General features: G+C 40.0%; 3 protein-coding genes across 6 annotated transcripts; 2 read left to right on the forward strand and 1 right to left on the reverse strand.

Annotated features, from left to right (window-relative positions):
• Positions 1–49,630: 49,630 nt before the first annotated feature.
• Positions 49,631–76,489, reverse strand: XKR9 (XK related 9). Of its 2 annotated transcripts, XM_056333574.1 has the most exons (6): positions 76,013–76,489; positions 74,730–74,802; positions 70,002–71,134; positions 66,575–67,139; positions 57,254–57,477; positions 49,631–55,328 (listed from the first exon to the last, which is right to left on the reverse strand). In XM_056333574.1, the coding sequence occupies exons 4-6, from the start codon at positions 66,847–66,849 to the stop codon at positions 54,685–54,687; spliced, it is 1,143 nt and encodes a 380-aa protein (XP_056189549.1). In that variant the 5' UTR covers positions 66,850–67,139; positions 70,002–71,134; positions 74,730–74,802; positions 76,013–76,489; the 3' UTR covers positions 49,631–54,684. The 2 variants fall into 2 exon arrangements, with proteins under 2 accessions (XP_056189549.1, XP_056189550.1); XM_056333575.1 differs by having other exon boundaries at positions 66,575–71,134.
• A 138-nt stretch (positions 76,490–76,627) lies between these two features.
• LACTB2 (lactamase beta 2) lies at positions 76,628–90,864 on the forward strand. 3 transcript variants are annotated; one of them, XM_056333579.1, is made up of 7 exons: positions 76,628–76,843; positions 77,330–77,493; positions 78,787–78,910; positions 81,192–81,370; positions 85,702–85,850; positions 87,424–87,501; positions 90,088–90,864. In XM_056333579.1, the coding sequence occupies exons 1-7, from the start codon at positions 76,722–76,724 to the stop codon at positions 90,214–90,216; spliced, it is 945 nt and encodes a 314-aa protein (XP_056189554.1). In that variant the 5' UTR covers positions 76,628–76,721; the 3' UTR covers positions 90,217–90,864. The 3 variants fall into 3 exon arrangements, with proteins under 3 accessions (XP_056189554.1, XP_056189552.1, XP_056189553.1); XM_056333577.1 differs by having other exon boundaries at positions 76,630–76,843; positions 78,784–78,910; positions 87,424–87,505; XM_056333578.1 differs by having other exon boundaries at positions 76,630–76,843; positions 87,424–87,505.
• Positions 90,865–94,734: 3,870 nt separating this feature from the next.
• Positions 94,735–111,229, forward strand: TRAM1 (translocation associated membrane protein 1). Its single transcript, XM_056333576.1, has 11 exons — positions 94,735–95,010; positions 97,854–97,917; positions 98,490–98,611; positions 98,803–98,919; positions 99,838–99,896; positions 100,299–100,383; positions 103,932–104,002; positions 104,111–104,215; positions 104,833–104,976; positions 105,979–106,139; positions 109,364–111,229. The coding sequence occupies exons 1-11, from the start codon at positions 94,888–94,890 to the stop codon at positions 109,435–109,437; spliced, it is 1,125 nt and encodes a 374-aa protein (XP_056189551.1). The 5' UTR covers positions 94,735–94,887; the 3' UTR covers positions 109,438–111,229.
• The last annotated feature ends 10,667 nt before the right edge of the window (positions 111,230–121,896 follow it).

Consider the following 121,896-nt stretch of genomic DNA (forward strand, 5'->3'; position numbering starts at 1 on the left):
TTTCAATATATTTTAATGCTTCTGATATCATTTAGGTATAACACACTTGATTGTTTTAACAACTGAATCAGTCACATTATAAACTGTAGTGCATTATAAACCAGAAATAACCAGTGTTTCAAAGTGGTTTTAATGACCTGGTCCAAGAAGAGGTCAGGTTGAAAATGTAAACATTTAATCAGGAAATTAATCTGTAGGATACAGGGAATTAGCTATGTCCCTTTCTTGATTATTACATTTGGATAAGGCCCTTCAGTAGGAGGAGTCTGAATGAACAGAAGATTAATTACAATGTATGACTTTCAGGCACATTGTTATTTCGTCTTTGCACTTTTCAGTTGGCTTTCATTATCACTCAGCAAAAAATTTCTTCATCATCATCTGTTAGCTATTTACAAATCTCAGTTATCATCTCAGAATCCAGAAATCCAGATCTCCCTGTACTCCTTCCTTTTCTGCCAACAATCTTTACAGAATATAGGAAAAGAATGGAAAGCTTTGGCCAGTGAACAGGACATAGCCGTAATTATCTTGTTTCCCCACACAACCAAAAGCCCCATTCTATGCCTACTGAGACATGCTTGATGACATCGTCCGGGATGATGGCTGTGTTTATGCTGTGTTTCAGTATAGTATTCATTGCACTGGTGGCTCTAGCACAGGGGTCCTCGAACTTTTTAACCAGGGGGCCGGCGAGCGGATGAAGTGGCAGGCAGTCATCTGCGGCTGCTTGGTTTCCCCTCCCCCAACCCCGGTGAGGGGGGGGCGGGGGGGAGTTCTGTAAATACCGGGGGCCAGAATGAGGATCCTGGGGGGCCGTATCTGGCCCACGGGCTGTAGTTTGAGGACCCCTGCGCTAGAATCACTAAGAGAGCTGTTGTGTCTACAGGAACACTACTGAAGATGGATTAGAAAAATCCATTTGCCTAGAATGGACTCACAGTCTTTCTCTGGACAGAGACTGCATGACACAGTAGTATATTTTTTATTGTCTCAGGCAGCACAAAAGAGTAAGGCAGGCATCAGCCTTCTTTTTTCCTCTCTCCTTTGTATGGAATTTTTTAGAAATGTTACTTTGATGTCATTTCAGCACCTGTGATGAGACCAGCTATTCCACAGAGAGCAGGAAAAGTGTGTAAAGCAGGAGCTACAGGGCAGTGGACTTCATCAAAATAGATGAAATTCCTTGAAGCAATAGATGCATAGACCTCTTGATTTCTTTGTGTATCGAATTTAAACACTGATGTTCATGAGTGTAGAACAAGGCAATGTAGATTTATAAGGTTGTTTTAGTCCATAATCTGTTCATTTGAACGTAGTCCATATGTTCCTATTCTGGGTTTTCTAATGAGCTTGCCTTAATAGGGACAAACCATGTTGATTTCTATATAGCAGATTTTTGTCCTTAATCACTGGAAGAAGTTATTACAGTGATCTGGTACAGCATGGTGATTTTTGCTGCTCTCTTGTTGTGCAAATAAAAATGTTCCAAAGTGTACAGCATTTCCTTCAGTGACTTCATATAATCTATTTGGCTTTTTTTAATTACCTGTATAAGGCAGAAAATAGATAAATTTGTATTCATATTTTTCTACACAAAAGTCACATCGAGAAAAATGAAGTATTAACCCCATATTAACCCCATGAACTGAAAATCAATTGAAAGGAAGCCAAAGTAGTAGCTTAATCATCTCATCTTAACATGATTCTTTTTTGGTGAACAAGACAGTGAAGAGAAAAGACTTTATCTTATACTTCTGTCACTGAAAAGCTTTCCAGGAAATGCAGAGTGGTTAACTCCTACTCCTACTGCTTTCAGTACATATTCAGCACCTCACAGGATATACTTAATATGTCAGAAAACTGGACTCAAAATACTAAAAATGGAACTACTTAAAATAAAATTATGGTGACTATGAAACACTTTGTTTTGAGAGCTATAAAGAGAAAAACATAAGAGGAAATAGTGGGATTTTTTTTTCTTTTGCCATTCAAACACCCCTAATACATGACTGACAACCCCAGGGAGCATTTTAAGCTCACCATATGCAGATTTCTGTGCACATATTCAGATAGAATATATGCTTCTATGAAGTGACTGGGATGCTCTTTCCTAAATTGCCCTATTCTTCCATGTGCAGAAAGCTTTCAGCACACTTGCACCATTTGGAAATGCACTCTGCTAGCAGTACTAAATAAAATACTCTCTGTGCTTTTCTTACAAGTTGAACCTGGGGAGGAAAGAGCAAGCGGAAATAGTGAAACACAAAGCTCAATGAAACTAAAACAGTGAAGGAAAAAAAAAAAAAAAAAAAAAGCCTAACAGCTTTATCCAAGAGTAATGCAAGAAAAAGAGAGTTTTGTGATCTCACTGTTGAAAAGTCTGTCAGGAGCAGATGAAGCTGAATAGGTCAAGTACAGGTCAGAAACAGTTCGGCTTGCACTGCTTTTAAGTTTTATAGAAGGCAGCCTTCATTTGTCAGAAAGTCAATGGGACAAAAATATCCTATCTAAGTAGCTTAGGGTCAGTCAGTCTTCTTCCAGTATACAGATAGTCTCACAAACAAAAACACCCAGAAAACTCTATGAAAAAGGACTAAAACACAGCAGGCATGGAACAAAAGCTTCCTGCTATGTGATCTGCAAAATCACTAATTTTTGTCTTGTACCTAATGCACCCATGCAGTCAAAAGTTCCTGAGTTCAGTTAAAAACCTCAGGTGCAAGCGAGCCAATTTCAAGGCAGCTCAGCCAAGACATACAAGAAATGCCCCACTCCCCTCACTGAAACACAACCTGCCTCGCCTCTGACCCAGAGGAATTCCAGTTGCTCTAAAAAGTCTTCTGTCTGAGCTTGTAGAGCAAGCTGGAGAAGTTACCTAATGCTTAAACATCAGTACACTTTGAACAAGGGTCTTAAAATTATTTTTTGCAGCTCAGTTTAGCCCTATGACAAAACATTTTTTTAAATCCCTTAGAGGGAAGCCTTCATATGAGAGCCAGTGAAAAAGCAAAACCTAAAGGGTAACTATGAACAAAAATAATAGCATGCAAAACTTTAGACAAAATGGTTTCAGTCATTTTGTTTAAGTATCAGATACAACCAGCACCACTTACGGATTCAGACGTTCAGGGGATCTTTGCAACAGCATATAGAGACGTTGACCTAAACATTATTCTCAGGTCATAGGCTTCTCTCATACAGGCTAACTCAGACATAAAGAGGGTCATGTGCAACTGACCAAGTGTCATTGGCAACTCTGGAGGGGTTGCCCAGAAGGGTCCTGAGGTCATGAACATGATGGCTGGGATCCATGGAAGCTGTGGGCTGGGAGACTGTGGTGGAAATCTTTCCGAGCTGTTCCTCTACCTTATCTGCCTTCCAGCAAGCGATTTCAGACTTTTTTAACTCCATTCGTTGGTACCACTGTCCTTTCTTCCTCCACATGGTCTTCCTGCCCCTTTTTACTTGAGGATGTATGAAGGAGCATGTACATGCTCTCTGATTTCTGTGCTCTCACACAAGGAAGTCAGAAAACAGGCTCGGGTTCCCAGGGCCACATGTGGGGCGAGTTGCTGTGCTTTCTACAGCATGGGCAAGAGAAGTATTACCCAAAGAGGCACTGTTACCCAGTGTGATACTAAGGAATGTATCAGTGTGATGCACAGAACCGAGACACTAAGTAACATTTTGTGTAGGAAAAGCCATACCATGCCAAAAAAGACTGGCAAGCCTGCTGGCTGGTGTGGCAATAGCAAGGCAGCTGCGGGTCAGTTGGAATCTGCGGAATTACAAGTGCATTGTTAACTTCAATGATTATTCTCAGAATGAAAGTTAAGCTTGGATGGCTTTGGTGGCCTTTACTGAGAACACCACTTAAGTTGGTAGGTCTACAACACACAAAGTTTAAATATGGGTGCTGCGCAGTTAGACATGCCGACCTTAAGTCCTTTGAGTATTTACAGAGCACTCACTTTCTAAACGCAGTGTTCTAACAGGCACTTGAGGCTGTGAAGTGTCAACAAATATTTATACTGCTGTGGAAAGAACTCCTTCACACAAGTGTGGGGGGAAGCTTTGGAGAGCAAAGTAAATTAAAAACCCGCTGTGCATGTGTGTTGTGTTGCTTCTGTGCTCTACACTCTTTTCTTTGGCTGAAATCCAGGCTGAAGTCCCAACACTCTCCACGAAGGTGGGATAAAGCTGTCTATGGAACCTAGGCTTTTATCTCCTAGATTAGAATTGAATAGAAAACAGGAAATCTTTTCTATTTTTCAATGTAAAGCTGTTTTGCAAACAAAATCGTATTAATAAAAAGCTCTGCTATTTGGAGAAAAGAATTATGAAGAATCTCTCCTTGTCAGCCGGGTGGAAATCCCATTACCTGCCTCAATTCACCAGATATGGTGCAAATGGTAATTTCACACACTGCTTGTTATTGATCCATAATTATATATACACTAAAATACAAGACAAAAGAAAACTGCTGTTAGTATGGAAAACAAAGAACCAGTAAGGCAGGAAAGCATGATCCAAGAAAGCTCAGGTGACACTGAGTGGCTGTAGCCACCAGAGAATTTACTACAATCAAAACCAAAAATCAACCAACCAACATCCTTACCTCAAGAAAGGAAAAAAAAAAAAAATCAAAATTAAGAAAAGTAGAGGCTGCTGGTTTCCAAAACACTACCATGGCGCTCTGTATGCCAGACTGCATGTGTAAACACAACGTGCTGTCTGGGCAGGCTCTCTGAATCTGCGCTGTGATCTCCGTGAGATGGTGAACCATGACAATGTCATATCACGATTCACTGGGGAGCTGCGTTTTTCCCTGCAGTGCACAGCCCACTAAGACAAATAAACCAACATAAATATAATCCCCATGAATCTCTGAGGCAATATAGGCAAATAAGTAAGACTTGGTTTTCAGAAATTTCATTTTTCAACCCCAAGAAACAAAAATTTCCACAGGAAATGGTTGCTTTTTTAATGAAAAATCACACTTCATTCACAATCCAACTTTTCATCAGTGTAGTTTATCTGAAAAATCTGACTGGCTGATGAATTTCAGGTTCGTTATCTCAAGAGGCCAGATTCACACATGGTGTAAATGATCACAGTCCTATTGAGCTCGTCGCTGAGTTTACACCAGCTCTGGCCCTAAATGCAATTATAACTAAGTACATGCAAACATTAGTTTTAATTGTCTGTGGTACAAGAGAGATCCCTGCTGCTGAAGCGTAGCTATTCATTTCACAGTAGTTTAAATGATGCATACTTGGCTTTTCTCTATGCCAACAAGCACAAAATAATAGTAACTACGTTCCTTACAGGAATAAAAAAAAAAAAATCCAAGCCCAAGTGGAGTATTTCTTAATTTTAACAACAAACTTCTGAATCTTAAAGTGTTTGTTCTTCAGGTACTTTCAAGGGAGAAGTAAAAGAAAGACCAAATGAAAGGGAAAGACTAAAACAACCTCAGAGAAGTGCAGCCTGAGGCTGTGATCCCGCTTTCAAGGGGAGACATTAAAAAGAAACCTCAGAAAAGCCTTCAAATATCAGGTGGGAGAGTATAAAAGTCATCCATGCTGGTTTTGATGTGGTGCCCTGATGTGGATCTTGGAATTGTTTTTATCAGCTGTAATTGAATTGAGATGAAGGAGACCCTTCACACACCCTCCCCATATCAGGCTGGAGAGCATCAACGCACGGCACTGCGCGGTCAGTACTCCATCCACTATCGGCAGGGCAGAAGCCTGAGTAAGAGCCCCTGACTTGTGCAGTTTTGCCGCTCTCGTAGAGTGCCCATAAACATATGTATCTTTGGAAAACTCTCATGTGTTTTCAACTTCCTGAAGAATTCTTGTAAAATATAACTGAACCACATTATCCTTTGTCCTGTGCTTTTATTCCACTAATGGACAAATTGGGAGGAGGCTGAGAACAAATGTGCTATTAATTACCCAGATGGCTTTTTAATAGAACCTTGGATGATTGCGCAGCCACTAAACATTGTCCAGAAATTTCTTAATAACGCTGGTGAACGAAGCATTCCTTGGGAGAGAATAAAGATACCATTGACCAGGAGGCTAAGTTATGTCAGGTTAGTTTAAGAGATAGCAGACAAAGGGTGTGTATTGTATAGAAGGAATGACAGGCCATATCCTAGCTGTCCGGCTCCTGCAGCAATGACAGATTTTCTAATTCGCTGCAGATTCTCATAAAAGTGGGTGGTCAGTTCTGGGGAACCAAACAGTGGACCTATTGATAGTGGGTGGGAGAAACGTAGTTCATAATTAACCTAGGTTGAGTTAATACAGCAGAGAGTCTTAGTATCAGCATAAAATTAGGATTAATACATTAAATGTTAGGTCAGAATGTTAAATCCCATTGCTGAAAGACCTACATGCAATCAGTCAAGGCTCAATATGAGTATTTCAGTTAATTAAGGCTACTGTCTGGAGTGTGCCATGCTTCCATGGCAGGAATGATGCATGAAGAAATTAGAAACTTAAGACACTTTCATGCTTTCTCTGCAAACAGTAACTTTAAACATTCACATTTTTAATCTATTTATGTTCATGCTAATTTTCCTTTCACCTGACATCAAAATGGGTAAGACAGTAACTGGCTCAGGCTTGTCCCAGCTTTCTTGGAATAATCTCACAAAAAGAAGAGCAGTTCCACATGTTTGCTGTACATACTGCAGTTCGCTTCTGCATTCACTTTCATAGAAGATTTTTGATACACCAAAAGCTGTATGGAAAATTATCTTATCCAGTATCATTATAGTTTTTTGGGCAATAGGATTTGAACTCGGGAGGAAGAGAACTGATTTGGCTTAGGGTTTTTCCTGCCAGTAAACAGATATTTAACACACACCAAAAAAAAGAAACCTAAACAGTTGTGAAAATTATGAGAACAGCAGTGAGGAACAGGTAGCAGTAAACAAACCAGATGTGATGCTGCCAAAGGAAATACAATAAGGGAGTTATCTGGAGTTGAGGACAAAACAGAAGGCAATAAGTTCACATAAAAAGAAAAGCACTGTATAGGAACAGATTCAGCGTCATGAAAACTGGGATCTTCACCTACTGTAACATTCAGTAATGTTTGCCTTTTTGCTTCAAAAATTAGGATTAGTGGGAACTTAGTCCATGTATATTTTACAAAGACGTGATATGAAGTTAGAGAAGTAAGAATTTCTTTCAGCAGCACGCCCACTTTTGGGGGGCAGCTGACACTCCGTGAGCTCTCAGCATGTTTCACAAACCACCAAGATGAGGTTAGAGACCAACAGCTGCAAACCCAGCACGCTGAAGTCAATATGCTGGTGCACAACAGTGTGCTCTCCACTAGCCAGTCTCGTGTCCTGCAACTGTTCTGCCACCTGAACATTTGACTGCACGGATTGCTTCTGTGGTGGCACCACTGTCCTCTGCTCACCGTTCTTACTTTTGTAGTCTCCTGCATGTTTGCCTTTCTGTGCTGACACTTGTGGGTGATGACTGCAGGATCATAATCTAAGGAAAAAGGGTTCCTATTCATAATTTCATTGTGCAAAACTGGCGGTAGGAAAAGCGGCTAACCCAGCTAGGAACAATGGCACATTTTTATAAGGCCATATGATGTAGGAATTATTAGTGGTCCAAATAATTGGTCCATTACTAGGTCAAAATGGTTGTTTAATTTTTACATGTTCAGCATTTAAAAGGAACCCCCACCCACCCCCCTTATTTTAATTTCATTGTCAATTATTCTTTTTGCGTCGCTTAGGTCTGTCACTTTCAGCAGTGTACAATAGTCCCTCTGGTTAATCCAGTTCTTCTGCTTTAGGCAAGTTCAATAGAGTGAGTTAAGGTGTCGCTTACTTGTAAAAATATATTTATGCTTTTTTTATTCCTTTCTTTTCTTTTTTTTTTCTAACATGCAATGAGCCCACCCAATGCAGTCTTCACAAGTCAGAGGAAAATCTCCTGAGAAGTCCTTGATGAAGTATAAGTATCCTCTTGTGACCATCACAGAATAGCTATTACTTCTTTCGAATTTAAGAAGTTGATGTATCCCCATGAGACTGCTGTATTTTCAAAGATATGTACCCTTCAGCCTCAGATTTTTGCAGTGCAACTGCAGGGCAATCGGCTGAAACAAAAAACTCATCCACTGAAACAAAAGATAGTTTTACTACCAATGTTGCTTGTTCCTCTAGAGTACATTAAGTGCAGGTTATGGTTTTACTTAAGGAACTCTAGTTGAATAAAAATGAATAAAGCACTTCTACTTGTACTGCTTTTGCTCATCTTGGTTTGTTATGATGACATTACACAAGTGATCGTAACACACCTTTGCTCTCTGCTGAGTAACAGCCTTTCCGCATCAGGTCCACTCACTATGAAAACTGCTGTGATGTCAAAATAGACTCTACTATACTGGTCCTATATGAACAGCATATTCTTATACATTTACAATAGGCTATATAGGCTATATTACACCCATCTGCAAGCCTGAAATAGCACCTCCTTCAAAGGAGAGATTTTATAGTACAGTTCACTGAAGAACCTCAGACTTAATGAAATGTGGGTCCCCAAGGAATGTCCTTAACCAGGTTCCCAGCTTAGCTCTTACAATCAGTAAATCCCAATTTACTGGCTTTACTGGGAAAAGGATGAAATTCAGTAATTTCACATAGATTAGCCATCTATGCTAAAATAACCACAGTGTTGAGGATCTGGACAAGGAAACCAAGAGCACCATGGCTAAACCCAGCCAAATCCCACATTTTTAGGCAGGTTGTAGAGTCACACTTTAGCTTTTGGAAGTAGTCCATTGTAATTACAAGCTGATTCTCCAGCAGGGTTTTTACAGGAGTCTCTACAGTCCACCAGTTCCAACAAAACAAGATGTGAAGGCTGTGCGTGTTAAATGGTCACAGAGGTGATACCACGGGCATCTGCACTGTCCTTCCTGAGATGGTGGGAGAAGGTCAGAATGTGGCAAAGTGTGTCCGCTCTGCTGTTTTTTATAGATTTAACTCTGATCCTCCAGAATATTTTGCCATCAGTATTCCCATTTCATTGCAACATACCAGTGGGATAAACAGAGAAGCTGCAATCAGTCCACGCTGCAGTGCTGGTGCTCTTTTTAAAGAAATGGAAGGCTCTTTGGCTTTCAGCCTCTCTCAAAGGCTGCAACAGAAAGCCTATCAAACGGTGAATGTCTGCTTCAGTATTCAGAGTATTAGAATAGAGACTATTTAAGATTTAGGCAGTCCTGGAGATTCTTGCCTTAACTCTCTTTAAGCCCAGAAAAAACTTTATGAAAAATCCCTGCACAAGGAAAAAAAAAAAAAGGGGGGGGAAGGAAAACAAGAACCAATAAGCATTAATAGCTTATGAAAATATATTTTGTTCTCAGTCCTTCAGTGTTACTTTTGAGCAGAGAGCTACCTCTCAGAAACAGGTACTAGCACAGAAATGGGAACTTAAGTACAATGAAGCATCAAGGAAAATACCTGGAGAGTGTCATTTTTTTCTTTCAAAGACAACACTGCTACTAATGTACAAAACAAAATATGATACATGGGGTCAAAACAGAAGTTGCTTAGCTCTAAATGTGCTGGCAGTGTAACAAGCTAAGCTTTCTGTCTGCCAAGAAATACCTGGCCAATACAGCCTAATATCCTTTCTTGTTTTCTTTTGGACATATTTTTGTAATTGCTTGTCCTCAGGTACAAAGATGCTTACGGGAAGTCATTAATCTTTCATGAGACTGTTCTACCATTTCTTAATTCAGAACAATAAAAGCTTGGAAAGGCATGCATTCTCATGTCACTGTCTACTTCAAGGGAAAGGAAGTTTTAATGGAAGATAAATCTGATCAAATGATAGCAAAAGATAATGAAATAGCTGTGTTAAAAAGAGTAGTGTAACAGAGAAAAAGAAAAAGCCCTTGAACTTCACTCTTTTTTCTCTGGTACAAGACCAGATGGGCTCTGCAAACTTCATGAAATATTACAGCTGAAAGAGGTGTGATTGGTCCAGGATTTTTCATCCTTCTCTCCCCCCCCTATCTCACATAGCTCCCACCCCAACCCCCCTTTTCCTCCAGATCCGGAAGATAAAAACACTTCTTGTTTGCTATCTGAAGCAGGTGTGGTTGAAGTAAATGTAGTGAAGATGTCCAGCTGGAGGGACCCATCAGCCAGCTGCCCAGTGCAGGCTGCTTAGATAAATACCACCTGCTTCTAAAAAGCAGGAGAGTGGGGAAGAAAAACAAACCAAACGAAACAGTCACAGAGTTGAAGCCTGCTGATCCACTGGTTATTGTGTGAATGCTTTTGTAGCTGGGTAGTCCCCAAACTCCACATGAGTTTCACAGAAATGAGTGTATGCAGTATGCTTAATTTGATTCTGGACTATGATGAGACACTTTCAGACAATCAGGGGAAATAATTCAACTGATACTCATAGCACATGTGCAGAATGATAAACATCATCCAGGAGGAACGGGGGAGGATCCAAAAAAGGCACAAACAGCTTTACAGGTGCCTTCCAAATCAAAGACCATGTTGAAGGAAGGTTTAGCTAATAAGATTACAATCGTGAGAGCCCTGAGATGATTTATATTCCTCTTGTACTTAAAATGTTTATTCTGCCTCGCAGTGCACCACTAATATAATACAAAGTTGCTGTCCCTATGAATAACAGCCTGCTTTTCTAAATCAGTCTGTACAAAATGTCCTGTACTTTTTATTTAGAGCATTTTACAGATGTGGTAATCTCTCAAACATTATTTGATCTGAAAGCAATTATTAAGCAGTGATTACAACACATCTGTACTACTTATGGCCATATATGAGTGATTCATTTGACTAAGACAGACTGTTTCTTAACACTGTGAGACATTTCTCTTTCTGCTCAAATAGCCCCAAGGCAAACAACATTTTTTTCCTCAGAAGCAGTGAAGCACTGTGAATGTCCACAATCATGAGATTGTACTCACAAAAGTAGTTTGAATAGGACTGGAGAGAAATAATCACCCTTTTGAAATGTCTTTGTCTCCTTTGTTACCAATATTGCAGATGAAATTAGCCCTAACTCGGGAAAGTGGCATGGTCCTGCGCTTAGCGTTAACCTGAGCCTGAAAATGTGAACCCTCTTCCACGCCTGCTGCTCTGCATGGCCTGTGTGACCTTCAGTAATTCATTTGCTCTTTTTCTGCCTCAGTTCCCCATGTATGCAATAGATACCCAGCTATAGCAAGGGAAGCTGAATTCATGGAGTCTGAATCTCATTTTAGGAAACTTATGGAAAATAAATGGAAACAAAATCCAAGGGCCTGGGGATTCAAAGGAAAGTACAGTTTTTGCAGGACCGTGGTTTCAGCTACGCTTCCACACCTACTTGTAGCACAGTGGTTTTGTAGACCCAGTTGACATTTTTTTTGTTTTTTCATATATTCTGTAGATGGTGTGCATATATAAACATATGTTTGTGTTACAACCGCTACATATCTAAAGTGTAATTTATATACACTAAATACCCTTATACAGTAAATTTGCCAACAGCCATTTTTGGAATATACATCTTTTTACATTTCTTTCAAGTCTTACCCTCTGTGGAAAGCTAAAACCCATCTCCAGCTTTGCCTGTTTAAGATGCAAATATTCTGCATCTGTGCCAGGATGCTTCTGGACATGTTCCTGGGAGCTGTCACCTACTGCTTTCTCTGCTCAGTCAGCATCAGAAAATTCTGGGATGAGAGGTACCAGAGAAGAGTGAGCACAGCTCTTGTAAAGGGAAGTCACGACTCAGAAAACGATTACAGTACTTCAAATGAGGGACCAAGCTTCACATAAGCAAGAGTGAGTAACAGAAGCAGAAATTAAGACTAAAAAGTCGCTTTCACAACAAAGAAGGTGACCAGGGGAGTTCCCAGGGCTCTGAGGCAGGTGTCACTCAGTGTGCTTATAGACGAGGGGCAGCAAGGTCTGCTCACCATCACACAGCTGCATGGAAAGTCTGCCCACGTCTCCAGCGTTGTGCAGCTCAGATCCCTCTTCTCACAAAGGATATGGTAGATGGAAAAAGACTGAGAGAAAAGCAACAGGGATGATCAAAGGGACAGGAAACAGCGAGGACTTTTCAGCCTGGAAAAGACATCTGAGGGAGGCTGTGATAGAGGTCTGCAAAAATGAAGAGTGGCACAACAGATACAGATCAGCTACTCATCTCTTCCTAACCACAGTCTAAGAGGCATCACATGAAATTAGTATGTGGCGGGTTTAAAGCAGAAAAAAGGTATATAGGCATACATGCACAGCAAATAACTAAACTCTGCAACTCCCTCCTATTGCATGTAATGAAAGGTAAGAGCTTACCCAGGATTTGAGGCCCTTGAACACCAGGCTCTTTTGCACAGATCTCACAAAATATTTGCTAATGGTGTCCTGGCTTTCTTTTCCCTTTCTGCCAGGTTTTATGTAATTATGTTAGATGATGCTTTAGTCATTAGCGGTACTGCTGAGCCATACCAGCTTGCTAGCATGGTGTGGTACTTTGTTTCACCTCAAAAACCAAATTAATGGGGAGGATCTTGATTCTGCTAATTACTAATAATAATGATAGTGAATGACATGTAATTTCTGAATGTAAAGGACCAATAAATGCTTTATGCATTGCAATTGCTTAGATCTACCAAACTGTCCACATCAGCACTTCTAAAAAATTTTGTTCTTGTCAGATCTGCATTATTCCCTTCCTCTATCACGGTAAGAAAATGTTCTTTAGGACAAATTTGTAAGGAAGATTATTAATGTTTTCCTTTCTCTGAGGCTGTATATCGCATTTCTCTGTGAGGAGGGTCTCCATTTTCTATCATCATTTTTTCATATAAATATATATATATGTATGCAATTTAAAAAAGTATATAGTTTTTAGTCTCTTAAACCTCTTTAAAATCGTTGACTTAACTGCTCGGTTTGCCTATATGAAAGCTAGTGACCCAGACTCCATTCTAATACTTAACATACAAATAAATGTACTTCAACTTGGATAGTGCATTTTTCTTTCTGTTTTACCTGTGGCATGGCATAAAGGGAATTCTTTATACACTAATAGTGGGTTCATCTTTCTAAATTGCAAAAAAAAAAAAAAAATTCCTAGAACTATGGCCCAATAGTCTGAGGCCTTCTTACATGTCACTTTATCTGTGTAATCTGACCATGTACTTCAGTTAATGTCTGTCCCATTTCTGTGACCCACTTACTTTACTAATGTTTGTAAAATAATGACTTTCAGTAACGATCAGCACAAGTTGCATATAAATGACCAGGGAAAAAAAAAAAAAAAAGAAAACCCTATAGAAGTTTCCTATTCGCTTATTTTACTCCTAAAGGCCAAGGGCTAGATGTTGTGATACCATATATGCTAAAGGAATTTATTTTGGATTTAAGAGCTTTTTGAATGACATCCTTTGTAATGTCCTTTAAAACATGGGCTTTGTTTTAATACACCCAAAAATAAATGGATCAGAAAGAAATACACCAAAAACTTATTTGATTAGAAAATACAGAAATGCAAAAAAGCTACTATACTACTATGCTCCTTTCTAATTACTGTTATCCTGGTATTTTTATTGAGAACATTCTTTAGTTTTCCACGTGGCATCCTTGGTTCCTCTAAACCACGTGTGCCTGGAACAAACAGCCCAAAACTGAACACATGGGTGACTTTCTTAGCCATCTCCATTGCAGTCCAGTTGTTGTCTGTCTTTCAAACAGCCCTGGCTTTGGCCAGCATCTTTTAGATTAAACATAAATAAAACCAATAACAAAACCCTGGGAAATGCTGAATATTTAATGTTTATTATTATTATTATTTAAAAGACATTCAAATTACTTGTCTTAAAGGGAAAATATGTTAACTTGGTCTTTTTCATGATTTTTACACATGCATCCTGTAGAATGCATGTGTAAGAAACCTGTAGAATTTTTTCTACATATATAGAGAATTTCTACATAAATAGAGAATCCTGTAGAATACCTCTTGTTCACTCAGACATAGCAGCTGATTCCACAAGATGTCATGTGCAGACTTCTGCACTTGAAGTCTACATATGACATCAGAATTAAGCTTTTCAAGTCTAGAGACAGCTTACAACACAACTAAAATGGGTAATTTTTGTTCCTTAAGGTACCTATTTCTAATTCATGGTGATTTCTTACCTAAAAAAAAAAAAAAGGACAAAATTTTAATAAACTCAGAGGCATGTTAGATTATCACCATGTTCTACAAAATACACTTTGATTTTAATCAGCTATTTCTCTATTCCTAAAATATTTCACTCCACTCCACTGATTACAGAGGGTTACCCTAAAGACTCTCACGTCTGAGGAATAATTTTTGAGAAAATGCTGTGACAATATGTATGAATAGTGAGTTACATAGACTAAGAAAACTGTTAGGTTCTTAATTTTTTGCTAATTTCTTGTAACATTCATTATATAGAGCAGAAAATAAGTCTCGAGTTTATTTTGGAAAAGATCAATAAAGAGTAAATTATAAAACTTAACTAATAATCAGATGTCACCAATCAGAGGGACTCTGACAGGCTGGACAATTGGCCTGAGCAGAATCTCATGCAGTTCAACAAGGAGAAGTGAAAAGTCTGGCACCTGGGGAGGAGCAACACCTGCACAATGACATGCTGGGTGCCAAGTGGCTGGAAAGCAGCTTTGCAGAAAAGGACTTGGGGGTCCTAGTGAACACCAAGTTCAACACAAGGCAGAAACACGTCCTCATGGAAAAGGCAGGCAAAAGCCTCCTGAGATGCAGTAGGCAGAAATTTCTCAGCAGGTCAGGAGAGGTGATCCTTCCTCTCTGCTCAGCACTGGTGAGACTCCTCTGACATGTTGGCTTGAGTTCTGGGCTCACCAGTACAAAAAATATATGGACTTACTGGAGAGAGTCCACAAGACCACAGAAATTATGAAGGGTCTGGGGAAACTCTCCTGTGAGGAGACAGAGAGCTGGATCTGTTCAGCCTGGAGAAGAGAAAGCTCAGGGAATCTTATCAATGTACATAAATACCTGAAGAGAGGCTTCAAAGAGGATGGAGCCAGGCTCTTTCCAGTGGTGCCCAGTGACAGGACCAGAGGCAATGGGCACACAATGAAACAGAGGAGGTTCCTTCTGAACATCAGGAAACACTTTTTCACTGTGAGAGTGACCAAGCACTGGCACAGGTTGTCCAGAGAGGCTGTGGAGTCTCCATCCTTGGAGATACTCAAAAGCCACCTGGACACAGTTCTGGGCAACTGGCCCTAGGTGGCCCTGCTTGAGAAGGGGGTTGGACCAGATCATCTCCAGAGGTGACTTCTAACCTCAACCATTCTGTGATTCTGTAAATATCAACAGAAGTAATTATAGACCTTTTCTTGTAAGGCTTTTTGTGAGTTCTTCCCCTCTTATGCAGTAGACAAATAGTTTTACCTTCATTTATAGGTTGGAAAATAGTGATCTATAGTGATAAAGTACAACCAGTCTTCAGCAAATTCAGGAATATCATCCAGCTTCTCTGAGTCCAAGGACAGTACCTTATCCACCAGATCAAGCTGATGTAAATACCAGCCAGGGCAATGGAGAATGGTGTTTGCTAACTGTGATATTTACAGTATGTGTGATGAAAAAAACGCAGCCTAACAAGAGATGAAGCTCAGTCTAAAAAGAGCTGATCTGTTTTCAAAGCTGATATTGTGTTCCCTGTGTGTTCAGAAAATGTCTTGTGTTGATATTTATGCAGTAGAAAGCCACAGGAGCATAGTTTGGTTTTCATTTGAATGTCCTGTCATTTGGACACCCCATCCCTCTCCTGTGGGATGTACAATTTTCCATCTAATGGGATCAAGTTCTGACTGCAAATACTTTTTTTGGAAAACTCAGGTCCAGTGTTGGATTTTAATCATGATCTGTTGAAAGTATTTGTTTATTTAATACTTTCAGCTTCTTTGCAAAATTAACACAATGAAACAAGCCTGACAAGCTGAAATATGCTACCCATATATCTGATTGTTACTGAACACTTACATGTTGTTTATAGGTTTTACGTTTGTGATTTTATTCTTTAGTAATATGTGATATCTATAAAAATATGTAAAATATGCCCAAATGATCTAACAAATACTGCCTTTTCTCATTTGAGGAAACTACCTATGTTTTCCTATCATTTCTTACTGAGAATTTGCATTAGTTTACATGGAAAATAAAGACAAAACATTGCAAAGTAAATGTGTGTTAATCACAGTAAGCTAAATGTATTGATAAAGCAAAACCTAAAATGTGCCCTAAGGTTGGAATTTTATTTTTTATCATTCAGGTAAATCACACCTCCTAAAATGAAGCAATAACAAATTACAAACAAGTTCGAGTCTGTGACAGGTGGCTACATCATGTCGCAGAAAAAATATAAATTATTAGAAATTCCATTAAGTTATTTGCTCTGGTGATATACAAGAAAATAATGTGATACTTACAATCCATTCATTGTGAGAAACTTTGGGTTTGGTTTGTGTCTTTTCATTGCTGACTTCATGCAAAAGCCATATTACTAACTAGCACATCAGCTCCTACATTTGGTACAATGACACACAGCTGGACTATTCTGAATGTTCTTTACAAATTTAGCTGGTTTTCATAGAAAAACATTTCTGAATTGAGACTAGCTCTCTCTGAAGAAATCTTCCTGGTTTCTGAATGGTTTTAACAATAATTTAGACCACTGAACCCAGCCTTCTCACCATCCACAATTCCTGGCTGATAATTCCAAACTGTAATTCCTGAAAAAATTCTGCATGCATTCAGCTGCCTGATCTAGCAGTTTGCTTGCATGCCCATATGAAAGCTGCACCTATATTACAAGAGGGGGCAGGTGGCAGCATGGCCAGACATACCCACAGCAGCTTGGATTTGACTAGTTTGGGTAACCCTGGAAGACAAGTCCAGGGAAACCATGGTGCTGTGAAATTTCTGGAGCTCCGAGCTCTCCTTGAGGAGATCCAGACTGCTGTATTTTTACTTCTGTTGGTACCAGAGTTAGTTTGATCAAAAGCTGTTGATCAGAACCTCCCCTGTGCTACACATCTGACTACAGAGTAATCATAGTTCCTTTACAAATACTGTGCTAAGAGGAAGAGGTCATTTTAATGCACGTGAAACCAAGCCCAGGTCTGTTTCTGGATTTAAGTGGTCAGGATGATGTCTGACTGTATAGCTTTCAGTCAGTACCCGAATTCTGCAGAGGAGCAATAACTTCTTGTTTGAGCCAATAAATTCTTGTTAAATCACCATAGCAATTGAAATCTTTCACCAAAGAGAAAACAGTCAGCAAATTGTCTTGTTCTTTTTCCTGGTCCTTATGGTAAAGTGAGTTGCATGATCTGTAGCAGAGATGTTGCTGGAGTACATCGTGGTGTGGAAAGGTGAAATGTGTCTAGCACAAGGCAGGGTAATCCATTCCAGACTTGTGTGTAATGCGGGGGAAACAGGTGCAAACAATTGAGCTCGCTGTCAGTAAGCTACGGTGATCGCTTTTGATATCTTAATCGTTAGTTGATCCATGTGCAACATTGGCAACATCACTGTCATAGCTGACTGCCTTCCGCACATCTGTAAACCTTTTCTGGGCGCTTCTTGATGTGTGTGTGAGTCCACGAAGTCCTGACATCATGAGAAACTAAATTGGGCATGATTGCTGCCATTTCCGTTTTCCTGCTGGAAAACCAGAGAGCTGACAAATGTCAATAACTGCTAATAGCCTCACTACTGTTTCTCAGATGCCACACAAGGCAGGTGTGAAGAGAAAGCAGCCTGTTCCTCTGAGCACCACTCAGCAACCAATTCATTTGTGAAACTGCTATCCAATTGCTTTCGCAGATAAAGAAGTTGCTGTTGCTTCACTTCGTGACACCCTGGTAACAGTTCAGCATTAAATATGTTCCCACTGTGTCTACTGACCTCCAGCAAACTGTGCTGCAGATTTCCTTATAGGTATTAACAACAGTTTGAAAACAATTTTTAGGCCATAGCATAGCTTTATGTATAATGCTGTTGGCTAACAGATTAGCCACCTCCTCTCTCTTTTCCCGCAGAAAACACAATTATATACACCTAATTTATGACCTCCCCACAAAATGTGACACTGAAACTGACGACACAGGCTGCTGTGGTGAGTACTTCTATTTCCACCTCCACCAGGTTACACCAGCTTGAGGATAGCAGGTTTCCATGGTGTTCAATAAGATTTGTGTATTCTGCTTATTTAAAATTTTGATTTACTTTTGCAACAATAAGATGGGGGTTGTACTTCTACAGCCAGTTTGTATTCACAGCAGGATTTCAAGTGAAAACTGTGTCTTCTTAGAGGGAGGTTTGTTCATGCAAAAATATAGCCAGTGCTCTATATACTTCACTAATTTCTTCAATAATGGTTTTGGATCCCTATCTATTTTACATTATGATAGTGAATATTTTGACTGGCTAGGAAATACATTTCAGTCACCATTGAGTCAACTATTTCTATTTTGAAGCATTTCTTGAGAATAATATCATTACAGGGCTGACATGCAAGTGGCTGATCTTTTATTTCATGCTTTTATAAGTATATGACTGCAACATGTTCAACCGAGGGTCTCCTCCATTCACTGCATATTTCTTCTAACACATTTATTAACTTCCCCAAGAAACCAGACTAAAGAAGTTAATCAAGACATTTGATTTTCACCACTGTTTGATCCACTCTGGCTCACTGCTTTAGCTTAGGTAGGTATTCTCAGGCACCTATCTTCTAAACAGTCCCACAGTGAGGAGTTCCGTGAAGACCTTGTATTTTCTGCCAAGGAATCCTTTCAGAAGACTCGGTTTTCAGAAAATGCCTACAGAATTACTGTATCCTGGCTGGTATAAAATAAAGGTATGGGGAGTGTGGTTTGTAGGTTAGATCAGACTCAAAAAAATAATAATAATCCTTCTTTAACTATTCATCAATAAAAGAAGCAGATGGGTAAATAAAATCTACAATGGTTTTCCAGTATCATCAAAAGTAATCAGAAAATACAGAGAGAGTCTGATGGTTCCTTATTAAAACTGGCAAAATCAAAACAGGATTCATTTCAGGTTGCCATGCCTTTGGTCATCTGAGTACCCACTGCATCCTTATGTCAAAGGCAGCATGCAAGTCAGTCTTGTTGAGGATTACATAGGATGCTTGATTTCAGTTGTTTCAGGACCAATGCACACTGACGATAAGAAATCTGTGTGCTCCACTTATTAAGGAATAATAAAATAAACATAAATTGTAATTACACTGAATGTGAGAAAGACCAATGTGTGTTGGTGCCTCGCCTTCTCCATCAGTGTAATACCGCAGCAAGGAACGACAGAAATTCCTACAGCCATACGTAACCTATCTATTGCCTTCTCTGTATTGTTATATCAGTTTTGGGGAGGAGCAGCAAGACTTTATGGAAGAGTATCCAACACAGTATTGCGGTTCGTCTCATAGAGTTAGAAATCAGAGCTGGATATGACTATGAGCCATTATTTAATCTGGCCCCTTCCTCCCACGCAAAGGAAGATCATCTATACAAGCCCTGATATGTTTTCTAGCTTCTCCTAAAGCCTTACCATAAGGAAGATGTCTCCTATTTCTTTTCTTTGCAGAGTTTGTTTAGAGAGAGATTTATCTCATGTCAGGACTCAGATTCAAATAGAGCATCACATATAGTCACTCTGTTAGACTGTGTCATTTCCTAACATAAAACCAGATGGGACACCTTTGATTTTTAGAATTGATAACACTTAGAAATTAGGGTTGGGGTGGTAGTTTCAATATATTTTATAAGATAGTTATTTTTATATATATGAATATGTAGACATAATACATATATTTATATTTACAGGCATGTATAATCAAATCTATTTAGACATAATCATAAGTAGCCTCCAATGCCTTTTTAATGTCAGTCTCCTTGTAAACACCTACAGTTAGTGCTCCTACTTCCCCCATCTTACCTTGAAGGGTTAACTCTTTATGACTGAGAATATATGTAATGTTTATGATTGGAAAATGACCAGCACTTTTTCATATGCTGAAAAATAGGAAGTTGTATCTCTAGGGTAAGAAATGGCAGTACCTTTTCACATCCAGATTTCACACTAACCAAACTTAGAAGTTGTAGGAGAGCAAGCTTCACCCACATTGACACCCACAGTGATCAGACGATCTCACTAATGAATTAAATTTTATCACTGTCAGTCAGAAATATGCTCACCACTTCTTTTTTTTTTTTTTTTTTTTTACTTTCTTTTCAGGAAGTTTTCAGACACCCTCTGTCTCAACTAGAAATCTGCAAAGTGGTATGTGTGGTTCCAGGAAGCTCATGTCTTAACAGCCTGTAAGAAAAGCACCAACTCTGGTTTTGTTTGATATATTTGCAAAGGCACAAAGTTCTACCTATTCTCTCTTTTTGCAAGCTACATGTTTTTATGTAATGCTGTTTTTCCCCATTGGAAAGATTTAACTTCTAGTGGTAACCCTTTGGAGCACCTGGCTCAGGAGAGAAAGGGAAAGGAAAGCTTGATTTATAGAGGATGCCAGTGACTTTCTTCTGGCTGTAAAACTTAGCACTGTCCATCTGATAACTTTTAAAGCACAACCATGTGTGAAAAATAATGAATCTTTGTAACTTCCTTTACCTTTTAAAACAAAAAGGTAATATTTATTTAAAAAGCTGTTTGCTTTTTTTAGACTTATATTTCATTTCAAAATCCATTGCTTTATACAGCATGGATCATTTAGGATGGATGCTGATAGGTAATCCAATAGTATACCCTTATGGTTCTGTAATATAATTAAATATTAAAGCATGAGAAAAAACATATCTGAACAACATGACTGACCTTTGAAAGAAAAGCCTCATCAGACCACAAAGAGTTCATGTAATTTTATGCAAAATTATGACCATGTAGCAAGTCAAGCCCAGCTGTACTCCGTGACATAATGCCACATGTGTATTCCCTCATCCAGTCACATCCGTCCTCTATGAAGTGTGCTGCAGTTTGCACCTAACCACATCTGCACTTTGGATTACACACGGCCCCCCAGTACATGTCTGCCAGCAGCCCCCTGGCTCTCAGCAGCCTGGAAATGATTCCAGCGGAGCCACAAGGCAGCCCAGCTGATGGGGTCCCAGCCCGCCACCAAACCAGGGGGTTTCTCTGCAGCAAGCACTCAGGGAGGGCTGCCAGGACAGCGCAGGAGAGGGGTCAATAATGGTGGTAAGAATTTGCGTACTGCAGACAGGCAGGTGCAATTTTATGAAGTTTGACTCCCATTTTGCCTGAAAATGTGTGGCGGAGGGAATGAAGAGAGGTGAAGGAATGAGCAGGAGAGTGCCAGTACAATGTGTGTGACCACTAAAAGCCTGGTGCAGAGGGAACCAGCCTGGGCTGCACTGCAGCGCTCTGCTGCTGTGGAGAGGCTGGGAGCATTGCAGGCTTGGGGATCCACAGGCAGATCCAGCAATCTGACAAGTAAGTTTTTTGGTTTGGCAGCCAGCTTTATCAGATAGTCTCAATAACTCAGCCTTACAGAGAGTAATGTTTTTTGGCACATTCAGCTACATGCAACAGTAATGAGACATAATGTCTATATTAGAATTTGAGATGGAAAGATATGTATGACTGATCAGAGGTCTTCAGCATAGACTAAAATGCTTAGTCTGAAGAAGAGGCAATCAAGGCAGTAAAGATGGCAATCTGTAAAATCTTGTAGTATGAAGCTGAAAGGGGAGAAACTGCTGTCAGACAGTATACTAGAAGTAGGTGGCATCAATAAAAATTATCTGGAATTATGTTCAAAAGGAATAGAAGAAGCTTATCCCAGTCCCTAGCAAAACCCTAAAACATAATGGATGGTGAGAGGTTACATGGGTTTAAGCAACTGACTGTACAAACTCACAGAAAAAAACTCCATTGAGGGCTATCAGATAAGATACCAAGATAAATTGTCTAGGTGAAGAAGATGCTGAGCTGCAAACAGGCACTGGACTTATGGCTATCTATTTGCTCTATTCTTTCACATTTCTGTAAGCATTTGCCATTGGACGCTACCAAAAACAGAACACTGGACTAGATGAATCTCTAATCTCCTGCTATACAGATTGATTTCTATAGATCCTTATTTGCACTGCGGGGAAAATGGGGGGAACAAATAATTCAGCAGTTAGTTGGCATTTCCACCTTTCTACAATGAAATCTCTCATCTAGTCAGAACAACAAAAGACTGTCCAATACTTTTTGGGCACAGTTCTCCTCCAGTCAAATCCAGTCCTTTGGCCAACTTCTGGATTACAGCCTCAGCATTTGGCCTATTTTTATCTACTTTTATCAGCTTGCTCAGCCAGGATCACCACAACCTTTCAGAAACTCCTGTATAGACAGAAAAAGTCCACCACTTTGACATTAAGGGGGCTCCACTGTTGAACCAATAGAAAGAATAAAGAAAACTTGAAATTTATCCGGAGGCCAGGTGAGCACAGCTAGCTAGGCTTGTGCCAACACATAAGGAACCAGAAATGATCCAAAACCTGCAAAAAGGTTGTCTTGACAGCTATAGCCAGGCTAGCCTTTACGTCCGTAACTCGCATCGAGGAGACTCTGGAAAGAATGAATTGTTCTGGAAGAAGCTGTATAAATCATGTTTTAAATTATTTTTGTGGGAAGGGAGCCTTTTACTTTATTAACAAATGGCTTGCAAACTGACCCTGTATTCTATTTATGTATTAGCTGAATAGTTTAATGCATTTCAGCTTTTTGTGAGTTGTTCCAAAACAGTCTGTCAATGGTTACATGAGTCATAGGTCATGGTTTCTGAGAGCTGATTGGATGGCTGCAGTTTTTAATAAGGAGACAAAATGTGAAAAATAGCACCCAGAGAATAAAACACTTTAAAAGGTCTGTGCCAAAAGATTAATCAATTATGGTGAAACGCTTTAGTTTGAAGAGTTACAGCCTTTTATGCTGTCTGAGCACTCAAAACACATGGGTGACATGACCTGCAAATAACAGTTAGCTGGATTCACCACTGTAGCTTGGACTGTTTCATACTCTACAGCCATATCTATTTTATGTGACTGGAGTCAAAACATAAAGTGTGTTTCTTACAAAATACATTTTTCATTTACTCTAAGCTGTTGATGGCAGACAGTAAATGCACGCCCTTGACTGCAGCCGATCTGAGCTGTTTCTCCTTGCTTCTTATCCAGTGAAGAGCAGCTGCACAATCAACCTCAGTTTAAGAAACACAATAGTCCTGTTGCAGAACCACGCTCCTCTAACTGCTGGTGTACGAGTGCTGATGGTGCATCACTCCTGCGCCAGGCAGCATCTGCTGCTGTGCCATGGATTTCCCTCCAATGAGCCCCAGAGGTTCTCAAACACCACACAACAGGTGACAGTGCAGGAATCTCCCCCAGGTGCCTGCTTTATGAAAGCAATGCAAAACAAACTATTCCTTTTTGCCCCAGCAGGTGCAAAATAGCTCTTCAGGAGCCCCAGCTCCTTTGTGTTACTGCATCCAGCCTGGAGTGGCCTGTCCTTTCCCCATCCTTGCCAGCTTTGGTTCTTCCTGCATTTGACTCAAGGGATATGGCTTTGCAATGTTTTGAGGGCCTGATCCCCAGAGCAAGTTTTCCTGTCGGTGCAGGCAGTGAGTCTCCTCGATCATCTGCAAGCCCGTCCACAGGCTGCCCTTGGGATCATGGCCACTCCACATACACCACTTAGCATTTCCCATGGCCACAGTTTGCCCCCAGGATGCTCTCACGAGCCATGGGCCCACCTTGGAAGTCTGTAGCCACAGTGCCCAAGCCATTCTTCCTGAAAACCCTGTTGACCCTATTCCTTGAGCATTAACTGCTTTCTGTCCTTGCACCATTGCTTCAGCTTGCAGGTACATGGTCATTACAAGCCCTTTTGCCTTGTACACCATAAGGACACTTTTCCGGTAGCTCTGCCCACCTGGCTGCAGGCTGCAGTCACTCAGGTTGACTACTGCAATGGGGTCATCTATGTTAAACATAGACATCTATCTAATCACCAAAGTCAGATGAGACGAAGCCCTTCCCAGCCTCTAAACTCTTGAGAAAAACCATGTTTCCTGAGGCCCAAAGCAAGTACAGAGGATATATAGCCTGAGGGCCCAGGGCTTTGTTCAGCATCACCCAAGCAATCATTCATAAATTGTTATCTTAAAACCAGCAATGGGTTTTAAATCCTCCTTTAAATGCTAAATATTCAGTTCTTTGGCTTAAATATTCAGTTCTTTGGCTTCTAAGCCATTAAAAAGCCTCTCTTAATGTTTTTGTCACAATTTTTGAGGACCTATAAACTTGTTGGGGTTTAGTTTAAATTTAAAGAAACTGGATTCTCATGAAACTCTCCCTGGGACTTCTAAGAAAAACACCAAACATCGCCACAGCAATCAGTCTTGAGAAGCAGTTACTCTGCTTTTCAGTGGCATTTAACTCTTATATAAATCACAGCATTTGAACTGATTCCTTGACTCACTATTAGTGATTACAGAACAACAAACAGAAATGTAGTTGAAATTTAGGCCAAATCCACCACAGACTGAAGGAAATGGTTGTGAGATCACTTGCACCACAGCAAGGATCCCTGGGGCAGGTGGTGGGAAGGATGCTTGTAAGTGCAGTTAGAAACAAAGTCAGTTATACTGACTGTCAAATTTATCACTTTATTTACAGACTTACCTAGACTAAATAGTTGGGGGTTTTTTGGGGTTTGGGTTTTGGTTTTTTTTTTTAGTCGCTAGTTGATTTTTTAGTACCTGTATTGTTGGGAGCTGAATTTGAAGCATGAGGTAAGAAAAGTGGTCAGCACTTCCTGAAATAAAGCTATTTTTATAAAAAAGCAGGAGGAGACAACCTAATTATCCATTCAGGTCATTCATCTTGCACAGATCCTGGGGTCTTGCCTGATTCCTGCCAGTTGTACATCATATCTTTGGCACAAACCTCCCCTTTCGATGTGAGAAAAAAAACCTACTGAGAAAGACACCCTTACAAACTCTTCCCATGACATTTCTCATTGAAGGTTTTCATATTGTTTTACATTATCTGGGACATATGTGAAAAAGTAAATGCTGCATGTGATTTTTTGTGTTCTTTGCTTTCAGAATATTCTATGGCTCTATGAAACATGCACCAAAGCAATTTTAACTTTTAAAGGGCTTTTTATTTAGGACCATGAAGTCACCTGGCACCTGAATGAAGAGGCAGACTACCCAGTCCCTCGAGTAGCTGATATCTAATTAGATAGTGGTTGTCCACATACGTTAGACAGAGGGGGAATTTGGATCACCGTTTGCCCTGCAAGCATCTGCTGGGTGCAAGAACTGAGAGCAGGTGCTGACCTGACTACCTGCTGCTCTTCAGATCGTGAGTACCAGCAGTCCAAAAAGCCAAAACTTCAGAGCATCTTAATTGAAGGAATCTGTAGCTGCTCCCTTAGAGCAGTTTGCCGATTGATTTTCATTGGCACAGGAAGATCAAGCAGCTACAGCTAACACCAGCACAGATGCAGTACCCTGTTGAGCATCGGGAGTTATTAATTGATGGTTTATTTCTGGGAGTGGATGGTGAGAAGGCAAAGCGGAGGATGAGCCAGCTAAATGTAGGGTCTATGGTCAAACACCACATCCAGCAAATCTCAGGGTTATAAAAACTAAGCCAACCATCCAAACCACTTCTTTTTACATGGACTAGCACTTATCTGTCTTTCAGCCTGTCAGCAAATGGACTTATTTCATGGGCTAACACATGGGCTTTCTTCCTAGATGATACTACCACACAGTCTTGTGGTGCTAGGCACAGTAGGTATGTCCATGGAGAATCTCACAAGGAAATTATACTACTTGGAGGATTCCTAGATCCAATTTACCACAAGATCAGTGCTCCTTGGGATTGATAGGTCACAGACAAAAAGAGTGGCAATCCCTACGTTGGAGGATTTTTACCCCAGAAGTTCTCCAAGGCTGTGCCAAAACCTGCTTTGGGCCACCAGCACAGCTTTACAAGGACTCAGGGTCACATCACTGTCTACTTCACCTTTTGCTCTGTATTTAAGTAGAAGAAATGTGTGACTTAGTTTAGCCACCTTTGTAGGAATGCTTGGAAATTTCCATAGTTTCTCCTTTTTCCTATTGTACCTTTGTGCTCATTTTTATTAAAATCTTTGTTTTATTTTTGAGTCAAGAGATCATATCCCTGGAGGTAGATTGCATAATTTTGAAATCATAGAGACCAGAGAATCAATCCCGTAAGTACTCCCCAGGGCAAAACCAACATGGAAACTGAAGAAAAAAAAAAAATGTTCTCCCAAGGCTGGTGCCTCCCAGACAGTCATAGCTTTCAATGTTCTGTCATCTTCTGTCTCGTACATAAACCATAAGACACATGGCCTCTTTGCATCATTATTTTGCAGCTGCTTTTGTTACTCCATCATTGACACTAGAACTTGAAATGCAGGCTGGAAGCAAAAACTTTTATAGTTGCTGAAAAAAAAAGATGGTTGACCTGACTTTCTCCGGTTCATAATTTTTTCTTTATTCTAGAACTGATTTTCAACCTTTTCAAAACTACCACAAAGGAAAAGCTGATCTGCCATAACCCAGAGAGGAGGAACAGCTCAAACAGTGCCAAGGAGTTGGGCAATCTTTTGTTTTCAGAGGGATTTCATCTTTTCTATGGTGTGGTCCAGTCTAACACATGCACGATAAAGGGGAGAAGGGCACTTTTTTTACCTGCCTAATAAGAGGATTTCATCCCATCCAGTCATCTTCCTCCACCTCAAGGCTTTTTGTTTAATTTCCATATACATAACAGAAAGCAGCTGGATGACTCTGCCCAGACTTCTTTGTCCTGAGTTTGTCGGTGGTGAATTCTCAGGGGGAAGTGAGAAGGCTCAGGTGGTGCAGGTCAGGTCAGATGAGCCATTAGAAATAAGTCTACATGTAAGAAGAGATTCTCCTGGCCCCAGACCCTGCAGGATCAGCACAGGCTGAGACCTTGCTGGTCTTCACTTCACTGCACTGTCCTTCTGCCATGCCTTTTGCTGAGGAGGGACCTGTGGTCAGTGCACTGGGTGGCAGCCACCTCAGCAGAAGGTGCATCAGAAGAATTACTCTGGTTTCTGCCCAAAAATCCCTGAGACCTAAACTGCAGTTTGTCTCTGCAGCAGAGCACCTTTTTAAAAAAAAAAAATGTTGTTTGCATAATTTTTGAAAGGCTAGGGTTTTTTTATTAACTCTACATATCATGATTTACTTCTTTTACTGCAGCTTCAGACTGGAATTACGCTTTTAGTTCATGTTTCTCTATGCTTCTAGTGGACTTTGGCCATGTACTCCACAGTCAAAGCTGTAATAATGGCTATAAATACTTTTGCTAACAGAGAATAATTTGGCTTCTCATGCCAGAAGCCAGAGCCTGCCCCTGAGGTACCTTTGCTAAGGTAAAAACCCCTGCTCCCTTCCCACCCTGGGCTGATCGATTTCAAAACCTTCCCAAACATGAGGAGGGGGAGCTCTTTGATACCTCCCATCTATTTGCCACAGCGATCTATCTTGTGACAAAGTAAACACAAGAAGATGTCAAGATGTCCTGCTTTCTCTGGTTAGCATTATTCACAGTAGATACGATGTTTTCATGAGGGGGTAAGAGACTTTAAAGCAAAAGGTAACATCTAATTGAGGAAGGTTGGAGGGTTATTTAGATATATATCAGTTTAAAGCTTTTGATATAACATTGTGATGTCAGCTTGGGTTAAACCTTTAAGATTGAGACTGGATATAATAGGGATAGTCCATCACGGGGAATGGGGTTTCCAGAGATCTGTAAGGTTAATCTAAATTATCCCGGAGATTAGCCCTGAGACAGTGAATGGTTCCACAAACATCACCGCTGCTGTCCCAAGCAGTCATGTGATACCTTCAAACCTTGGTTAGCATTTCCAAAAAGACTAATCCTGAGCTCACCAGTGAGGAGAGGACATAATTTTATAGGTGAAGCTGTCACTCTCTCTCAGGGTGAGTTATGGGGCTGAGCTGGCAGTGGAACAGGAGCATACAAGTTACAGGTCAAGCTCTTCAAAGACTGTCAGCTCAAGCAAATCCACTCGGCAAATTTAAAGCTCTTCACCCTGAAGCGTCAAGCAATTTATTCTGTTTTGGAAGAGAAATAAGCTGTGACCCTGTTTCTTATATTTCTAGCTACTATCTTTGACTTATTGCAGTCATCATTCAACCACTTTGTGAGAGGTAAGTAGCATCGGTAACACAGAAAATTCCCAGAAAGCTTCTCGGCACTTAACTCTGCAAGTCAAAAAGAAAGATGCTAAACTACCTGCTCTTTGACTTTGGAAAGTACAGTTTGCTCTCTGCAGAGATTTGCAACACATTTAATTCAGGGAGTCTTTTTTAAAATAAACTTTGTATGCCACTATTGAACCCACACACCTGAAAAATGACTGAGCACCATGACTACAGGTAAAATTTGTGTATGTCATTGTCCTCCCTGTATGTGCACATGGTCCGATACACTCAGCTGATACATACAGTTTTCCTCGTAGAATGTAAACATCAAGTTTTCCCTCTTTGTCCCTAACTCATTTCATAAATCACATAAGGAAAACCTGCACATACTTCAGGTTCCAGTTGTGCAAATATTTGCTTTGGTGCAATTTTAAGGGAAGGCAGCAGATTCCCATTGCTAGAAAGCAGATTTAAAGAGCGCCATGGACACAAATAGGCCTGTAATAGATTAGGACAACTCAGAGTATGTAGCAGGGGAAATGACAAGGACAACGTGAATTACATTACACATTCAAATAACACCAGATCACCAGTTAGCTTCAAAATCATGTTTAGATAATTATAAGCACTATCTCAGTAGGCAAGTTAACACAGAGTAAGAATTCAAACTTTAAAAAGTAAGAATTCAAATAAAAATAATGTGTAGTTATGGAAGGATCGTGAAGCCAAGGACCAGTGCAGATGCTCTAATTATTTTTACTCAATTGCGTTTTTAAAGTGGTGGAAAAGGAATAAATGATGCACTAAAATTCAGGTAATATTAAATATAAGACGATTTAAAACCTCTCTGAAGCCAGTGAATTTTTATTTCAAGTGCCTGAAACTGCAGAAAACTAGAGGCCCACGTAACAAAAGCAGTTTTCTGTTTCACAAGTCTCATCTGACTTTCTTGTTCAAAGTGGAAGTGATGTGCAAATCGAGGAGTAGGAAAGTGTGTTTCTTAAAAATCTATGGGGATGTGCTGTCTTAACACTGCTGCTTCTAATGTCATTTTTCATATGAGGACGTTTCTCACTATTGGTACTCCGAGTGTAAGAAAGAAGTGAGGAGACAGCCACAACCATTCGGGCACGCTCACATCTGCACACCTTTGCCCTTGTTACCACCCAACACTAGTCATCCGCTAGAAATGCTAGAAGTTTCGAAACATTCAGGTTTCATTTCTAGTTTCTGTTGAGAATCGGAATTGTCAAATACCACACACACAAAAAAGAAAAAAAGGCAGTTGGTCACATTTCCAGCTCAGTTTTCCAAATTCAAAAAACGCAGGCAGATTAGACAAGCTTCAAGTAAACACCCAAACCATTCAAAGCAGAGAGGTATGTCCAAACCAATCCAAGAACCTGGATCTGAAAGTTCCCGCATTTCATAGACGCTTGGATCCAGATCCAAAACTCTCTGTGGGCCCTATATGTACAAAGGGGTGAATCTAAGCAACATCCAAATCACCTTTCTCTTCTTCGCCCTCCTGGAGCTGTGGAGGTGTTTGGGTCTGAAACCCAGCCTGGACATTGATTCCCTCGCTGCTCTCTGTTGGGCAGCTGGTCACACTGGAGCCTGACCACAGACCTTGTGAGGCCTGGTGGTGTGAAATTGCTGGGCGGGGGGAATTACAGATCGAATATTAAAATTCTTTAAGGAAACACCTGGCTGGCAGCCAGCGGACGTTCGGGCAAACCCTGCCGGCTGGGCTGCCAGCCCGTGAGCGCCATGGTGGGTCTGCCCCACAGGCCGCAACATTTTGGACGGCAACGCTGGCTACTTCATTTCTATCTGCAAATGCAGCTGCCGTGAGAGGCTCGGCACTTACAGGCCTGGTTTTTCAAAATTAACCAGTAATTTGGGGGTCTCCGTTTGAGACACCACGTGCTTCATTTTCAGCAAATGCTGTATATCTTAATTCTGAATATTGGAATGCCTCAGAACTACTGGTTTGTTGGGGGGAGGGTTAGCTGTAAAGCGTCAGGTAACATTTCCAGAAACGTGAAAATGTTGCCACACTGGCCATTATTTCTGTGAAAAACGGACAGCCTGCTGTTATTTACCCACTTCTATGTAGTGAACGTTTTTGTAAGCGCTGTCTATACACCGCTTCAGAAAGAGGAAAAAGGCAGCGCTGTTGCTTCAGGTTGGCTACAGTGGGTCCGCTCCCTGAGCAGCGCTATCAGCCCCTAAACCATACGCCGCGGTATTTAAAAAACCCTGGGAAGGTGGCCCCGGCCCAGCGGCTCCTCTGGGCTCGGGCGAGGTGCCGGGCCGCGGCAGCCGCTCGGAGGCTGCGCCGCTGCAGGCCGCCCCCGCCGGTGCCCCCCCGCCCCGCCGGTGCCCCCCCGCCCCGCCGGTGCCCCCCCGCCCCGCCGGTGCCCCCCCGCCCCGCCGGTGCCCCCCCGCCGGTGCCGCCCGGGGCACGAGGACGCAGCGGACGTAGCCCCGCCAGGGGGCGCTGCGGGAGCCCGCCGCGCGCCCCCCCCGCCCCGGCGCGGGCGGGTTCCGCGGGCGGGCAGCGCCACCTGCCGGAAGAGACGGGCCGCGGCCCTGGGCTGCGGCGGGGCCGGTGCTGCCGCGGGGGAGCCCCGACCCTCCCCAGGCGTCGCCTTCGTCCTGTAGGTGACGGGGCGAGACCGCCAGGAGTTACCCGGCCCCCGCAGCATCCCGCGTGCTGCCGCAGGGCTGGCGGCTCCCGCATCGTAGCACCAGCGCCCCGAGCTGAGCAGCAAGAGGAGCCGTGAGGTCGGCGGGGATCTGGGCAGCTCTGGATGGCATGGCTTGGCACGGCATGGCATGGCATGAGATGGCATGGGATGGGATGGCATGGCATGGCATGGCATGGCATGGCATGGCATGAGGGTCTCTGCAGGCTTGCTGCTTTGCTATGGTTGTGTGGCTTCGTGTAGCTCGGGGTGTAAGTAAATTCACGGCGGTACACATGGGTTAACAGGGGGCAGCGTTCAGCCTCCCAGAAGGAAATATGTATGACCAAATTGGCGGGATCAGCAGAGAAATTAAGATAGTGCTGGTTTACAAACTGATGGACTAACAGGGATGAATTTACACAGTGGAATAAAAAAAAAATAAAGTAACTACCTGGGTTTACACACTTTCGCCATTTATAATCTTTGTATAAAGTGCTGAGGAGACAGCTTTAACTTCAGTGTCAGTCAATTTACAGTTTCCATCCTCATTATTTTATTCCCCTTTGTTAAATGCCTTTTCAGTACTCCAAGCAGTTATACAGTCCTTGCAGAAATAGGCAAGGACAAAAAAAAAAGTGGTTACTAGCCAGAAAAAAAGAACAAAATCTAAAATCCTCCCATATTTCCTCCATCATCCTCCTCCTGCAAAGAGAATACCGTGAGATAGACTTACCTGTGCTTGAACTGATGATCAACTAACTTGGATTTCAGCAAGTAAGAAATCAGGAGATGTTTAGGATCAATAATAGTGATATTTAGGGCTAATGATTGCTGTACATTAATCAGAAAGCAGTGCCAAGGCTCAGCCACATATTTATCTGCAGTGGAGTCCTGTTGCTGTGTTAGTAGGTTGGCTCCTTTGGCAGCAGTGAAACACAATTTTTCTTCAGAAGGTATTCATTTCAAGTGTGGGAACAAACTAAATACAGGGACCGACTCAGTCTTTGATGTTACATGTGAGCATATTGTAGATCTCATCAAATGTAAACAGCTAACAAAGAATCAGGCATGTTTTAACAGCAAACCATTACAGCCTTCTCTGGGAATGCCTGTCTGGAAGTAAAGGTCTTCGGAAGAGAAGTGTATCTAGACATGACTTTAAAATAATTTTAACCCTTCCTTTTTACTTTTTCTGCCTGCATATTCTCAGCCATAATTATTTGTGCTCATTGTAAACACATACAACAGCCTATCTGTGGATGAACCTAATTTGGATAATACTTCCATGGATTCCTTGCAGCACCAGAGAACTGCAGTATCATACCTGAAATAAATTGTGGGCAGAAATCTTGATTTTAAAAAAAGTTAGTTGGGGCTTTAAAAATTATCTGGATTTGGCATGAAAATTAAAACCGTTGCATCCATGTCGTCTCCAGTTGTTTCAGTTTTGTAGCTGGCCTCATGGTATTTCCAGAGGAATGCCATCCATTGGGGTCTGCTCTGACACATCGGTCACAGAGAAAGGAGTAAGACTGTTACATGCTCATTTGCATTTTTTACATAAAGCATGTAATATGGCATTTATCTTTTTTGGCACTCCTGGTATTGTTGATATTGGACTGTCAGTCTATGTTAAGTGAGGCACAGTTTAAAGAGAGGTCAATATTTTCACTGTTAAACTTCTGTGGAGCTCCTTTTTCCTGTTCTTGATAATATGAAAAAATATATCAAGTTATTGCCTTTCTCTACATACCTGGCCTCACTTACATCCTTATTCTGTCATGCTATGGATTAAGCATAGTCCAGTTCCACCACGTGCTCAGTGCCTGGAGGGTGCACCATGACACTGATGGGTGACCAGATTTTCCTTTTGTTCCTTGGCTGAAGAACAGCTTTGGGATACTGATCACAAACGAGTTTAGCAGAAAACTAATAAAGGAACAGAGCAATAAAGTGACATTTTGCAGGAAAGAGATATTTTCCAGAAATTCTTCCTCCTTTCTTCTTTTGCAGTACTGCTGCTCTTCCCCAGTAAATTTCTCTGCTACCTTGGACTTCTTCCCCCCCACACCACTATGACAGCCCTTTTCTGGGTGGCAGCACTAGCCGTGACAGCTGGTGAAGTGTCTGGGACATACTCATTCCTATTTGACATGTCCCTCTTACCTCCCCCTCACTGACTCTGATGGGTGACCTCAGATGCTGGTGTAAGGCAGCAATCAAAATTGTCTGCAATCTATTCATTCCCAATGTCTCTCCCTAACCCAACTCATCTTGATGGGGAACAGCAACACCGTGGCAGTGGTCACAGCCACTCCCGCTGCTGCTCTGCACAGGGCGCCCGCAAAGCCACAGTCATGAAACCAGTCTGGTCACGGTTGGAGGGATTCCTATTTGCTTCACATCTAAGTTAGGAAGATGCATAATGTTTTGTAAGGCAAAAGCCTAGGAAAGAATTTAAAAGAAAAGAATGTGGGCAAGGGATCAGGAATTGCTACCCAAGATATATTACAACTTGAAAACAAAGAAGCCTAAATAATAACCAGCTACATGCTGAATGCAGTTTTTAAATGACCGGGATGGTGTAAGTCCCCACTGCTAATACCATCCTTCCACCTCTGTTCCACACACACACACGTATGCACATGTACGTATCTGTGTGTAAATCTCATCCGATTTATGGCTATGGCCTCTGTTTAGAAGGATCTTCCCCCAAAAAAGCTCAAGATCTGGTGCTCTGTGTTTTTGAAAGAGCACAAGCTCCAAAACACTATGTTATAAGAGCAAGTCACCTTGCCCTAGTATATCCCATCCAGAAACGAGACCGCAGTAAAATGAGGTGATGTGTTGTTTATGTGAAAGAATATTTGTACTAGATACCATTTTTTTTTATTTTATAATCAGTCCTAATAGATCATTATCGAAGTAAAGTAAACCTCTTAAATGCTCAAATTGTGCGTGTGTAAATGAAGCTATGCAGAAAGGCCTCGGGATAGAATGAAGTTTATGAGCTTGTAAGTGAGCTCTATTTATAAAACTGTTTGGAAATGAAACAAAGAGTTGTTCATGGCTTGCTCTACACACACCATCATCCCTAACAAGCAGCCTGGGACACCGTACATTTGGGATTTCCTAGTTGAGAAGGATGAAAATATACAATTCCTGTGTTTCAATACAAACAGGGCTCTTTCTAGCAAATAGCCTGGTTTTGAAATATACTGGAATAGGATATGCTGGAAAAGTAAAAGAATAGTGGATCAACTTCAGTTTGTGTCAGGAAGTAAAATGTTGATAAAATCCATATTGTGATTTAACAAGCCTGATTTGTGCCCTTTTTTTAGAAGATCATGTTTCATGGATATCAGAAATTACTGGGACTATTTTGCACTCTCCTTCAGACTTCCAGACTTGACCCCACTGTAGACACCATGCACTAAAATACTATGTATTTATTACTCCATGTCCTTGTGCATGTGTATAGTTGCTTGATAGAGAATTTATGTTGTACATTAACCATCTGAAGATCAAACATTAGTTTTAGAATCTCAATAGATGCGTGCTATGGTCACTGTTTCCTTTGAGTTTTCATACAGATTGAATCATACAATATTTGAAAGAGAGTAATTATACCAGATTTTTATCTGTGGTCTTGAGGAGCAGCATGCAAATCCTTCCAGGCACTAATCTGTCTTTTTACGATCCATTCTTCCAGCCCTAGGAAATTAGTTTTTGCCTTGCTTCATAGTCATAAGCTGAGCGCCTCTCTTACAGCAAGTTCTGACGAAGAAAATCAAAATAAACCATTCTGGTAACACAGTTATTTCTGTCTTTAGAGCTTTCACCTGTTGAACTGTTGGCAAAAATTCAGTTAAGGTTCAAACTAGAAAAAAATGTATGCCACCAATGCAGGTTGTTGGGGTTGGGACCAGGGGTTTGCAACAAAGATGAGTGGTAATTACCCTTTAGAAAGTTTACAGCAGCCTAGATAAAATATCCTTTAGCCTCCCATTTTATTTGCAAAGATCTGTTTTTATTAGTAGGCATGATCTTTGAAAAGATCTTTAAAATATATATATATATATCTACACATGCTTAAACACATGTACATATGTACAAATATGATGAGCTTGAATCATAGGTCCAAATGGTTGAAAATGTCTATTTTTCTTTCTCCTTAACAAACAAAGCACAGACTATGAAGGGGAAATTTCAAATCATCTGTATTTATTACAAGTGAATCATTGGAAAATGTTGCTTCAACCATTTTTAAGTTGTAGGTCCAGGAACTTTGTTGAAAGAAATGCGGATTTAACAGCGAGCGTTCAGCAAAACTCCTTGCAGAGGGTTGTCCCAGAGCCGGAGGTTCAAGCCTCGCTTGTGAAGGCTGGCAGTGCCTGGAGCTTCCCCTGCTCCCCTTCCCGATGCGTCAGGATGCTGCACCTGGGATTTCTCCCACACGTGCTCCATAGCTGTCTGGATCCAGGAGGAAATCAGTTTATGGCGAGATCTCGCAGGCATGCACATGATTTGGAGCTGGCTCCCCAAAGAGAGAGCCCAGCGGCACAGCTGTGGGCGATGAAGTCTGTGGCTGCCCCTGCCCAGTGTCCCTCAGCCACCCGCTGTGCCTGGGTCCCCCAGGCTGCCCTGCCTGCACAGTTAGGGCATCACCACGGCTCCTCCAAAGCTCCAGGTAAGGAGCAGGGCACGTTTTCAGTTGCCACTGGGAATTACTGTGCCGTATCATGGTGGTTCAGAAACTTCCCTGGGCAACTGAAAGTTGCAGGTCCAGGACCGTGGGAGCAGAAGGAGGTCTGGGCTCCAGTTCCCTGCAACTGCAAATGCTCTGGGGCAGAGCGAAAAGCAGGAGCAACGTCCTGACAGCTTCATCTACATACGGTCGAAAATGTTTCCTTCTGAACAAAAATGCAGACAAAATGAACATGAAGTGAGAGACTATTGCAGGACAAATTAAGCTTTCCATATTTCCTAAAAATTACATTTTTTTTCACTGTGGCAAAGTGAAAGCCCTTTGTTACAAGCTGAATTCATTTTTCTTCAAAAAATGAAAACCTTTTCAGCTGGGATGATAAATTGCATCTCACGTCTGCAAAATGGGCTTTCTGGCTTAGGAAAGTGGTTTGTTTCTCTCTCACTAGCTGACACATTCCCCCATGCAACCAGCTTGAGCTAATATTTAATTAGGTAAATAGAACATCAGTGTTAAAGCAAGAGGGGCTGGTCAAGTACTCCTGACTCAAGGCAACCTCTTTGACACTCTGACCAGAAAGGAAACACCGCTACATGTGGGCAAATAAAAAATGAGGCCTTTTATATGCAATATCGTATATTGTTCTATTTGAAGTTTGGATAACAATTGTAAACCATGCACGTGCATACCTATGCATGCACTTAAAATAAATAGTTAATGAAATCTGGATACAAATGACACTGCTGATCTTCCTCTATACATATAGTGGACCTAGCCAAAACACAATCTTCAGGCTTTCCAGACCTGGATTAAGACCCAAATGTCGTGGCTCATGCCCACCCCTACTTCTTTGCGAGGAACTCATTCATCAGTGGTGTGGACATTTCCCTGGACTTCATCTTAGCTGCCAGAGATTTTTTGGCATTTTGTAATAAGACTAATTGCAGTGCACGTGAGCCCTGAGGAATGAAGACGCTTCTCTGCTTTAAAATTAGTAGCTGTGACTGCCAAAGTGACATGTAGAAATATTCTGGAGGGCAGATAGAAGACTCATTGAGAGTTTCCAAGGCCACGCAACAGAGTGCTGACTTTTTCAACTTAGCAAACATGGTTTTCCAAAATACTTGTCTTCCTTTTCTTCTTACAGGGCACTGCAGCTAATAGAGCAAGCAATTCTTGGACTTAACCACTTGATTTCCACTCTGATGAGCTTTCATCTGTCTCTTGCTGCATAGCACAAGTCTTTTCTTGACTGTTTTGAATATTGGCTCCTTGGCTAATAAAATTTTACAAGTGATTCTGAAAACAAACAATACTATATGATCCTCTTTTTTTAACTCATGAAATAAATATTCCATCAAAGAGACTTTTATGTTTTGCAGTGGCAGTTCTCAAATGACCAGCGTGGTATCGTGTTCAAAACAGGGCACGGTCCATTTTTACAGTAGATTTACTCAATCACAGTTACTAATCGGATTAGTACTGCTTTTATGTCTGACAAATTTTTAAAAGTTGGGGGCCATTAAAGCACTTGTAGAAAGCCTGTGGTGCTGGGCTGTGTTTTTCCAGTTAACTATTTCTGCTTTGAAACATATCAGACTTTTTTTTTTTCCTAATGCACGTAGAAGCTAAGTTGCCCTTTTAGGTTGCAATGCCACCGAGCATTTAAATCCATGGCTTGACTTAGCAAAGCACACGTTTATGTATAGAGTTAAGAAAGAACATCAGTGTAAAAGGTAGGAGAGGCTGAGTGGTAGGGAGGGACTTATGCATGCCACTATCCAAAAGGAAAACATTTTTTTACACCTTTCTCTTTCCCCCTCAACTGTATGCAAGAAATAACCCTTACCATCTAAATCACAGCTTCTGTCCAAAATTCTAATAAAAAATTTTAGGGTCAGAATTAGCTGTCATGAGCTTGCAAGAGATTTCTCTAAGAAGTTAAGAAGAAACTACATTTACCTCCAAAGGGAGAATTTGCCCACCAGAAAGGTAAGTTTTATTTAAGAGGCTGAACTCCAGTGAAGTCAGAGGGTTATTCCAGATCTTGTAGAATTAATTATAAGAGAATGTAGAGTTAATTGTAACAGGCCTTGTTTGGATGCTATGTGTGTATCTCCTACTCCATCTGGTCTCATGAATTGCACAGGAAAATAACTAGAAACCTTTTATTCATAAAACCATAGGAAGGTCCACTATTCTCTATCAGATAGTTGGCTTAAAGCTCAAGCAGAATTAGTCCCATGTCAAAAAAGAAGCAGACAAAGCAAACAAAAAGGTTAGAAAATGAAGCCTGAACCTTCATTTCTACTGGAAATTCCCTCCTGGAGCTGCAGGAGGGAGCAGAAGGCATGTGGTAACCATTCCAATAGCTACTGCAGCATTAAAATGGTAGCAGTGGTCCTGACTGGCTTATTGCTGGACAGGCAGAAAACGGATGTAAAATTGAGAAAAAACATACAAAACAATCCAGGTGTCATACAGCACCAAAAGCAACTAACAATGTCTGTCTTTTCTTGAAAGTCAAGTCTATTTTAGTTTTAGAAGACTGTTACCAAAAGGCTGTCTTGCTAAAAACACCACAGATGCTAATATCTGCAAATTGTTCCACTGCTTACTCCCCCAAATGCATGCAAACAAGCAGCTTTCATACAGCCATTGAAATGCCTTTATTTGCTCTAGTTTAGTAAGTCTGGAGGGTATAAGAAAAGATTAGATTTCTTAACGGGTAAAGAAAAATAAGACATTTAATTTTTTTTTAACATGAATCAATTATGCCAAAAGGATTTCAGTAGAAACAGATGCACTAGAATACAAAATAACTAAAACAAAAATTGAATTAAATGCAGTCTATGTTTGTACATGCTCTCTATAAATACTAATTTTATGAGAAAGCAAATGGGTTAGCATCAGCCAAGCACAAGTCAGGAAATGATCAAATTAAATTTACACACCGAAGCTTAGACTCTGTCCCCTGGGTACGTGCATTGCTGTGAGATCTTTGATATTAATATCATATGTCATTTTCCAAACAATAAAGTGCAGTAGCATACTTTTTAAAAAAAAAAACTAATTCACATAGATAAATACATATACAATGGAGTCATGCTGTCTGTGTGTCAACTCTCTTCTTTGAAAGGGAAAAATGAAATAAAGATTAAACCTAAAAGCTGAGGTCTCCTCTGCAAGGCTGCAAATCTCTGTAGAGTAATAATAGTATATAAAAATAAATCTAGCTTGCTATTCATTAACAGATCTATTAGCTAGTCTGAGGAGGAGATTATTAATGCAATTATGTCTCCGTTTTGTGGTCAGGGAGCAGTTTCATGCCTTTTCAGTGGAAAGCAGGAAAGGAGCCTTTTCTTTGTTCTACCCAAAATCATTAACTCCTCAGGATCCCAGAGCTGAACACCATCTGATATCTACAGAGATTGTGCAACTACCACTAATTCCTCGGCACTTCACAAATTAGCACAAATAAATTATACAGAGCAATACACTGACAGAGTTATACAACTTTGAAGGAGTAATAACATCTATTAACATAAGGCTGCTACTGTGAAGACACTGCCAAATACTGTATAAGATATGAATAATCTATTAGATATTATAATAGCATAATACTGTGTTGTAATAGAAAGGTCTTCTAGCAAAATTAAGGCTCGATGAGGTTTTGGCACTTATAAACAAGGGTAATGATTGAATTAACTGATACTCCCAATCAGGGGGAAAAAAAAACTTCTGGGCACAGCAGGTCTTCCAAAGGCTACTATTCAGCAAGTTGCCAAATGCATGAACAAAACCTCCTGGATCAGTAAACATGTTTTAAAGGAAAACTTAGGAGATATCAAATTGATCTCTATTGTGTTTTGTCAGTGCAAGTTCCTTCACATCTTATATCCCTTTTAGGGCCTCATGTGAGAACACCAGCATCACTACATACTGTGATTAGAGGGGCAAACTGACCCAAATAAGTAGTCCATGAAGCAAGGCATGCTGAGAAACACTAATTGTGATCCTGAAGATTCAGGAGCTTTTATGTCAGGGCACAAGGAGTAGGTTCCAGACAGAAAGGCACAAGAATTTATGTGTCTACTGTGAGCCACAGTCATCTTAAACTTTCAGCATAATCAATGGAGATCTAGTCAATACAGTCAATGAAGCCAAGAGAGAAATTCACCTTATCCTAAAATAAATAAACAGAAGAGGCATTCATTCTGCTAAAGAGAAATGTCTTGAGCTGTTTGAGATGCTCTAGGATACTTGGGACAGAAGCAGGGGACACTGGGCACAAGACATACAGAAAATCTTTGCCCTTCAAAAGCAACAAATGGTCACCAGGTGAAATATCCTGGGGCAACAAAAAGGTCACTAGACGTACATGATTAGGCAACTGAATCCCATCTGTACTGGATAGTCAGTTGAAGAGCTCCCTAAGGAGCTCTAAGTTTATGGACTAGACAGCTAGTGCACATATACATTCACTGCTAAATTTACCCATGCGTTGTATCAGCTCCATACTGCCTAGCTACAAGATGTATGGCCGTACGCTTCTGACTGCCTGAGTACATGGGACACTGAAAGCAGGGCAGAGGGTAATCTTAGGAGCAGTTACTTGCTAAACATTGAACAATGACAGCCCTCAGAGAAGAAAAACATTGAAAGGACAAACTTAGGCATTTCATATGTTTCAACTCTTGCCATGTTACTAGTCACACTGTCCCAGTTTATTTATTCTTCTCAAGCAAAAATAAACAACCACAAATCCCCACCTCTATGACAAGAAGACACTAAGAGTATCCATCCATTTCCAGAAACAGATGGGATGAAAGTATTGGCATTATAAGTTCATGATAAAGGTGGTCAAACAATCTGGGGGTAAAGGATTGCCACGGGAAAGACCCTACTCCTGGTTCATTTGCTAGGCTGTCTTTAACTCACACAAGCAAGCCCTACAGTAGCACAACATTTTTCCATCAGCAGGTCCGGAAGAAAGGCATATTTCATGCTCATGTTGGTGACCCAGACCTCTGGCTGAAAGGGAGTGATATTGATGCACTCTGGAGCAGGTTTATCTGACTCTTAATCAGAAAGCCATTACCCTGACACAAGGGTCAAAGCAGGGAGTATAAAATGCACTGATAGGAGGGATCCCCATGATTTCCAGAAAAGGCTTGGAATAAGAGAGTCTATGGCACTTCCTCTAATTATTTTTATTACCATGTTGGACTTCAAAACAGCAGCTCAGGAAAAGAAACAGCGAGGTAAAACCTTGACCCCACTGAAATCAATGGGAATTTTATTACTGATCTCAGTAGGACAAAACTTGGCTTTTCCCTAAAAGTGTGCCTGCTTGTTTTGAGTATATAAATATTGCAAGACGGGCAGGGATTTCAGTGAGGCTGAGAAATCTCCCTCTGATTTCCTGTGCAAACCAGAGGCTGTCAAATCAAAAATGTTGGCTTGGCTCATTTCTGCTGGGTACGCTTCCCTCGTGCCTGGCAGAGCCCCGCACAAATTGGCTTTGATTACCCTGACCAGCTTCACCTGGAACCTCCACCACACCTTCTGCCCACAGGCTCAGGAGCCCCATTTAAGTTTGCCTCTGGGCTGTTGACTGGTTTTCCTGGGTAGATGGCTGGGTCTGGGTGGTAGATAGCTTTCTTTCCAACCCTATTTCTAGCTGCAGCTCCTAGATGGACATCAGACCTGGGCAGTAGCCTTGTTTCTAGTCCTGTCGCCAGTGATCCTGACTGGTGTCTGTGGCTGGGCTTTGGACCTAAATCATCACTTTGGCTTGTCAGAGACTGACAGCTGATGCTATCAGCAGCAGCAGGACCCTGTCCAGGTACTGTTGGACTGTGGCTTGGTTACATGGGACAATTGGTAATGAAGGGCAATTGTGACCTATTTTCTAGGGAAAGCAAGCATAGTCATCATTGCTCCTCTGCTGCTCTGTTTACTGTCTGTCTCCCTAATATGATACCAAGAAAGCTAGATTCAGAAGTCAGGACTGAAGCATTCAAGCCACTGTGTTTCCCATTAGTTTTCTGTTTTGTCATTTTTACACCATGTGGTAGGTGGTTACTCATCTGTCCTTAATGTAGCTAGGTTGCTGCTAGTGATCCACTCTTATTAGAAGCTTAAAGATTACAAATTAGACCTGCATGTTTATTAAGATGTGGATCTCTGCATATGCAGTTTGCTGTCACACTGCAGCACTAACAGCACATCAAAGGTCCTGGATGATAAATTCCAATAGCTGCATTATATGACAAACCCACCACCAGTGGCAGTGCTCCATCTCCAGGTCCTGTTCTTCCATCCCCTGTGCTTTTATGGGAACATGTATGGGATATAAGCATCTGTTAGACTGGTGGTGAGGAACTGGGACAAATGTGTTAAAATTATGTCTGTGTTTAATAGCCTTCAACTTCTATTTTGTAGGGGGTTTGTTTGTTCCCTGCCACTGGCTGAGTGTACTCACACAATCTCTTACCACCCACCACATGGCATGAGCTTTCATAGCATACAAAAGTCTCTCCTCCTGCTTTGAGAAAGGCACATTTTTTTTATTTGATGTCCCTTCTTATATAGCTAGAGATAAGTAAATAAGGAGTGATTCTTTCCTTTTCTGTGTCAATAGCAATTTTTCAGACCTGTAATATATCCCCTTTTTGTCCACTGTGGTCTGAAGACTTTTGATATAGTTTGTTCTTTCCTGTGAAAGTTGTGAAATACCTTTGATTGTGCTTGTCTCCCTATAGGTATCTTTTGTAATCATATTATGTTCTTTTTCTGAGACAAGGAAATGAGAACTGCATACGGTATTTGAGGTCAGCACATTGTGGAGTTGTAGAATGGCATAATATTGCTGTAAAAACAATCACTTCACAAAAGTGTTGAGAAACAAAATGGTATCTCAGTTTGGAGTTCAACTGCAGCTCTTCTGGTTTAAGGAGAGGCCAGGCCTAAAGTTCATCTACAAAGGCAGGCGATTTACTCAGTAACATTAGGAATTTTAAGCAACTTAAACTGCCATCACTTAAATTATTATCCCATTCGGTCAAACAACTGATCAACTTGATCTGTTGGACCAAGCCTGGGGTAACAGGGAACTGAAATAGTCTTCTCTAATAATCCAGAGATTCCTATGTAATCCTAGGATAATTATAATTCTTCAAGTGAATCCAAACCCTCAGCCTGTATTTATGTACCTAACCTTCACTGCTTAGCTACAGATGTGCTTAAGCCCACACATTGAATATGTCACTAGAACTTCTCTGGTTACTTGCTAGCTCCACTGAAGCTCTCATCTGAGGGAACTGGGGCAATTTAACAACAGAATTGAAACTAAACGTAACAATTCCTTATCCCACACTCTAACTGACATAAGTAACGCTGATGCTGCCTTTTCCATGTGGCAACTTTCCTGAAATTTTTAATTTTCAAGATCCTGCTGGCTGACACAAGTTAAACGAAGAGCCTGCCTTGATAGGACAGGGTGTGTTGAAAACATTTCATTACCCATGTTGTCGTTTTTTTGTGGATAAAAAGCAAAATTCTACTGCTGGCATTGTCAACCTCCCATCTTTGTAAGCCAAGGGGAAAAGAAAAGCTTGACAGAGGGGAAGTGGGGAGTAAAATGGAGTGACATAAAATGTTGTTAAAAAAAGGTAGTCTGTGAAATTATTTTTGTCCCTCTATTACACTCCTTTCTAATTCAATCTCAAAACTGGAGAATGCTTTCTTTACAAACTGAACTTCTGACATTATTACCATGCAAGGAAATCATCACAACATGACCTGATGCCTATTTGAAAGATTCAAAGTCTTTTTAGTAATTCTGCTCAGAATGTGTTTTTAATGGAAATCGTTTTCCAAATGAAAATGGCGCCAAGGTAAAGACAATCAGCTGCATGATGAATACTAGAACTGCCGATTAATAGTTCATGCATGAAGTAGATTAGTTGGTAGGCAACAGACCAAGGATATCAGGGTAGGATTAGGAAAATGAAAGGCAGTGCCCACACTTACAGTTGCTTATACAGGAAACAACCCTGCCCCTCCCAGCACCGCAACAACCATTTGTTTTCATCACATATATGAATATTTTGTGATGTTTCTTGCTATTTTTGTTAGTATTGCTTGCTCTGTTTGTTACACCAGAAGATATCGCTAGCAGAGATGCTCTTTTTGCAGTCAGCTATATTGCCTGAAGTAATAGAGGTAAAACAATGAAGATGAAACAAATGTAGACTATACAGTAATACATAAGACAGGCTATAGGAACATACAGTTAAGTTAAAAAGAGATGTCAGAAACTCTGGAGTCACTGATCCAAACCACTCCATCCACATGTACCAGTGAAGCACTGTGGGGATGTTTTGGCTGAAGCCCGGAGTCCCTCACTGTTATGCAGCATCATGTCCACACCAACAGACCCTCTGGGCCAAGGTGCTTGCTAAGCAGCTCTCTGCAGTGCACTTCTCAATGCCTCCCCTTGCCAAGGGGTTTAGGGCTGGTCCCCACACCCCTGCCTTCACAGCATGGTCAGTTTGCAGCTCCTACAGACACCCACAAACAATGAAGATGCGACTATTCAACCTCACTCTGTAGGAAGTTAGGAGAACAACCACCTTGGGAAAGGATTCTGTGGTATTGCAGCAGTATGTCATCTGAGATTTCTCACAAACTGTAAATGAAGACTACTACATCAGGCCTTTCCATTAATATTTAGGTTTTGAAAGCCTTGTAAAACCTACAGCTCTTTCTGGAAATTGGGTCCATATTATGTTTCTCAATTTTACATACTGTGTATGTAATTTTAAGTACTGTGGCCCACCTGCTTGTGTGTCACAATGTTATTTCAGGATCTGGGGGGGTTTCGTAGCGTGCTTAGTTTTTAAGGTTCTTCCAACTCAAAATTCCAGACTATATATTTTTCATGTAATAACCTCTGGCAATAATGAAATATAGACAGGAACGGCATTTCTTGCCTCATTTTCACTGGTTCTTCAAGATGATCTATGACAGGAATGATTATTTTTTCAAGTACTTTCTATTGCTGCTTTTCTGTAGTTACAGAAATTCCCCAGATGCAGTCCTGTTACCGCTGCAATACACAGCAATGTTCCTGGCTTTGAAGCCACGTTGCTGTCTAAAAATATTTCCTCTTCACATTACCAATACTGTCTGAAGATTACCACTGTCAAAATTAGGGGCTTTTTAACATTACTATTTTTGTCTTATTTGCTGACCTGCAGATGACTTGACACCACTTCTGTCTGTCCAGATGTAGTATACTAACTTCTGAGTGTTGCAGCTGACTGTTTCCTGAAGCTTAGAGGACAACCCCTTTTAGCTGGGGGAATTTTGAATGGATATGAAGGAAGCTGAAAGGCCAAATGAAGATCTTTGCATTGGTTCAGACAGGCCACCGATTCAAACACATTTGCAACTGATTATAGATCAAAGAATGGTCAGTAGAGTCTAATTAGCATGTTCCAACATAGTATGTTGTCTTATTGCATCTTACCAACACCCCAGCTGCCTCTAGGAGGCCCTGCTTGAGCAGGAGGGTTGGACCAGGTGACCTCCAGAGGTCCCTTCCAACCTCAGCTGTTCTGTGACTGTGACATGGCTGGACAGAAAGAGAAGTCATAAGTGAGTAACAAAATGCCAGGGCCAGAAGTACAGCCAGGGCATTGGTGTAGGCATTGGAGGATTGAAAAGGCACATAAAAGCATGAAGGAGCAGGACAAGACCTGGGAAAAAAATGAGGATGAGTGCAAAGAAGCAGTGAAATGGCAAAAAGGGGAGACTGACAGACTGCTTTAGGGAGGATGGGTGGAAAAGACACTGGAAAAAAGCTCCTGGAAAAGGTGTTACAGAACCTCTGGCATAGAGAGGGGTGGAATATACAACATTGCTTATCTGAAAAAGGGGAGGCAGCATGGCATCATAACATGTGGATGGGATACTGACACACAAAGGAAAAATGTGGAAAAACTAGCCTGCATATGTATATTAATGAGGCCTGCAGAAGCAAGGGAACCATGCGACACTCAAATTAGCTTTAGAGAAGCAGCAGAAGAGCTCATTTCTCTGGCTGCATAGCAAGGCTCTGCCCCTTTGCTCCTGCCATCTCCACAGGCATAAGTAGGGGACTAATGGAGACTGAGCTGGAAAAGGGGCTCTGTGCTGGAACAGGGTAGGGACTAACCTGCCTCCTCTTCATTTCTTCCCCACACCTTGGTCCCACTTAGGTTGTATCCAAAATCCTGTTGCCATTTGGCCTTTCCATGCATAGACTGCCTGGGTGTCATGCAAGGATGCTTATCAGTGAGCAGCAGCAGTGCTAACTCCTGAAGAAGCACCAGGTGGGCCTTAATAGAAAATGAAGGAGAGGGAGGGAGGGACACAAGGTACAGGCAAGTCTCTTCTGAAATTTTCTAATTGCTTGTGATGTTGTATGTGCTACCTTCATTAGCTGTGCTCTGAATGCCAGAAGATAGAGCAATGGTGAATTGCACTTGCTGAGAACGTCCTTCTAGAGCTCAGCAGGGGAATCCAGTCTTCTGAAATTTATGAAACAAGCTTTTTTAGTCTGGTACCATATCGAACCGACCAACTTATTCCCCTGAGTAATACCTACCAGCTTCCTGAGATCAGCCACAGTAACCGTATCACTGACCACGGATTCTCTCTAATTCGCTGCTGAGAAACCCCTTTTTAAAGCAAAAATTCAGATGGAGGTCTTAAATCACATAGAATTCTTGGCTTGGTGTATGGCAGCCTGACACATATGCAAGACACCGGTGACACAATATTGTTGGGAGTTTTGTAAGCAGCAAATAATTCATTGCTTTGACAGTAACCCATTTGCACATTTTATTGATAAATGGAAGCTGGAAGTGGAAGATTTAGTAATTTAGTGGGATTCTGTTGCTTTCTTTCAAAGTAGTTAAGCTGAAAACTCAGGCCATTCTTTCTCATAACACCCAAGCTTAAGTAGCCATTAACAAGCAAACAAGTGGCCACCCACCTTACCTGTGGAGTCTGGTAACTGCTGAGTCTCAGAGGTCCAGCACATTTTGGTGAGGTGAAAGCAATTATTGCCCATGACAACGCCTGTAGGTTATTTTCATTCTCCCATGCATAATCTGTCATTAGCACACAGGAAAAAAAACAAACACAAAACAAAACAAACCCCCAAACAAAACTAACAAAAACAAACCTTGTGTTTTTGTTTTATTTTTCTTTCTGACTGAGGAAGGCAGTGCCCAGCTGCTTTAATTATACTTCTAAACACATACATGTAAACATTATTCCTTTGGTTGGAAGAACATTAGTGAGAGAAGGCTTTTTGAGTTTTCATTTCTTTTTTTTTCCCCCCAAAGAAAGGCACAAATTAGTTACTGGTAGCTACGATTGTTGTTCAAGTCTGATTATGATTATAGACATTAAATGACTAATTATAATTTTATATTTTTTTTTTTCACACAATAGTAATTCTTGTTTGAAACTGCCATGCTTATTTCTTTATAAAATTCCCCAGACTGTTTAACAGAACACAGTAGAAATGGACGTGCAATTTGAAAAATAACTTTGCTTATATAATGCTTCTTTTAAAAGCTGTTGATTACAATAACTGTTTGCCAAAGTGTGAGCTCATTAGCCTATGCAAATTCTGATAGCACTATTTCAGAAGTTGTTTATAGAGAACTTCTATGTTATGTGGCCTAGTCTGTTTTCCTTTGTGTTTATGTAACTGTGCCATTCAGTTTTGTAGACTATAAGGGCACAGTTAGGATTGCGCAGTTGATGCTATGGCAGAGAACCCAGGGAAAATTCACCAGGGGTAAGTTCCTTCCCTTTTTCTCCTCAAGTGAGAAAATGTTACAGGGTCATATTAATGATTTACACTTAAGCAAAATCTGATACTAGTTGATATGAATTTAACTGTAAAATACTTGCAATGGTTGCTTACTATACTGAAGACATTAATACTAAGTCTCAGAGAAAAGTTATTTATTTCAACATGCTGTTCAGAAATGGTCCAAAGGCTTTAATAAGGCAGCCTGAAATGCTAAATGTAAGCTATTATGCAGGAGCAGCAAGTGAGATTCAAAGGATCTCAGTATCTCAGAGAAGTCTATGTCTATAGGAGAAAGATGATATATTCTCACCATTCAGTTTTTAGCTTTTCAATGGTTGAAATTGCCAGCTAATATTCCTATGCTCCCTATATAGACAATCTGAAGATTCTACCGATAAGTTACTGGCGTTCTGCTACATGTGATAAATCATGTATTCTAAAACAATAGAAGTTTATTTATAAATATAAATAAAATTTAATAGAAATTTATTTTTAGAAGTAATTTTTTAGAAGATGGATAATATTCTGTTATTAGAAGACAGGTAATATTCTGATATTGGAAGATACATAAGGGTCAGTTATATCACCTAATCTTACCCACCAAAACTGCATCCTGCTGCTGTTCCTTCTATAGTCGATGGGGAAGGGCACCCCTAAAGGAAGATTCATCACATCCTAAATAAGTGCCAAGGTAGGCAGGATGACAGTCCTTGGGGTGTGATTTTTTTTTCTTTCTCCATTGATTGTAGAGGACCCTATACAACTTAACATCCAGTTTGAATTAATTGTGTATGGCAGAAACCTGAGATAAATACCAACCTACAAGTAGGGGTACCAATACCACTCAGATAATGCTGCATCACACACTACTGGCTTTGGCAAAGCAGCACTGAGCTAGCTGTATGAGGTACTGTTTTGCTGCTTTAGAGTGCTGACAAAAGCAACTGACTGGTGACTAAGACATCCTTTTAAATTTAAGTTTAGGAATTACTATAGCCCAGCAAAACACAGCCCAAAAGAGCTTGGAAGAGACCTGCAGTATGTAATGTTTCTGTGCTATTGTACCTATTGTATGATGCCATTTTCCAGAGCCCAGATTACAAAAATACTTCTTTCTTCTTGCTCTGTCTTTTCATCTAATTCAAACAGTATAACAGACCTGATGGTTTACAAAATTATCAACAGCCCAGTGTCAGTTGTGGCAGTGACATGTATCCCCACACAGTATTAACTTCAACCAGGCAAATGCATTTCTTCTGTCAGGTGAATAACACAGTGTTCACTAGAGATGTGCGTCTTCATGTACAACAGTTTCGGAAAACTCCAAATGTAGGCATAGCAGAATTATAGAAATCAAACTGTGTTTGTCTGAAGTGTCTCAATTTTTTTTGTGAGCACACAGCCAGATTCTGATGACTAAACTTTTGACATTGAAGAGAAGCTGTTTCCTAGACCATGGGCTGAATATTCATGAAAACAAATCTGATGGAAGCTAGGCCTTAAAGAAGGCAGGAGCTGAACTTCATCTTGCAGTGAAAACAAAGCATCTAAAGGGGAAAGAACAGATAAGACAACACTTCTGCACAAAAGTATTTGTTCTACAGTGCATTGAGCATGAGTCACTGAGAGTCATGATGTCATAAAAAAAGACAAAACCTGTAATTATGATATAAAAATAGGATTATAGACTGTGGACACAAGAAGTAATCCACCTGATACTCAGCAGTACCTAGGGTATGCATAAACATACTGGTCCTCTGCTTCAAGGAGGACATGGTCAACTGGAAGAGAAAGCAGCAGGAAGATCAGCCTGGGAAACAAGACATACATAATTAAGTGGTTTGATGTGTTTGGCACTGAAAGAAGTCTGAGAACATGATAATGATCATCAAATATGTAAAATACTGCTTCACAGAAGAAGGAAACCATCTGCTCTGCAAGGCAGGAAGGAGAACAAGGGGCTCAGACTGCAATAAAGAGTCTGGACGTAAGAGGCTTCTGCTCCACAGGACTCTGTAGATCTGGGGGACATTACCTAAGATGTTGTGTTTTTCACAACCATTTAGAAAACTTCTTTCAGGAATGGCATAAATACAGTAGTTCTGCTGTAGGGTAAACTACAAATCATGTTTGAGGTCCCTTCCTGCTCTACTACAGTACAACACACTTCAAGTTCGGCCAAATGTGTGGAGTATGCTATGTGGAAAATGGCAGGAAAACACCTGTTCCCCCTGTCTCTCTTTGTATGCCTTCTTCTCCATACCTTCTTCTTTGCAAGTGACCTTCAAATATATACCTTTGTCATTTACTGTCTCACAGCAGCCGAGAACTGTCCAGGGACATTTAGCCCTTGAGTTTCAGCAGCTAACTTACTCCCCACAGAACAAAATGGGTAACCATCTCTTTTCCAAGATGTTTGTAGGCTCCCATTAAAAAATACCTGTGCTTAATCAGAGAGAATTAAGATCACTTATAAGTGCTGAGCAGACAAAGCACATAAGAACTTTGCTACCAACTTTTTGTTGCATTCTGGCTGCAACAGATACATATTCTTCTAAGTATTGTCATCCTCACCTGGACAAAGTGCCGGTAGTAGTAACAATAACGGTAAAGATGAAGATTTTGTATTAAGATTCGCAAAATCACACTAAAGTATGAGGCATGAATGCACACTTGAAACCCTTCCTATCCTTTCTCATTCTGCTCTGTTATTTACAGCTGTGTTCACTGTCAGAAATAAAAACTATATGCTAAAAATAGAAATATACCTGGAAACCAACATACAATCATAGGAAGGCCAATGCAATTTATAGTCTCAACAGGTGTAAGCAGGGTAAGGTAAGTTTGAAGCATTGCCACTATCCCCACCACGGTCTACATTTTACTAAGCTAATGAAGACTGACATAGTGGGAATCTTCAGTGTGGCTTGGATTTGTTATATGTTAGCTAATCGGTGGTAAAAGAAGAAAAGATTTTGATGAGGGTGGATTACAAGGGGTTATATGCACTCCATTCAAATAGTGATTGTGTAGCACATCTACTTTGCTTAAAAATCTGTGAAATGAAACTGAAGTGCTAGGAAGTAGAGAAGAGCACAAAGAGGTAGAATAGGAAAATTCCTCAGCTGAAATGAATGACATATATATTGCCTCAGGTTCAGGCAAGATAAGTTGTTTAACCTCTTGAAGTTGTTTTGGGGTTTTTTGGCAAAATATATAGATGGCGGAAACTGTGGGCAGAATGCAGGTAAGCAAAAAAAAATAAAAAAAACAACAACTACCTTTGAGCTGTGTGCATGCTTCTACACTCCATAATGAAAATGAGATGTTAGGTTTGAAACCATCTTTGAAATGCAAGACACTGTGGTAGAAAAAAAAAAGAGTTGCTACAATGTCTAAATATATAAAGGTTAATGTTTGGGCTTGGGGGTTTTAGAAATAAATATGCATAGTACCAGCAACAAGCAAGAGGTGGAACTCAGCACTTTGAAGGGTTAAAGTGAACTTTAGTCTTCCACAGATCACCCCCTGGTACTGTGTCTTCATAAATTTCCCCTGTTTATGGAGTGTTTTTGATGGCAGGCAATTCTTTGTTGAAAGTTAAGTGCTCTTTTATATGAATAAATAAAGAAGGCTTCGGTTTGAATGAATACATTATTTTGACAAATGTTTATTGGAAACCCAATTATGGCTTCATAAATCAGTGCTATCTGTGGTACATCAGGTGAGCTCACCCATGCCATCAAATGGCACGTTGAATATTAGCAGGATAATTAAAATAATTCTGTTGAATGTTGTCTCTCTTACCCAGGTCTGACAGTAGTCAAAGCAAGAAGAAATTGTTTATTATTTTTATTTAACTTATTAAAATACTTCTTGTAAGATGTAATGGACATACTTAACAAAAAAGAAAAAACACATTTGTTTTCAATTTGCAGTTAGATTAAAATGACAAGGTCAGGCATAATGCATGAACTGAGTGGCAGCTGAATTTTAAGAGTAGTCGGGGAAACAGAAAGGATATGTATGAAGTCTATTGTTTGAACGTTACACCTAGGTGAAGTGGGGCTTTGTTTGTTTTGTCTGAAGTGGTCACTGATGATATGAAATGTCTCTAGAGTAAATTCTTGTGCTTCCTTGCCCCCCCTGCTACAGTGATTCTGAGTTACAATGACCAAATGAATGAGAAGCCATTTTCATAACTATGAAAATGAAGGGAATCAAGTGAAAATCTTGAACTCAAGGTCAAGAAGAAAGGGAGGAGGTTAAAGCTGAAAATAAATAAACAAAAGTCTGCAGGGGACAAGCTAACAGGAATTCCCATCTCTTGAGGCCCTCTGATGACCGCCAAATGGAGAGGTTCACAGTGTCCTGTGGCAGGACACTGAAGATCTGTTTTTTATGAAAAGAACTTACATGATTTCCAGAAGGATCATTTCCCAGTTTTTTGATATGGTTAAATTATACCCACTAGAACTTATAAACATTAAAATAGGGATTGGAACTCAAGTAACTGGGGTTTGTGTGTATTTGAATGAACGTGATATAAATAGCCACCTAGATGCCTTTCTTACCAAGTCAGTTTCAGTGTAACATTCTTCTCAGTGGCACAGGAGAGGGAATGAGGATGCACAGGGAGAACAGCACAACATTCAGATTTCTCCCATGAAAGAAAATTAGTGTTAGGAGTTGGCCAGAGAGATGGCAATGAAATCCCTTTACTTGGAATCTGTCAATTCACTGAAAGAAAAAAAAAAAAATCACCAAGACAATTTTGTGTTTCACCAGAAACTAACCTTCCTGCAGAGCAACTTGGGCTCCAAATTTCTGGCATCTGGCAGTGCAGACAACCTGGAGGCTCCAGGGCTGAAACTCCCACACTAGGACTTCTCAGAAGCTCATATTTCACCAGAGATCTACTTCTTAGATAATGTACAAGGTTTGAGGTCATCTTCCAAATAAAGGTTAGACAAAATTTTGTAATCTTCTGCAAGATAGAGATAAAAATCTCCCTTTTCCACCGTACCTTACCCTAGTCCCTTCTCAGGATTTCAGATGAGCAAACAATAAGTGTGGGAAGCTATATAGGGTTAGTCTTGACTATTTAGGATCCTATTTTTCCATAGCAAAATAAGAGTACTTTCAGCCTAAAACCAGGCATGCATTTTGCTGCCAAGGGTACCATCATGAGTACTAAATACTCTGTAGATAAGAGACAGAACTTAGGGCAATCATGGTCCATGAAGCAGGATGGAGCCTTGGGGTTTTGATCTTACCTATGCAGCCATTCCAGGGCAAAAAAAATCTGGAAATCTCTCTTCCAGAGTAGACAGAAGAGAAGGTACTGTTCTATATATTCATTTAAGGAAAACTATTGCTTAAATCTCATGGATCGTGGGGTTTTATGTCTTAACTTCTGGATCTGCATTCTAGCTACCCCTAAGTGGAAATGAGGGATTTCAGAAGTAAATTTTTCTTACTCCGCTGCTTTTTCATGCATATCCTCAGAGAGGCAGATCATTCAATCCAAGCTATGCATCTAGAAATTTCCTTGAATAGGATTAAGGAGGTGTAAGTGGTAAAGAGAACTATGGAAATGGAACTTCCCTGAGCTCTGCTAAGGATGGAAGGGTAACAAGCAAAAGGCAGTCTGGAGTCCATGGACTTGACACAAAAGGCACAAGACACAGCTTTTCAGCACTCTAATTATGAACCAAAGCACCAGCCCTTTTTCCAGAGTTTCAGGGAAGTTTGCTGTCAATAATGCTAACGGATTTGGTCCCTGGCAAAGTTTATCAGTTTTTCTTATCTTTAGTCTCTTTTCTCAAACCTTTTTTCCTCCCTTTGCCTGTGGCTACTGTAACTGCAAAGGTGAATTATTGGAAGGAGAAAGGAGGGGAGAGAAAGAGCCCTGTTTTTCATAATTCAGATTTAAAATGCAGCAGCTCCAAAAGACTTCCTCTTATATTTTATTTCTGAAGAAGCTGTGGCTATCAACCCTATTTCCTTTGTTGTTGATTCAGTATTTGAACATTAATTTCACTCTGCCTTCTGCCAAAAAATCTTGATGGACAAGCTGGCTATTCCATCATTTTCTAGCCCCTGTGAGTGCAGAACAGTTGCTTCTCTCTTCTCCAAGTGGCAAAGACAAAAGAAGCTGCACCACTGCATACCTTGCATAGCCTTCTATTTCAGGGGAAAACAGCTTTTAAAGTATTACATCTTAGAGCTCCAAGGAGAGGAAAGCTTCAAGGAAAACTGTTATTCCTTTATATGCAAGAATCCTATTGCCATCCATAAATCACTCAGGCTGCTATTATAATCCAGAACAACAACCTGGCATCACCCCTAAGTACAGAAGGTTGTGTGAAAGATGAGCAGAACAAAAACAATAAAGAAGTCATTAAAACACCTAAAAGATAAAATGCTTGAAAATATCTCCCCAAATTTCCTGTGGCAAGACAGTGATTGAGCCATAAATCAAAGCTATTCTTCTTCAGGGGATATTTAGAGAGAAGGCAGTACAGTTTGTAACTATGCTTATCTGAAGAAAAACTGCAGCTCTTACACTAATGGGGAGAAGCAGATAACTGATCACTGCACTCAATTATTTCAAATGCATGCCTCTTTCCTTCCAGCAAGAACAGAAAAGTAAACCTTGTTTTTAACAGAATCAACATAAATGAATAGAATATTGTTTCAATGCTAGCTTTCATTTGATTAACTTTTAGCTTTTCCTATGTTCTGTTTGCATTGCTAAAAACTAAAACAGTGGACTGTGTTGGACAGACAGATTAAAATGCTTCTTTTTCAAAAGTAACTTTGACCAGCACATAAGAGATATATTCATGTTAGAAAGGCTTTGTGCAGTATCACAGAAAACAATAGTTACTCAGAGCCGATAACTCTGGTCCATTATGTACTACTCAGTGATGATACATGAGAGACAATAAGAGAGAAACAGACCTGTCCAGCAAATATTTGCTTTGAAGTCTGCACAAAAAGATCTATACAGTTCATTGCATTATGAAATTTTGAAATCTACTGATTTTCACTCTATATTTTTGTCCTACCTCTCCATCACCTTCATCTGAACATGCCTGTGGTCTGCAATAAGCAGTAGGATGGAAACACCTATAATAAACAACAAGAAAAATAATACCTAACACCAAACTAAGAATAGTTAGGATGCTCACAACTGTAAAATGTATTTCTTTGATAATGGAAGGTTTCCAGAACAAATATACAAACAAAATACCTAGAGTTACAACAGTGTGAGTAGCATAATACATAGAAAGGCAAAGTTTTGTTTTTCTCCCCTTTACGTTAAAAAAGGTAAAAATGAGAATGATTCCAACTACAGTTCTGTATAGATATTCCATCTTCTTAGATTTGCAGAATGTTGTATGTTGTTTCAAAGTCCAGGTGAAGCCACAAATCCAAAGGAATGTCAGCAGAATTGCAGAACTACCAACACTTAGTAGAGTGATCAGTGAAATACTGAGTAACCAAGAAGTGATGGTAAGCAGTTTATAAAACAGATACATTAACCCGGGGAGCACATGAAATTCATCTTTATCAGGTAGAGATTTTCGTAATGATATCTGATAATCAACTGTTGAAAAGGAGATACCACAAAAAGACATAATAATGGCAGCATCTAAACAAAACAGAAGGAAAAATGTTAGACTGAGGAAAAAGATACTTATTTTACATTATAATTTCAGAATGAACTTTTGGAGACGTTCATACTTTCTTAACACTTCCTTTATAGCAATATTATATTTCCTCTGTACTTCTGAAAAAGTCACCTTAATTTTAAGGCTCAGTTTAGTTACCTAAATCTAGGCATCTAATGCTGTTTGGTATGCCTATGTTATCCTGCCCACCCTCTGGCCATTAATGGTCTTGCACGAGTTGTGTGTCATATTTGCCATCTCCATACACAAATGACTTGGAAATTCCCAAAGTATTGCAAGTATAGCCCAAAGAGTTGTGGTGAATGGAGTTAAAAACAATTGGTGGCCGGTCACAAGTGGTGTTCCTCAGGGCTCAGTACTGGGGCCAGTCCTGTTTAATATCTTTATCAACAATCTAGATGAGGGGATCAAGTGCACCTTCAGTCAGTTTGCAGACACTGCCAAGTTGGGTGGGAGTGTTGATCTGCTTGAGGGCAGGAGGCTCTGCAGAGGATCTGGACAGGCTGGACCGATGGGCCGAGGCCGAGTGTGTGAGGTTCAACCAGGCTCAGTGCCGGGTCCTGCACTTGGGTCACACCAACCCCACGCAGCGCTACAGGCTGGGGCAGAGCGGCTGGGAAGCTGCCCAGAGGAAAAGGACCTGGGGGTGCTGGTCGGCAGCCGGCTGAACGTGAGCCAGCAGTGTGCCCAGGTGGCCAGGAAGGCCAACAGCCCCCTGGCTTGTGTCAGAAACCGTGTGGCCAGCAGGACCAGGGCAGTGACCGTCCCCCTGCACTGGGCACTGGTGAGGCCGCCCCTCGAATGCCGTGTTCAGGTTTGGGCCCCTCACTGCAGGAGGGACACTGAGGGGCTGGAGCGTGTCCAGAGACGGGCAGCGAAGCTGGTGGAGGGGCTGGAGCACAAGGCTTATGAGGAGCGGCTGGGGGAACTGGGGGTGTTTAGCCTGGGAGAAAAGGAGGCTCAGGGGGGACCTTATTGCTCCCTACAGCTACCAGAAAGGAGGTTGTAGCGAGGTGGGTGTCAGTCTCTCCTCCAAAACAACCAGTGATACGACAGGAGGAAATGGCCTCAAGTTGTGTCAGGGGAGGTTTAGTGGTGGACTCGGCAGTGCTAGGTTATACAGTTGGACTTGATGATCTTAAAGGTCTTTTCTGACCTGAATGATTCTATGAAATAGCTCATAAAAACCTATGTTTCAGCAACTGGTATTGACTCTAGGCTGTCTGTGTTGTAGAAAATTATAACTAAGACTTGACTCTTCACATAGTCATATTTAAGATGAGATTTGTCTGACCGTTTTGTCTGAGTACCTATTGACTCCATGGACTACAAAGGAACAATAATAGACAGCAGTGCTGTTCTATCAGTTTGGTAAGTCAATGTCTTGCCCATGGTCATGCTAGTTTTAGAACTGGAAATGGTACAGCTGCTGTCTTGCTTCTGAGAGTTAAGCCAGTATCTCTTCATGATATTGCATTCTGCAATGCGGACATATCCTTAGGTTTTTTCTGATTCTGTCCCTCATTTGTAACATGGATGATGGTAGTGAAAGCTCACAGGGCTGCTCTAATACATTACTGATTTCAAGATGTCAAATCAGCAGTTTTCAAAGAAACTGTAAGCAAGAGCACACATAACAAAGTGTTCTGCAAATTATATACTAATTACATTCTATTAGATGTTATGACTTTTTACAGTGAAATCTTCTCTTTTATGAATTTAGCAGAATGGACCATATACTAGACAGAAGTTCTATCTAAATGCAGAGTAATTATACAGTGGAGTGTATGTTTTCCAAGGTATGTTTAAAATGTTATCCAATCACATGAGTTATCTTTTTAGGTAAGATACTCAACTTGCAAATTAAGCAAAAAGGCAGACTCACATTGACAGAAATCATTTTTGCCATGTTCCATGAGGATGTAAATCTGGACAAAAAGTTGTGGTGTGGTCTCAAGAAAAGTCTTGAATACCCTGAGCATGTTAATATCAGTCACTACATCAACAACTTGGTTTTGAATGAAGTTGGGAGGCTCTGTTTCTGATGTATCTCCGCTGCTTTTTTGTTTAAATGCAGCTTGGCAGCCATACTTCAAAGCAAACCAATACCTATAAAAAAAGGCGACTTGATTAGACAGCATTTTTTAGAAGTGCAACTCAAAATGATGTAGCCTAGCAATGATTTTTTCCCATTTCACTCTCCATTCACATTTTATCTTTGAATGTAATCCAGCAGCTTCTACTAAGATAAAATTTTGTCTGATATCTGTCTGGTTTCAGTGATATCAGATAATCATTTAAGCCTATTGATACCAATGCGATGTAAAAACTACTAAAACAGCATGAGACTTGCCTGAATAAAGATTACAATCTTTATTTTGTTAGGTTCTTATTTCTTTAAAAGTACCAAATTTCTGAAGTTTCCCTTAGCATCTCGCCTCAGTCTCTTTTTGATACTCATTCACTTCCCTTGTAGTCTTTTGAGGGTATTAGGGAATATCCAGCTGTGAACATCCACATTTATATAATATAGATCCATAAGCCCCAAGAATAGTATCTGATGAATTGCAAACATGCAACAGGCTTTTATAAAATTAAAAAAAAAAAAAAATCACTGGAATGTTATTTTCTAAATACTCAGGCAGACTTTCATTTCAGAAAATTATTTTCAAGACGTAGATTCCTGGGGAGACAAATTCTACTAATAATCTGAGTGAGTTTACATGAAGAACAGTTCTGGATTATTTTCAATTAAGCCTAAACTATCACTTCCTCTGAAAGAGCAGTAAATGCAAAGATATGTGGAATTAGTCATAACTGGTGTACATTCTGTGCGGTAAAGAACCTTTTCTGTTCAGGATGTCTCTAATGTTTTGCATAGATATAAATAAAACCTAGCTCTCATCCCCATGTTCAAGACATTTGCTTCAGGCCTGGAGGTGGCATAGCACCTTAGAGGGGAGAGAATGCTTAAGTTTTAATCAGAAACCATTTTGGTAATTAAGAAGGAATGAGCTGTTGTACATGGTAACCTTTATAGCTGTGCTTAGGAAAACAGAATGGTGGCTACAACCTGATGTAGGACCAGACCTCCAGCTGCTGGAAATTACAATATTTCTGCTGCCCCTGGTGGGTTCACACACAGATACACACAACTCTGGTGAATGATCTGACTCATTGCACTACTGCTTTAGAAGATAAAGGAGGTAGGCAATGCACTTTTCTGTAATAGATTAAATGGAACAATTCCAGAAGAGGTTTTCACAGCTGAAGATCTCTTTCCAGTTGAACTGTTAAGCAGCACACAAAGACTCTTTCAGAACTAGTTAACAAATGAAAGCTGGGAGAAGTATCCTTGTAAGTATGTATGTAAATCCTACCTTACAGCAAACCAATGCTTGCTGTCTTCTGCTAGTTAGTTGACTTCAAGCAGTCAGTAACACTAGCTGAGCAGACAGTTGACTAAGCCTTTTAACTCTGCAGCACCATAATAGGCACTTTCATTGCTAGTAACAGCATAAGCTTTTGCAAGGCATGAGGACTGAGGCTTGCTCTGTTTGAAAATTTATTGACCTGTCTGTGACATTTAGCTTGGATTTTCTGCAGAAAAAAAGATGGTGATTTCTTCCAATTGACCAAGTGGCTAACTTGTTTTACTTTTGTACATTTTTGTGGTACATCCATAGTTTCATATGGGTAACAGTAACAAACAGATATTCCGTATTGAAGGAGATATTTATGACAGACATGATGAAGTAGGATAGAGAAATATAGTCCTAGTATGATAGCAGAGGTCCTGAGAGATGGTGTGCAAGAGTACATGCATAGGATGATAAGAGATGGCTTGTACACTGGAGACTCCATGGCTATAAACAACTCACCAATGGTCAGTTATAGAAATGCAGACCTGGAGCTGGATGAAACTAGTTTTAGGAGTAACAAAGAAATTATATCTAACATGCATAAAAGGCACCATAGATACTAAGTTTGGATGTAACATGAAGCTGCAGAGAATAAAGAGAAAGCTAAAAGTGTGTTAGCAAACATACAAAAAAGACCCAAAGTGGATCCTAAGAGTGAAGAAGAAAACATCAACAGGAACATCAGGTTCCTCCCAGCATGACTCCACACTGATTAACGCCCATAACCCACCCACACACCAGAATGAAACTGCTGACCTTAAGACCCAGAGGAGCTGAGGAAAGGTGAACAAAAGGGATAGGAACTAAGAAATATGTAACAATTTTAACTGTGTTATTATTACTGAAACTTTTTATGCATAGAAGTATTATTGCTTTCCCTGTAGTAAAAAGATCTAGACTAATAATGATTCTTGGAATCAACTGTTACAATTTCATTTCTACTAATAGTAAGTTCTTGGCTTTGTAGGTATATAAATCCTGTTTCTATGCCCATAAACTTAATTTTGAGCATAACAGCCTTCAGACATCACTTTCAAGGCTATTTCTGCCAATTTAGTTCCCAGATGTTTTGAGCTTCCAGTTTCTTCTCCAATGAACCCATTTTGACTATAACTGGCAGGCAAGGACAGCAAAAGCAGTCCTTTTTCAAGAAAACTCACTGGTACTCAGCTGATTTTTCTAGCACTATAAATATTGCTAAAGGCCTTTCCCCTCACCAGAAGAATTTAGTCATCCGGATTACGAAGATTAAATCATTCGTTCAGATTTATTTTCTTGAGAAATCAAGCAGAACACCACAGACCACCATTTGGTTATCTTACACAGCTGTAAAAGCCTGTTAATGTGCAGGGTAAGAAAGGCAAGGTCCTATGCCTCAGTTCACCTACTTCCATTCTTTAAGGCTGCATCTGAGGTGATTTCAAGATTCACGCTGAAGTGCTGCAGGTTCCTGATTCCCTGATAGTCCGTAGGATCGTACGCACCATGGACCCCATGAAACCCATGCAGCTGCATTTCCTTCACATAGAGCACAGGGGGCAACAGATCATCAGACACCTAGATCTCACAGAATCATCTCTTCCCAATACGATATTGGAGCACAGTCCCCTTCTGCTTACAAAGAGAGCTAGGAAGAATTCCTGGGTTCTCCAGGTGTCAAAAGTTTAATACCTTCACCACCTTTAAAGACCAAATCCTTTGACCACAAGGGAGACAGTGTCAGAGGTTCTTCCACTGCCGAAAGCGAGATAGCTGGGATCTGCAGGTTTAAGTGCATACATTACTTATTCCCTGGTCTGTTACAGTATGCCAACCATACAAGTGAAAATTGCAACATGGAAGCATCAGTAGTCAGTGTTGGAGCAGCTATGTTACTGCTGAGTAACCCTTTGGTTACTTCTTGTAACCCTTTGGAACCTTTCTTGCAGAGATTCACAGACCGCAGCCCTGCCATGCAGGCCATACGTTGATTCTGCGAGCTGGCTCTAGATCCATTATTTACTCCCAAAGGAAACTGTTTTCTACTTTTATGTTTTTGTGTATTTATCTTACTGTTCTCTAAATAATCACTCATAAGCAAAGAACTGAACTGTTTGGCAAGGCATCTATAGCTTTTTCTGTTTATAAAGCAATTAGTATTCCAAAACATCTGGGTCTTGCATCCAAGTTGTAAACATCTGGAGAGTTTGCAATGTTTTCAAGAAAAAACAATTGGATAGACCAATCTGTTAGTTGTCCATGGACTCATTCACCAGAGCCTGTCTTTGTCCAAGCAGCAACAGGTGGAAACCAGCTGCACAAATTTTGAGCTGCAGAGCTCACAGCAGAGAAGGCAGATGATACATAAGGCAAGAACCAGATGTTGTAAAAGCAGTATTTCAGCTGGATGCACACCTGAAATCACTTGTCACTTTTTGGAAGCATATGCCTTCTGAATATGGTATACTAGGTTTATATTGTTATAAGTTGGTATATATATACCATAAGATACTATAGTTTCTTTCACTAGTTGTAGTGATTTCAGTTAGTCCACTTCTGACCTTGAGTACTGTATAAAAGACATCATTTTTTCTAGAAAAGTCTGTCCAAATACTTCCATTGCTCTATGACTATGCATTAAGCGAGGTGGTGTTCCCTGAGCTCCACATGCCTATGTCACTTACAGTAATTCACTGTGACAAATTTTTCCTCTTTTAAGAGTATTTTGAGTTTACACTCCTATTCCCATCTGCCCATGTGACATGTAATATTAGGACATTTTAGGAAGGGCCCGTAGCCAACTATGGCCTAGTGTTGAACAATTGCATTCACAGATTCACAGCCAAGGGCAAACGAAGTTCAGTCCATACTAAAAGGTAGGTCAGGCTCGAATCTTCTCCTTTATCATGCCCATGGCGCACCTAAACACTATGCCTACTCTGAACCTATCGTAATTACATTCCTATAATCTATTTTCCTATATCTATTGATATAAAAGTTTTGTGTTTCAGTCTTCGTAAACTGAAAAAAACCCCAAACTTTTAAAAAGCTGCTTCAACTGGAATAATAATACATTAATTAAAAGTATTGGATTAATTATGTATTTTAAGTACAGGTACATCTTAAACTGAAGGTGAAAAGGTCTGTCGTTAATACAGACAAAGGTAGGGTTACCATTTACTTTTTCTCCCTCTAAACTCATTAAGGAGGAACTTTTCATTAATCCAAGGTACATAAGCTACATGGAAGCCAATAGAGTAAAAAACTCACAATTTCTTTACAACTGGAATTGTCATATGTGAACAGGAAAGTATTATCAGTGTTTCTAAATATTATATCCACTTTGACAGGAGAAAAAGAAAACGTTTCTGCCTTCGTAGTGTTGGTTTGTGGAGGATGCAGATGATAGGACTCCTACCTGTTATAAACATTCCTTGAAACGCAGCTCCACTGTCTCTCAGTTCTTGAGATACTCCTACATTTTCATCATCACGTCATAAGGGATGAAATTTGCTCCTGATCTGCTGTAAAATTAGGAAGGCTCTGGCTCTGACTGGGAATTCACAGATGGGACAGCTACTTGGTTTTGCTGCTTCACAGCCTTCACATGCCACAGGCAAGCTGCCTTGCCAGTGCTTCCATGTATCACCTGCTTCCCCTCAGAGTTCCAATAAGGACTTTCCACCACAACCCCAGTACACTGGAAGACTACACGTCCCATATCATCAAACTACACTGATAAAGACTTGGGTGCCGTTTAGAAATGCAGGCAGGCAGGGTGTGAGAGACCTGGCAACAATGACTGTTCTGTCTAAATTCTACCCACACAGCCAGTTTGCAGCACTGTATAAATCCTTAATCAAAGGAAAATTATTCTCTGATGCATGTTAATCTTCTATAAGACAAATATAATCTTCTAAGTATCAAAAGGCATGGATTAAATCCATGACACTGATGCAACTAAGTCAATAGTTAGGTCAGTAAATTTATATTAAGAAAATATGATCAAGCACATATTATTGTGTAACCTCTAACTCACTTAAAGTAGCATTACAAACCTTCCACTTCTAATTGACTCTCTCTACCTCTCTGACTTGGTATTGTAAAAACCTTTCTATTTGTTTTTTCCTGTGGAAATTCTTGTTATATACATGAATTGCTAGAGGCATGTTACCAACTTCAGCCCTCATTTTTGACTAAACTAAACATCACTTATCTTGACTCTGATTTTTTCTCATTGCTTTCTAAAAACATGCAATTAAATAATCCCAGGCTCATCAAAGTACTCACAGTTACTCTGATGTCTCATGGACTTACAATTCATCTTTACAAATATGCAAAAAAATCTTCTTCACCTGCTTCTGTTCAAAGACACAGGGCCTCTTGAGCCTACCTTCAAGCATCAAAAGACACAACAGCAGCTGCCAATATCACTATGTCTGCTGCCTGCATGGCCTTCTATTCTGACAGTGAAGGTTATTAACTGATAAAATTTAGTCTTCTGCAGGTGTCCTTGACTGATGCTGTGAACTGCTACATGTCAGTGGACTTCAGATTTTGTACGGTGCCCCAAGGGAAATGTCCCCTTTTTCCATATTCACTGACTGTGGTGCCGTCTTAACGTTGACTGTGATGCCACAGTCTGTTCTCAATTCTACCAATGTGTGACGCATTTAAATCATAGAATGTTTCGGATTGGAAGGGACCTTAAAGGTCATTTAGTTCCAACTCCCCTGGCATGGGCAGGGACATCTTCCACTAGACCAGGTCACTCAAAGCCACATCCAATGTGACCTTGAAAAATATCAGGGACGAGGCATCCACAACTTCTCTGGGCAACTTGTTCGAGTGTCTCACCACCTCCACATTAATTTGTTCCTAATATCTAATGTAAATCTACGCTTTTTCAGTTTAAAACCATTACCCCTTGTCCTATCACTACAGGCCCCGCTAAAAAGTGGGTCAGGCTGAAAATAATTTTAGTCAGCATAGCTAACATATACTTTACCAACTTAATTTTGTCTCCTTGCAGAGAATAACATTTCATATGAAATATAACTACAGGTCTACATTCTTTCCATTAAAAGAAACTGAAGCCTTATTTGATATTAAATAATTTAAATTTCATTCTTTCTCTCTCTTTTAATATAAATGTGCATAAGTGTATACACACATGATTTACATATTGATTACTTAGCACTGGCAGTGTGATAACATACACTGATTCTCATTGTGCTGTGCGCTGTACAAACATAACATAATGAAGTTCCCTGTTTCAAAGATGGAGCAAGAGGTATAAAGGATGTATGAGAGGGAAGAAGGGACAGAAGAAAGAAAAAATGAAGGAAGATAATTTGGTAAGGTGTATTCACACCTTCTAATTTCAGGCATCCTACGTTCACTGGCCAAGTCATATTTACTAGCTAGGCCCCTATTTCCTTTGTAGTGAATGGAAAATATTGGCTCCTGCCGCAAATGACCTTCTGGAGAAGATCACCATAACAAGTATGACCTGACTCCTGACAAAATCTATTTTTATCCATTGACTGCAGAGATAAACTTGAGAGACTCATTGTCTAAATTAACTGGATACATCAGATGACTAAGAGGGAGAACAGGAGGGTGTTGTACGTGGATACACCTAGGGAAACACATGTAACAGGAAGTACGTAATAGTTTATCACAAAGGTACTAACACGGATGTCAGCTTGCTGTTATCAGTTTATTTTTTTACGGTATGCATTATCACACTGCTGAACTGTGAGGAGTGGCTGAAAGAACTTTGTAATTCATACATACCAGCTTGGAAATTTTCCAAGTGTAAGCGGCACCATAGGAGAAAACATCATTTGTGCAACAGAGAACAAGTGACCAATTTGACAACACTGTTAGTGCAAAGGGCAAAATTATATTTACTAGATAATAAGCCACTTAGAGAAGACAGGGCTAATTCTGGGAAGGAAGTTTCAAAAATTACAGTAATTCACGGTAAGAAGTGTTCATTGGAAAGGGTATGAGTTCAGGTAAATCCAAGAGTACCATGGATTACCTTAGAATGTAGGTAACCCATTAAGATTTTCCTGTAAAAGCAGCATTTTGGATAGTACAAGCACTGAGTCAAGATTACAGTATCTAGAATTGTAGATTATTGGAGCTTGGATCTGAATTCTTAAGGTCAGTGTTGAAAGGTGAGGTCTTAGACATAGGCACTAACCAGCAGGAAATTTTAGGGGCAACCTGGGAGTGTAAAACCAAGTAAAGGTGAAATTAGAGTTGCAGTCATGAACAGATTACAGAGAATAAGGTCATGGAAGAGAAAGGGGAAGAAGGGAAGGTTTTGGCCAGACATTGCAACAGTGGCTTCTGCTATTCTACACCACGGTTACTGGCTTAATATTTATCATCAGTTATCAGAAAGACAGGTCATGGATTTAACTTCCTGTGGAAGAAACAGATTCAGAGAGGCAGGTTTGTAAGTCACGAGAACAAGGATGGCACTCCCAGCCACACCTGAAGATGAAAACCCTTGGGGACAGACAAAAAGGAGAGTGCCACTGTGGGCCCAGAGGTACCGCCTCTAAAAAGCAGTACCTATTAAGAGTCCCTGTGGCCAGGTTTTGGTGTATCTCACATGAACCAACCCATGTCCATGGATCTGGTTAGTGAATAGGAAAATGTCCAGAGAAATTGAAGAGGGAATTTCTTTTTCTTAAAAAATGTAGTATTTCTAAGTTTTTCTAGTACCTGACACCAGAAAAATTAAACCTGTCAGTAAATATTCCTCTGTGAAGTCTAAAATGGCAGGATTGTAAGAGGAGAGGCTGGAAAATAAAGCTGACAGGCAATAGGAAGAAGAATATTGAGAGGCAAAAGTTAATTGTGATATGTAAAAGCTCCATCAGTTTTCTTAATCCATGATAAATAACATCAAGAGAACAACATATGTTTGAGGGGAATTCTTCCATTGGCATAAATATAGCTTTCATTGCTGTCCATAGAATAGTACAGGAAGTTAAAGGAGGCATTTTAGGTGTTTTATTAAGTGCCTCTGACAGTTCTATATTCACTCATTTCATGTATGTTGCACACCTAAAATAATTGAAAATCGGGACTTTTTGCCAACATCTTTCACCTCAGTTTTAAAATGGAAGTAAAACTTTGGCACAGGTGATCTCTATAAAGATAACGATAATTTTATAGCAAAGCCACTAGAGAATGTTAAGCATATGGTAGCTTAAACTATTCCTGGACATGTGCCTTTTAGCAAACAAAAGTTCCTGTTGCTGTTAACGCAGTCACTGCAGGAAGTACTGCTGCAAGTATTCTTACAAACTATTCAACTATACATTTATCTCCTGAATCTTAGTGCATTTTCCACATATAGGTGGACTCTCAGGTTCAGAAATTACTTCTTTCTTCAGTTGTCTCACCTGCTTAGTGTAATCAAATTAATTATCTTCTTAACATAATTTTAAATACTTACGTTTACCAGTTACAACAGTATTACTCTGTAAAGCAAGCTTTTTTATTAAATATGCCCTATGAAAAGGCTGATGAACCAGAGTTAGGCTATGAATGATAAAAATTATTACTTACAGGTAAAATGAAAGAAGACCTACATTTCCATCAAAACCTGACATAATTTACATTGGCATAAGCAGACAAAAATCCATTTGCTTACATGGAGCAATAATTATTAAGGCCAGAAGTGGTCTTATCCCTAAAGCCATATTAAGCATTTCTTAATAAACTGTTCTAAAGCAGTATGATTTCTCATTTAAAAATAAATGTTAAAATGTGCTTACCTTATAAATATTCCGCACTGAAAGAGATGAACCAGAAAAATCCATTTCAGCTTCCCAGTATCAGTACCTTCCCAGTCATTTTTAAACCATTCATAACTGAATATCTGATTTATTAATGATGAAAGGCCTCTAAAACACAGTATCAATATACTCCAAGAATATTGTCCTTGACAAAAATATTTACTAGCTACCCAGAAGTCCACTCCAATATCAACTATGTAAATTATAATTCCACCAACTAAAAAAATAAAATTCTGCTTAGTAAATTTCATCATGCATTAGACTGTCACTGTTGTCATTCTTTCCTTACTTTATGTAAAAAAAAGTCAGAATTAATCTAAAGTGCTTTCCTGCAATGGAGTCTTTTTCCTGATGATACCACCTGCTCATAGTACTTTATACAAAGGAAAGTCAGGTTATGGATTTTTATTATGGCAAAGGGACTTGCATTTTTCTGTATTCTTGATTTAAATATTAAATTAACTTCACTGATATACATGTATTCTGGAAAAGATAAATGTAAATTGTATTTTTAATTGGTGGAGTCATTCTTCATTACTAGTTCCTAAAAAGAAGAAGAAAAAAGAAAGATTAACAACATTTTCTTTTTCAAGTATCATACAGCAATTCTCACAATCATTTAAACAAGCAGGTACAAAATGCAGAATGTATTGAAGTATCAGTGAACAATCACTTCAAGAGGAGCTGCACCTCTGAACCTGCTGAGGTCACCCACTCTCCCAGCCAGTGATCTTCACCTACCAAGCAGCTGTTGAGATAATTCCTAATAGTTGCAAAACACCAAGAAAACAGCTTACCTCTACTAGTTTTTAAAACCAGTTTATGGAAAAAAAGATTGATTCCTTCCCAGAACTTTTTTAACTGCTGAGCTCTTGTCCCTTACTGTGCACAGCACAAAACAAGAAAACTCCTGTCTTGAATACACACCATTATATCAGAGTACACATCATTATGTCATTTCCAACTGTGTTACTGCCTTTGTATGCATACATATAGTGGTTTTATCATTTCTGCTTGGTTTTCCATATGCAGCAAGAAAATGCTGAATAGGACTGCAGCTCTCCTGTTAAAAAGACCTGTAAGGAGCCAGACCCGCACCATTCTGCACCTCTCTGGGAAATGTCTCCCAAGCTGTGTGAGGTCATCACACAGATGACCTACCAACATAGTCTGCTATAGATACAATTAATTTGCAGTCTGAACTATGTTTACGTTGCTTAACATTGAAAGGTCTTGTGACCTCTTTGAGTAGTCCTTACGCATCTTTCCTCTGTAGATCTGTGGTATTTACCAGGTGAAACAGAAAACCTGTAAGGCAGTATATTCTTTGCCTCATTGATTTTCACCTCTGCAAAGCCATAAACGTTAAAATGACAATGTCCCCTATTTCATTTGTGTATCTTAGGGAGAAGCTGCTGGCAGCAATCCCAAAGGATATGATGCAGGACATGCCAAAGCACTGGGTTTGGGCTGGTGCCACCACCAAACAGCAGTAGTCAATACACAGGGAACAGCTGCGCCAGGGAACTCAGAGCAAGGGAAGGGCACGTGGAGCCAGGTCTCCTTTGGTCCTAACTTTCTGTGAAGTTAGGTACACTGCCACAGAGGAATGAAATAAGGCGATCGGTTAATATCCCATGATAAAAGGTAATGACTATTTTTTGCTTGTATTGACTGGGCTGGTCTACACTGTGACCTAGGTACAAATCCAAAAACAGGGAACTTAAGCCTTTAATTTCCTAATGAAGACAAGGGGGAACATAACAGCCTAAAAAGGTGCTGAGTGTCTACACATTTTTATTTTTTTTTATATAGGCCTTAGCTATTTCTAGCCTTCTGCTCTATGTCCTACTCAGGTTTCATGTCCTGGCACAGAAAAGGTCAAAAAAGATCAGGCTATCTCACAGCTGGGATAGCTGGAATCCTTTCACTGTTCTTTCCTATCCTCTCCAATAAAATACCACTAATCTTTTTCAAATCACCAATGCAATTTACATCCAATTCACAGTCTGATTTGGGGAAGCAGACTTTGATACAAAGTCCAGCATAAAGTGAACTTTGTGTTTACACGTTTCACATCTGAAAACTTGTGTATGAACCAACTTAAAGAGTTTATTACTAGGGTTCATTCAAGAAAATTCCAAAGGAATTGTATTTACTCTATATAAGAACATCATGTCATTCTGCAGCTTGATGTACTACCTTGGTCAAGCTGTATCATTCTTTGTGACAAGAACATTATACCTGGGATTTAGAACAGACAAAAAAACCCAAAAAAACAAACCAAACCACAAACAGGTTCACTATTTGGCTGTTGCAGAAAACACAACGGTAAAACATAAGTCAATAACTGGATCCAAACAGAAAGTTCTTTGGATAGGCAACTTATAGCCACAGTATATCAAGGTTCACATTTAAGGACTAATACTGGCTTTTGAGTGGCAAGGAGTAGCCTCAAATTTTGTACCTGAAATGAATAAATACGGTAACTGGATTCCTTCCTCTTTACAACCTCCCTATTCTTTTGTATCTGAGCACTTCACAAAGAGGAATTTTCTCATTATCATATTACCCCTAATAAGAAAGTAAGTTTTACAGACTATGTTCAGACTCCTCTGAAACAACAGCACGAAGAGTAGTTGTGAGCCAGGTGATTTCTACTTCCAATATCCATACTGTACAAACTGCTGCCATGCTGGCAGTCTGCAGACCTGCCTAGACATCTTGGTGGTATATGAAGCCATCAAGGAAGCTGAGATAAACACACACGTTATCAAGCATGTCAGCTTGCTCACAGTCTCATAATTATTTTGAATAAGGAATCTAGTCTTGAAAGAGCCTTGGAACAGCTACACATAGGGGTTATATTTTGCACATTGCAACCTAAAAAAAGCTAACAGAAACTCACAAATTTGTATTCCAGAATGTCCAATGTCTTAATTCCAAGCCCAAGTACAAATGTGCTCACAGGTGCACATTAAATTTCTGATTTAGATAAAATTCTGATCATCTAAATTAATGATCTCAGCCCTTAATATCCCCTATATTTTATGCATGATAGCACTCCAAAGAGCATCATAGTCTCACGTATCATGTGGGGTACTAATTAAGTGCCACAGGAGAGCGAATCCTGTATCACTCTGAATTATATTGTTCTCGATCTTATTAAATATATGAGATCTAACATGACAGGAGCAAAAAGAGTAAAGTGTCTGTCAGCCAATATAAATATAAGCCTGCTCTAAAAACTAACATTTTACTTTTTAAAATGTTAAAAAATAAAAAGTAAAAAAAAAATTAATTTTTCTAAATCATTTTGTGATAAAGCAGAAACAATAAGATGTGATTAGCAAGGCCTTCAGTTCTCACAATACATCTAAAATGCTATTACAAAATGCAGACTTACCTTCATACTGGCCACGGATAGAGATTTTTCACTTTAAAAAACTGTAGATTTGCATCTACAGGTTTTCCATCTGTACCTTTACAATACTTGCAATCCATGAAAAGTTAAAGGGCTTACTGATACAAAATGAAACTAAAATCATATGGAAACCACATGACACAGTTAATAATTTGCCACCTGTCAGGAACTGTCATTCTCATTAACATATTACAAAAACTCTGTTCTAAAAATTTGGTTTAGAAGTCCCTGTCTATATTTAATACTAAGTTTAATATTATAAAATTTCCTTCAATAAATTAATGTCACACTTTACTCCATAGAAGTAAAATAGAAGTAAAAAAAAAAAAGTATCACTTTCCCTCTGTATATTTATATATCTGTGTAAGCATGTTCAAATTTAGAGACTTAGGTTTGTTAGACCTGTTGAGCAAAAGTCAACATATATTTATGGAAACACATACGGGTATATGTGTGTGTTTATATGTATAAGTTTGTTTATTATACATTTACTTGTATACACATTTATATATCTCAAAGATTTATACAAAAAGAACAATCTCTTTGGCTACAGTTGAAAACTGTAGTACAACACACTTTAAAATATGTACAAAATGCTTTTCTGTGCAATGACACATGAAGAGACTGCATGTGTCCAGCGACAAGTGACTAAAATTGTTTTCCTCTGGTGTAACTACAGGTGTTTGCGAGTCTGCTCCAGCTGAGCTATCAGCACTCAACATACAATTTTTATGCATGTTTAAAAGAGCTGCAGTGTACAAGGAGCAGGTGTAGTGTTTTAGCCTCTATGACTGTGCTGTGCAGGATGATGCATACCCTCAGCCAGAGCAGTCTATAGCTTTTCTAGCTCTTAGGACAGGAGATACAATTCTACCAGTGTCTTCATAGTGAACATAGTATCAGTGCCTGCCTTCTATTGTGCTCCTTCCTGCTTCCCCTTATAGGTTGGAAACATCCTAATTCTAAGCAGTTCTTGCAGTGCTTGAAATACCATTATTTTCACATCATCACTTGAACAGAATCCACACATCAAGTTAATTTTCCAAAGATAAAAAAAGTGTCTGAATCCAAAGCAGTACTGCAGAAGTCCTGGTTCAATTGCACATGGTTCATTCCTGCAAGACAACACATTGGGAAAACACCTTAGGACATCAGTGAGGCAACGCATTATCTATAATGGCCTTCTGCACAAATGCAGCAGAGGCCTTTCTGCCTGTGCAGGATCATCTCAGTGATGATTCAAAGGTAACAGGCCTACTGCATGCATGCTCAACAAGCTCTTCATAATGGCTTTGAGCATCATGAATGCACTAATTAAAAATGTAGTTGTATATTGCTAGACAATAAAATCCCAATGACTTCAGAGAAGCAGCAGCTCAGCAATTGCAATGACACCTGTTCTGTCCTATAAATGATAAATGAATACAAGCACTCTGTCAGAATATAGCTTTTGTGGATGACATTTCTTTCAATGTTGGACTAAGCTACTGTGTGCTTTTGCAGTGAATTTATGATATCAGCGAACCTGCTGATATGCTGAGACCAGCACAAACCTATGCAATCTTTGCTGAGAAAAACAAAAGTGATTCATCATGCCCATCCTGTCTTGTATTCCCCTGAATTGATTGTTCCCATTTACAAAAAATGCACTGGAATGGTCTGGACCACTGGTTCTTCACTGGGACCAAGATGGATGAGACTGCAAGAGTAGCTGCAGACAGGATGAGACCGAATACAGCCTAAACTATCTACATTTAGCAGCTTTTACCAAGACTGCCCCTTTCCATGGATCTGAGCCAGATTTGAAAAAAAAACCCCTGCCCTCCAGTACACCATATATTTCTTTTAAATCCTAAAAAATCTCTGCTGATCTTAGTCAATGATTAATATAATTCCTTTATGTATGAAAAAATTTGGTCATCTGAGATATGTTCTCCCTGAATTATAAACATATGCATAATTTAGCAGCAGAGCAATAAATACATTATATACCGAGTTTGGTAGTTTAACATTCTTATAGCTCCACCTCAGCTTTTTTTTTAATTTGTAATAGGCTTTGCAAGCTATTTGCCCAAATAGTGATTAAGCTCCTACAGCTTTAAAGGAAGGCATCTTAAATCAGCCAAGTCAGAAACTCATCACTGTGACCTTTGTTATTAAAAAATGACCAAAAGTCTCTAGCACAGAGAGAGAGACAAGGTTTGTGTATCTGACTCTTGGAGTGTAAATCAAGCAGCTCATGAGCTAAATTACTGGCTGGATGATTTATTTGTTTTCTAGTCAGACTTGCCATCAAAGAAAGTACATCTTTAAATTGTGACAGAACTCTTATGCTATTCAGTACACATCTTGTTATTTGCTTCCAAATGGGGTAAAAAGGACCTGTCTTACCTGCTTTGATTAGTGTTAACAGAAAATTGCATATTTTATCTTTGGAATAGTCACCTTATTCCAGACATCGGAAACTAAGGCCCTCACTAGGACTAGCAGGATGAAATGCCAACCTGAAAAACCTTGGGATTTCTGAAGATTCACTGTGTGTCTTTTAAGCTTTGCAGTCAATGAACGTTTTTGCCATTGGTATTAATGGAAGTTACAGAAGAAAATGCATGGCTTGAAAGATCGTATTGGCTGGTTACTTCACCTCACTCTCTAGATTCCCTTGCTTCTTCATTAATTATTCCAATGTACTTGTACAAACTACCACCACTGCTACTTGGTACCCTGCTACAGCAGAACCCCATGTCACCTGTCCAGTGGACCGAAAAGTTGAACTCACATGGAGTATTTTTGCTCTGAGCAGCATAAACATACAGAATTTTAGGAGAAGCTCACAAGATCACAGAACAACTGAGGCTGGAGGGACTGCTGGACATCATCTGGTCCAACCCCCCTGCTCAAGCAGGGCCACCTAGTGCAGGCTGCCCAGGACCATGTCCAGACAGCTTTTGAACATCTCCAAGGATAGAGACTCCACAACCTCTCTGGATGACCTGTGCCAGTGCTTGATCACCCTCACAGTAAAAAAGTGTTTCCTGATGTTCATAGGGAACCTCCTGTGATTCAGTTTGTGCCCCTTGCCTCTGGTCCTGTCACTGGGCACCACTGAAAAAGACTGGCTCTGTCTTCTTTGCACCTTCTCTTCAGGTATTTATAGGCATTGAGATCCCCTGAGCCTTCTCCAGGCTGGACAGTCCCAGCTCCCTCGGCCTTTCCTCACAGAACAGATGCTCCAGTCCCTTCATCATCCTCCCCTAATCACCTCCTACAAAACAGCTCCTCTGGCTCTCTACATTTTCGACTCAATGCTGCCTCCTAATGTAGGAATCTTGCAGCCTATGTTCTCTCTATGAAATGTGCTTCACCTCTTTTTGGTTTAAGATCTCTACTCATCTCTGTGCCAGGTAGCAAGCATAAAAACATAATGAAACTTAAAGAAAAGTTCTGCAAGTACCAAGAAATATATGCATATCTTACTTAAAATACGTTTTATAAATAGCAGCAAATGACACTAAACCTTTCCAACCAAAAATCCTCTCAAGAAGACTTCCATGTACCAATGTTTGCGAAGATAAGTATCTCAAGAAATTTTCTATGTACTATTCAATTGATTCTGTGTAATTACCACAGAATTACATGCTTGTGCATAGATCTATTAGGCTATTACACAGCCACAGTGGAGAGGTATTTATTCCTGACATTTACGCTTTAAATGGGGAAGAAAGTCAAGTGCCACTATTCTTGAGTGCTAAAAATGCAAGCAGTGACCTTGTGAGATTTTCAGAAATACCAAACTGCATTTTATATATCTCATAGTTGTAGAAAATTAACTCTCCATCAAACATCACATTGTATTTACCAGGAATATCACTTTAGGTTTATTGAAACTCGGCTTTTCTCTTTTTTTTTACTGGTAGTCTAACATTTCCTGCTTCAGAGTATTTTTCCCCTCAAAATTTTGTCTTAACAATGTAAAACTGCCAGTGAACCAAAAGAACGTGAGGATATATGCTCATATTTGCTTGTACCATATTAGAGTATAATAGTAAGAGTTTCACCACATGGCTATTAACCCCTGTATTATAAGAGAAACAATACACTTTTTAAACCGATGGGGTGTGTAGGAAATGAAATGGTCGTAGAACCGGTACTTCGTTCTCCAAAGGCACCCACTGCTGCCACCTACAGACCACACACATTCACAGCGTCTGTCTAATACTAGAAAATTTATTCTGCTACAGGACAGTAATAGTCGTTATAAATATTTCTCGGAGAACAAGCCTACAGTTCCCCAGACAATTCTTAATTAAGAAAAAGAAATGTCTCGTGATGTTAAAAATAACTTGCAGCTTCCTACTTCTTAGCTATCAACTACATGTAAAACTTCAGGTAAATTGTTTCAGAAATCTTCTCTACTTTCAGAATTCTCTTAGAAATAGGAAACCACTGAAATACACAACTTGCCTTTGCTTAGGTAGTACCCTCTTCTAATGACATAGCAACTAAACTTTACCTAAGAACTGAAAATGGGTTGAACATACCACCAAATAGGTATACACGTGTGGTACAAAATCAGTGTAATAGGGTACTTCATGATTAGGTAAGTTCAGATCTATTCATAGTTACTTATAAAACAATATGCAAGAAAATTATATGGGAAGAGACTGGAATATCGTGTGTAGGGGTGTCTTGCTTACTTCAGCAGCATACCTGCACACAAAAAGTCTTCTTTCCTTTGACCTGAAACATCCTTTCTGTTGTCCGTAGTTCATGCTTTGATGAGCTTGAAAAAAAAAAAAGTAATTATTTTGTATCTCAAATAAGTAAAGTTTTGATGTATCAGATAAACCAAAGAAATTGGCTTGAAGGCCTAAACAAAAGGATGGCCAGTATCTGTTTGTGTTTTTTGTGATGCCTGGCAATTAACAGCTGCAATTGAAGTCCATGCCCAGGAGTAAATCTTTTTAATTGCTGCATAATACAGGCCTGCACAATGTACTGCAGCAAGCCCCTCATGCATCACAAAGCAAATAGTTCGGCTGAACGAGTGACTGCAAGGTAATGCATATTGTTTGTGTAGCTGAAGGGTTAGCTAGCACTTTAAATTTAGCTTGTTAGTAGCTAAACTAGCACTGATGAAACAGCCTAGAGGCAAGCATGGTGTTGGACCCTGGACAGTGAAGATGCAGTGCTGCTGTCCGCTCAGGCAGCTGAAAGGCACCATTTGTTCTCTGATCTTGGAGGCCAGCTGAAAATCTGGAGTTGTGAGCTGACATAGCAAGTGCAGCATGGCTAGGCAGGTAGTAGGGCCTACCTCAGAGCTGCCTCCCCTGCCTCATGCCATCCTCTGCCATGCTGCCTAGGAAGCCAAATGCATCAGATGAATCTGCGACAGGCTGAGAACCAGTGATGGGGAAAGGAGAAAAGAAACGAGTATTAAAACGGGGAACATCAGTTTGTCATGCCACGCAAGATGCAGACCTTTGTTAGTATGTTGAAGCCTTTAATAGCTCATCTCCTGGCATGTATTGCATGTATTACTTGCCCACATTAGCACTTAAGCAAACCAAAAAAATTTAAACTTCAAAGTTTCATGAAGTTACAAAGTTCTGTTGAAGCCACAAAGTTTTGGTTTTCAGTTCCACGCTGTAGTCCGACTTGTTTGTGTCTAACAACTCTTTTGGAAGTTTGCCTGTCAAGATCATATTTGGGGATTTCTGCCCCTTCAGAAGACAGTGGGAATCTGTTTGGTTTGCCCATGCAAATCCCAGAAATGGTCCCAGATCACATGTAAGGGTTGCAACTGTATTTTCATATAATGAAAAATCATTTTAAGCAAAACATATGCTACCACCAAACACTTTTTTGTGCTTTGTATTGCTACGATCACCTTATAAATTCATATATCTTTGTTACAGGTAATATATATATATGGAACAAACAGATAATATTTGAAATTCTAATATTGGTAAAGTTGCCCACAGAAATATTACCCTGGTCACCCTCATGTTGAAAGAGTGTTTCCTGATGTTCCGAAGGCACCTCCTGTGTTCCAGTTTGTGCCCACTGACTCTGCGCACCCTCCCTTCAGGTATTTGTGTACGTCACTGAGCCCCTCAGAGCCTTCTGCAGGCCGGCCAGTCCCAGCTCTCTCAGCCTTCCCTCAAGAGATGGTCTAGTTCCTTCATCGCTTCAGTGAGCCTTCACTGGCCACTTGCCAGTAGCTCCCCCATTTTCTTCAAAATGCTGAATCCTCGAGAGCTCCTATATGCCGTACAGGGGCATATGTAGCTCCCACATACGCTTTAGTAAGTGACATGTTCTCAGAACATACAGAGGATGCAGCTGTCGCTACAACAAATTCCTCCCAGCTTTAGGAAGAGGCCACCAGAACCCGGACCTGCCTCCCACTGAGCGGCAGCGAGGCACCGAGACGTCAAAGGCGCACATCGCCTTTATTCTACTGAATCACCACAGCGTTTGCTCCCAGAGGCCGAGTTTTAAGCGAAAACCCGCCGCAGCGGCAGCGGCCCGTCAGTCACCGCCTGTAGCCGCCAGGCCTCACAGCCGGGCGGAAGGGCCCGCGCCCGGCGCCGGGAGGCGGAGCGGGGGGAGCGGCGGCTTCCGCCTTCCCGCCCGCGCTGCTCGGCGGGGCGGTGGTGCGGGGCCGGGAGCGGGGCCTCGCGGGGTGCCGCTGCAGAGATGGCGTCGCTGCTGCCGCGCATCGAGCGGCTGTCGTCGCGGGTGGTGCGAGTGCTGGGCTGCAACCCGGGGCCCATGACCCTGCAGGGCACCAACACCTACCTGGTGGGCGTCGGGCCCAGGTAACCACCCTGCTCGGGGGCGGGGGAAGGGGTTCGAAATCCGTTGATTAGGGTGAAGGAAAGAGGGGGGGGGGGAATATACAGCGCTAAGTTTTGGGGACTGGTGCCCAGGGGCGGCTGGGGCAGGTGGGGTGTGGCGCCTCGGGCGGGCGGCTGCGGGGGTGCCCGGGGGGAGGGGGGGCGCCGCGCCTGGGCCTCCTGGCGGGCAGCTCCTGCGGCCGGGCGGGAGCGGCGGGCGTGCGGGCCAGCTGTGTTATTTATCGTCTTTGTAAACTGTTGTGTCATGGAGGTACAGGGTCACGGAGGGGAGGGGTGGCGTCTGGAGTACGGACGCGTCCCTTATTGCCACATTTCCATGCAATGTTGGGTTCTTTTTTGACATTAAGTAACCGTCACATGAACACTTAAACCTCTGGCACTGTTTCACTGGGGGTTTTCCCTGTCTGTCTGTCTGTGTCTCACTCTTTTTTTAATGTCCACGTGTAGAAGAGTCCTTATTGACACTGGGGAGCCAGCTATTCCTGAGTATATTGGCTGTTTAAAGCAGGCACTGTCAGAATTTAACATCTCAATTGAAGAAATTTTAGTGACACATTGGCATCGTGATCATACTGGTGGAATACCTGACATCTGCAAAAACATCCCTAATGGTAGGCCAGAATTTCAAATTTGAAAATGTTAGTAATGTGGCAAGAAAAAACTTTTACTGAGTGCTTCTGTGTAGATCAGCAGGATTATTCTTCTGGAATCTCCATATAAACTACATGTAATTTCATGATACTGTTGTTGTGTGTAGAATGAGAGCAATGAATAATCTGAATATTGTAGTTGTAGTACCACACTTTTTCTTAAACACCTGTGCCTACCTTTATTGTAGGTTTTATGTGTAAACAATAAGAACCTAGATTACCATCAGCAGTTTACATGATATTAAGAGATGTGAGAAAAAATTGATACTCGTTCCTTTCTACATTGACAGTAGTGACACGTTAATCATTATTTTTGTTTGTGTAAAAACAACAAATAATCTCTGAAAAAGAAAGATGCATATCTTTGAGAGCCCTTACAGCAGACCATTAGTAATTGCTGACAAATTCCTAGGCCTGGGGTTAAAGGGGAAAGCAGGTGGGGCAGTCTGCAGGTAAATTCTGCACAAAAAAATAGGTATTTCATGTTGATAAACATTAAGAGACGCTTCTGCTGTAGTTTCTGGGCAGAGAATAAGCAGTGTGGATAATGTGGTTCTTAACATTGTTGGACATTGTGACAAGCTTTGTAACAGGCTTTTATCATATTCTGTAAAGTTGCCAGGTGCTTATCTGCAAAGAAGCCTGGGCACTACTGAAAATGACATTGGTGTGTTTGTGAGGATATTGGTCTTGTCAACCCATAAGCATGGTTGTAAAGGCTAACAAGGGATGCAGATACCTTTCTGTGTCGGTATCCATAGCTGTTCTAGCTAAGCCATTCACAGTTCAGAATGACAGATGCCGAGGGAAGTTTCAGGCCAAAAAGCCTCCATCCAGTGTTAGGCAAATGTTAAGTGGTGCTTCTGTGACTCATAATGCAGAACAGGAGCACAGAAATCAGTGTTGTAGAACCTTGGGGGTTTGGGCTCTTGATGAGTTAAGAAGGAACGTTTGTAAAATAGAATAAATATTGATATTTCTTTATTATTTTCACATGTGCTTTTTCATCTTCAACATTGCTGCTGCTACAGAGTACAGTATTCAGATTCAGTGGCTTTCACTATTCAGTGTTTGTGTCTCTGGAATAAGGTCACATTATAAACATAAAGTTACCGTGCAGAATTTCTTGTTTATAGTTTTGTATTCATAACGTGTAATAATTAATAGTACTTATTCAAAAAACAACCTTTCTGTGGAATTAGCTTTGTTTAGTGACAAATGCAAAACATTGTTTTCTTTGCTTTCTTTAAGTAGACTCTGAATATCGCATCTGTAAGCTTCCTCGTGTCCCTCACCGTGAAGAAAAAATAGAAGGGGGACATAAATATTTTTACCTTAAAGAGGGAGATGTTATACAGACAGAGGGAGCCACGCTCAGGTAAACACCAATTTTTGCAAGTTTGCTGGATCACTTTTTTCTTCCTAATCCTGAAACAGCTATGTATCATATCTTCTAATGGTTGGCAATCCATACATGTAATCTTTTCAGCGCTTACGCATGGAGACTTCCTGTCACGATCCAGCAATGTTTATACAAATAAATTGTTTTTATGAATGAGGATTATTGGGAATTAGCCTTTTGTTTTTGGCCTCAGCAGAGAAATTAAGGAACATTTCCCTTGAAAAATATTTCCTCCAGGAAAATCAAATAGGATTTTACTTATTTCTCATCGCTCTTAGATAAGTAGTTATTAGTAAAACTGATAGTTCTGGGGGAAGTTTATGGTAGTCTGGATGGAATGTTTAACAAGCTTACTTTAAAAGTATTTCCCGAGGAGACACTAATTAAAACGTTAAATTTTAGACCTTTAACCTGTCAGGTTCTTGTAGGGTGCCAGTTTGGGAGGGCTTCTTCCCAGCGAGCATATTGCCTGTCTTGTTAGCTTGAATGAGTCTGAAACAGAAAGCCACTCTGCCTCACACAATAAAAAGATCTGACCATTCTGTTTCTGGACTTCTTTCATTAACAAGGTGTTACTCTTTTAAGGAAAATTTTTTCTTGTTTTCCTCAGTTTACATGTGAATTATATCTCACCTGTAGAATATGCTAGCTGGCTGATTGGAATTAAAAATGTAAACATAAAGGATATATTTGACCAAAGGCATTTTATTTTGTTAGTATTAAAATGAAAGAATACATGGAGAGTGTTATATTGAATGTTGACGACCTGTCACTACCGTAAGTGACCCATGTTTGGACAAAATCAATTTAGAGATGGAAAACAACTTGTTGAGTTTGAGTCTAAGTAAGACAGAGGTGGCACATTTTGAAGTTTGAGGTAATAGAGCCAAACTTTATGTTTGGTTAAAAGCAGGTATTGTCGCCTGGTTAATTCAGTAAGCACTTTAAGGATACTCTTATATCCACACTGGTTCCAAAGTAGCAGTATCTGCATGTTAAATTCTAGTTAGCAACCTTCGTGTTTTCAAGGTGTGCCAAGCAGCGTTAGGTTCTTTTTCATTTGTTTTCCCATGTTAGTGGTTAAGCTTCCTGGTAAAGTTTCATCAGGAACTGGAAGACAGCACTTCCTACAAAGGCAAGATACAACCTGTCAGCTTGATTTTTGTTGCCTCCACAGGGCACTGGCTCATCTGCTTTCTGCTGAACTGGGTATTCAGTGAGAGCTGGAAGTCATCGCATCAGATGGTGCCATGCTTCTGGCCTCCCAGCCCTGCACTGGCATGGCTGGGTGCTGTTTAGCGCTGGCCTGTACCCCATGCTTGGTACCCAGCTCTGTCAGTTCCCCATCTCTGCTTTGATGCGTCTGCCATTAACAAGGAATTGTGATGAACTTCAGTGGTAATGCTGGTCTGAGTTGCATTGATTTCAGTTTGAATCAACCTCAGCATGAGGCCTTCTGCCTCTCCTTAGCAGCTCAGGTTACTTTATACATATCAACTGTCTGTTCACCTTTTGCTGCGTTCAAATGTAGTATGCATTCAAGTTGTGGGGTCCTGCATCCTTACCATTCAGATGTTTAATGACCTGCACATATAACAGCTAGAAGACCATGATTCCGTGTTGTATTTGACATGTATTTCTCATGGGGCTTTCAGGGAAAAATAACTTTTGGGAGACAGAACTTTATCTGGGTTAGGTCCTAGTTTATTTCTATTTTTTAATATTAAATATTTATATTAATATATTTAATTTAAATTAAATTAATAAATTTAAAAATAAATAATAAATATTGATTTATATTAAATATTAAACTATTTATAGTTCATTTCTAAAAAAATTGGCAACATCATCCTTACCCTCTTTTTCTAAGTGCAAGGTGTAGGTCAAGAACTTCACACATTTCAATCTAGAAATAACGTATTTTTTTCTTTTTTAAGGCTTCAGAGTAAAGCCCTCTATAACATTAATACTACATGCTCTTAATGCACTTTTTTTATGATGTGTCATGTAAGTAAAAGCATGTTAGATATGATCTGTGTTTTCTACGTGGTGTGAGAAAATTGAGTGGGATGAGACAAAGTGATAGCCCGTTTACGTTGACGTTTCAGCCTTTGTTAGTCTGTTTTTTTTTCTGGTTCTTGTTCTGGGCTACTACACTACTAAGTATATGACTTGATCATTATTTGTTTCTAGCTTCTGAAAATGAAGCATATATACTGTATGAAAAACTTATGCTTTTTTGTTGTTGTTTAAACAGAGTCTTATATACACCTGGACACACTGATGATCATATGACTTTACATCTAGAAGAAGAAAATGCTATATTTTCTGGTGACTGTATTTTAGGGGAAGGAACAACAGTAATTGAAGACCTGTATGATTACATGAAAACTTTGAAAAGGTTGTTAGAAATGAAACTAGATTTAATATATCCAGGTAAGTGGTTCTAGTTTGTGGTTTTTGTGTTCTATGCTGTGGTTTACTATATAATTTTCAAATATCTCCTCTAAGAATTTGAGAACTCTTACTACAATCAAACACCATTACTAATGTAACAGTTCAATTTCATTACTTAATATATGTCCAGAGGTAAGCTAAGATGATTTTATGGCATGGTGGTTTGCAAGACTTGAAAATTTTTCAGTGATAGGTATCTTTCCTTCCTGAGATTCTCCATTTGAGGGTGAATTTTGTGCTTCTGTGCCCAAAGCCTACAGAGGCCAGAATCTTTCACTGTTGGAATCATACAGTAAATTTATTTTTCTTATATTACTCTATCCATGCACCTTAGTGTTACCCTGGAAGAAAAAATGATCATTCTTCTTCTGGTCCTTTGCATACCCACATACACTGCCAATGTGAGTAACCTAGTAAGGTTTTTTGAGAGACATCTATCCTTTGCAGCACAAAATAATCACAAATTCATCTTGGAAAATTGAAGAACTATCAAATGGTTGTCTTAGTTAATGAATTAGCTTAAATTTGAACAAAAGCCAAGAGGCCAAACATCATATTCTAAAAATAAGTTGCTGATTTCATTCAGTCCATGACACTGCTTTAATTGTTTTCCTCTATCTCCCACAAACCTTGAGAATGCATTTACTTTTCATATAAACCACACGTCTGTTTGACAAGACTGGATTTTAAGAATTCGTTATGTAACTAAGGTTTAAGATCCTCATTTGCTTTTCAGAGCTACATCTCAGGATTTTTTCTGACTTTTTCTGTTTCATCTTTTTCAACTCGTCATTCTGAGTGACTGTGCCTACATTGAGTTCTGTCTTCCTCAAGTAACCATCTATGTTTAGCCTACATAAGCAAATCTCTCTTGTGCTCATTTTTAAAATATGCTTCTTTTGAAGTAGGTGTTCTTTAAGTGCTTTAAGATCTAAGCATAAAAATGCCATTTAAGAAAAAAAAGTTTACAGATATTCCATGATCGTGGAGACTGACATAGACAGAAATAGCGACTTGCTCACTGTTACTGTCTTAACTACCGGTAAAACTAGGACTGTTTTAGCCTCCAAAATCTCAATCTATTGGTCAATCGAATGTTCCACTTCCTTTCTTAAATACCTACAAAACGCAATCTGTTCCTCTAATTGAATTTCTGCCTTCCAAAGCCCACCGTATGCCAAATTCTACTAGGTTTATCAGTTTTATCTGTTGTTTCTCACTCTCTGCTTAACCAGTATTTATCTAGATTACACATTCACCAAGGCTGAATATTTGTGCCATTTTTCTGTAACTGTTTGCCTCACTGTTGTAGGTATGTTCATGCTGTTCTTGCAATTGGGAAGCCAGCTGAATATTATGCATTTTCAGTGATAAGTAGCTAAGTATTGAGACGGTTTGGAACTAACCTTATTTTTTTTATCCATGCATCACAAAACATATGTGCAATTGTGTAAAAGAGAACCATTGCCAATCAGAACATTTGTTTATACTACTGGTATGTACTACAGTAAAATGGTAATTACAGCAGAAGGTAGTTTGCTTTACCCCAGTACATTCTATATAAGCTCAGTACTTTGACTTTATTGCAGTTTTATGCTTTCATAGTTCTTCAACTGTTTCTGTTCCCCATCCATACTTCAGCACTCACATTGCAGTCTCAGAATTACATGTAGGGGAGCATGAAGTTTTGTAACAAGCTGACTGCTGGCTAGGTGTGAGTAGCTAAATGTTGCCAGTCCTTCCCCTTCCATGTTTCTTTTTGAATTTAATGTGGAAATTACTTCAGGCAGAATACTTGTGACAGGCTGTGTACAGTTGATAGTTGACCAGAATCCTTGGGACCAGAAAAGGGTGTTTTAGTCAGCAGAGGGCTCCCCATCCTGTAATAATAAACGATGTTCCTTGATAATACAGAAAAAAAATGGTACTGGACTTAGGAATCTGTGCAACATTTCAAAAGCCAATGATTTTCTTCGATTTTATTCTTTTTTCTTTAGTTTACTGTAAAATAAGAGAATCTATGTTACCTCACAGGGCTTTATGAGAATAAAAACTTACTGTTCCTGATCGTCTGGGCTATACAGAGGTCTGAGATAATATGAATCAGTCTGATACGAAGTCTGAATTATTGGAAAGAAGGTCATATTTTGAGACAGCTATTTTACATGCTCAGAAACTCTTTACATTTATGCAGATACTAATTTATTTATTGGTGAAGTTAACTCTGTTGCTGTCCCTGAAAAATTACGGATCAGAACGATCCACATCTGGGTTTAGTTCCAAGCTTTCTGACATCTTTTTGATATATATATATGGATACACAGTGGCTATGGATCAGATGATGTAATGCATATGAAATGTCTTTAACTTGCAAATCGTGGGTTTCATTCTAGATACTGACATTGGTCTTGTAGTCTAAGTCAAGTAAATCACTCTGAAGAGTAGGGACTAGTTTTAAGACTGCCTTGAGATTCCATGTGCAGGCCTTATTTTTGAATACTTTAATGTGACTTGTGTCATCAGAGAATGCAAGAAAATGGACAGTTAGCATTATACTCTCTGCCACCCTGTGTATCATAGTGTGTTTTTTTCTAAATGTAAACTTCTGTTTTATAGATGGTAATATATTTACTAGAGAGGTTGTTATATTTGTAATTTATTTTGTAAGGAACAATAGCTGCAGATTAAATATGTTTGAAATCATTAAATATATGTGCATATGACAGTATAGTTTACATTTTACATCTCTTATTTATAAATCTGTCTTTACACAAGGTAAGCTTCAACGTCTATTTAGTAATTTCAGATCTGCTGAAGTGACTGTATAAGATGAGATATGCATAAATATCTTGACTTGTTGAAGGATAGATTCCTTTGACACTATGGCACAGATACTCAGAACATGAAAAATTAGTTGCTTTTTCTATAAGCAGCTTGTCCTCAGGCAAAATAAACTCTTAATTTAAAAAACCTTAAAACGAAGAACCCATTTAGTCAGTTAACCCAAAAGTAAAAAAAAAATACAATGATTTTTTTAAAAATAGTCGGAGAACCTCAAAAGAAACTGTCTCATTTGGATGACACCCAATAATTTGTAAAAGCAAGCTATTGTTTTTTACAGTGGTTTCTGTTCTACTCATTTTATAAATTATGTGGAGTTTAGAGTGACAGGGCTGGAAGTTGCTGCTGCTACTTCAGATGAGGTATACAGGCAAAGAAATAGGAAGCCTTGTGATACAAAGCATGTGACAAATATTCATGCAAGTAAATTTCTCTACAGGTAAAATACTAAGTTTAATTTCTGTGCATGTAACTCTCACGTCTGAAAAATATTTTCATTTCATCTGTCATTTTTGTGTATCATGAAGTAGTATTTGATTTTTCCACAAAGGTTAGTGCTTTACGAATGAAGCCTTTTTCTAATTTGATTCAAAGACCTTTCATAAGTTGAACATTTCTGATCTGCCACAGTAAGTCCAGGAAAAAATGTGTGCTTTGTTTGTTAACAAGCCAGTCATAAAATCCACATATAACTTTCCTTGTGCGTTGCTTATTCCTGCTCTGACGTGATCTGGTTGGCTCACTGATCTGCCTTCCATTAATTTTTTTGGTCATACTTATGAAAGTATGTTTTTAAGGGAATAAAATACAGCGTGTGAGTCTGTTCTGAAAATCTGTCCTGGAAAACTTATCTACCATTATTAAAGATGTTACTTCTCTTAACTCGTTTTTTGCTAGATAGCCCCACAACAGGACAGTAGTACATGAGTCTTTTTGCCTCAGCCACTACTGTTAAAAACCAGTGTCAGTTTAAATCATCAGTATTGATATCCTTTGGGAAGAGTGAGACAGGCAGACAGAGGCAATATAATAATATGAATCTCGTCTTTAAAATCTGTTCAGCAGTGAACTCCTTTCTCTTTTTTGGGTTTTTTTGGGGGGGGTTTAAATAGCCTGAAGTAATCTTCCCTTGCTTTCCGTTTCCCCTTTCAGACTTTTTGGATCCTAATTCTTCTTTTCCACCTTAATGCTTTTCAATTGCAGACTGTGATGCAGACATGCAAACTTAATTTTGGCTTATTTGTATGCAAAAAAAAAAAAAAAACCAAAACAAGGCAAAAAACCCATGCAAAGAGCATCTTGCAATTTAACATCAAGGGTACTGTTGACAAGGTGGTATGTACAGGTGCTGCTCTCTTCTTATGACTTGTAAGTCTACCAGAGTTTATATAAGAATGATTCAATTGTTCAATAGCATACTTCATTCCAAATTTAAGAAACAGTGCTCTGGTATATGTGTTTTCATTTAGGTCATGGCCCAGTAGTACGTGATGCAAATGCTAGAATCCAAAGCTACATTTCTCACCGAGTTGCACGTGAACAGCAGATTCTGGATGTTTTAGAGAAGAATGCTGGAAAATCATACACATCCTCGGAGCTTGTCAAGATAGTATATAAGGTAATTGTTGATTAAAAGCTTTTAGATCAAACTAAAGAAAATTGAGATTATGTTCTTAAAATTGTATGTAATTGTTAAGTATTTGAGTGAAGACCATGGGTCACTTTTGAAAAGAGGGGGGAAGAAAAAAAAGTATTTCTGCTTGTTCAGAATTCATATATGACTGTGTGTTTAAATTGCATTGTTTAAGCACTTTGAGTGGGACCCAGGTGATTCTTACAAACTTCTTATTTCTTTATCTAGATGGGTCCTAAGCACAGTTTAATAGGACCAAGATAAATGAAGTTGTAGCACGTGGTTCTAAGTGAAAAGTCTGAGGTTACTGTTAATTTTAATGTTGATTTGTCAAAGTATTTGGAGTCTCCTGAAAGGTCTGTTAAAACATCTGGTCCCTGATTGTCGGTCTGGAGGAGGGTGCCAGGTGAACTGCAGTTCCACAGAGATGGATATCGCGCTCAGAAGTTGGGTAGCTTGCATGGTCAGTAGGCTGGCCTAGGAGTACTTCTTCATTCCTCATGTAACCTCATTAATTTGTCCGTGTGGTATTGGGGGTTACCTCTCCTAGCAAGTAGCGATAAAAGAGGTATAGCGTTTGCTTTGGAGGAAGATGTCACGGTTGCCAGTGGCAGTGGTTTATGAACAGGTCTCTAACAGCTTCGCAAACTCATTTTTCATAGTTCTGCTGATCCTCAGTTTCCAAAAGAATGACTACATCACATTGACTGTTTTGCAATGCTGATGTACTGTTACCTGTGGCTGTTTAGCTCCTGCAGTTTTCCTGACTGAACAACTAGTGTTCAAGTATACAGCCATTCACACGTTTCTGTAAATCACAAATCACTTGTCCTGTCACTATATGGTAGGATTTTTTTCAGTATTCTTAAAGCTTTCATATTGGGGGGGGGAGGTGTAATTTTTCAAGGCTTTCTAAAGATTCACGATTTATTGAGCTAGTTTTCTAGTGAATTTTCCTGACAGACTCTCTTGTTATTTGGAGAACTTTTTAATTTTCAAAAAGAAGCCTTTACTTTTAGGATGATAGAGCTGGAGAAGGGGGATTTTGAGATATGTTACTAGTTTTACCTAATAAGCATTGGAAAATTGTAAGATGTTTTGTCCTCCTGAAGCTATTGTATTTATAAGTTGTTTACTCATTTACAGATACTAATTGCTAAAGGATATTTAAACCCATAAAAATACTGTCATGGAAGAGAAGTGATAGGTCTCTGTGGAAAAATGCATCTTTAAATTTGTCTTTAAAAAAGCTCAACTACACTGACAACCCAGTGCAGACAAAGCTTAGAAGAGTCTTCCGAGTGTTGGCTGAAGTTTGTATAATATAAATGGTTAATTCAAAAAATAAATAAGTAAGCAAAAATGTGTTATTTAGGCTACTAGTTTAACTGGTATAAAACTGATCTTATTTCAATTTCCTGTCATATAATCAACTGAGTGTTCAACACAGCAGTTCAGAAGAGGAAAATCTATGTTAATAAACCATGAATTCTGTACGCTGAAAAATAATTGGGAGATACTGAAACAAATACAGAATGCATATTTGTGTTCCCATTAGGAGATCCCTGAAAATTTACTTCTAGCAGCAGAACACAACCTCCTAGTCCACTTGAAAAAGTTGGAAAAAGAAGGAAAAGTGTGTAAGTTGTGGATGGAGGGTGGAAGGAGGGTCATTTTCATTTTGATATCTATGTACTGTTTCTCATTATGTTTTTGTGCATTATTTCCGGGGTGGTGGTGGAAGGCAGTTAGTTGCAGTAGCTGTCCTTCAGACAATCTGAAGTAGAATTATATACAAAAAGCCTATGCTTATACAGTATTTCCAAACTTTTAGAAAATATTTAATAAAGTATTTGTGACATGCTTAGAGCACAGATTACTGCAATGCATATACCTTTAAATTTTTATTTAAAACATACCATGGAATACATTCCTAATGCTAGTGTTTATACCTTTGTGTATTTTTTTGACATTCATACCTAAATATGCATGTACATAGCATTTTATGGGATTACATTTTACATTTCTGCCTTTCCTAAACGTATATTTTTGTATATCTGTGTTCTAGATATGGTTAAAGTCATGTAGTGTAAATTTTTACAATTTCTGATTAGTATAGTACTTAATTAGAGCAACTGTATTTGGCTTACTGTTTTTACATTCTGGCTTTAGTTCTAGTGAACAAGGTGGATTATTCTATTTCTGTAATGGCATGCACATGTGGAAACACTATTTAGCCAGAAGCTAAGGAAAATGTTTCTTTCTGTACATTTCATGACTGCACCCAGGACTGTGTACTTATAAGTAAATAATTACATGCATATTTACAACTGTTTCAAATTTTCAGCATTTACCAACCTGAACAACAACATGAAATCAGTGTATTTTTTCCAGTGTAGATCTTCTGTTTCTTTTAATGATAAATCAGCTACTAGGTAATAATTGTTTGAACAATTGAGACACATTTTGTAGTAATAATAATGACCTGATTTTTATTCAAAGAAAATGGACTAGAGTCACATTAATACAGTCATTACCGACATTCAGAAAATTATGTGTTTAAGCATATTTTGTGCAGAATGCCATGGATGCTTACCAGCACGATACTTACTGCACCAGCTTTTAAATGTGATCTCAGGTCTTGGTTATTAACATATATTATTGGCCTACACATTTCTCCAGTTTGGCTTCATCAGATTCCTCTGGGGCATTAGGTGCTGTTGACTATTTAACTCTTCCTTTCACTGCAAAAGTGGCTCAAGCAACAGTAATGACTTTAATCTCTTAAGTCAGGTGTGGTTTTTTGGTGGTGGTGGTGGTTTGTTGGGGTTTCTCCCGAAAACACCTTTTTCATCCTTCTGGACAAAAGTAGCTCAGTTTTCCTCAGAAATCAGCTTTGAATTTTGAAGAAGACAGCAGATACAGAGCTTCAGGCAGTTAAATGTTCACAAAGTAGCAACTGCTTGAAACTATTAGAAACTTTAAATAACTAGAGGAGATACTAATCAGAATTGTGACTTTTCTACTCGTTGGAGGTCCTCGATTCAGCTGTGTGCTCCTGCTTTCCATGAAGCACAGGAAGTGCCCTTTAAAGTTTTTTGGTTTGGTTTTTATCTTTAGCTGGTGCTCACAGAGGAGGAGAAAAGCAATCTCATAAGAACACTTAGGTTTTTTTCTGTGGTGACCTCTGCAGTGTGGAAACAGTTGCTAAACTTCTAAATACAAGCTTAGACCCAGATCTGTGATAAACACAACACCATGTGACCTTTGTCAGTTTTTCAGATCAATTTAAGGACACCCGTTAAGGAAAATGGATTCTGTTGGTTCTGAGCATGTAGCTGCAAATGCTGCAAAGCTGCATATTCATAGTACTTGTTTGTTTTGTTTTGATACTATACCCTTTGCATCTAGTCTGTTGCAGTATTTCAGGTTTTTTTCTCATTACAGAAGACTTGAGTTGCAGTCATAACACTGCTTAATTTTCACAAAATGTTTTTCCAAAGAAACATGTTGTCAGTATCAGTAATGAATGTGGCGGGCATGTTACAAACTTACACAAGAGTTACTCAGTGCAAATTGTGGCTGTATGCTGTCTGCTGCAATCATTAATTCACTGCTTCATTCTAGGGATTGCAGTTTATGTTGGTACGTAACTTTTATAACTTCTATTAAGAGTGATACTACCTTTACAGATTTGCTTTTTTCACTTAAAACTGAAAAATAATGTCTTGTTTACAGGAGCATGGCACAATATGTGCATGTAAGCTTTCTCCCATGTTTGGATATAAATATCTTGGTCACTGTTTCACATTTTTAAAACACAACTTATGAAGAGATAAAAATAATTTGTTCTAAATTTAGCAGTGCAGACCTTTTTTCCTCTAAAGTGTCTAAGTTTCAGAAAATGCAACAAGTGCTCTGCCACCTCAAATTTCTTAGTATCTAAAAATTTTAATATTCTGAACTTTAAATAATTGTAGGACTATTAAATCCTCTTTTCTTAATTATTCTTTATGTTACTGGGTTACATAGTGAAACAGTTAATGTTTACCACCTTCCATTAAAACTCAACACTGTCCTGAAGGAAAGTATTCCAATAGTTTTTAATAAAAAATTACACATATAGACATACATATGCATGTACAGGTTAAGTTTGAGATAGTCTAATGTTTATATATAGCATATAAGAATTTGTGACTAATTTGGTCTTTTTTTGTGACAGTACATGAGGCGTCTCCCAGCTTCAGATGGAGGAACAACTTATAAATTATGCAAGATTGCTCAAGAATATTTTGGATCTGCACAGTTGCTGCATGAAAAAAATACAAAGATGAGCTCAGACAATATATAAAATAAAAACAAATTCTTCCTTCTTTTTTTTTAAACAGTAGTAACACAATTTTAAAGCAATATTACAGTCAGTTAACTAATGTTTTTCATAATCTTTATGGGAATTTTAAAAACAACCTGATAGGTACTGAGTTAATAAAATAGAATGAGTGTGAAAAACTGAATAATAGAAAATATGTTATTGTAAACCTGTTTTCATTTGCTTGTGCTTTTCAGAAAGTGATTTTCTAGGAAGTTACCTGTACGTTCTAAAAACAAGTTATTTTTGATAACAGATGTAAATACTGAGGTTTGTATTCCCTTTTTTAATTTAGCTGCCTGTGCACATCTTTGCAGGTTGCTCACTGCAATAGGTTTTAACAAACACTGGAAGTAATTCCAGACTTCTCTGTTTCCTGCTGGAAACACTGTTTCTATGGAATTCATTCAAAGGATTCATTAATTTTAACTAATCAGTGTCAAAAAATGCACAGAGTTGGAGCAGACTCTTAAATTCTTTATCTTACAAGATTCTGCGAGAATATGATTAAAAAGCTGTATAAATTGAGATATGTGTTACACGCTATATGAACAAAGTTTGTCACTTTATTGCTAAAAAGCTTCAAGTTTTGCTGCTAAATCCATTTAAAATACAGATATTTTAACTAAAGGTTATATTTGGTTGTAAGATACTGTGTCATTAAAATACAATGTTTGGAGATTAAACTGCAAAAAAGTGTGTGAAGCTTTTATGATATATACATTTGTTTCACTGCTGGCTCAACCTTAAAAAAAAAAGGGATACGAGATGTTTGAAAATACCAAAGACAAGTGTGTGTCCTTGAAAGTCTTTCAACTTTCAGTCCTGTACCTTCATTTGTAAAACATGCATATGTTTGCGTTGTTTAAGGTATATCTTAACCATTACCATTATTTTATGAAGTTGGTGGCATTTGTTCTGGTCAGCTAAGCACAATCCAATACAAAAACACTCCCAGGAACAGCAATCCAAAACTCAAATCATATTCTGAAGTAGTAACCAGACCCCTGAAGATGGGAAATAGTAACTTTCAGCTCTACAAAATGGTGCTTTTTGCAAATTTCATTGATCTGATTTTTGGCCACAACATTACTTTTGCTCCCTTTTAACTTTCTGTGCAATGCCATTTTGGGGTCATTTTCAGGTCTCCTGGTTTTTCTTTGTATTGTATTTTCTATTTACTTGCATTGTTCCATTTCGGCCACTTTTGTCCCCTCCTCCCACAAACTTTATTTTTTTTCAATTCCATTTGGATTGTTTCTCTCTTCGTAATTACTCAGAAGCTTCCACATGAAGTTCTTGCCATTAGTAAGTACTGTTTTCCTGTAGCTATTTCATTAATTTATAGTTACCTTTTCCATTAGGAATAAAAACAATTATCACTGTTTTCTTTTTTAAAAACTTAATGTGCTCTGACTGATGCCATTTTGCTTCAGGAAAATAAAGATCAGTGAAGTGGCACAATTTTCTGTCACAAGGTCTAAGAACCTAAGTCGGCAGGAAACTGGTGCGAAGAGGTGATGTCTCACTACTTGCCTGAGCTAAAAAAGAAATCTAGTGGCAAGCAAAATGCTGCTGAACCATTTTCTTCCATTTTACTATACTTCGTTTTTAAATACACAGAAATAGTTTCAGAATTCAGTTAAAGCATTGTTGAAGAAAGCAAGAGAATACAAATCATAGAATTCCATGTTTGGTGCTGTGCTGCAGCAAATGCCTGATATTCTCAAAAAATGAGGGAAATTGCAGTTTAACCAGACATGGCATTAATGATTGTGTATGGTGTCTCCGGAATACTAAAAGCAGAGATTGCACTATTACTAAGATGTATATACAGTAAAGGATACTTCCATCAGCTATGGTACATTGTAAAAGTCTTAAGACTCCTTGTTGATTATGAGATTATAAATCAGAAGGAGTGAGTGTTTATTTAAAAATAGTGGTAATAGCTATAGGCCATGTATGTATAAAAATGGGTATTAGCCTGTTTACATCCCTTGTACTGAATATATTAAACTGTGCAGAATGCATTAGAAGTTAAGAATAAAAAGGGAGCAGGGACAGTTTCTGTCTCATCGAGCTAGAAGGACAAATGTCATTCAGTGCATTTACTTTCTAAACAGCTGGAGACAGAAGCTGGAAGAAGCACAAATTGCATTTCCAGCTTCCTGCCAGCTAATCGGCAGAGCCTGTGCTGAGAGGCAGCATCATTTGTTAGGGTTAAGGCCTAGAAGAGAAGTTTGGTGGTAGTTACCACCTTTTCTATATTTTCTATCCAGTTTCTTACTAACTTGCTTATTTATACTTAGTTTAAAATGTTATTCTTGGCTATATTTTCAAGCATGTTTGATGATGAGTGAATTCAGGAAAGGTTCCCAAATAGGAAGGGCACTGTTCTATTTGTGTCTGTTACTGTGGGTGCAGCAATACGCTGCCTGCCAAAATCCTCTGCAGTCTTGCCACCTGAAACAGTGTATTGGGTTTGTGTGGCTGGGGGCAGTTGGGGGTGGCAGGGCACAGGGATGGCTTCTGGAAGAAGATACCAGAAGCTTGCCCCATTTCAGACTTGGGAACTTCCTTCCTAAGTGATGCAGTCATTTTGAAGCTTGGTATTTCAAAATGTAGACTTCTGGAAGGAAACCTGGCAAAGAGCCCGGCAACACATTGGCATGAAGCACACTAAGGGGCAACAGTCTCAAGTGTTTTAGATATCCCACTTTGCCTGAAGAGCCCTAAGAAACATCATGTGGCAGAAGAGGGAACAGGAGGGTGTGGAAACTGCTCGGATAAGGCGACGGGTTGCCTGGTTTTCCATTTCAGCATAGCAGTTTGCACTGTGTCGTCAGGATAAACACAAAACCAAATTGCAACCAAGGACCTCTGTGCCCGTACAACAGGACTTCTAGCCAGACACTTGAGGCACTTGGTGATGATAGCTTGAGGAAAGGATGTCTTGTCCCAGTTCAGTCCTATTTGTTACGTTCTGTGGGGATGAGATGACCTGATTTCTTTTAAGGCTGAGGTGGGAAATAGATGCAAGACTGCATTGCAAAAAGGATTCTAATTTTATCCCAACCCAATGTACTTCACAGGCAGCCTGTTGCATCCGTGACTACACGGTATGCAATCAGGGGTATACTTTCATATCATTATTGCTGAAGTAATGTTCTGTTCACTTTTGAGTTACAAAATACTGGTGTGGCCAGGGGATAAAGAGATTTATAAGATATAAAAGATCTTGGGACCGAAATATGAATGCTCATTCGTTGTGAAGGGAAAAATTTCTGTAGCCTTTTCTGTATTTTTAAGTACCCCAGAACATGTCCAGGTACCAAATATCCCTGTCTCCTGATGTAATAAATTCCTACAAAATGTCTGAGCACATTCACCACAGCTGATGAAGGTGTTTCATAGCTGGAAAACCTGGCCGTACACTATCAGTCTTCTCCACGAGCCACTCGCTGCTCCATATGGTAGGAAGAAACCAGCCTATTAAAAACAGCTCATACGGTGCATTTGGTGCACACTCGATTCTGGCAAGGCAAAGCCATCCCAAATAGTTGCATATTAATCTCTGACCCTGTATTCATTAGCTGCTGGCAGCAAAAGCCTTTCTGCCCATGCTCAACTTCAGCCATAAATTTTCTTTTCTTGATCCTTCTTCTCCATATAACCGCTGGGAATGGCTGTCAGGCAAAGCTTTAATAAAAGTTACATGAATTTGGAGGGTTTATGGACAGCTCAGTTCGGCCCGGGTGTTTCCTCCGTCGGCATTGTTTCTCAGAGCTCCCCGTCTGTCCGTTTACACCCGGTAACAGCCTACTGTGACTGGGTTGGGGTTTGGCTGCACGTCGCCTCCCTTCTAACGCCTGCTCTTTCTGTACTTCCCAGTTAGTTTTCCTTCCCTTCTGCTTTCTTGCCATTGGATTCCTCGTTCTTGATACTGGGATAACGCGTGTTACTCCCGGCCGTTGCCGGCACAGTGGCGGCAGCGCCTCAGCCTTGGCCCTCAGGCACCCGGCGAGCGCGGCCGCGCTGCGCCCTCCGGCCTCCAGGCCAGCAGCAGGTAGCCAGAGCCCCAGGGGGAGGCGAGAGGAACTGCAGGTGAACCTGGCTGCGGGGCGGAGCGCAGGCAGCCCGCTCCGGCCGGCCGCGGGCCCCGCTTGCGCCGAAACGCGCGGCCTCCTTCGCTACCCCGGCGGGACGCGCCGCCATTTTCTGCCGCCGCTGCCCGGGTGGGAGAGGGAAGCTGAGCGGGCGCCCGAGCCACGCTCCGGGCTACCTCCGGCACCGGGCGCGCAGCACCGCCCCTCGGCCGGGCTCGGCTCGGCCCCGCTGACGGGCCGCGGCCCGCACCGCCCCCCGGGACGGCCTCTGGGGGCGGGGAGGCGCCGGGCGCGCCGCCGTTGGTGGGTTTGAACTGGCGGGCGCTGCCCCGCGCCGCCCCGGGGGCCGGTGCCGGTTGAGGCCCCGCCGGCCGGCAGGGGCGCTGCTGGCGGCGGCGGGGCGGGGTGAGGCCAAGCGAAGCGAAGCGGCGGCTGCCATTCCTCGGCTGCGCGGCCGCCCCCGCCCCCTCCGCCTCTTCCTGGCCGCGGCGAGAGGAGCTGTGCTGGCAGCGGGGAGGCGGCGGCGGCGCCCAGCTCCCGGCCCGCCATGGCGATCCGCAAGAAGAGCAACAAGAACCCGCCGGTGCTGAGCCACGAGTTCGTCGTGCAGAACCATGCGGACATCGTGTCCTGCATGGCCATGATCTTCCTGCTGGGGCTTATGTTCGAGGTGAGGCGGCGCCAGCGCCCTCGCCCCGGGGGCTTCGTTCCGCGTCTCCCCCGCCGTCGCCGGGGGCTGTCGGTGCTGGGCGGGGAGGGCGCGTGGGTCCCGATGCGCCGCGGGAGGCTGGGCGGGTGGGCGGCGGCGGGTCGCCGCGGCTGCCCCGGGGCCAGCGTGGGTCCCTCCCGGCGCACCTGCCCGCCGGCCCACGCCCTCCGCGGGCCGCACGGCCCCCGGCCCCGCCGACCCCGCGCACGGCCGCAGTGAGCCAACGCGAGCGGCTTCCCCGCGGCTCAGCCTCGCCCGGCCGGGCCCGGCCCCTCGGAGCCCGCCCTGTTCCCCGCGCCGGCCCGGCGAGGCGCAGCCCGCTGGCAGCCGGTACCGCGCGGCTGCCGTCCGCGCTCGCCGCCCGCGAAGGGAGGCCGTGCCCGCGGCACCCCCCGGCAGCCGAGGGGACGGGGAGCGGGGCGGCGCGCTTCCTCCGGCGGCGGCGGGCGGTTCCTGCTGGCGGCCGGGTTACGTGGCAGTCGGAGCGCGGCGGCCGGGGGAGGAGTGTGCGGCCGCGCTGGCGCCGCGGGGGGGCGAGGCCCAGCTGCGGCGGGCGATCCCCGCTCTTTGTGTGCGCGGCCCGGCCGGGCCCGCCGGCACTACGGCTCCCGTCGGCCCGCGCGGCGGGGGCGGGCAGCGGGCGGTGCGTGCGCGCACGGCCGCCGCTCGGGGCTGCAAGTGTGTGCGGGGCCGGTCCCCGTGTCCCGGCTGGCACCCGAGCTGCGCCCCCCGCCCCGCCGGCGATGGGGCCGGCTGCGCCCGGGTTTGACGGCACCGAAGGGAGCTCCGGCCCCGCTTGCTGGGGCGCGCCGGCAGGCCGGGCCCTCGCCCTGGGCCCGCGTTGGGTGCCGGGGATCTAACACGGGCCATTTGGGGCTCTTGGCTGCCTTCCGAGGGAACTGAAAAGCCAGCTTACCTGTGTGACTTCCAAAATGCTCTCAGTGGTGTCCCGTCAAAGCAAGACGCTTCCGTTTTTGTTGGCTAAATGTTCCAGACTTTTTTGGTATTTTAGCCATTTGTTTAGAGTTGAAGGCCTTTCTATTAAATGGATGGCTTTCAGAACGATTTTGTCCAGCTGTTGATACTGCTCAGCGCTGGAGGCAGTGGAGTTAAGAAAAAAAAAGATGTGTATGGAAAGCAGAAACAGGGCAGACCCAGGAAACCGTTATGTTTGGGTTTACTATCAAAAATCACAGAGACAGGCCATATATGGTGGTTTTCTGGGGATTGAATTTAAAGAGATGGGACTTAAACCATTACCTTCAATGTCTACATCTGGCTTACTGTATTTACAGTATTACTGGTAGGGTTGGAAGTTTTAGGAGGACTGGATGTGCTGAAGTCTTTTGTTTCCATTTTTTTTAATCCAGGGTGTTTTCTGTCCCAGCATGGAGGGGCCATATGCCTTTGTCGGTACAGATGTGGCATGGCTGAGAAGATTGTTGCAGTTTTTTACATGCTTTGGTATAGGGTCTTGGAAATCATTTGCTGTGGTTTGTGTTGGTATGGTAAGGTGTTTATACTGCCTGACTTGTGCAACTGAATTAGGACTGAGTAGCTGACAGAGCCTTCAAAGGGCAATTCAGAACTGACTAACCTTTTGAATTGACCCCTGAAGGCTCCCTGATGAATAGGGAGCCCTAGGCAACTTCACTAATTCAGGCAAAACTAGTTGGATTCCCTGAAGTCACATGAAGTGAACAGTCCACTGTGTATTCAGGGATTCCTGGAAAATCTAGAGTTTGTTTACAAAGTATTAGTTATAAAAATAAATAAACCTTTTTTCTTGTGAATGGTAATAAATGCTGGTAGTAACCTAATTGTTATCTTCAGATACTCAAAGTATCTTTCCAAGACTGCGGGTTTTTTTGGTTTTGTTGGTCCTATAGATGCAACAAGGTTGCTACGTTTTTTATAGCAATGAGAAACGATTAGGCTGTAAATATTATAAAGCATGGTTATTTTTCCTTGTCTGTTAAGACATATTGATTCATGTTGGGATTCAACAAAGGTGTTAAAGATTAATCTATGTTTATTCATAGATAAGAACTTGTACTCCTGCTCATTTATTGGGGTTTTTATAGTATCACCATCACCCCAAAAAAAAGCCTTTAAAACAAACTTACACATGCACAGATCCCATTTATTCTTGCTTCTTTTTCTTACTGTCCATCTTAATGGGGTAATACCCCTACTGCTAGATTTCATTTCTTTTGTTTTACACTTCTTGCCACAGGATCCCCAGGGGCAAACGAATGCCAGTTGCATTGAGTTGGTATGCTGCTGGCCTGAAATGGTTCTTCGTTCTTCATGCCTTTTCTCCTTTCCTGTCCCTGTTTTCAAAATCACCCAGAGATTTATGAACATGACACTGACCTTCACATTTTGTCAAGTTAAAAAATAGTTTTAAATTTAAGTTTATCGTCGGCCATTGCTGCGTGCATTATGGTCTAGGAATTATACGATATTGTACATTCTGTTAATGCATTAGTACAGTATGGACTGGAGAAAAATATTGCAGCATGTGGTTTTGTTTTAATTTAGAAAAGACTATTTGTAAGTGGCATTTTTGAGGAGCATTTCATTCAGAAGATTAGGTATTCTGTAAACAAACCAATAGACATCACACAATGTGTTCTGCCTTTGGAAAGTGAGGTGAAGTAGTGTGATAGTGCGAGTTGATCAATTTTATGGGAGGGGTCAAATGTGCTTGGGAAAAGTGCTGGAAGTATGGGCAAATGTATTCAGTTTAATATAGTTTATTTCCGTGAGAATTTATAGCACTTTTATTTTTTCTCTTTCAGATTACAGCAAAAGCAGCTGTCATTTTTGTTACACTTCAGTATAATGTTACCATTCCTGCCACAGGTATGTATCTTACAGGAGTTTAGTTAGGAGACAGTGTATTCAGACATTAGTGTGTAGTACTTTGTAGACTGAGAGTAAGTGAATTTGTCAATTTGAATAGCTCTGCAGCAATTTTCAAGAACTTTGCTTTATTTTTAGTAAAACTCCATTTTAATTAATTAGGTTAGGAACGATGTTTCTATTCTACTGGATTCATCATCAGGGCTAAACTACCATCTGACTGGTAGATAAGTCCACGTTAATTCTTACTCTGGTTTTGCAAGTGACAACCTTTACTAGTCAAAGTGGGATGACAGTTTAACATAATTTTATTGTCCCCTTTCAGTGCATTTGGAGAAGTGCACTTACGTTTTCATTTTTATAGTACATCTTTCCAGAATCACATTTAGTTTGTGATGTGATAGAGATGACTGTAAACAATTCAGTGACCTAGCTCATGATGGCAGATTAATTTGACTTCTCTTTGTCTAGCTGACTACAAACTACTTCCGTCTGAAAGGTTGCACTTTGAGAAACAAACTTACGTAGCCATTAAACTGTATTGGTGCTTAACAGTTTATTCTGTTTTTTAGAAGAACAATCTGCAGAAACGATCTCTCTCTATCACTATGGCATCAAAGACTTGGCTACGATTTTCTTCTACATGCTTGTAGCAATAATCATACATGCTATAATTCAGGAGTACGTACTGGATGTAAGTACAAGATATTAAGTCCTTTCATCAAAATAATTGTCAGATTTTAATTAGAGTAACTTAAAAGTAAACTTTTGCATTAAAGCTTTGAATTGTTAAAACATACGTTGAAACCTTTAGATGTTCTAATGCAGTTAACAGGTAAATGTTAAGTACTACAGCGTCTAAATAACAATGGACTTTCATTTCAGAAAATAAACAGGAAAATGCACTTTTCAAAAACAAAGCATAGCAAGTTCAACGAGTCTGGGCAACTTAGTGCGTTCTACCTTTTCTCCTGTGTTTGGGGAACAAGTATTCTTGTCTCTGTAAGTATGCTTTCTCTTCTGTTTGTATTATGAAATTTCAAAAACTTCACTTACGATGATGATAAATAAGTTTTCAGCTTATTTTTCTGGTTTTAGCTGGTTTTTAAAGTGGGGACAAGGTTAGGGATTCTTTGTAGGTTATAGTCGTAACTGAGTATAAAGTCCGATAGTGTTACTGTTGCTCAGTTGATTTACTGACAACTGAATAAGGTAAAACTTCTATTATGGTACTGCATTCTCTGAGGTTTTTCTGTGTTGGCATATTAACATAAACTATATATTAAAAAAATACATAGCATTTTGGCAGCCTAGGGAGTAGGTGTCTGGGCAGATTGCCAGAGGCTCAGACGACTGTGTGCTTTCAGGTGACATGCTCTTTGCTAGTGGCTGTACGTGTATGAGCTTAGTTTCAAAAAAAGGGGAAGTGTAGGGGTTTTGTTTGGTTTTTTTCCCTTAACATAATGACTCCTGAAAAAATTTCCTTCTCTTAGTTAAGCTCAAAGCTTGTCAGCAGTTTGCAACGAAAGACTTAGGGCTGTAGTGATACTGAAATAATCTGCATCTCATAAGGGCACTCTTAATTTTGAGTGAATGCTTGATTTGTTTGGTTGCTTTTGATTTTTCTAAGCCAATACAGCTGTCTTTTGGTTTTGGGGTTTGGCTTTTGGTTTTTGTTTTGAAGTTGGGTGGGGGAGTGCTTTTTGTTGGTTTGGGGTTTGATTTTTTTTTTTTAAAAGGAAATACATTGATCTGCAGCTTTTACTTGTGTGTGTAGATGTGTTGCATGTTTGTATCTACACATATGTATTTACATAAATACATACACATATGTATGATTGTTCATTATTTATGCCGAGGAAGCATCATCTTTGAGGCTTTATTTTTTTTTTTTTGTTTGTGGTTTGTTTTTTTTTTTAGGAGAACTATATATCAGACCCAACCTCTCTGTGGAGGGACTATCCGCACACTCTGATTCCGTAAGGCCTCTTCCTTAGAGGATTGTTGGGGAAAGGAGGGAGTGTTTTAAACTTACCGTGTGTCACGTACAATCTGTGTAGAATAAGTAGCCTGTTAAACTGTATTGGTCACGAAAGTATTTTTGCTCATATTTATGGAGGAACTTGATTCTCTGTCAGTGTGTAGCATACAGAGTTCTCTTTTTGTAGGGTATTATAATAAGAGTCAAGTTTTTGCAAGCTTTATATATCTTACTGGTTTTGATTTCTTTAAAAATCTTACTTTTGAGTTGGCTGGCAGGAAGGATCTGTATTTTTCTTTCTTTAGAGACAGTGATTAAATGTGTTCACTGGAAAGCTTCTGACATGTTTTAAGTTCATTAATAAAAAGTAATACTCTTCAATTCTTGCTGTATTGTACAGGTTTCAAATGAAGTTTTTCTACATCTTACAGTTGGCATACTGGTTTCATGCTTTTCCAGAATTGTACTTCCAGAAAACTAAAAAGGTAAGTTTGAAATGTAAATCAAAAGAACTCCAAAGCAAGCAACTCAAACAGTGAAACAGTGAATTTATTTTGGACTTCAAGTAATGTGTTACCCTAGATTTCTCATCCTGTTCTTACTTGTTACCCACTTTTCCTGATGGAATTTTGGGTGCTCAAATGTCCATGTGAGAAGGTAGATGGTTTTTTCTTTTCAGTTAAATCCTGTATTTCTAATAGCAATTTTACTGCTATGTATCCGCTGTGTAAATAAAAATTACTGGTGTTTCTCATCTACTGAAAGAATTTTCCCTTGAGCAAATGAATGTGAGGTTTTCTTTTCAGACTGTTATTTTTGTTTCTTGTAGTTAGTAGTCAGAATAGTCTCATTGAGATCACAATTGCTTCATGAATCATGATACAGGTGTAGAATATAAGCATGAATTACGAATAATTTCGTAAACCTAAGGAATATCAAACTCTGGGATTTTAAGTACCACTGTCCTCAGCAGATATTCTTGTTGGTTGTGTAGTAAGATGTTTTTCAATGCTCAGTTTTTAACAGCATCTTTTTCCCCTATGGGTTTTCTCTTGGGGTTCTCAAAACACCAAATTTACCATAGACATTTTGTAGCACACTTTCTGCCTTCCTGCACTGATTTAAGTAGTCTCTTTACATGTTTTTGCTTGGGCTCATTTTGCATATGCAGTTGCTTTTTTAAACTTGTCTGTTTTAAACTCTTCAATGTGGCTTCACCAGTGAAGTGACTGCATCGGTGGATGAGGGAAGAGCTACTGATGGCATCTACCTGAATTTCTGCTAAGGCTTTTTGATATGGTCCACCACAGCTTTCTTGCCTCTAAACAGGAAAGAGATGGATTTGATGGATAAGGAACTGGCTGGATCACTGCTTCGAAAGAGTTAGTCAGTGGTGCAGCATCCCAAGTGAAAACCAGTAACAAGTGGTGTTCTTTGAGGGTCTGTACTGGGACCAATGCTATTTAATATCTTCATCAGTGACGTAGTGGGATTGAGTGCACCCTCAGCAAGTTTGCAGATGACACCAAGCTGAGTGGTGCAGTTGATTTGCTTGAGGAAAGGGATGTGATCCAGAGGGATCTTGACAGGCTTGAAGCTTGGGTTCATGTGAACCTCATGAAGTTCTGCAAGGCCACATGCAAGTTCCTGCACCTGGATCATGAGAATCCCCAACATCAGTACAGGCTGGGGATTGAAGGGATTGAGTGCAGCCCTGCAGAGGAGGACTTGAGGATTACTGGGAGATGCAAAATTGGGCATGAGCCAGCAGTGCGCACTCGCAGCCCAGAAAACCAGTTGTATCCTGGGCTGGATAAAAAGAAACATGGCCAGCAGGTTGAAGGAGGTGATTCTGCCCCTCTACTCCACGCTGGTGAGATCCCACGTGGAGTACTGTGTCCAGCCCTGCGGTTGCCAGCGCAAGAAAGACATGGATCTGTTTGAGTGGGTCCAGAGGAGAGCCAAAAAAATGATCAGAGGGCTGGAAAGGCTGAAAGAGTTGGGGTTGTTCAGCCTGAAGAAGAGAAGGCTCTGGGGACACCTTCCTGTGGCCTCTCAATATCTGAAGACAGCATATAAGAAAGATGGAGAAAGACTTTTTATCAGGGCCTGTAGCGTCAGGACAAGGGGCAATGATTTTAATCTGAAAGAGGGTGGATTTGGATTAGATGGGAAGAAATTATTTGTGATGAGGGTGGTGAGACACTGGAACAGGTTGCCCAGAGAGGCTGTGGATGCCCCATCCGTGGAGGTGTTCAAAGCCAGGCTGGATGGGGCTTTGAGCAACCTGGTCTGGTGGAAGGTGTCCCTGCCCATGGCAGGGGGTTGGAACTAGATGATCTTTAAGGTCCCTTCCAACCCAAACCATTCTGTGACAGTTGTTGCTCTGTGACTAGGCTCTGTCTCTGCTGCCAGAGTTCGGCTGTGTTCAAGAAAATGGAACATAAATGCTATGTAACCATAGGTCTTTGTTCCCTATGTCCTGGGAGAGGCCTGGGAAAATAGTAATGAGATGCTTTGTTTTCATGCTGATCAGATGCAGTATAAACTAATGTTTTGCAGCTGATGTTCCCATGTTGTGCTAGTGATATCTCTTGAATTTGACTTAATATCTAAGTGTAGATGTTTTTTAGCATAACTTCTAGAAAGCTGTGGGAAGTGGCAGAAGTGCTGTGTATTGAAATGGTAGTGTTTTACTGAGTCACTGCTTGGAATTTTGGCCTCTGACATTTGAACTAAGAATGATAGTTCATTTCATTTAGCAAGTTCAGCCTCTGCCATCTTGGCTTCTCTTGAAGGAACTGGCTTCTTTTACTCAGGTCTAGTTGTCTGTACTGCTGACATAGACAAGAAAAGTTCTTAACTCGCCTATCTGTGTAGTAGTTGTATGCCTCCACCTGCGTTATTCCAGTAGGCCTGCAGTCTCTGACAGTTTGTCTAAGTAGGCAGCACGGGCTGTTTAAATGCTACCTCAGGTCTGAAGATGAAGTCCAAAAGGCTCATCCTGGTTGTACTTGAAGAAACTGAACGTTTGTACTGACTATTCTCTAATTTGTCAGAACTAATTTTTTGTTTTCTTACTGATCATTTAGAGTACATCCTTCTCTCTGTTTTCTTGCTTTGTGTATGTGTGTGGTATTTGCTGTTGTCACAGGTGTTTGATTTCATGCTTTTGATGGCATTGAGACGAAGTATTGCATAGATCTTACAAGATTAAATTTTTAGGCCTTTTTTTTTAATTACATGTATACAAGGTAAAGCTGAAGCCCTTTGCTTGAACTTTAGGGAGCCTTTCCAAAAAGTAGTAGTTTCTTAAGCACAACTGAATGTACTCTGCATACCACTCCAATACATATTTTTATTGTGATCTAGCATACTTTAGTGATTCTTCTGTTCACAGCTGGCACCTTCTGCTTTCAATGTGCTGTCTATACTTGAATTTATGTCTTTTCATCTTTATTGTTTCATCTCTATGGAATGTTCAATTTAACTTGAAATGTGACCATGTGGCTTAGCATGACTGGTTAACAGCGTTATTCTCTGTATTTGCCCGCAATAGTGCCAGAATCTTGGATGATCTTGAATTTTTAAAATAGATGTCAACACTTGGAAACCTTTTCATTTTGGTTCATAGACTGCTATTTTATTTCTGCAGCAATGTGACAGAATCTGATGGGCAGCAGACATGTGGAACTGTAGGAAGTTATCTGATGATACATAGCAAATAAATATTGTAATAGCTAGTACAAAATCACGGTAGTCATATCAAATAAAAATGGGCCCTTTTAAAAAGCATCTTTTTGATGTTTTCATTTTCTCACAAGAGCATATGTGTAAGATACTGGATACTATTGGTAAGTGAGCAATAAGTTATGTCTGGAATTAGATGATTTAGAGTAATTCAGTGCCAGAAGGTAGCTGATAAACCAAGAATATCCAAGACTAGAGAACTAGAGTTTGTAATAATATGTAACATTGTACAATAATGTATAACATTGTGTATAACACATAACTAGTTTTTTCTTCTTAATAGGAAGATATCTTTCGCCAGATTGTTTACATTGGACTTTATCTCTTTCATATTGCTGGAGCCTATCTCCTGAAGTAAGTCAGTTGTAAACTTTTGCTGACTTCAGAGAATTCTGAATTCCAAATTCTCTGTCTTAAACATCTGACAAAATGTCTGAATGTTTGTTTTATTTGTTTTGATAGTCTGACCCACCTTGGACTTGTTCTTCTTGTATTGCATTATTTCGTTGAATTTCTTTTCCACATATCTCGTCTTTTCTACTTCAGTGATGAAAAATACCAGAAAGGGTAAGTAGTCTTTGTCTTTTAAATTCATGTAATTTTTGTCTCAAAGACTTGTGTATTTAACTAACCAGAAACCAAAATTACAAGGAATTTTGAAAACAAAAATTACAAGAAATAAACAGTGTTTCCTTAGAGGCCACAGTTCTCCATAGTATTTTTAATATTTATATCTCATAACTTTTTTTTTTTTTTTACCTTATTTGCCTATTTAAGTAGTGGTATAAAATGAAGTAAAATCTTACACTATGTACTAATGTTTACAAAAATAAAAAGGCTTGTAGAGAAAGCAACAGCATAGGTTGCTAATATAACCAGTTCTATAGGAATTAATAACATGCTTATGCTCTAATATAATAGAAAGCACTTTCCATTGAGTTGAAATTAGTTTTCAGAACATACTTTTGGTTTGTAAAAAAAAAAAAAAAGACTGTAATGCAGGACCTTTTTGCTTCTTAGTTTCTGTGAGTGCTAAAAATACAAGACTAGTTTAGGATAGGTGAAAATAATGAATTTAGGTAAGTTCTTAAATTTCAAGTGAATTCACATGGTGAAGAGTAAACATTGGCATTGCTAGTACTCAGGTTGTGTTGATTTAGTGTTTTTGGTGTTTTTCTTTGTAGATTTTCATTGTGGGCAGTTCTTTTTGTTTTGGGAAGGCTTCTCACCTTGATTCTCTCAGTCCTCACTTTTGGCTTTGGACTGGCAAGAGCAGAAGATCAGCAGCTGAATTTCAGTACCGGAAACTTTAATATCCTGGCTGTTAGGTATAGTAAACTTGAAAGAGTTCTTGAGTATGAGCCGTAAACCTGTGTTAAATACACAATATAAATAGTATATATTAATGCTAATAGTTCTGAATGGTTAGATGTTTTCATGCAACTGATGGGATCAATAGGAATAGCTTATGTAACAGACTTGTAAGGCATGGTGAAATTAATTGAAGAATTTACAGTTTACAGCTGAAAAATCTAACTGGTTACTCGGATACTTTCTTTTGTCAGGAAAAACAGGATTAAAAGGAATATCCAATTGCAGAGATTACTTTCAAATGTTTTAGAGCTAGTTAATTGAATTCTAAATATAATTGCTCTGAGTTTATCTATAGAGATCAAGGCATTATGCCCAGAGCATCTTTGGTCCTGGTTGAAGATTCCTACCTCTTTCTCTGCCTTCATTACAGTTCATATTTTTGCTATGTGATGCAGAATGTTCAGCCAACCACCTGGACTTTTTATTAATTAAATCCAGGAAAGGAAGTTGTTAAAACATTGACAATGTCAGCATTGCCCTGCAGAATTGATACTTGGAACTGCAAGACTCTCTTAAACCATTTTCAGTTGTTACTACCTGGTACCTGGAGAGTATACTGAGAAAGGAGAAAGCAGGAAAGAAATCTAGTACTTCCCAGTTTTGATGGAGGGTCAAAGACCTCACTCTTACTGTACATGTAGTTTTGTTAAGCTGTGCTAGGCCCAGTCACCCTATGTGAGCTAACTCTTGCATGGCTTAGAAATGGGTATTGCGTGGGGGTGAGGGAGTCAAAAAAACCCAAACAAACAAACAAAAAACCCAAGCCAAAACAGCCCGAAGAAAACAACTTCTACAAATCCATGTTATTTAGAAGGAGTCACTATGTGTTCAAAGAATCTTGAGTACAAAGGCAGTCTGACATAGAACAAAAATGATCTGAGGTGATGTTCTACTTCCCTTTTCTATTTACATGAGATTAATCTACTGATAAACCTGTACTTGTGTTTTGTTTCTAGAATCAGTGTGCTGGCCTCTATTTGCATGACTCAAGCATTTATGATGTGGAAGTTCATTAATTTCCAGCTTCGGAGATGGAGAGAGCATTCTTCTTCTCAGCCTCAGTCAGTGAAAAAGAAATCCGTAACAGCTAAAGGAAAGACCTCCAGAAAAGAAAGAGGTTTGTGTTTTCAGTTTTTCTGTTGCCTTGACTTCTCAAAAAGCATTTTAGGTAATAAAGAGCCTTGTTTCTTTGGCATTATGTTTAAAAAAAAAAATGTTTAACTTACAAGTGAGATGACTCAGTTACAGAAACATGTCGTTGATGAGGGGGGTTAATTAGACAAAAAATCAACTATGTATTGAGTTTTCTCTTCTAATTGAATGGAGGAAGGTGTTACCATTGCTTTAGCTAATGCAACGTAAGACTGTTATTATGTCTGATTTTATTACTTGAGCAAAATGTGTCATGCTTGTGTTTTGTTCCCTTATAAAAAGGAAACACACGTTTTTAGATCTGTTCACATAATCAATTACTAGTAAATTTTTCTTGCAATGAATTTCAAGCTTGTTTTTCATGGCCACTAAATTCTGATGTTTTAAGGCAAGGAGGTGCTTTTTCCGTCCAGTAAATAGGCTTATATTGGACTGTTCTTTTCTAAAAATGGGATTTTTATACCACGTTTAACGGGGAGGTAATAACTACTTGCTACTCTAAACCTCTGTAGAAGCATTTGGAAATGAACTGATGACTCCCAAGTTTGACTTCTTGATTGTCACATTCTTGTTATGGAAAGGGTATGAAAGAGAACTGAATGCTTTTTCCTACAAGGAAACTTACATGCTCCATTAAAAAAAAAACAAACCCCACACTTCAGTATTTCTGTTTGGTACCACAATTAAACTTCTGTGTATTTAATTGCTATCTTGAATAACTTCTGCGCTTTTTTGAAACTGCTGAAATAATTTCAAAAGCTTAGTTCAATGTGATCCCTTGCTACCAATCATGTATTGCCACCAATCTGTTTCACTTTTTTATATACTGAATGTAATGTGTGTGAAGACCATTTGCACTGAGAACTGAGATTTATGGTCAGAGATCAGTTCAGTGATTTATTTTTTTTTCCTTCCACCAAATTTCTTTATTAAAATCACATGCTTTAGACTATTCCTGTAGTGGTTTTGATCATCTTTAATTATCACAGCTTGGCTTTTGTCTGGTGTTAGGGTGTTTTGTTTTTGTCAGAAAATGCACTTGGACTCTTCTAATTGAGTGAAGGTAGTTTCCCATGTAGATATACTACTGAATCAGAGCTTCATGTTCGTTGCGTCTTACTGTGGTTTTTGTGGAATTAAAGTCTTCTGTGACAAATATTTTTAAAACATAAGTGGTATTTTAATCAGTGAGTCAAAAGTGTAGTAGCTTTTTAATATCTGTTAAACTATGTCATTCATGTAATTTGGTGAATTTGCTGGTTTTCACCCAACTTCAGTGGAGACCTGCAAGTGGTAAATGAATAGTGAAACAGTCAGTTCATTGGAATTGTGGTTTAATTCGCAAAATAACTGAGCTATATAAGTCTTAAAGACTGGAGAATTTTACAGCTGATTTTAAATGGAAATAAAAGAACTTTTAAATCTGAAAGGTTAGTATTTCAAATTCTTCTGTTTTGAAAGTTCCTGTGACGATGTCTGTTCGGAGCACTTGCACAGGATGCAGCAAGACAATGTTTTTGAAAGAGTTACATATGCAATTAAACTGTTTTAAACAGTCTTTTTTTTGTTGGTGGTTTTTTTTTGTGTGGTTGGATGGATTTTTGGGAGCCAGGGCACAATAAAACATGTTACTTTTAGACTGTGCCAAAAGCAAGAAACGACAGTAGAAAAATCGTACTGGTGAGATGTAGGTGTGGCACCCAGGCACATGCTGAGTCTTGTTTTACTTTCACTTGTTTTGACTTAACTTTATTTCATTTATTCAATTACTCATAGAATAAATTTTATTTTAGTTAGCTGGCGTTGGTCTAGCTCATTGTTTGTAAGCTGCTTGATTTAAGCATAACACAATATATATATGTATATGTTTTTGGATAAAAGTATCCAAAGACCACCTTATGTGGGTTTAAAATGGTGGTGTCATTTACCACCAGATATGTTGGATAGACTTTGACTAATGTGACTATGTGACTAATTGGGCCTGTGTCTGGTCGCCTTCTCATGTATGTTATTGGTTTTGCTTGTTTGCATAAATGGGAGCATATGAGAGAGGGACATCAACAGCTGTTCTTGTAGATTGGCCACATGGGTGATCTACAACACATCTGCATATGGAAAACATTCTTTTAACCAGTTACTTGTACAAAAAAAACCCAGCAACAGTTGCTTGAAGTCAGAATGATACTCTAAGTTGGAGCAGAGGTGTTAAGCAGCAAGCATTACAGCTGGCTATGCACTCTGCTCTTCAGATCTGTTTTACAAATATAGTAACTGTCAGGCAACACCTCTCCTTCCTTGGGTTGTGGTGACACTGAATAAAGGGGATACTTTTAATTCACAATGGTACCGTGTTGCTTCATTTTGCTGTAAGTTGTGTTTATTATAAATCTACAGATTGTGGGTTACTGTTCTAGGGCAAATGTTTGCCATCAGATTGTTACTGTGGTGCTTGAACAAATTAAAATTCTTGAGACCTTTGAGTTCCAGAAGTGGGATAGAAGTAGAGAGTTGAAGCTGTTAGCATGTTCTTGCTTGTTTTTATTCTTAGGTAGGTGCCTGGTCTTGTGCCTGAACTCTTTCTGTGTACTCTCGTACTCATCTCAAATCTAACTAGTGTTTTACTTCTGTCCATCTTATCTATGTAAATATCTTCATCAGAATGTAAGTGAATTCTATCTGCTGAAGTATATATTTAAAAAATTATGTAGGTGTATTTAAAGATTTCATATATATACGGATAGCTTGTAAAGGTAAGTGAAAGAGTGCAATTTTAGCAAGAATTAAAACATGAAATAGGTGGGATAAACAATTAAGACCTATACCAGGGAATTATGTATATGCTGTGTGTCTCCAGAATTTCACAGGACAGTCTACATATTGTGTTACTTTTTGAGAGAATATCTCCTAAAATGTTATAGCTGGTCTTGATTTTCAGTCTAGATGTACATAATGCAGACATTTCAGTTTCTGACCATGTCAGGAAACAGGACTTTAGTGTCGTAAGCTTTACATTTTGCACTTCATAAAATCTTAATTATACTGTTGCATTATGAATGATAGTGACAGGGTTTAACAAAGAAGATGCATCAGAAAAGAAGTTAAAAGTTTGTTTGTACAGGACCTACAAAAATGCGGTGAAATATAAAGCGTCTCATTGTATTTGAAAAATGTTTTCTTCTTTTTTTCTAGAAAACGGAATAAATGGAACAGTGACCTCAAATGGAGCAGACTCGCCTCGTAGCAGGAAGGATAAATCCTCGTAAAACTGGGTTTTATTAAGTTAATTGACTAATGTCCCCAAAGAATCTGCTTTTTACATGGATGGCCCTTCAGCACTAGAGATGTTACGGATTAAAGAAAATACAATTCATGTTTTTTGATTATTGCTGTTGTTTTGAGAAACTTTTTAAAAGCCATTTTGAATAAGGAAAAAGGTTTATCTGTCTTCAAATACTTGGGGGGGGTTACAACACTTTTTAAATAACATTGACACTTTTTTAAACATTTATTGTGATGAAATAGCTTCACTTAATGAGGATCACTGTTGCAATGTATTATTTCCTTCCATTTTTTGTAATCTTGGTGATATATACTCTTCTACCAGCTACACTTTTTCCAAGTCCTTGAAGAAATATTGCAAAATTGAAGTAAAAACCTAGTATGCATTTTCAGATACTCTGGCTTTTCAGTTAATTGCCTTGGTTCAAATTTACAGTTCAAATTGGGATTCCAAGACCATGCCAATAAACCTCTCGTTGTAGTTTTTAGCTACACAATGTCTGCTCTTAAGAATTGCCCCATATCATTAAAACAAAACTGAACTAATTGGAAACGTTGCAGAGTCTTATTGTTTGTTGGTTAGAAATCTCTTACAAGGAACAAAAAACCTTTTTGAGATACAGCTTTAGCACTTGAAAACTAGGAGGGAGCGTGTATGGTCATAGAAAGAGTTGATTTGAGTAGCGCTGTTAAACTCCTGTCTGTACTTTTAAAGTGTACGTATCTTGGAGAACTAGTGTGCATTGGACTTTCTTTGAAAACTTGTCTGATTTTAGAGGGTGGGAGGTTCTTACAATGTGTCGTTGTGTTTGTTTCAGGAGTCATTTAATGCTCTGTGAAGAGGGAATTTATTAGATAAATTGATCAAGTTATGAGAAACATTCCTTTATTCTAACTGCTTTGCTTTGTTTCACCTCTGTTAGGAAATAGTTTGATTTCTCCTATATATATTTTTATGAAAAAATATTTAAAAGCTACAACTTCTTAAAACTGACTTACTGTGCCCTTTGCTACAACTGGAGAAATCTTAATTTAAGATTTTTTCCATTATCTGTCTTTCATAATTGTATTCAATGTGAAGCTTTGTCCAGTTAATTATCCAGTTTAATAAGCAGTTAATGTTTCCTCTGTACCCTTTTGTAATGGCTGTAATTCAACCCATTTCACTTGAGGATGAGTTAGAGATTTAATTCAGTCTTAAGAAGAAGTTGCTAAATTAGTCTTTCAAGTTAACCCAAATATTGGACTGCTTATTGATTGAGAAGAGTAATTATGTGCAATCAAGCTGATAAATAAAATATTTTTAATTAAAACCTGTTATTATAGTTGAGTTTATACCCAACAAAATAATAAATCTGCATTCTGTGTCTTCTGCAGTTTGGTTGCTTACTATACAGAATAAATGTTTCTAGTACAAAATCTTCAAGACAATTAACTATCCATTCCCATTCTACAATTGTTTAGTACTATTTAGAGTTATTGCAGTATAATTTATTATATGTTTTGGTTAATTGCAGTCACCATTCCTGAGTACTTGTTTCACAGCTCCTGAAGTGGACTTGACAGACTTGGACTTGCATAGCTTGAGAATTCTGGGGCAGCGTGCCCTGTAATATGCCCAGTCTGCCTCAGTGGAAGTAGCTATAGCGTGTCTTGATTGTAAGCAATAAAACACAAGTGGAGAAACTGAATCTATCTCATCTGACCATAAAACTGGAAAATTGGAACTCAGAAATTTTGAGGGAATTGCATACATTAAATACTTGCTACGCAAAATCATGTTTCATGTCTGATGTTTCTAATAAGACCTTCATGGATTCTGTGTGCCTTGCTTTCAAATTGTACCTTAAGCCAAAAGGGGAAAACTTTTGAAGTTTCTAGTTGGTACTTTGACGTGAAATCAATTTGCATGTGGTATTTGGTTGTTAGGGGGCGTCAAAATTATGAAGGGTGGAGGAACAAATTAAGAGAGCTTTAAAGGTACTTCTAGAGGTCTTTAAGACTTGTTGGAGTCTGAGGGTTGTGATAGTAGTTTCCCTAAGGCAAACAGTTTCTTGTAAACCTCATTCTTTAGCGTAGTAGTCTTGAAATGTGAACTTCAGGTTCACTTCCAAAAACTTCAAAAAAGTAGATTCTTGCTTGTTAAAACTGACATTGCTTTTTGTCTCCTTTAGGCCTTCTGGATGTTCTTGGCCTTTGGACTTTCAAAAAAGCACTTTTGCTTCCACAATGGCTTAATCTTTATCCTTGCCTTACAGGAATTGTTGCTTTCTGCCAAGTAATAGATAATAATTTCTGTTGTTCTAGAATTTGGATAGAGTATTGGAAGCCAGTATCTTTTTGTCTCGTGTCACAACTAAAAATATGTATTTATCACTTTGGATGAGGCAAGAGCAGTATTTTTTTAATTTTCTACCTTGGGGGTGGAAACCCCAATGAATTCAGAAGATTTTGAGACTTTTTTTCAGTTTAATATTACTTGTTTTGGCATAAGATTATTGTTTGCCTGGAAAACCTTTTTTGAATTGCTTAAAACTGCTTTTCAGATGTTACTGCATTTTGGCTTTCTGTTTGTAATCTGGGATTCAGTAAGCTGGAAAAAGATTAGTTGTCTAATCGTGTTTTTCTTAATTATGCAATATGGAAAAGTGGAAATGGAAATGACTGATGAGCTCATTATTATATTCCTATGCCTAATAAAACAATTTTTGCTTAGGCTGTAGTAATTTATCCTGCTCAATTACCAGGTCCCACAAAAAGAAGGCTTTGTCTACGTAGATGGATTTGAATCAAGTCTTTCATACAGACTGTAGATAGGGTTGTTTGGTTTTTTTCATAAACCCTCTCCTCCCTGCCCCATCTTTTCAGAACTTTTCAAGACTTAAAACATGATTTCAAGCCTTCCCCCTGCCCCACTCCCCAAATGTATGTTTGGTTTATATGTAACTTCAGTACAAAGAAGGAATGCAGAAGGTTTTTTTTATCTGGACACTTTCTCCTCTTGACTAGTTGCAAAGATTGATTTCTCCTGTGTGAATTATTCATGAATGTGGCTTTTTGGAATTACAGCTTTTCAAGTGATCCCATGCCCAAAATTAGGAATGATGAAGGGTCTTCCTATGCAGAGAAAATGCATAGGCTATTTTTGCTGATGTTAGAATATGCTGAAAGTAAATCAAGTATGTTGGGATAATGTGTTTAGAAAATCAGTAGTTACTGGTAAGCATTTGATATTTTTCCTAAATACTTTTTTCTTTAAAGTTTTAGTTGTGTTTATGAGGTTACATTACCCAGAATTGTAACAAGCAGTGTGGTACTTGGTACATGTAGTTGGACTTCCATAAAAAGGGTTAATAAACATCTGCAGCCCTTTTGCTCTTTGCAGATTTCTGACTAGCTGCACCTGAGGTGATTTTGCTGGGGGCAAAGCTTGGTAATAAGGTAAGGGAGTATGGTCATGTCGTGCTAAGCTGAAAGTAATGTAGGTTGCTGCCAGAATTCGGGTTCTGTCCCTTGCCTTGGCTAGCACAAGCCTTTCTGGTTGCATGGTGAGTTAGATCAGGGAGCTGGAGCAGCTGAAAACTAGCTTGCTTGCTTGCTTAGTTGTTTTTCCACTGCATTGGTTGCCTGATAGTCATCCTGGAGGTACTCAAGTATTGGTGTATAGGCAAGAAAAGATGCAGGGAAAAGGTGAATCAAGCTCTGAGGCAGCTACCTCTTTCAACTGCGTATTTGAAAATTACACTAGATTTCAGTATTGATTTGGGAGATCTCATTGAAGGGCTGTGGTCATCAGTGCCAGAAGGGAGCTGGTCTCTGGTAGCTCCTACATGCCAAAGCATTAATGGATTTTTCTCTGATACTGTGGAGGAGGGGGAGATACTCGGTGTGTTTTACTGTACTGAGATATCTTTTATCTGTCATAGTTTTGGAGTTTCCAAGCATTGCAAGATGATACTGGTGGCATAGAAATAGAAGTTCTGGTTTCTCTTGGATCAAAAAAACAAGATTACTTTCATGAACAGCCAGGAACCTACAGCTTTTTTGGTGGGGAATTTTTTCCTCCACATGAACCCTCTATGTTGAAGCAGGTCTTGGAGCTTTGCAAGAATTGCACTGTATGCCTGTCTGGGTACATGGAGGGGAGCGTTGTTTGGTTTCTTTTGCTTTGTTTCCCTGTTTTCAAGAAGTTCGCCAGCTGATGCCTAGGTCATACTTGGGTTTGGTTCCATTTGTGACTCAGCCCTTTGGGCCGGCGTTGTAGAAGATGGGGACTGGCAGCTTCAATAGGCTCCCTATGCAGTGTTGGTCACTGCTGTCCTCATTGTGCTCTGTGGAAAATGTCAGCATTGAAGGGACTTTAATGCTTAAGTAGAAAATGTCGTGATACATGTAATGTTTACAGGCCGGTGGGAGCTTCCATACAGAGCTACAGTGTGCCAGGGGGCTGTGGTTTAATGCCTGGAGCCTGTAGTAATAGTCACCTTGTTACACAAATACTTGGGTTACTTCTTGCACAGGGTGTGGGAAAGTCCTACAGAATTAAGGCTTGGGGAAAAGTAAGGAGATCCTTTAAAAAGAATGAGACTCTTCAAAGAACTGACATTAGTTATTGTCTGTTCATCTTTAATTTCTCACATTGTTAGCTGTGGATTATCTTTGGAGTACTGGTATAGCCCATGCTTGGTTTTTTGGTTTTTTGGGGGTGGTTTTATACTGTAGGTTGTTGTGGATGTGTGGTGGGTATCCTCTTTTCTCATTGCTCCTGAACTACTCCGTTAAGGATTTGATAAGCCTAGTTCTGTACACGTTAAGGAGTTTGGCATGCTCTTCAGAACTAAAATAGAAGCAGTGCCGGAGTGTTTCTGAATCAGACATGAAAGAAATAAGCGCATCAGTATATTGGGTGTCATCAGAACCCACTTAACGGGAGCTGAAACTCTTTAGGACGAATACATTATGATGCAGCTTGTATTGCAGTGTAGTGTTGGGATATAGCTCGCATCCAGATAGCAAGTGCCTTTGCAGGTGAAACAGAACTGCTATTAGCATCTGTAACTGTCAGTTCCCCTTCTGGGAACGATGGGTGAGGAGTGCTGGGCGGCAGCTGCTGTAGGCTTCCTTCTGCCTTTTAGAGAAGTTTTTTGATGTTGACAAGACAAAAGGCAACAACTCTTATTTGAGGTTTATTTTAAAAAAAAAACAACCAAACTTACTACCTAGTTTTGAATCCAATACACTAGCTCTTGATCTCTTTCTGTGTGTCCTGTCACTTTTATTTTAGGTTTCTGCAAATACTTTATTTTTATCAAGCTCAAGGATGGCAAATACGTGATGCGAGTGCCAGAAATGAGAACTCCTTTTTCTTCTTTTTGTATTTGAATCTTTTTGCAGAAACAGAGTAGCTAAAGTGTAGCTTTATAATTTGATAGCGTTTCAGTATTCATTTTTTCTTATTTATTGTGGTTAACATTAAAGGTCAGGCATTGTCATGCAGCACAACACAGTTACTACTTCATTCTACACACAAGAGTGTTAGGCAATTTGATATACTGAAGTGGAGAAAAATATATTGGTAAGTCATGACTGGTCTAGCAGAAATGGGTATTCCTGGATGGTTTTGGTTTCGATATTGCAATTCACTTTTGCTGCCTCTCTCATTTAGGAAACTTGGCACTTAAGATCTGTGAATCTCTGGACTAGTTTTGCTGTGTAGCACTTGACAAATTAGTCTAGAACTTGAGCTTTGTGTCTCCTTACATCGGTTATAAATGTTGAAGAATGTATCTTGTATTGTAATTAACAGATAAAAATTCAGCCCAAGGTGATAAGAGTACTGTAACAGGGTAGGAATTTCAACTCTTGAACTCCAGCCTAGAAGCCAAACCAAAATTGTCTTGTGTTCTCACGAAGGTGAATCCTTCTCTTTGTTTCTTGATTAATCATTATCTTTGTTTTGTTTATTTAGATTGTAAGTTCTTTGTGGCAAGGGTTGTCTTTTGTGTGTGTGTGTGTGTGTGCGCATGTGTGTGCACCCAGGACAATAAGGTCTGGATCCCCAATCTGTGGAAGCTGTAATAAGCAATTGCCTTGTTATTGTTTTCCTGGATATCGTAATAAAGAGTATCAAATTAAAACTGTGCTTGAATAATCTGTTACAAAATAGAGGCATATGAATTGCATCTGGCCTTGCTTACAGTCCAGCAGCATCAGTAGCAGAGAGTTACTGGTCAAAGACAGATACGGTGTTCTGTCTGGGGATGTTGGCTTGAACCAGTGAACACAGAGCTGGGAAATCTGCTTGGGCTGCTAATTCAGGCTGGAGCTGGAGCTTGCATGAAATTATCAGGAATTCAAGACTTGATTTTCTCACCTTTTGTCAACTTGAGAAAACTGTATTGGTCCTTCCTCTCGACAAGGTGGGGCTTGTTTGCTGTAATGCTTGTGCAGTGTTTTGTATCCTTTAAGCAGTGCTTCCAAGCTTGAGAGGGTAACCGCAAACTTGGAGAACACCAAAACCTGCACTGGGCCATGTCTGATGTGGCCTGCGAGCTTATGATTGAAATTAAAGTGTTTCCACTCTTTTCAGCCAAGCAACTTTCAAAGCCTTTGTAGACTTCAGCTTCACTGATGGGGAAGAGAAAAATTTCATCCAGTCTGAAACTGAAGCTCTACATTGATCCACTGGTGATCTAGCAAGGCGGCAGGGAACTGAGGTCTGCTACTCCAGTTAGGGAAAGACTGTAGGAAACTTTTGCCGTTAATTTTGCCTTCCTGTGGGTTTGATTTGCTACCTGGTGGAGGGGTTGACTGCAGATCCCAGGATCTCTGTATCCAGTTCACCTCAAGATAACATCAGATTGTTGCTTGTGAAGAATGATTGAACTACTTAATCATTCTCAAAACCTGCATTCTTAACTTGTAAATCCTCAAATTAATTGAAAGAAAATGTTACGTGAATATTAGTCTTCCATGAAGATGCATCTGGTTCTTGGCTTTGTTGTTAGACAATGTAGTTTAAACTGTATCTTAAAAAGAAATTGTGTTAGAAAGCCAATGGAGAACACTCTTAATTTTAAGAACCAGAGCTATGTTACTCATGGGTATACCTGCCAGGTGACTAAACCGTAGCTGGTGAGGACAGGCAGATACTGATACACAAATAGCATCTAGGTTGATTGTAACAAGTTCTGCCTTACCTTTCCCTTGTGCATCTCTCAAAATCTTAATCTCGCCCTACTGCCACTTTCAGAATGATCTCGCAAATACTGAGGGGAGGTGGAGCAGATGCAATCTGGTAAACCAAGCTTTGGGATGAGGGAAGAACAGCCGCTAGAGGCCACCGCAGCCTGTGCCAGCTGTGTGTGAATTCGGGTCTCTGGTAGCCAGCAAAAATAGCTCTAGAGGGTCGTGGGTTTGCCGCACTTTCAGCAAAATTTACTTGTTCCTTTTTACGTAGCATATCTGCTGTAACTCGGAAAACCGAGCATTGACTTAAATTGGGCATGGCTCCTTGTAGTTTTGGATCTTGGTGGTGACGTGATATAACTGATGTTACGTTCTGGAGGGCTCGGAAGATGTCCTTAGTCAGCCAGAAGCTACTCCCTCACTTCTGTTTGAGGGAGCAGGATGTAGACCTCCAGTATTAAAGCTTTATCTTAACCCAAAAGTGCAACGACTTAGATTAAAAACAGGGTTGAGAATGCAGAGTAAGCCTCAGATTACATCTGCTGGCTGCGTTCAGCTTTGTAGGCAAGTACACAGTGCTGTGGCAGATGCCAATTTCTTTTCTTAATCCTTGGGGGATGTAAAGAAAACCTACTCTCTCTATTTCCACCAATTTTTGATGCTTTCAAAACAAAGTAACTGTTATAGTAGCTTATACAATTGTTTACTGCACTGAAAAGAAATTTCAGCTTTTATCTGCCGATGGGAGAGCCATATTTTGTGGGAGTGTTGCTTATGGACATCTCCCTTTGGGTGCTGCAGGAGCCACGCGAAAACTTTTGCCTGCAGCAATTAAAGCAGCTTCTCAAAAAATACAAATCAAAATTTGCAGATTATAGATTTTGTCTTCAATAATAAGGAAACATCTTGTTTCTTTAGCTTATACCCCCTTTTATATAGAAGAAAGAGTTTGGGGGTGACACTGGAAAACAGTGTGTGGTGCACTAATTTTTGTTGTTGTCTTTGGGGTTTTACCCTAGTCTGCCCACAAAAACCATTGTGCACTGGCTTTAGCCGTTCTGGGCCCCGGTAGGATTGCCTTGGCTGCCAGAAAGCGTTGCAGTGCAGGGTAATCTGGCTCTGGAAGAATAATAAGAAATATGGCTCTCCTTCAGGAATGTCCTGGGACTTTGGTGGAGTCTGGGCAAAATTTTCCTGAACATCTGGATTTGGGTAGTCCTGGTAAGAGATGGCAAACTAGCTGAATCACGTTATGAGCTGTGAATGTACTTTGATTTGTAATTTATTAAATTGCTGGTGACAGGTTCAGTGTCTGACTGGCCTGATCACCAGCTCAGCATTGCTACGCTGACCTCCGAGACAGCCAGTGTGCAGAAAGTCAATGTGTGTGGCTCCACGTCTATGGAAGCACATTTGAAAACAAGTCGTGAGACTTGCAGTGCTTACACTGAGGAGGCACAATGTCGAGCACCATCCTCTTGCTCTGGCTGTTGCTTTTGGGAGGAACGCCTGCACTGAGACCTGCAGGAATGCAGCAGGAGCCAGGAGCTGTGGTTGTGCTGGAAGCAGTTGATTCCCTCAGGACTTCAGTACATACCCCCATTTCCCCACCACCAAGCCTGCCTTGCTTCAGGAACTTAGATTTCAAATGGAAACCTTTTAATTTATAGAGATGGAACACAGTTCAGCAGCATGGAGGGTATTAGAAGCCTCTAACTTGAATAGAGGATAGAGTATGCCCCACCCTGGAGAGAATGACGTAAATCATTCTAATTCTTGGCAATGGTATTTAAATTTTGTTCATAGCATGCCATAAAAAAAAAACTCAGACATTGTAAACTGACTGTGCTGTCAAGAAAACTCTCAAAAGCTTTCTAAAGGAATATTTTTTAGAAGGTGAAGGAAATGTTGGTGTAGTTTCTAGAAGTGACATGAATGGTGTCCTGGTTCTCTTGACCCTCTCTCCCTGCTCTCTCACTCTCCTCTCTTCCCCTTCTCTGCCCCAAAAGTCAGTGAAGTCATGAGAATGAGCTGCAGTGAAGGCTGAGATAAACTGGTTAACCCTGAAGGTTCCTCTTACAGCAGAGCATGGCAGACTTTTTGTCTCCACAGCTGTAAGGCTCCTTTGCAAAGAGTTGCTGTCCTGGACAAACCCAGAAGACTATGTGCTTCCATGGCCCTTGCCTCCATGGGCCCTTTAGGGAAGGGACGTGAGACAGAGAAGTGTTGTCCTGTTTCATCCACCCAGTTTCTGGCAGTCAGCAGCTTAGGGACTTCTGAAGCATCTGGTTGCATGAAAAATTTATATATTTTTTTTTATAGCCACCAATGGAAGTATTCTACATGCATTTGTATAATCCCTTGAACCCATTGAAATACTTGGCATCCACAACACTCAATAAGTTACACAATTTAACTATGCCTTGTTTGGAAAAAGTATTTCCTTTGGCTTGTGTTTTAAGCCTGATGATTTCCTTGTGTGAGTCTCAAATGGTGAATAATCATTCTCTCTTCATCTCTCTTGTACTACACATGATTTTATAGACCTGTCTGTTTCAAGCCTGAGGGTTCCCAGTTTATTTAAGTGTTTTCTTGTGCAGAAACTGTTCTGTACATCTGATTCTGTGCTATCTTTTTTGGTACCTTTTCTAGATCGCCTAAATGTGTCATCTTTGGGCTTATATGTTAAGTTTATTGGGAAGTAGTTCCCAAGAGTTCATTTACTTCTAGATCTGATTTTTTTATTATTATTTTTTTAATCCTGAACAGCATTTTTCACTTCACCTTAGCTGGTTTTGCTGCATGTGTTTGTTGAGTTGTGTAACTATATTCCTAGAATGGTGAGATACTGAGATATTCCTTTTAGGACCTTGATCAGTGACACAATAGTTCCTCACAAGGAGAACAAGCAGTAGCTTGCCAACCTGGAAGCCAAAGGCTTTATCTTGAACGCACCCTGGTCTTCCTTGGCCGTGCTCGCTCTCTCGTAGCCTGTTGGTTTTGCCTGTATCGCAGTGCTTGCGCAGTGGTGGTTCTCTGTTCTTGCTGGTGCCACTAAAGCATTTTTCAAATGATTCAGGAAAATGCTTTTCAACAGTAGCATTTGTACGCGAGCCTATGGCCTAAACTGGCCATAATACCTTAGTTTTGCAATGTTTCAAAGGTCTGGGATCATGAGGTCTTGAAAAAAGGCAGCGTAACAAATTAACCCCCTTTGGCAGGAGCACTGCTGGCCTGCCCTCGTTGCTGGGAATAGCTTGGATTTCTTTCACTGGAGGTCAGCTAGTTCTTAAAGGGTCATAACTAATCACAAGACATAATTTTTAGAAACAAAAATCTTCAAGATAGAGTTACCTTATAAGTTATGCTTGTCCGTTTTGTCCTTTCCCCATTTTATTAGTTGATTATCTTCGTCCATGATAACTTCATAAAATGCAAAGTTGTTCTCTCCCAGTGAGGAGCTATCTTTTGGAGTTCAGAGCAGTATGGTTTGATCGCCCCAACATCTGCCTGCTAATAATTCTACAGACTGATTTAGATCTGATATCAAACTGAGTTGCTGCATAGTGTGGTTGAGATGTTAACTTGAAAACCCTGACAAGTTAAAAGTTCTGTTTCTGAATCTATCTGTCTTTTTGTGAACCTTGAACTAGTAATTTTACACTTTCTACCTGTTTCTCTTTAAATAGTGGATCATATTTAGCTCACACAGATACTAGGACACTGACTTAAGGATCTGTGACCTACAAATGTGTTTTATCTGCTGTGCCTTGCAGTTGGTGCTTTAAAGAAAAACGGTAACGTGTTGGGTTCTGCGTGGCCAGGTGATTCAGCTTCATGGGGAAGGCTGACAAAAATCACCAGTAACTTCAAAAGCAGATTTTCCTGCTCAAGACACACAGTGAGGAAAACAAGATGCTGTGCTGTAGTGCTTTGGATTTTCCATACTTTCAACTCTGAGTCCTTTGATCTGGTTATCTGAATGACACTATCAGTTAAAATAGCATGTCTGCTCTAGAATAGCTAACGCCCCCAGGACTTGCATCTAAATGCGATAAAAGATTATCCATGGATCAGATGAGGAGAACTGGAGAAGCAATATGTTCTTGTCTTACAGCAGCAGAGCTGGAGCTGAGGGTCCGAAGCAAACTGTGGGGAACTGAGACCGAATTACAGTCCAGCCACTGGATGCGTGCTTTGGAAATCTTGCCTTAGATGCATTGTTAAAATTCATCTGAAACCAGAAGATATGTTGATATTTGTATTTGATTTGGGAATTTTGGAGGGGTTTTTTTGGGGGGGGTATGTGGTTTTTTTTTTAATTAACTAAAAAAAGGAACTGAAGAGGGCCTGGGATTTGTGAGGCCTCCTGATAACCCAGCCCTGTGGAGAGCCAATGTAAGTGCCTACAACAAAAAGAAGAACTTTGTTCTGGAAGTCACATGCCTGTGAGGGAGCTGCTGACTTCAACACTCAGGCTCTGAGGTACAGTATAGCCATTTATACTGCTCCAGATTGTCCCCAGAGGATTGAGAACTTTTTCAGGGTTTTTTAGCCCGCTCTGGCACATGGTCCCTTTTCTGTGCCTGCAGCTATGAGCAGCAGTTGTATCTGGGCCTGTAATTTGCTGTGGTTTGGGACTTCCAAGTTCTACAGTGCCCCTACGGTTCTTGGCAGCAGCAGAGCTGCTAAGCGGCTGAACCTTTTGATCTCCGTTCAGACTGCAAATGAACATTTCATCTAACACCTCCATACCTGCGTTCCCCAGAACAATCGGGCTCTTGATTGCCTCCTCCCTCCCCCCCAAACCCGAGTACCACGGAATAGCTCCACAACAGATGACTACACTTCCAGCACCGTCTGGAGGGCTATAAATAGCCTTAAACAAATGTGTGTAAGGATCCAGCGTATTGTCTGAATGATCTAAAATTAGGTTGCCCGATGTTTGTGCATCAGTCTTCCTTTGCTGCAGGAAAATTAATTTCTTTCTGAAGTATTTAAGCTTGAATTATGGTTCCTTAATGATGGGGGAGGGTGGGGAGGCTGTTTGAGGGGAAACTCCGGCTGGGATGGGTCTAGTTTTCTTAAAAGAACAAGATGAGCTGCAGCCACTACTGAGGAAAAAAAAAAAAAACCAACTGCAAGTTCCTGGAAAGCATGGACATATGTAGTTGCAGTTTGCTCCCAAAATATCACCTTTATGCTCTCTTTATTTTTCTCTTTCAAGGACATTTGCACCTTGAATGCAACAAATG

Source organism: Falco biarmicus, chromosome 3 (genome assembly GCF_023638135.1).
Source record: "Falco biarmicus isolate bFalBia1 chromosome 3, bFalBia1.pri, whole genome shotgun sequence".
NCBI lineage: Eukaryota > Metazoa > Chordata > Aves > Falconiformes > Falconidae > Falco > Falco biarmicus.

What these genes read in the sequence shown, in the direction of transcription:
- XKR9 (XM_056333574.1), bottom strand. Translation starts at nt 66,849, where the DNA reads ATGATGAAATTTACTAAGCAGAATTTTATTTTTTTAGTTGGTGGAATT. An exon ending in CAGTGCGGAATATTTATAAG is followed by an intron (nt 57,478 to 66,574) that starts GTAAGCACATTT and finishes CTTTTTTTATAG; the next exon opens with GTATTGGTTTGCTTTGAAGT. An exon ending in CAAAAATGATTTCTGTCAAT is followed by an intron (nt 55,329 to 57,253) that starts GTGAGTCTGCCT and finishes TGTTTTGTTTAG; the next exon opens with ATGCTGCCATTATTATGTCT.
- LACTB2 (XM_056333579.1), top strand. Translation starts at nt 76,722, where the DNA reads ATGGCGTCGCTGCTGCCGCGCATCGAGCGGCTGTCGTCGCGGGTGGTG. An exon ending in ACAGAGGGAGCCACGCTCAG is followed by an intron (nt 78,911 to 81,191) that starts GTAAACACCAAT and finishes TTGTTTAAACAG; the next exon opens with AGTCTTATATACACCTGGAC. An exon ending in TTGTCAAGATAGTATATAAG is followed by an intron (nt 85,851 to 87,423) that starts GTAATTGTTGAT and finishes TGTTCCCATTAG; the next exon opens with GAGATCCCTGAAAATTTACT.
- TRAM1 (XM_056333576.1), top strand. Translation starts at nt 94,888, where the DNA reads ATGGCGATCCGCAAGAAGAGCAACAAGAACCCGCCGGTGCTGAGCCAC. An exon ending in TGCTGGGGCTTATGTTCGAG is followed by an intron (nt 95,011 to 97,853) that starts GTGAGGCGGCGC and finishes TTTCTCTTTCAG; the next exon opens with ATTACAGCAAAAGCAGCTGT. An exon ending in TTTAATATCCTGGCTGTTAG is followed by an intron (nt 104,977 to 105,978) that starts GTATAGTAAACT and finishes TTTTGTTTCTAG; the next exon opens with AATCAGTGTGCTGGCCTCTA.